Source organism: Thamnophis sirtalis, unplaced genomic scaffold (assembly GCF_051295495.1).
Source record: "Thamnophis sirtalis isolate CommonGarterSnake01/CBP01778 unplaced genomic scaffold, rThaSir2_p1.2 scaffold_5, whole genome shotgun sequence".
Lineage (NCBI taxonomy): Eukaryota > Metazoa > Chordata > Lepidosauria > Squamata > Natricidae > Thamnophis > Thamnophis sirtalis.
Genome location: NW_028261385.1, coordinates 38,866,413 through 39,010,591, shown reverse-complemented (window position 1 = coordinate 39,010,591; position 144,179 = coordinate 38,866,413). Strand labels below are relative to the sequence as shown.

General features: G+C 36.5%; 1 protein-coding gene and 1 long non-coding RNA gene across 4 annotated transcripts; one reads left to right on the top strand and one right to left on the bottom strand.

Annotated features, from left to right (window-relative positions):
• Positions 1 to 89,428: 89,428 nt before the first annotated feature.
• HAPLN1 (hyaluronan and proteoglycan link protein 1) lies at positions 89,429 to 143,398 on the top strand. Of its 3 annotated transcripts, none has more exons than XM_014057250.2 (5): positions 89,429 to 89,578; positions 130,597 to 130,721; positions 137,090 to 137,458; positions 139,489 to 139,791; positions 142,970 to 143,398. In XM_014057250.2, the coding sequence occupies exons 2-5, from the start codon at positions 130,622 to 130,624 to the stop codon at positions 143,257 to 143,259; spliced, it is 1,062 nt and encodes a 353-aa protein (XP_013912725.1). In that variant the 5' UTR covers positions 89,429 to 89,578; positions 130,597 to 130,621; the 3' UTR covers positions 143,260 to 143,398. The 3 variants fall into 3 exon arrangements, with proteins under 3 accessions (XP_013912725.1, XP_013912724.1, XP_013912723.1); XM_014057249.2 differs by lacking the exon at positions 89,429 to 89,578 and adding an exon at positions 129,034 to 130,091; XM_014057248.2 differs by lacking the exon at positions 89,429 to 89,578 and having other exon boundaries at positions 130,101 to 130,721.
• On the bottom strand, positions 118,341 to 124,376 carry LOC106541727 (uncharacterized). The gene is made up of 2 exons (XR_015696673.1): positions 124,092 to 124,376; positions 118,341 to 120,703 (listed from the first exon to the last, which is right to left on the bottom strand). It is a non-coding gene; the product is annotated as an uncharacterized LOC106541727 (long non-coding RNA).
• Positions 143,399 to 144,179: the final 781 nt, after the last annotated feature.

Sequence of the window (144,179 nt, the reverse complement as noted above, 5' to 3'; positions counted from 1 at the left end):
GGTATAAGAGAACACCAATAGCAGAATGGGTTTGTATATGTGGTAAAGGAGAAGTGGAAGATAATTCACATGTTCTATTACACTGCGAGCTATACAGAGCTTGTAAGTCTGCATCTATTCTCCCCTTATTAGAGAGATTGCCAGGGAGGGCAGACAATTTTTATCTAGGCTTTCTCCTCCAGGACAATAATCCGGTCACTATGTATGCAGTGGCAAAGTTCTGTGCTGCTGCAATGTCCATAAGAAAAAAATTGGCTACAGAAGTATAGTTGTCATCTTGTACCAATTATCTGGACATATCTCTAACAATCTTTGGAACATTGTATTTACTCCTATACTTAACAGCGCTGCACCCAGGTAAACTAGGAAGTGATCCAAACAATCTGAGAACATGTATATTATTTTCCATTTTTAACGTCAATACCTTTTAATTATATCTTAATGTCAGTATTTTTTAACATAGTGTAAAAACTAATGTGTATTGCTGGTCTTTGATCATAATAAAGATTTACTTACTTACTTACTAGCCCTAATGCATCTTTTGAAGCAAAAATTAATTATTTTGGGGGAAAATTGGTAAAGTAGGAGAAACATACCTAATTCTTTTCCTTCTTTCTATTTTTACCACAACAACAACTCTATGAGGTGGGTTGGTTGAGAGAGAATGACTAACCCAAAGTCACTCAGCTGGCTTTCATGCCTAAGGCAGAATTAAAACTCACAATCTTTTGCTCTCTATAATGGTGCCTTAACCAGTAGACCAAACTGGCTCTCTGGTTCTTCATTCATTGTAATAAATAGTTGGCTAGACTGACATTTCAAACATTTTCTCACAATGTTCAATAATATAATTCTGTTATCTAATCTTACAGCAAGCTTCTTATACAGCATTTATATAACAGATCTAATATTTCTCCTCTTTCACACTCACATTCCATTTATTTTTGCAATACTATAATAGTTTTGTGAATAAGGTTTCTGTGCATCTGATGTTTCAAATGCAATGCATTTATTATTTTCTAGCATTTAAGATTAAGTTTGTTCATGCTACACAAGTATTGCAGTGAAGTTATTTCCCAACAATATAATTTAGTTAAAAACAGCTTGCAGCGTAAGCGTAAGCAGAAGATGAAGATGTCTTATTCTGTTGAAAACTGATACATCATGTTTATCTAAAATGATATATCAGGAAATAAGACAATAGGTGCATTTTTGAAATCTTCCATTGACTAGATAACCAAATCAGCATCCACTAGAAAAATACATAAACATGTTTTAAATCGATTAGACTGCGTTTAGACTTTAAGCATTTTCTCTCAACATTCAAGAATTGTAACAATAATAAGATCTCCAAATTATACCAATTTATTAAACATTGTATTAGATATAATTTCCAGATGTTGCCATAATTTAATAAACATATTCCAAGATACAGTAGGTAGCAGCATAAAACACTCAATAATAAAACACATATCTTAACAAAATGGCAATATATTAAAATATGGAATTCAACCCGGAAATGATCAACTAATATCTCGATTCAAGATCTGTCTTAGATGGTCCAATTGAGCATCCTTGCAGTCATATATTGCACTAATTGGAATTCCCATTCTCATGGGCAGAATCATATAGAGGAATGGTGCAGTGGCCTACAGGTGGAGCTCTCGCCTCACCATTAGCAAGATTCGATCCTAGGTAGCAGCAGATATTTCTCTCCCTGGGTACAATGAGTCATCATCCACTGCAAACTCTGCATTGGCGCCAGGAAGGGAATCTAGCCAATAAACACTCAGCTCCATTGCCCTGACTCCTGACTCCACTCCAATATCATTATAAGGTAATTAAAAGACAAAAAAATAATAATTGACAGAATCATGTAGAAAACATAATAACCCCGATGATATATTTTGTGTGTGTGTATGTGTACGTGTATGTATGTATATATGTATGTATGTATGTATGTGTGTGTGTATACATACATACATACATACATACACACACATACACACATTGTTTATATATATATAAACAATCACACACACATATGTTGTTGTTGTTGTTGTTGTTAGTTGCGAAGTTGTGTCCATTCCATTGTGATCCCCATGGACAACGTTCCTCCAGGTCTTTCTGTCCTCTACCATCCCCCAGGGTCCATTTAAGCTCATTCTGACTGCTTCAGTGACTCCATCCAGCCACTGTATGTATGTATGTATCTGTATCTATATATCTATATCTATATCTATATCTATATCTATATCTATATCTATATCTATATCTATATCTATATCTATATCTATATCTATATCTATATCTATATCTATATCTATCTATATCTATATCTATATCTATATCTATATCTATATCTATATCTATATCTATATCTATATCTATATCTATATCTATATCTATATCTATATCTATATCTATATCTATATCTATATCTAATCTATATCTATATCTATATCTATATCATGTATATGTATATGTTATATTTATATGTTGTATTTGTATTTGTATTTATATTTATATTATTTGTATTTATGTTTATGTACGTACACACGCACACACATATTGTGTGTGTATGTGTGTGTTGTACATATATACATATATGTTACACTTTCCAAATTCTAATCAAGATCGGCATATATATGCGACCTCTGTGTACATATTTGTACTCTCTTCTCCTCTTGTATCTGTATGTATATTGTATGTATATACTTAGGAACATTGGGAAGCCTGGATATAAAGGTGGGCCTCAACTTACAACCACAATTGAGCTCCAAATTGCTGTTGGTAAGTGAGTTTTGTTCCATTTTACGATCTTTCTTGCCACATTTGTTAAGTGAATCACACAGTTTTTAAATTAGTAACACAGTTGTCAAGTGAGCCTGACTTCTCCACTGATTTTGCTCGTCAGCATTACAAAAGGTGATCACATGACCCCAGGATATTGGAACTGTCATAAATATGAGTCAGTTGCCAAGTGTCTGAATTTTGATCACATGACCACAGGGATGCTGCAACCGTATGAAAAACAGTCATAGCTCACTTTTTTCCAATGCTGTTGTAACTTCAAATCATCACTAAGTGAATTGTTGTAAGTCGAGGACTACCTGTACTCTGCTCTAAATCCCATGACTGAAATTGGGGGTGTGGGGGGGGGCTAGAATGGAGTTGCTGCCCAACTATCACTTCTATGCAGTGAGAGAATTTTTCAGAATTTTATTTTTTCACAGCCTCAAGCCTGACGCCATCCATTTTCAAACTCAATTTTTTGCCTGACAACTTCTCCTGCTATTAAAATGTCAATCCAGTTCTTCCCCCTATCGACAGAGAGATGGACAGAGTCCCAAGCACGTTTACATATTTTCTTTCCAATGTTCCATTGGTTTGGAAAGAACAAAAAGGCAGGGAATCCTTCCCAACCCATTTACCAGCAATGATCGTAGAAGAGCATCTGTCTTTTATTCTGTGTAATAGAGTGGGGTGACTGCCTGGGTATGTTCTCATAATCCTTCTTGTGTCTCTGTGTTTTTGTGTATTACTGTACATGTCCACTGGAAAGTACAGGGAAAAGGAGTCACTTCTGAAGGCAGATATCCTGATTAACCTTTGTAGGCTTTTTTCACTTTCAGCCACAACACAAGCAAAATCATTTTTCCGCAATGTTCCCAAATTATTACCTTCATTTCATAACCAGTCCACAAATGCCACAGGCTAGAGTTGTTGCTATTATGCTATTTCAATTCCTGACAAATAGCAGTGTTTAAGTTTCATCCATACCATGCCCATACAGATACAATCGTCTCCTCTAGTAACCATTTTGCTGCTGTTTACTAAGAACTTGACATAATGCATGTGAAATGTAAATGAAATTAAAATTTAAACAGCAAAACATTAAAATGACATAACAGTGAATTGGAATATCATAACAGGCAGAAATCATTAGACCAATCCCTTCCCCATTAACTTCTAAATAGGGCAGGGAAAAATCTAGCAGTTGACCTTTGTTGCCTAAATTAAGAAAAGAAAGGAACATGGGATAAATCCAAAATAAAAACTATAAAAGCATTATCAAAAACTTTATGATAAAGCCATAAAGGGCACATTGCAATTTAAAAAATCAGAACTTAACATGGTAAAGGAAAAGTACTCTAAAGTGAAAGATATATTAAATCACTGTTTTTGGCTCATCCTTAAAATAATTAAGAAAAGAAGGCAAACTATGATGAGATTGATCGATATGGATGAATCATTCCTTAAATCATAAGGAGCCACATTCAAAAGAGAATTCAACTTGCCCTTTACATGTCATTTACATAAGAATGATGTTGTGTTTTTTCATGCTTTTTCACTGTTGCAGCTCTAAGATAATCATAGATAATAGTTTAAAGATAAGTTTGTTTCATTTCTGCTTCAGACTAAAAATGCTGAAAAAAGTTCACATTAATATTCATAGATATGGCACTTTTTGTTAATTAAGTGTCTGAAGAGTTCTGTTTTTCGGCAGTAGTGGTGACTGTAGTGTGTGATGCAGGATATATGCTCTTATTCAAGATCCAAGCCATGCCTCAATAAAGTCAACAGTGTAGCATCGTTTCAAGAAAATACAGATCCATGTCGAAAGGAAACAGGGCCAATGTGACATTTAAGATCCCTGCCAACAGATTTTTTCCTCTTCGTAGAACCCTCAGTTGATGTTCATATTTCATATACATACTCATAATTCCCTTTCCTTTCCTTTTCCATTTCTGGAAAATACTGTATTGCCATGGGAGAAATGCCATCTTCTCACAGATGGCTATTCATTGGAAATAAGCTCACACTGCTAATGATCACATTTTCCAAACGGTTTTAAAAACCTAAAAACAGATTGAAAAACTAGGCAGTAACCATAAAAAGTTTCATGTGGGTTGAGGAAGTTTGTTCAGCATCAGTTCAATTTCTGAACTGACCAAAGGCATACATAGATTGCACCTGTAAGTGGAAGGTCAGCAATGGAGACTATGAAAGAGAAAAGAGTATAGTGATATTCACTGCACCAAAACTGTGAAACATAAAATTCTGAACTTTTAAGCATCATTCAACTAATCTAATCTAGTCAACATAAGCCCTGACTGGGCCTCACTGATAAAGAGGTTATTTGAACACAGAAGCGAGCAGTTGAAACATGCCAATTTTGTTGTGAACATCTCCTGAGGTAATATTTGGTGTGTCAGCTCCATGAATGTTTTCAAAGAATGAGCCTCCATTTGTTCCATTCTACCCAGTTTTCTAGCTTAATAAGAACCATATGAGTTCCCTGTTAATATGAGGGTATCTACATAGTTATTTATACACATGTAGGATTCTGCCGAGATCTGCCGAGTATATGTGATTCTTGTGAGAGAAACTACCCCTGACTCTCCCCCAAATGTCTGCTGTAAGGTGGTATTCTGCTGGTTTACCATGGTCCAGGTGAACCAGTAGTGGGAGGCTCCACCCACATGCCCAGACGTCATCATGGACTTTCTGCTCATGCACAAAAGGTTCTGTGCATGCACAGAAGCTCCACACGCAAGCTCCCAGTTGTCAACCAGTAGCGAAGGTAAAAGAAAACCATTACTGCTGTGTACCCACCTGGGATGGGAAGTCTTGAAGATTGCAGGTCCTTGTGGGAGCAACCAGAAAGTCAATGGTCATTTTTTTTACATCTCTTCTTCCCAACAGAACATGTTTGTAACCATGTATCTTTTTGAATTTTTGTTTTTGTCCTTTACCTTTAAATATTAATTGGCTGTTTGAATGTGGATTTATTTCAACCCGCAGCTGGACTCTACCGGCTTTTTCTGATTTATTTTTGATTTATTTATTGCTTACACCAGTTCCTGCTTTCTCATATGAAAGCACAGCACATATCTTTGGATGGTGAAAATGTTATTATATTTTGTTGAATATTTTCACTGCAGGGAATTTGCCCTAAATATTTTAGATACACAAAAGAAATTTGTTTTTAAAGCAGAAGATTCATTGGCAAAGAATATAGACTCAGAAACAATACATAGAACACAGACTCAGAGGCAAGAGTGTGATTCTCTAGCAGTAAATTGGTTAGGAAGAAACATAGATACAGAAAAATGGAGGGGACTTCATACACCTTCCTAAACCTTAATCTTGTGCTTTTATATAATAGTAGAGAACCCTCTGGTGAGATAAGCAATAAATAGGTCTTTTTTAAGGGGTTTGAAGAAGAGTGGAGAATGAACTTATTACATTTAATTGAGGAACAATCTCATTCGGCTTTTGGGGGGGATATAGATTATTTTTGGAAATTGGTCTTAATGTATCAATCAGTAATTGATCAGAGATAACCTTAAGAAACAATCATGGACATTTTATCTGAGACCATTAGGATTAATTTTGGGGATGATCTGGAATTGAAATTGTAGTAAATTTTGTACATTGATTATAATAACATATTGTTAAAAGAGAGTTTTGGAATTTCAATCTTGACCATCTTTTATTATTAATAATACTTTTACTAATGTTATTATTATAAAAACAATTATTATTGTTTACTGTTAACTATTTTGTGGTATATTTAATAGTTTAGTAATTTAGTGGTTTAAAACACTTTTGTCCTATTTTGCAAGGGATGGGAAACTAACATTGTTGTATTATATTAATCAGCATTCAACTAGGCAGGATTGTATGTGTATATGTCAGTATTTTTTTCTAAGACACTTTTTGTTTTATTTCTTGTGGTTTTTTCCTTTGTTTTTTAATATTTTGGTGTTTTGTATTTTAACCTTCTTTGAATAAACTAAATATTATGAGAAAGAGAAACTAATGATGTGAAAAAAGTAAGAGTGTGTCATAAAAATATTATTGGCAACAGTAGAGTTATTTACTTTAGTAGAGTTATTGGGTTCACCCGAGTCACAGTTGTCTTTCTATCTTAGAATTCAGTATTTCTTTGATTGCAGAACTATCATTATATCAAATTTGTTTATAAATTAAAATATATGAATTTGGTGAACTGGTTTCCTGCACTTGATACTTAAAATGAATAATCTAAATGTATCTCAGAATACAGGATTCATTCATCAAAGCAAATGAACTACCAGTTCAGATATTAACCCAACCTAATAATTTGTGTTCCTTTTAGGTCAGCATTTAACATTAAAGATTCTAAGTCAAGAGGCAAACTAAACAAGAAGCCACCAACAAGAACAAAAATTGACTTATTTGTGAACTTGGTGGAATTAGTATAGAACAGCACATCCTCTGTGTAATTATATAAACATTAACTGAAAGTTATTCTTTATAGATAGATAGGTAGATAGAAGGACAGCTACATAGATATAGTCCAGTGGTGGGTTGCAGGTGGTACGCCCCGGTAAGGCCGTATTGATGCCTGCCCGGAGCACTGGGTACCGTTCCAGTACGGTGCTCCGGAGGGCCCACCCGCCCCGCCCGTCATCCTTACCTGTCTTTAAACTCTTTGGGGCTTCCGCGCATGTGCATGGCATGTACAGCTCCTGTGCAATGCTCCGCCAAGCAGCTGGAGCATCACGGAGGCATCACTGGAGGGTAAGACACATGCGCATTCATGTGGAAGATACCGGCCCCATTGCAACCATACCGGTTGCAACGGGATCCGGAACCCACCACTGATATAGTCATATAAACATTAACTGAAAGTTATGAGAGGGGGGAGGGAGGGAGGGAGAGGGAGAGAGGGAGAGAGAGATTTGAACACATTTATAATAATATGTTTGCAAGATAATAGCATATAAACTGGTTGCATTGGCCCATTCTGCCATAACTTTTAAGGTACTATATGGCTTTATTTTTTCTGCAACAAACATGTTATCCCATTCAACATCTCCATGACCTCTGAATTGCAATCTAAATTAATGCTAATAAAACAGTAGTCTCTATTGGAGAAACTGGCATGCTAAATCATTGTTGGTTAGTGTTAATTAAGTCTTCTTTAAAATATTTAATTCAAAGTTTTAAATTATATACCTAATGATAAGGAAGTTAAACCTTATGAAGCTTTACTTACTGGTACTCCAATAGTAATATCCGGATTAGAGTCCCATAATTCATTGCCATTGCTCCTACTAACTTAGGCTGTGAAGTTTAAATTCAGAATATCAAAATGCTTATCTTATCAAAAATATACCATAGATTATACGTTTTGCTAACATCATTTATGGGAAAACATAATTTTATATTAAAAGTGGGGAAATAGGAATAAAAAGTCTATATGCATTTTTTTAAAAAAATGCAAAAAGAAGATAAGGCCTATTTCTTTAAGGAGAATGGAATGTCAGAAGCCCAGGAACAGAAGAAAGAAATTAGCTAAATAAGGCAAGGTGGCCCTTTGCCATTGACTAGATCATTTATGATAGCAATAGGCCATGCTGATTGTCCTACTGACTCCAATCTTTCTGCTCTTCCATTTATATCAGCAGCTACATTATAAATAGCAGAGATGCAGATTTCCTCTTTAATCTCAGTTCTCATGCATAACCTTTTGTTATTTCCATCTTAATTAGTTCCTAGAATAGCAAAAAAAGATAGTGTTAATCAGCAGAGTGATATTAGTTATCATGCCAGCCCTTGGTTCATGATATAAGGGCCAAATGCACAAGCTATTTCTATAGTATAGCACCATAGCCTTTATATCATCACCTGTGACATGTTCTTAGTATAGACTATTTCATAACATATGGGAAGACTGTCAAATGGATTAGATTTTTACAGAGTAAGCCCATTTTTCAAAGTTTCTCACATAGTGGCTTGTGATAAAATAATATTTTGACCATAAACTACATCAGCCATCTTCTGTGATCTAAATTATAAATAAAATCAGTATTCCCTAATAGCATTCTAAAAATTAGAGTATACAGCATGAAAATGATTAACAAAAAATAATTTCACAATTTCACTTTTAGAACTCCAAAGTCATTTGGTTTACTCAATCTAATATTAATATCTGTATTAAGAAGTTAAATAACTATCATTCTTTTATATATCCATGAACTTCATTATGAACGTATTCATAATAACAATAATAATGTCATTGTAAATTAGAACTTTGGACAATAACAATGATTTATATAATAAATCAGTATTTTTCTTATGAAGATGTAATACAAAGACATTTTTTTATTCCACCCTCATACACTTTTTTGGAACACTTGACTGTTATTATGTCTGGAGTATTCTAGATTTTGTAAAGCTTAGTCTATTGTCTGAAATTATTATGAGCCATGCATTGATGTCATGGCAACATGAATAGACTTCATGTCTTGTATTGATGATTAACCAATTGTCCTTCAAGAGAAATGGTTATGGCCTAGAAGCCTAATCCTCATGGGTTAGGATAAGGCAAGACAAATGAAAATATGCTTTGTGTCTCTTTGTTTGCAGCTGAAAACAGTAGTTATTATTTAAGGACTGAGCTTATAAGAAGAAAGATGTTCCCATTATAAAATAGTCTTTCTTTGTTGCTTGTGTCTCTTCTAACCAGAGAAAAAATCATCAGAAAAACTGTTTCATAATAAATGTATTTGAAGTTTACTAGAATCAATGTAGTACAAGGCTAAATAGAAATTTTCATAGTTTCCCTAAATAGTCATGTTAAAGTACTTTAAAAAGCAATAGCAATAGCACTTAGACTTATACACCTCCCCATAGTGCTTTACAACACTCTCTTGGTGCTTTATAATATCAGCATAGTGTCCCCAACAATCTGGGTCCTTATTTTACCGGCCTCAGAAAGATGTAAGGCTGAGTCACCCTTGTGCTCCTTGAGGATTGAACTTCAGGCTATAAGCAGAGTTAGCCTACAATACTGAATTCTAACTGTGCCTTTGAACTACATTTGAATGTAGAAGAATATATAAATAATTCATATCTATGGAGATTCTCAGTCATCCAGGTCATAGTTGCCCCAAAGGTGCCTTTCAACTGAAATGGTCCTTACTGTACTTCGGATCAGATGAGCCTGACCCTAAGCAATAAGTGAAAAATTCAGAACAGCATTTTATGAGTTCAAGGAGTAAAGTAATCTTGGCAGCTTACTCAAAACCATCCACCACCAGAGGGACAGAAAATAGAATTTTTCACACATCACATACCTAATGTTAAAATGTGAGGAAAAATGATCTCTTTTTACTTGGATTCTGTTACACTTACATATTCTGTCAATTACTGGCAGACAAACACGTCTGCATCACTGTCAAAAGACAGTGTTGGTGTTTCCCTATGCATGCTTAATCCAATGTAGGCAACATGATCATCAGCAAAATGCATATTTTAAAGGGGACCAGGCAGAATCAAAAAAGTCAAGATGAAGGCTGCAATCATTATGTGCACAACTACATGAAAAAAAATCCCTTCATTATGTTGTTGGTGCTATATTGTCTTTTATAATATAAAAAATTATCAAATATAATCTTAAATATTACCATCAGGAACACCCATGCTCGCATCAGAGGTGGATCCCTACCAGTTCGGACCAGTAGGTAGTAACTCGGCTGGGCACGTGCTTGAACTGGTTCTATTGGCGTTGCCATAGGTTCCACCATGTTGTTTTTTACTTCTGCACATGGGCATGCCCGAAGTGCTCCCCTGAGCGAACCAGCAGTAACAGAAGCAAGAACCAACCCCTGGCTAACATTTTCACTTTTCCCCCCCATCACCATCACCACTAAGGATGCTCCTGCTTATAATGTTTGAGCCTATTAGTGTACTATGGATTTACTATCTACTTTAAATCTACTAAATTTAGAGTAGCTACCAGTTGTACATGTGAAGTAATGCCTTTCTGAATTAGTAATACATTAATAATGTATTTCTGAAATGCTTTAAAACATGCCAGGAGATATGTATTCTCCCTCAAACAGATAGGCTGTGAGACCTCCCACTGAAAGTGTGAAGGGCATTTAAGCTGTTAAACAGAATGAAAAGAAAGATAAAATGATGTTTGTGGGAGGCAAGGAATAACACTAAATCAGGTGCTAGAATCACTGAAGATGGGCTGCAGCTTGAGTCTGAAAGCTTGGAAGACAAAACTATTGGTCCCAGTGACTGACCCAGATTAAATCTTGCAACATTATACATTATATTTGCCTTCATACGTAATAATACTAAATATTAGAATGTTTATTCTTTAAAACAGTGACAGTATAGAACTCCAGCTTGGAGGTGCAAAAATCCAGCTTACTGCAAGGTGCCATGGGAAGTATACTCAGCACTATTGAGGCTGATGAATAAAGTCTTTAGTCTTAAATAAAGGCAAACTTTGCCCTTGCCAAGATCACCCAAAATCGCTTCTAGGAAGATGCATGTCAAATTCTTTTTGAAGCCCTTCTCTCAGCCCTTGGTTTACTTTCTTTTCCCCATGGTAAGTTTAAGATGAGAGCAAGAAGATGAGAAACCTCCCCGCTAACCATATACATACAAGGAAATGGAAAAATCTTTTTTTTAAAAAATGCCACACTCTCTAAAGCCTCATTTCATGAATCCAAATATCTTTGCTGCTTCAAATAGCCAGAAACATAAGAGACCCCCTTGCAGGGTCATGATTAAGTGCTCTCTGCTCACATAAGGGAGTGATTGTCTTGCTCAGTATAGAGCTGGTGAGTTGCTTCCCCTGCCAGGCATCAAGGGGAAGACATGGCACAGATGGCCTTTATTCCCTTCCATATTTGATTTTAAAAATCCATTTTAAAGCAAAGAGTGTGGTTTGCATTTGAACTGTGCCTTGACCCAGCTGTCTCTCCCTCTTTCTGTAGTTGTGTGTGTGTGTGTGTGTGTGTGTATCTCTTAATGTGTGATATAGAAGGGCTTCCATAAGTAGGTCAAAACATTAATGTGGCAGTGGTGACCAAATGATCACAGTAGATCCCTTTTTATATGTGCCAACAATTCTGTGATGTAAATAAGGAGAAAAGTCTGCATTCTCCATGGCTTTGTAAACCTAGATTTGGGGGAGAAATGCTTTACTTGCATTTGTTAGCTTTCCGCAAGCCCTCAGAGGGTCGCAGTGGCTCAGTGGCTAAGATGCTGAGCTTGTTGATCAGAAAGGTCAGCAGTTGGCAGTTCGAATCTCTAGTAACGCATAATGGAGTGAGCTCCCATTACTTGTCCCAGCTTCTACCAACCTAGCAGTTCGAAAGCATGTAAAAATGCAAATAGAAAAATAGGAACCACCTTTGGTGGCAAGGTAACCGTGTTCCATGTGCCTTTGGTGTTTAATCATGCTGGCCACATGACCACAGAAATGTCTTCGGACAGAGATGAGCACTGCCATCCAGAGTCGGGAATGACGACCACATATGTGCAAGAGGAACACTTTACCTTACCTTACCTCTTTTCAGAGATTCAAGCTTTTTAGTGATTTATCTGCACTATAATATTTTGTACTTTAATTATTGATGAATGGTAACAAAGGTGCCTTACTTTAGTTCCTTTTCACAACTAAATGCACAGATTTCCCAGGTGACTGTTTACTGCCCTGTGCATACAAACCCAAAGTCTTGTTTTATTTTTTTACAAGTCACAGTGCACAGTCAGAAGCTTTGAAGAGAAAAAGCAGGCTGCCATTATGTTTAACTCAAAATGGTAGTAATTGGAATGACCTAGAATTTCTCAGAACTACTTCATCTTCAGAAATATACACTTACCTTGGCTGACCTTTCTCTATAGCTGCTAATCTATGCAAATGCAAAAAGAATGGCGTATACCAGTTCCTTAGAAGTGCTTGAAAATGCACTGAGTCAGAAACTGCAGTGGTGAACTGTTGCTCCCTCTAATTGGAAACCAGCTTTTCAATCCTGTTTAGTCATTAAATGATCAGTGTGCCAGAATCAAAGGACTAAAACAGATTTTAGTTAACATCTTTCCACATCCTAGTTCAGTTCTGCAATACCATCATTGACAAATGAGCAACCCGCTCCTCCTTATACAGATTCACTAAAAACAGTGCCCACCAACCTTCTTAAGGCAATCTGTTTCATTGGCAAATACTATTTAGTGTTAAAAATATTTCTAAAGTCTAGCTTAAATATATAAGTATAATCTTTATTGTCATGATACTTAAATACAACGAAATTGATTTTAACCTCACTGGTGCAAAATTATAGCAGAAACAAAAAAAGAAAAAAAGAAAAAAACTAGTGTGTTCATGGAGTGATTGTGGTTGTATTTAAAAGGCTGACAGCCCATGGATAGATCTTTAAAACTATTTGTTTGGCTGGCTATACTTTGATGTCTTCTGCCTGATGGTAGAAGTGCAAAGAGACACTGACCAGGGTGTGACTCATCTCTGAGTATCTTCCTTACTCTGCTAAAGCAGTGAGATTTGGTGATGTTATCCAGTAATGTTCCCTCTAATTTTTTTTCAGTGTGTGCGGAAAAGTATAGTGTTTGAACGGCACATTTTCATGCCTGAGCACCTGAATTGTGCCGAATTGATCACTCTCTGTAGGGCCTTCCTGTCCACAGCACTTAAACCAGCATACCATATTGTAATGCAATATGTGAGGACACTTTCCCTGGTGGACCATATTCTTTTGCAACTTTCAGATATATGTTCTCCCGTTTGTTTGTTAGATTTAGCTCACCTTTCTAGGAGAGATCAGAGCAGCTTCTCTGAAGTTCTCAATTTTATCTTATGTATGTACATAAATAACAGTCCGCTGAAAAGCCCAACTCTGGCTGTCAAGTGACACAGCTTTACTAAGCATATCACTTTGCTCAAACACATCAGATTTCCCCCAACAAATACTACTTTCAAGAATTTTGCTTTTTCAGTTTCCAGAATGCATGCCAATCAACTGACATTAATTTGTTTGTTCAGTTTTGAGGCGTCTATGGCCATATGCCATGAACAGTTTTACAACTTAGATGATAACCATCACTCTAACTTGTACTTAGAAACCTATAGGAAACCAGGGCACCTTAAAAAAAAATAATGCTACATGGGCATACTGTGATGCATACTGTAATTACCTATGCTGTTTCGTTTTGGACCAATTATAGCTTCTGTATGGTCTTTAAGAGCAGCTTCATGCAGAATACATTGTAATAGTTCAGGTGGGAAGTAATCAAGTGTATGAGCAGGGCCTCACAATCCAGTAAAGAGTACAACTGGCATGTAAGAAGCAAAGGCACTCTTGGCCATAGCGGTTACCTACTGTTCAAGCCAGAATTTAGAATCCAGTAGTCCAAATTATACACTAGTTGTCTCTGAGGGATTGCAATCTCGCTTGTAAGTAAATATGGAAAATCTACAGATTCAGAGAGCCTAAAATCCATAGCCCTTTAGCTTTTCTTGAGTTGAGCTGAAGTCACATTTTTAACCTTTCAGATCTCCACTGTCTCCAAACATTGGGAGAAAACCTTGATCAGAACAGTTGGTTGGCCTGATGTATAAGAGATTACCATCCATTATAACACACTCCAATTTTTTCCTCAAAACCTAAAAACTGCTGTAAACCAGTAATTAGCTATTAGTTGATAGTTAATAATGTCAATTATTAATACTTATTAAGAATTTAGTAGCAAGAAAGTTTTTTATGCATCCTACTTGCTTTCAATCATTTTATCAAGTTAATTATTTCAGAGGCTATAACCAGAGGCTATTTGAGCAGCCTGAGGCTATTTGGGCAGCCTATATAACCTAAGCAGAGGCTGAGGTATATAGTATGAGTTTACCATAAGTATAAAAGAAAGGCATCTTCTGCACCAGGGGTGGGATTCTACCGGTTCTAGTGACCCGCTAGCTCCAAAGATCAGCTGAGAACAAACTGGTTCACTCCAAAGTTCAGGTGGGCCCACCTGCTCACCCCTAGGCTATACTCACCTATATTTCCTTGTTTTTTAGCCCATCTGATAGGCGCAGAAGAGTGGATTGCCGTGCCTCAGTTGTTTTCCTGTGAACCGCGCACACACGTGCAGTGTGCATCAGGCACATTAGGCATGCATGCATGCAAAGTGCATGCTCAGCAAACCAGTTGTTAAACTGGTAGGATCCCACCCATTCTGCATCCCAATAGAAGTGGGGTAGTCCAACTGGTGCCTCCTTCTATGAAAGCTGCTGTTGCTGCTATGTCAGAAAATGTCTAAGTTCCTTGGCCTTCCCATTGCAAATGGGTACTAAAATCCTCCTTGTCTTCCTTGTTCAATGTTTTATCTTGATGGGTTTGAGAACCTAAGAATTGTTTTCTCGTATGCTTTTTATATGGCTATTAATAGGGATAAAAATCCAGAGTAATAAATAGCATGAAAGAAATATAAAATGCTCTAAACTTTTGTTGCAATTTGGATATTATAGTCTCCCAAATGCCTTAGTTATGAGGAAAGATTTTTGACTCTTGCATTCTTGATTAATTTGAGAAGCGGTCTGGTGTAGTGGTGAAAGTGCTAGCCTAGAAACCAGGAAAGTATTGAGTTTGAAGCCTCCTTTAGGTATGAAATCTAGCTGGATGACTTTGGGTCAATCAGTCTTTCAGCTCATCCCTTCTCACAGGTTGTTATTATGGGGAAGATAGTTGGCAGGAATATTATAATAATTGGCCACCATGAGTTGAATATACACACATTTGATTCAAACATTAAATTTATGATTAATTGCAATTTTTTTTAGAATAATGTAGTGTAGCTCATGGGGAACAGGTCAGTTTAATTTATTAGTACTTATAATACCTTACTATTTTAAGATAGGAATTTAAGATAGTTTTGGATCAGATGCAATTTCCCTCTACATCGTTTTCATGGAAAAAAAAGTTTATCATGATCGATAGAATTCTTGTAATGAAAGTTATTGAAGATACCTCAGTTGTTGTAGAGATTTTTTTTTAAATCACAAAAATATGAGATTCACTAATGTAAGATTATTTCATCTCTGCAACAAGAACACCCTAGAATCTTTTCTTCTGCAGCAATAGGAGAAAGTGGAGAGAATTATTTGCATCTGAAAAGACAAATCTTGTTAATGTTGCTTTGATGACAATAGAATAGCAATTCTATAATTAATTTCAATGTCATGAAGTCAAGAAATCAAAACAAAAAAATTACTCATCCAGATCCAAATATTAGGTTCTCAAAACTGAGGGGGGGAGACTTGAGGGACTTGGGAGACTTAGCTGTTACAGCTCCAATTCTGGCACTTTAGCACTGAAATCACAAAGGTAGCATCCTAGTTCTGTGGTGTCCTTTTCTCCAAGTGTTAGGGTTGGCTATTAACACATGCTAAATCTGTCCGCATAGATGCCATTGCCAAACATGGCATTCAAATCTGCACATTTGATAGGTAGCCAACTATAATTGTAAAGATTATAGAAGTCCTTTGTAGGTATCGCAGAAAATGTAGAAAACCTATAAAATTTGAGTTGGAATTGCCTTTTATTATGCTATGTCTTAACTTCTCTTATAGTATCTTGTTACATATGCCTAATTTGTTGAAACTTGTATACATTAAAGACAATTCAAATATTTCCCAGACACTACCACAACACTTTTTTATATTGAATAAAATACTTAGTAAACAGAGAACAAAACCTGAAAAGCAAGTTGATAGTTACTTCAGTAGCTAATACAAATCATTCTCTAATCAGTCACAACTCTATCCTTCCATTTTTTTTTCATCATATTCTTCCTGTTCTAATATTTTTCTTAGGAGACTATTAGTTGTTGATATGTTTGCAGGCTCTCAGTTCTGAAATTGAAATGATTCATACAAAGAGAGGCATTTGAATTTGATTTTATTATATGGGTTGGCAAGGGGGGGATTAAATTCTGAAGTACCTTTTGGGGGGATGATAAGGAGCCACTATGGACTATTATATTATAGTTCCAAATATTTATGCTCATCTAATAACCCATTCTTATATAATAAATTGCCCAGATAGTGACAATTAATCTGCTGGTTGAATCCTAAAGTATATTCAAAATTTCCACTTCCAGATCATTGTCCTCTTAGGCCCACAACAAAAGCCTGCATTTGGAATAAATGGTTTCCATACCATCAAAAAAAACCTGATCTGCTGTGTTGAATCCTTCCTTCCTCACTCCCAATTTCGTTTAGCAGAGCTCTCTAAACTTGTTATCACTTTACAAGTCTATCTTCCATATCCTCCAGGCTCCACTATCTAGATTGTCATCGATTTGTTCAAGCCCCTTTCATAAGAAATCCAAAACTTGGCTTGATAAAGATTATTATAAAGCAAAAGGTCCTTCTCACTGCAGTGTATGCCTTTCATTGTGACAACTCGATAGCTTCCATTCTATCACTCAGAGAGCCTAAAATAATCTATCAAGATCTTTTAAAAGGTAAGAAACAGTTAGTATCGAGAAATTATTGTGAGAGGTTAATAGCAACAGCTTAGTATAAAACCTGACTAGTTAACTGCATGAGGGACGCAGTGGCTCAGTGGCTAAGACGCTGAGCTTGTTAATCAGAAGGTGGGCAGTTCAGTGGTTTGAATCCCTAGTGCCGCGTAATGGAATGAGCTCCCGTTACTTGTCCCAGCTTCTGCCAACCTAGCAGTTTGAAAGCACATAAAAAATGCAAGTAGAGAAATAGGGACCACTTTGGTAGGAAGGTAACAGCGCTCCGTGTACCTTCATAGTTTATTCATGCCTGCCACATGACCACTGAGACATCTTCAGACAGCGCTGGCTCTTTGGCTTAGAAATGGAGATGAGCACTGCTTCTAGAGCCAGAAATGACTAGCACGCATGTGCGGGGAAACCTTTACATTTACCTTAGTTAACTGCACTCTTATAGCTAGGCATTTTACTCCTTTCTGCCAAATAGGTGCAGATATTTGGTAGAATTACTTTCCAGCATTTTCAACATATAATTGCTAAATAAAATGTTGATAATTTTCAACTGTCCTGTTTGGCCACCTAAGTCTATAGTCAAGATTAAATAAATCATCATACAATTAAATTCTTGAGAAAATCTTCCAAGCGATTTCATCCCTCTATAAGAAAATAAAGATTAGTAGGCCATAGTGCTGGCTGCTTTATTTATTTTTAGCAGCGCGCCATATTTTCCATCTGGAATCAAGTCTTTGTCATCCTTTTCTATTAGAAGAAAGGAAGCAGGCTTGACCCTGCTGGTTACAGGGCAGGCCTGCTTGTTTAATACAACAAGCAAGCTATAATGCAAATTACATTTATTTAAAAATATTGGACTGGGTTCCAAATAAAAATATGCTTGCTTGGGAGCAATCAGCATTCAGAGGAGACTGTTCAATCTTGGAACATTGTTCAATCTTTCACTATTTACTGAAAAATAGTACTACCCAAAGGCTCTCTTTTTGCAGCTTTCGTGGTTTTCAAATCTGCATTTTATTTGACTTGAAGTGAACCTCTGCATCCATTCTGCAGGGTATTATTGTTACTGTTATTTCTGATCAACTTTTTTCCTGTGAATTTAGCCTGGTCCTCAGAGACCATTTTAGATCAATTCAGGTAAAAATAGCTAATAGCAAAGATCACTTACTAGGTCTGTCTTTGGAGACCCTTTACCAATTAGGGACTGAAAAGGGCAGGAGTCATCCTAAGCAATATATGTAGGATATTGATTTTCAAACCAATCTACAGTCCCACAGTCTCTAGATTTTTTTAAAAAAATGGCTTTTTTCTCCATTCCAGTTTTGAATTTTGGTGCACCTTCAACATACCCATTAGACACAATATCTTTTTCAGTCCTGTGGGGATATACGATAAAAACAATCAGAAAACAGTCAGAAAAACATTGGTTGCTCTCTGTACAGGAAATCCCAGATAGCATCCATCTATGCCATTCTCAAAAAAATATCCTGATAGGAAGTACAAAGCTTCTCTGTAAATTCTGTCTGATCAGGGTCAAGGAGATATTTGTCTGTGCGATATATGATTCTTTATCCCCTCAATTCGTAGTACCATTAAAAGGACCAGTGGTCTAGTGCCTAAAGTACCAGGCTAGAGAATGTGGAGACTGTGAGTTCTAGTCCTACCTTAGTCATAAAACTCAACTGAGTGGCCTTGGATCAGAGTCTCTTCTCTGTCTCTGTCTCTGTCTCTCTGTGTCTGTCTCTCTCTGTGTCTGTCTCTCTGTCTCTCTTTGTCTGTATGTCTGTCTGTCTCTCTCTCTCTTTCTCTCTCTCTCTCTCTCTTTCTCTTTGTGTGTCTGTATGTCTGTGTGTGTGTCTGTGTGCATGTGTGGTGGCTTGGCAGAAAGATTGGCAGTTTGGCAGTTCAAATCCCTAGCACTGCGTAACGGAGTGAGCTCTCATTACTTGTCCCAGATTCTGCCAACCTAGCAGTTTGAAAAAAAATAGAAACCATCTTTCGTGGGAAGGTAACAGTGTTCCGTGCACCTTCAGCATTTAGTCATTCAGGGCACATGACTATGGAGACATCATCAGACAGCCCTGGCTCTTCGGCTTTGTAGCAGAGATGAGCATCATCTCCTAGGAGATCTGAGAGACCGCCTCCTGCCAATAACCTCCCTGCGTTCCATCAGATCGCATAGAGCGGGCCTCCTCCGTATTCCATCCGCCAGTCAGTGCCGACTGGCGACCACCCGGAGGAGAGCCTTCTCAGTTGCTGCTCCGACGCTATGGAACAATCTCCCCGTGGAGATTCGTACCCTGACCACAGTCCAGGCCTTCCGCACAGCCCTCAAGATCTGGCTAGCCCGTCAGGCCTGGGGATAAATTTTCTTGCCCCTCCCGAATGCTGAGTGAATGTTGTGTTTTAGTACCTTTTAGTTATCTCACATTTTTTTTTCTGTATTTTGTCTTTCACTCCCCTTCCCTTACTATTGTAAGCCGCCCTGAGTCCCCTCAGGGAAAAGGGCAGCCTATAAATGCTAAATAAAATCCAAAAAAAAAATCTAGAGTTGGGAGTGACAAGCACATCTGTGCAAGGGAACCTTTACCTTATCAATTTGAAGCAAATGTGTGTTTCTACTATCCCTGGCTTGTCTTGAAAGAAAAAAAGGCTTACTATTTATTTTATTTATTTTGTCAAGCATGTATTAGATAACATATATAAGTATAAACATGATTTTGAATACATGAAATGGATACAAATAAAAAGGGAACATTAGGACAGGGACGGTAGGCATATTGGTGCGCTTATGCATGCCCCTTACAGACCTCTTAGGAATGGGGTGAGGTCAACAGTAGACAGTCTAAGGTTAAAGTTTTGGGGGTTTGGGGAACAAACCACAGAATCAGAATTGACCACTCTGTTGCTGAAATCATATTTTCTTCAATCGAGTTTGGAGTAGTTTACCTTATGTTTGTATCTATTGTGTGCTCTTACTATTTCAAACTGAAGGGAAGTTGGAGAAGTTCTTCAGTATTAGGAATGAACCGATTACTGTCACAATCCAGAGCTTAAAAGATAGAAATAATTCCAAGAAGAAGATCATCTAAAGCACCATCCAGGCAAAATGTTTGAAAGCAGATGATTTCTCTAAAGCTGGAATAGCTGAGGGAAATGATGATACTTGACAAGCTTGATATTTTATTTTCTTTCTAAAAAGATCCTAAGGTACAGAAAAAAGATTATTCAGTAGTACTATATGCCATGATCCTAGGGATATTAGATGCCACTGAGATAAGTATCAACTTTTATTATTATTACAGTTGGGTACACAGTTAGCCGGATATTTAGGCTGGGTTTGGCATTTTTATCTAGCTGTCGAGTCCTTTCCATGGACTTGAGATAGGCAGATGTTGTTTGATGGCGTTAAAAGTATTGTCACAGGATGTAAACTCTTCCAAGTAAAGCAGGCTTTTGCAATTGACCGATGCTGATTTTGTCAATGTCAATTGTGTTCAAGTGGTGCTCCAGATTTTGTGGGATTGCATTCATGGTGCTTATTATTACATACACAAAAATATGAAATCATCGTTTCCAGGTTTTTTTGTTGATATTGACTTTCATATACCTTGAGTCCCTCCCAAGAACCTAGGATGTCACAATGTGCAGGCGTAGCATATGTGCAGTTCTAAGCACTGTGGCCTTTTGTAATTAGCAGATGAAAATTTTGTCAATATGCAGATTTTCTAAGTAGCTTTCAAGATTTTTTTTGGTATGGCGCACAGTATGCCAATAATCACTGGGATCACCATAGCTAGTTTATACCATAATCTTTCAATTTTTATTTGTAGATTCTGGTCCTTAATCATCTTCTCCAGTTCTTTATCTTCTGTTCTGCTATCTCATGGTATTGCCACATCAATTATCCACACTTATTTGTTTTCAATTACAGTTAAAAACTGGTGTGTTATTAGCCAAAACATTATCAGATTTTATTTGGAAATCTGCAATTAGTCATTTTTATTACTTTTTCAATGTTTCAACAATGTTTCAGGGGTTGCCACAAAAAAGAGGGAGTCAAACTATTCTCCAAGGCATCTGAGGGTAGAACAAGAAGCAATGGGTGGAAATTAATCAAGGAGAGAAGCAACTTAGAACTGAGGAGAAATTTCCTGACAGTTAGCACAATTAATCAGTGGAACAGCTTGCCTCCAGAAGTTGTGAATGCCCCAACACTGGAAGTCTTTAAGAAGATGTTGGATAGCCATTTGTCTGAAATGGTATAGGGTTTCCTGCCTAGACAGGGGGTTGGACTAGAAGATCTCCAAGGTCCCTTCCATCTCTGCTATTGTATTGTATAACAATTGTTCATTACTGGCACATGGCAATTTTTGTGGAGGTTTCAGTGAATCACTTTGGTGACTGTGTTATGTTATTTATAATCAGTTTGTGCAATCTTGTATGATCTATTTTTTGTGTGTGCCTTTTTCCACGATCTACACCTTGATGATTCTTTTTTCCAATTCTGGCCTTGATTGCATTAGTTCAAATGGCTTGTTGTTGAATAGCCAAAATCAAGCCTTCCATTTCCTTTTTTAATGTTCCAGTTGTAAGCCATTGCCAGATTGCATCTTTATCCACTTTTCCCTTGATCTTGTAGAAATTGACCATATAATGCCTTTTCTTGCCAGCATTCTGTTCTTGTTTTTATTATATTATTTCAATATTCATGTTTTGTTTCTTACATATTAAGTAAATTCCAATTTTCAAGATGCATCAATGCTTATTCTTGGCTGTTTTTTATATAATCAGTTAATGCATGTTTTTTTTTCCTCTTCAAGCTTGTTTGTAAACTTCGGCCTCAATTTTTGAGGGACAAATAAAATCTATCGTTGTTACTATATGGATGTAATGCACACTAAAGAGTCACTAGCTTTCTTGTTTCTCAGTGTAACCTTTCCAATTCAGTTTATGTCTACTTAATAATTCCAGTAGTTTATCGTATCCCAGGTATAGTCTAGGTATTGATGGCTGTTTTCATCATTTAATTTTGTCTTTAGTGCATTACTCATTCTTTGGATATATTCTTTTCTAATCACATTTTTTTATTTGCAAAGAGAAATTAAGACATCAACCAGAATTAGGTGCCAGAAAAACACCACTTGTAAGCCACATATTGGCAGCTACTTAGTAGCCCTCCTTGGTACCTGCTCACTAGCACTGAGATATCATGGCTCCATTCACACATGCCTTTCCCATCACGCAAAATCATCCAGTATTTTACATGGTACAAAAGCCATTTTTATTAATTAGAAAGAGAACAAGTTGTATTGATTGCTCAACTCTGTGTGTGTGTACATGTGAGTGTGTTGTATTTTTCTTTTTATAAAGAAAAAAGAGTAAAATTAACAGAATGAAAACATGAGATCAGCATAAAAAAATGTTAATATTGCCCTCATCATCTATTTAGGACTTTGCCTATAAAATAGAAGAAAATAACCAGGATAATTTCACCACTTCACATAATCAACTTCTGCCCAAATCTTGCTACAGTAATTGATGCCACCAATTAAGGTTCTAAACATAGTCTGTCTAATTTGCAGCTATATTTAATTTCTAAAGGATTATATTACATTTCCTTGTTTAACTATTCTCAGCAATAGTTGCTGAGGGGTGTTGTGGGCAATATATTCTAAGCCTCGTCAGAACAGAGCAGATGTGTTTTTATCTATGTCCATTTTGTCATTCCAAATAGATCGACTCCATCTTCTTTTATCTAGACAAAGCTGCATGAAAGAAAGAATAAAGTGTGAACTGATATTTGGTGCTAAAAGAACAGTAATTTAGATTTTGCTGGACTAGCCTCTGTTTATAAGATAGTTACTCTGAGTAAATGAAATAATAAACAATGAACTCTCTTTTCTAATTATCTTCAGAGAGGCCAGTGCTCATATTCATTACTTTCATTATGTTGAGATCACATTGTTTCAAAAAATAGTATGTTACTTCTTAAGTTTTCTAGGGCAAGTGCTGCACAAAGTGGTTCCTTAAGAGGCAGTTTCATGTGCCAAAGAAGTAAATGGGACATGTTGCTGTAAGTTATAATTCTGTAAGTATATATAGAAGCAGCAGATGAAGATCTTGACTCCACATTTCAGATTCCAAAGAATTTCATAAAGGTCATAAAGACAATGCACGGGAAAGCTCAATAGCTCAATAACTATGAAAAAGCATGCAAAGTCAACACTTTACATTGCCATGTATAAACTAAATTCCTGAAACAGGAAAGTTTACATCCGCTCACTAAGGATTCCAGCCCCCATTTACTTTGCCCCTTAATTTATCAATCTGTGTACAAGGGTTCGAGCACAGACTGATCCTTGTAGGAACAGGATGAAAGGTTACTAACTTTGAAGTGCATGTCATTCAGAGGGTGGTGTTGACTTAACTGCAGTGATATGGAAGTAGGGCCAACAGATGTCACAAGATACAGGCTGTGCCAGCTATCACAGCTCTACTGCCTGTGTTTATTGTATGCATTATGGCACCAAACGAATGGAGATACGTTGAGCTCATTAATCAACTTGGAAGGGAAAACATCAGCCCACTAAAACGACAGGCATTTCCTCCTCAAAACACAGTCACATACAAAAGTACAGAGCTGCTATATGCCCTGTAAGAAGAAATAATACCTTCAGGATTAGGAAGATTTAACTGAGGAAAAAATGCCTGATGTGGAGAGTAATGTTAAGGACTTCACTTTCTAGCAACACATGCTCAATCCAAACTTGCTTGTACAGCATTATAAAGTAAATAAAACAAGAAAGAAAAATACAGCTTCCATTGTGAAGGTGTTTGTCTTATTTTTAAAAAGTGTGTGTCATTTTTAAAAACAAAGTTTTGAATGATTTATGATTGATATTGTAAGGGTTTCGACTGATGCCCTAATAAAAGCAGGAGCACCAATTTGGCAACTCGGGAGCAGGTCAGGGAAGCTTCGCGAGTTGACATTAAGAAATTAGAATAGCAGTAGTAGAAGAGAGTAGTTGCTGAGTCTGTTGATTCTCTCATACTTTCTAAACATGGGCTTTGGCTTACTTTTTAATAGGTAAACAGAATGATAATAATTTGGGTATTTGTACAACATCACCAGTTATGGTAATGAATGCTTCACTATGTTATGTTTTTTTTACTTTTTATGTTCTGCTACTAAGGGAGGTGGATTGGCTGGTTGATTGGGTCATTTCTAAGCATGGTAAGTCCTGATGGAATGTCAGTCTTTAAAATGATATTATCAAATAGCATACTAGCATATACATTTTGCAGTAATTTAACTAAAGTAACCTAATCATGGCCAAAGTATATAACTTTTCACAGCAGGAATCCACTTACCTTACATTTCATTTTGTAATACTTTTTGTTATGCTGTGTTATGTTTATTTGCCTAGTCTCCACTTGCTCTTTCTGTCTCAGAAATAAAAGTTTTGTTTCATCATAGGCATGTCACTAAAAGAAATGTGATGTCTTTTCACTCTGAAAATGTCAAGCTATTCTTTGATTATTGACTGAAATCTCATAACATTTGTGCCATGAGGCATGAAACTCATCCTATCAGTAAAACAGCTCCTTCAACATAAAGAGGCTAAATATTTATTTCAGTGGCAAAGGTCTGGAAAGGTTTGACTATTTAGATTGAGCGCTACATCCAGCTTTTCAGCTTTTGTTGATTAGATTAACAATTTTAACATTTCAGAAGAAGGCAATAGCAATCATTTCCGTATTGCTGCCAAGAAAATGACACAGATATGTCAGAATGTCACCAGGACTCTCCTCGAAGGAGACTGTACATTTTTTATGAGAATTAACAGATTGGTTATTATTCCCTATATTGTTCATGCACCATGAGAGAATATACTTCCATATATCTCCATTTAATTAAGTCATTAGCCATCTGGAATAATCCAGCATTAAGAGACTATTTCCCAGTTCCTGCCCACTAAATGGGTAGAGCCAATATTATTCCGGATTTCTATCTTTAGAAACAGCAAGTAAAATATCATATAAAATACCATCGTGTAAATATTTTATAGGAAAGAAGAGACAATATTAATCAAAGAGATTTTAAAGGGAAAAATAAACTGAAATATATATTTTGAAAGAAAATAGGCACATGGAAGGAAAAAAGAGGATCAAGACATTTTCTCTCATAAGGATAATTTGAACTAGAAAACCTAGTAAGGGTTTAGGAAATAATTCCTAAATGAAATTTACATAACAGTATGAGTTAGTTTTATACACTGGCTCTTATTTTAAAAGTTTCAGAAATTTATATAGGAATGACTTTTGCTGAATAATTATAAAACTCACCTTCTTGCACAAATAGCTGTTCTCTCTTCATAGACAAAAAAGAGGAAAGCAAGGCAAGCAGATTGTCATTTTTTGTTAATGGCAGCATTAATAATCTATTCAGCTGAGAGCCACCATGCTTGCTTTACAACTTTTTTTTCCTTTTCCTTCTACATCAGTGTTTTTCAATTTAACAATTTTAAGATGTGTGGACTTCAAGTCCTAGAATTACGCAGCTAGTTGCTCTTGGCTGGGTTATTCTGGGAATTGAAGTCCATAAGTCTTAAAAATGCCAAGTTTGAAAAGCACTGTTAAATGGTAAAAGGTTACATGAACCTTTTCTCTGGAATCTCTGCAATCTCTCAATTTCTGCAATTCTCAAGCTATCCAAGGACACCTAAGACAGTTTTCATGTTGACTCTTCCATTGCTTATATCAGTTTCTCTGGGTCCTTTTTTGAACCAACGTCTTTCTGAAGTTGTGAAATCTTTCAGCTTATCATTTTCCTTCCTTCATCCTTGTATTTTGAACCAACTCTTTCTTGTCCCATCTTCTGCATCACCCCTGAACACTTCTGTCCTTTTCTCGCATGACAGTCCTTCAAGCATTTAACCTTTAGGTACAAGACATTTTTAATGTCTCTGACATAAGGGAAGTTAAAAACATCTAATGGCATTTTCCCTTCCAGGTCCCTTATCACAAGCATCTGTGAAAGAGAGGAAGTCAAAACAGGCAAGAATTGTGGCATTGTGGTCCAATGTAACCCTGTGCCTTTTGTGAAAAGACATGATTTCTATCATGATCTTGTAAGTGTCATATGTACATGGTGGTTATTTCTTCCCTGTGCTCTTCCCTGGGCAGACTCTTAGTGGAATCCAGGCAGGCTGTTGAGGTACCCAAAATAAATATAATTGTTACTTCTTCACACTATATTTTCCCCTTAGCACTTACATTTTTTTTAGTTTAAAATTGTGTACCACTCAAAGGCTCATGCTCAACTTGTAATCCATCAAGTTGCTCATGTTGTTTTTACTTGTGCCAAGTATGGTCTCACTGATCCCATGTTCATGTCTTTTAATTCCTCCCATTCAAATGAAGGATTAGAGTTTATCTTTGTTTTTTATCAAGACCCCTTTTAAATCTTGCAGCTCTTAAGATTTATGCCTACAAACTTGATAATCATATTTTATAGTGCCTCATTTAAGTCATTCATAATTAAATTTAATAGTGCAGGACTTAGAATGAAGCTTTGGGTATATTTTAACACTTTTTCCCAGCTTGCTGTAGAACCATTAAAAGGATCAGTAATCTAGTGGCTAAAGTACCAGGCTAGAGAGTGGGGAGACTGTGAGTTCTAGTCCGACCTTAGTCATAAAACCCAACTGAGTGGATTGGATCAGAGCCTTTGTCTCTGTCTCTGTCTCTGTCTCTCTCTCTCTCTCTCTCTGTCTCTCTCTCTCTGTCTCTCTCTCTCTCTCTGTGTGTGTGTGTGTGTGTGTGTGTCTGTCTCTGTCTCTGTCTCTGTCTCTCTCTCTCTCCCTCTCTCTCTCTCTTTCACTCCCTCCGTTCTTCCCTCCCTCCCTCAGCCCTACTCACTTCACAGGGCTGTTGTGGGGAAATTATGAGGAGCAATATTAGATGCCAAGGTGGCGCAGTGGTTAAATGCAGCACTGCAGGCTACTGCTAGATCAGCAGTTCAGCGGTTCAAATCTCACCGGCTCAGGGTTGACTCAGCCTTCCATCCTTCCGAGGTGGGTAAAATGAGGACCCAGATTGTTGGGGGCAATATGCTGACTCTCTGTAAACCGCTTAGAGAGGGCTGAAAGCCCTATGAAGCGGTATATAAGTCTACTGCTATTGCTATTGCTACCCAGAGTTATTTGTAAAAATATTAAAAGGCAGGATATAAATGAATAAATAGCATGTATTTATTCGTAATGATTGTCAAATTGTTTTATTTATCTAACATTAACATATTGCACTCCCGATTTTACCATTTTCTCTACTCATATCTAATTAGAGGATTTTACTGAACAGGACATAGATTTGTGGTACAATTATGGATCAGCCATATTGTCACTAAGCAGGCCAGGAAATGACATCAGTGAATTTTTCAGAGAAACTTTTAGCTTTGCATGAGATTCTCCCACATCATCTAACTTAACTTTGTGGAATTATAGTGTTGCTGCTTTAAAACATTTTTTTTCAAGAAAGATTTGACAAACAAGATTTTATTCCAAGCCTCACAGAGCTTTTCAAATGAAAAGTAAAGAAAATAATATTCACTTTATCTCTCCAGAGAGATATGCAAATTAATTAGATAATACTTCAAAATTGCTTTGAAGATGTAAAGTACTATAATAGTACTTAGTCAGCATGGCAGTTGTTCTGCTTCTATCTTTCAGTGGAGACAATCAGTACAGCTACACATTTCCATTTTTTTTATTTAAATAATTAAAACAACAGGACCTCTTTGACCTCAAAAACAAGTTGCCCAGGTAATGAGAAAATAGTTTCAGTCTGATCTTCTATAATGCAGAATGATTCATATGCCTCTACTTAGCACTTGGCAATAAAAATGATTAATAGTTGTACGTGATTGGAGTTCAGAATGAAGCTATCTGGGTCAATTTTATCTGAGACATATTTCTATTAATACAAACATATGGTGAAAACAAGGTTTTGTGGTATCCACTTAAAACATTTTGAATTAGCAACAAGAGAAAAAGATATATGCAAAGGGCATTCCAGTTTACTTAACATTTCAATTTTTTTGCAGGCAATCCTGTTATATAGAGAGCAGGAAATAAATGCAGGAACGGTATAGTATTAGGCAAGCTCTTAAATATGCCACTTGTGAGCAAAAACCCATAAAAGAGTAAAATTATTTTATAGGGAAACCTAATCTATCGGAAAACGTCAGACGCTGCAAGCATAGATTTAGGAAGTGACTACGAAGTATGCTTGGACATATCCACAATTTGCCCATAATTTCCACATTCAACAGTTAGATGCACAATTTTCCTAATATCTTCCTCCAACTCCCTTTTTGATAAAAGAAGAGCCAACCACCACCTGGCAAATAGTCTAGTAGCTAAAGTAAGAAAGTTATAATCAAGAATCTGGTGAATTTCCTCAGGATAAAAGGAATGCCCTGGGGAGAATGACAGAGAAATAATATCTGTCTGATCTCCAGGTGAAGATTGGTGGCTGCCCTAGAGGTCCTTTTCTAGCTATTACATTTTTATAACATCACATTATTAGCAATTGAGAAGATCTGGGTACAAAATATTGGTTATTGGATCCCTCAAATCTAAGTGAGACCATCTAAATTAAGTCAGAGTAATTGTCATTTCTCTCTTTGTACCCATATTAAATTCCAAATCTGTTCCGCATAGAAAAAGTTATATAATTTTGAGCATATTCAATTGAATTATTTTTAGGACCAAAACTGGTCTTATAACTGCTTCCTTGGAAGGAAGATCTCTCCCTCACCATATACTATTCTCAAAATATAAATATATTTTATTCACCTGAAAGAATATTATGTAACCTCTTATATTATCCTTTTGTTTTCCTTTCATTTGGTTATTTTAAAAAAAAACACTTTCCTAAGGCTCCCCAAGGAATAATGAAAAACATACACTTCTTTTTCTTTTGCTAGACAAGCTGAGGCTTGTCCATCTTCAAGTAATACAACTTTATTCTAACAAGCCCACAGTGTGTCACATGGCATTTCATGATGTTGCTAATTGACGTGAATAACTAATATAATTTTACTTCTAACCTGGAGTCTTCCATTTTGTATGGTTAAATTAATCAGATTTCACATTCTTCAAAATCAGTATATGAAATAAAAGTTAGTTATTTGGAATGCTGTGTGTCCTCCAGTTTTATAATGCAGTCCATTTTTTTTAAAAAAAGAAAAAGGTAGGTACGAGACAATTTTGGTGCTTATAGTCATTAATGCATAAAATGTCCTTAATTTCACATGAAGGAAAACAGTTGACAAATTTGTGACAAGAATTTATATGGCTAGAGAGTTATACCAAAAATATTCTTGTTAATACAAACTCCTAAAATCAAATTAAGTTACTCTGATGATTTACAAACAAAATAAACTGAGACAAACTTACTTATAGTACAATAAAGAACCAGCATATCCCACTGCATTCTCTTCGCAACACAGCTTAAAGGGCCCCAGGCTATAACATTTTGAAGAAGGAAACCTCATTTGCCTTTGTTTTCTTCTGTTTTTGTTGTATTTCAGGTATTACCTACCTCTCAGATTTTCAGATGTCCTAGACCAGATCTTGCCTGAATAAATTAGACAAGGACACTTGATAAATAACCTGTAAAAAAAAACCCTAAATAAATATTTTCACAAATGAATTTATGTAATCTGATTGTTATTCGAGCTTGTAACTTCACAATGACTTACTGGAATTACCTGTCAAAAATTTTAAATATATGATTCCCCCAGGTAGTGGAAATTTCTCCATTTTTTTCATTAAAAAGAACACAATTCCCTCTAAAGGAATAAGAGAAATACAAGTTCTTTTTATTGTAGCATAATAATAGGATTTATTTGTATTGGAGTCTGTAATATCTTGCTTTGAAGAATTTCTTTTTATTCTTCTGCAACAGGGTTTATATATTGTGGATTAACATTCTAATGACTGGTGGCTGATACTAACATTGTCCTTGCTATGGAGGGTTAAAGAAAAAGGAATGGACATGTCCCAAAAGCCAATAATGAAACTTCTGATATTGTGTCCAATGTATGTCCATCAGCTAAAGCTTTTAAACTACAGTATTAATGTCAAAATATGAATGTAGATATTTTTCCATTTAGAAACTTTTACACTATTATACTAAATACAGCTTTCTTTGAAAAGAATAACTTTACAGATGACTTGACCTGAAGTATAATTGGAAGTGTAAAAGGAAAATTAATTGTACACACCTTCAATTTAGAGATTGCTTCTTTGTATGAATAAAGGGCATTAATTTTGACTTGATTAAAGAAGTCTTACTTGACTGATCATGTGCATTTCATTTGATTAATTGGTTAAGTAATTATTTATATTTTAAGAAAGCTACATAGGAATGACACAATAATTCTGAAGCAAAGTAATCATATAATAATGCTCCGAAGAAGATAAAGTTTTGCAAGAAACTACAAATAAAATATGTTTTTCTTTTTAAAAGGATATAGAGCCCATTTATCACAGCACTTGCAAACTGATCAAAAGCATTTCTTTCAAATTTGTTAATATTATTAAGTCTTAAATGTTCATTCCAAAACATTTGTAATATGGAATGCCCCTTGAATGAAATTAGCTACTATTTACTCAGAATAGATTGCCATTGTGATTGAAGATATTTGGGAAATTTAAATGTGATGTGAACTTAAAAATAATAAAAATAAAATAAAAAGTCCCCAATAAAATGTCAATTAGTTTTCATCCGGCTTTTACTATACTGTCCTGTAAATCAACATCATCTCATCTAATAATGTAACACTGCATGTTTAGCTAGGTTAGTCTCTTCCTAAATCTTCCTTGCCAAGGAAAGCATTTTCAGATATTTTCTCATATCACATGTGGCAAATGAGAGGTGAACGTACTTGCTACTACAAGTAACATGTCAACCATTTCTTCTCACTTCATGAAAAAGCTAAGAATGTTCACACATCCTGACTATGCTGAGCTTTTACTACCATCATATATTACAGTTTACAAAATTATCTTTACAGTGGTCCTTTGTCTCATGCATCATTCCATCTTCTTTGATTATGGATAAGAAAAATGAAATTTGCATTGCTACAGACCATAATTTCCCATTGCTTGTAAACACAGGGAACAGGTTTTTCATAAGTCACAGTTAATTAATGAACAGAGATCAAACTAAAATGTAATCCTATTTAATGTTGTCATATTTTGCACAATTAAATGACAGTGTGCCAGCTTATCATACCCTACAGGGCCTAGAATTAAATTGAGCTGAAATAAGAAGTGAAGGATATTGGATAAAAGAAGAACATACAAAAACCAAACCAAACCAAAATTAGTCCATGGAAAAGAAAAATCAGGTTACGATATTTCCATATGCTATCCATTTACTTAAAAAAATGTTTAGAAAAGAAGAATACACAATATTTTGGGCCTTTTAAAGAATTTGTTAGAGGTCAAAGTGAGTGATGCCAAAAAATAAAGTTTGATTGAATTATATATAAATCAGTGGTGAAATTCAAAATATTTTACTACCGGTTCTGTGGGCTTGGTGGGCGTGGCAGGGGAAGGATATTGCAAAATCCGCATTCCCACCCCCACTCCAGGGGAAGGATATTGAAAAATCTCCATTCCCAGCCCATTCTGGGGCCAGCCAGAGGTGATATTTCTCTGAACTACTCAAAATTTCCATTACCAGTTCTCCAGAATCTAACAGAACCTTTCAGAATCTGTTGAATGTCACCCCTGATATAAATGTAAATTAATGTACTTAGTAGGACTGTGCACAACTTCAAATAAAGGCAAAAGAATGTTTACAAGGCATAGAAATATTATCATAGCAAGTGATGCATTTCTTAAATCAAATGCATCTTTTTTCTAGAATTATATGACAACTTCTGCCCACTCTCCTCCAAAAAGGTGTGGATATTTGCAGACAAAGCAATATTTATGCCCATTTCTACTCTGTGTTCTCTTTGATCCAAAGTGCTTGGTAGCCTTAACAGTTCACATGATTATTTTCTGTGGATTTAATAATTGTTCTTTTCGGTGACATAACACAATATAAAGCTGCCTCATGTTTTACACATCAATGCTCATTGACAGTAGAAAAGAGGGGAAAGTTGGCATTTAACCTTGGTACCTTCCTTATTCCTACTGCAATGCAGATTTGTTATATTATACACAAGAGATAGTCAATGTGGTTCTCTTTTCTTTTCTTTTCTTTTTTTCTTTTTACAAGGAGTATGTTCCTTAGTGGATTACAGATAGTATTTTTTTAAAACAAAGTTTTAAAGGAAAGAGTCCAATCAAGCTATCAGTGCAGCCTTTCTCTCCAATATATACAATTGGGATATGATGGTAAAATACAGATTGGGAAAATTGTGATTCCTAACAAGAATTATGAGATATGAAAACAGATGTTATAGTCTAAAGATAGCTGTTTGATGAACCAATGCTGGTAAAAATGGCATTGAGGTCAAACTATTTGCAATTATTTATCATTTATTATAGGGTTCAATAGACAAACTGCAAAATACCTGAAAATTAAGGGCAACACAAAGTCAATGATAATCTCAAAGATTTTTTAACATGAAAGATGTTACTATGCCACAACAACATTAAGGATTAAATCGTTTAATGAAAAGATACATAACACATGAGCATGACATAAGTTATTTCAGCAAAGCCTCTTGAGATATGTATACAAATTAATTAGAGTTTAGAAGAGAGAAGGAGAGGGAGGCAAAGAGGGATAAGAAGAGGGAGAACAAAATACATATCGACAATTTGATCCTTGGATTAGCTGCCACATTTCCTGTAGCTGCCATGGATATTGTTTTATCAGAATCAAGTCAAGCAAATTGAGGACCAAAAACTATTTTTTTTTAGCAGTAGACTTATATACCGCTTCATAGGGCTTTCAGCCCTCTCTAAGTGGTTTACAGAGAGTCAGCATATTGCCCCCAACAATCTGGGTCCTCATTTTACCCACCTCAGAAGGATCGAAGGCTGAGTCAACCCTGAGCCAGTGAGATTTGAACCGCTGAACTGCTGATCTAGCAGTAGCCTGCAGTGCTGCATTTAACCACTGCGCCACCTCGGCATTTAACCACTGCATTTAACTGCATTTAACCACTGCGCCACCTCGGCTCTTGACCAAAAACTTGGACCAAAAACTATATTCATGGGCAGAAATCCCTAGACCCTAGATGTGTGGCTGTGTTATATAAGTACAAAATAAGCACAGGTTATAGTGTGAATGTTTTCTTTTATATGATTCTTTGGGCTCAGAGGAATAACTATTTTGATTATTTTGAAATATATATGATAAGTCTGAGACTTCAGGACTCTGTGATTACTACTAACTTGTAATTGGACAATTGCAAGTAAGTGAAGAATAACTTTGTGCTCTTCTTATAACCTGTTCTAATATATATTAATCTGAGCATGCAACCTCCCAAAAAAAAAAGGATTATAAAATACTTTCATAGCAATCCTTGCACCTTCATATGGACAGCATGTCCACAAAATAAAGTGTTCCCAAAAAGAACAGCTGAACCGTAAGGTAATTATGTAATAGTTGTTGATCACCTCTAATGGACCTCTGAGGTTGGTGTGCTCACTAGAGCTCTAGATTATATGCAGCCTGAGATCTGAGTGATCCAGTAGTGAGCATTTCTCCATGCATTCACTTGGAGATGAATTTCATTTTGTAGCATCTATTTAGCACATTATTTATTTATCTATGTATTCGGTTGTTTTCTAGGGTTTATATGTCACATTAATCTAACAGGACTCTGAGCAGCCTACATTACTTTCTTACATTAATTAGTCTGAAATAATAAAACAATATGACAGAGTGACAAAATAACAGAACCGCAACAAAGAAACAGTAGCAAAAATCACACACACAAAAATAATAAGATTATCAGAGATACCAACAGTACAGTTTACAGACTTCAAAATGTTCATTGTGATTTATACTCACCATGTATTTTTTAAGTGACAATGTTTTTATCATTACAACTTTCAGCTTTTATTAGTAACTGGATATAATTCTAATAATAAGAAAGAAGCAAATTCTTTTGTTTGTACTAATGTTATGTTACATTGGTGAGTGGTTTCTATGTTCCAGTTGCTACTAGTTTGGGCGGACCGAGGGGTGGGGAGGGGGAATCATCCAGTCATGCATTTTTGTTTCTTTAAATAAAACGATAATGAATTGATATTGCCACTGAGGTTTATATTAATGTCTCACGAATCTAAGCTCATTTTCCATGCTTCATAACAGTACTGTTCATAATTATCAGCTATCTTCTTCCTAATTGGTTTGCTTTGTAACCACAAAATGGAATTCCAAGTCATTAACCTTCAATGTCTTTCAAGAAGGGTGTACTTTTTAAAAATATCTGTTTGGAGTGGCTGAATTACTCCAGTGAATTACCTGGACTCATTCCCAGGGATTGTAGAGGTGCCTTTTAACAGAAATGGCCCTTAATGTACTTAGCATCAGATGAGCCTAAGCAGTAAGTGAAAAATTCAGAACAGCATTTTATGAGTTCAAGGAGTAAAGTAAGCTTGGCACCTCACTCAAAATCATCCACCACCAGAGGGACAGAAAATAGAATTTCTCACACGTCACATACCTAGTGTTACAAAGTGAGGAAAAATAATCTCTTTTTATTTGGGTTCTGTTACCCTTATATATTCTGTCAATTATTGGCAGAGATACATGCCTGCATCAGTCTCACAGGAAATGGTAGACTTTGGTGTTTTAGTTTCACTATGCATGTTTAGTCCAATGTAGGCAACATGATCATCAGCAAAATATTTCAGTTTCAGGCAGAATCAAACAAGTCAAGATGGAAGCAACAATCATTATATGCGCAACTACATTTGTGTTGTTGGTGCTATCTTGTCTTTTTTTAAATACCCTCACAACATAAGAGTTGAAGAAGCTTCTTGGATGAAGAAGCAATATGTCTTCAAAGAAAAAACAGAAAGTCCAGTTGTCCCTTGGAAAAGCACCTTTGGGATAAAGAATTTGTACTTGAAACACTTTCTCAAAGTCTACTACTACAGTTGCTTTCCATTTAGAAAGGGGGGATTTGTCTTAACTCCTGCAGAAAGGGAGGAATAACACTTTTATTTATCTATTTATCATTTTAAAATATGTTACTAGTGTTAACCCCCTACATTATTCTCTTTACAGGATACAGTTTTCTTCTGAGGGGAGGCCGCCTGTCAGGCCTGCAGCCATCTCTCTTCTTTATCTTTGACCTGCCACACTTTCTGTTATTCTACTATGCATTTTCTATTGTAGGAAAATGGGAGGGGGAATTGTATGGAGTTAGATACTATGTAGCCATAACAAAATTATTTCTAGAAAGTCAAGGTTATCTTTTGTCTTTGCACCTTTGCACCTGACCAGAACTGGATAGGTGGAACTACCAGAATGGTGATAGAATATTGGACCAGGTGATGAACTTGTGAGTGTGGGGGCAAGATCTTGAACTTTTAATTGGGTGGGTAAAACTGGGAAGCTATCAGATTCAGGTTTTCCCAGATGTGCCAACATGGCTCTCTTAATAAATTGGAACTTTGAGGAATGCTTTGCCTTAGACTCGGATTTAATTTTGGATGCTATTTAGAACCCTGACAATTAGATTGTTTTTGTGACAGCAATGCTATAGTAGTTGCAGCAGACATTTAAAATTTTACACAGATTTTTTCTGTTGAATTCTGCAAGTGTGGGAGGAATACACAACACACCACCATCATCATTATCATTGCCATCATCTAGCAGTTACTCCTTTTTTACTCAAAACAAAGCACACAATATAACAATGGTCTTGTTTTTAAAAGTTGCCACTCATGTTGCCATGGCAATCTAAACTCTTCTGCACCTATTTGACATCTGTATATGTGAACTCTTGTGAGAGTCTCTACAGAGGTGGATTTCAGCCAGTTCTTACTGGTTCAGGCAAACCGGTAGTGGCAGTTGCTGGAGGCTCCACCCACCCACCTAATGTAGTGAGTGATCTTCTGCAAATGCGAGCACACACACATTTGTGAACTGGTAGCAAAGGTAAGTGAATCCCACCACTGGGTCTCTCCCCTCACCATCATTCCTGCATCATTTAAATATTCAAACATCTCAAAACTCTCTTTTTTATAGAGTGACCTTTCTATGATATTATAACCAAGGTGTTCATTTTTACTTGATCATACTTTGCCCTTTTTTGCTTCAGAATTCAATGAATTATCTGAACAGATTCTAATAATAGTTTGTTTGATGTTCAGTACAAAAATAGACAGTTGGCAGAAGACTTGAAGAAGACCTTGGGGGAGGTCTTCCTATAGACCTTTTCCAAGAGAGGAGCTCATCCCATTGACGCTTCATTCTCCACAAAAGTGAATCGGGCAGTGTGGACAAACAGCCAAAGTAATTGTTGAAGTGCAATTTCAGCAAAATAGCCTACCTACTCAGGTAGAAGGAACATGCTGTTATCAAAGCCAGAAGTATAGAATTTGCAGAATAATAGAGTTGTAAGGGGTCTTGCAGGTCTTCTGGTCTAACCCCTTGCTCAAGAAGAGACCCTATTCTATTTCATACAAATGGCTGTGCAATCTCTTCTGAAAAGCCTCCAGTGATGAAGCACCCACAATTTCTGAAGGCAAGCCTTTCTATTGGTTAATTGTTCTGTTAAAAAATTTCTCCTTAGTTCTAGGTTACTTCTTTCTTTGATTAGTTTCCATTGTTCCATTGTTTCTTGTCTTGCCTTCTGATGCTTTGGAAAATAGGTTGACACCTCTTCTTTATGATACCACCTAAAATATTGGAATAAATAACCACCTAGTCCTAAATGAAAAAATGTGGATATTCCAAAAAAACCCAGCTTTTTTAAAAAATGCATCATTTTGTGAGGCTTGCATGACAGGACAATTTAAACAACCACTACTCTCTTTCAATATTTAATTCCTGATTTCTGGAATTTCCAAATTGCTACTCATCTAGTTTTGTAAATCACTATTCAGCTCATAGACACATACTGAAGTGTCTTACACTAACGTTGTGCTCAGTGTAGAAAATGTTAATATCATTTAATTATTGGTAAGGGTATAATTCTTTCAATTATGTTGACTATCTAGTAACAGGAGTATTCATTTGTAGGAAAAAAAGTGATGATGGGGAAGGGAATAAAACACACTTCAGCGATTACACTAAAAAAACTTATTACTGACATTCAAAAATTAAGAATAATCTCGCCTTAGGTTCTGTTTCTGTTACTTAGAGTCTTATTTGAGATGATTATTGGTGATGCATTAAGATCCAGTCCTTCAAATCCAATTATTTCAAAGTGTTCATTAACTAATGCAAAATTCTTCAATGTGTTATAAGAAGATACACATGACCTCCACATGAAGTGCAAATGAATTTATTCTGATCAGCAGCATTAATAAACTATTTAATGAATTCATCATGTTTGAATACTGCATTATAAAGCACCCAGACTTTAAGATCATTGAATTATGTTCCATACTTTTTCTCCTCTTTGAAACATAATGAAGCATAAAGGACTAGAGAAGAGACTGTATGAAGCATCATGAAAGCACACAACTGCATTCATTGTAAAGGTTTAGGGGGAAGTAACCACTTGGGAGAAGACATACTGGAATAATTCTTCTGGTGAAGCCATCTAAATCTCTATTATATTTGACATTAAAGTTTCTTGAAAGTTACCTGATTGTAGAAGGAATGAGTCTTGTGTCAACAGCTTTCAACTGGAGCAAAAATCAGAATGGGTCAACCTGGTGCGGTTAACTGAACACAGCCAACTCTCCATGGCCAAGTCACTGGAGGACAAATTCAACAATTCAGTTTAAACTTTTAAAATAATTAAAAAATATTTTAATTTGTGTCATTCGTATTTCATTTTTCCCTCCTTTTGCACCCTTTATTCAATAATTCTATTCTGGCATTGCTTTCATATTAGTATCACTCTTGTTCTGTGGCAAGTTTTCCTGCAGCGAGTTGGTCATGACAAGTTGTTGTGAGTTGGGCATGGAAAGTTGGCCACACTAAGTTGGCTGCACCGAGTTGTCCTAGACCCAGAAAAAAATGGTGACATTCTTAGTAGATCATTAGATCTCATTCCTATAGGTATTGATCCCAGAGCAGTACTAAAACCAAGAAGAAGACAACTACTGAGTGGCATTCTAGCAATCGAACTTCAACTTTACACAAAGAAAAAGTGTAGGAGTGTAATGAAAATAATAGTTATGCTTCTTCAAATAAACAATGAGAAATACCCCAGAATAATTGCCTATGTTAGAAAGGGTGGTAGTGCTTTATTCTTATATTTTATGTAGATTGGCATTACCATATATTTTGTGAAATTACAAGGGGAATCATTCTTGTTATTTAATAAGAATTCTCCATGATTTCAAAATAGCTGATTGTTTTCAAGAAAAGATGTTCAGCAGTGCACATATACATTCATACATACACCAATACATAACCTTTATTATAGTCTGAGATGGCACAGAGATAAATTAAAACAACCCGATACAATCCAAAACCATAATTGCATTATACTGCAACAGTTTATACATAGTGTGCTTCAGTTGATAAATCTGGATATGATGTAACATTGTGGCAAAGGCACTTGCCAATTAAAAAGGTGAATTCAGGACATGGGCTGGCACAGCAGCTGCAGAATTTTCGCTGAGGTCCTGCCTTTTTCATACATAAGATTTTTTTCTTCTTCTTTTCTTTCAACCAGACTATCATTTAAAATTTCCTCCACAGAGATTCTCAGGTTCTTTTCCCTTTTCACATTACTCGGTATTTTAAACCAAGCCCAGTTTTGGAATTTTAAATTAAGGCCATATGCGAAGACTCTGTTCACTGACCAAGGAATTAACCGTGTTTGCCAACATTTGGCAAGAGAATTACGACGATTATGCAGCTTCTCTGCTATAATTATGACACAAAACTATAAAACCTTTACTGTATTGTTCTAAGGAACTTTCTGGAGGTGGTGGGCAGTGGTGGGTTGCTCCCGGTTCAGCCTTGTTCAGTTGGGCAGGGCCTCCCACTGCCGCTATTACTGGTTCAATCACCCAGACGCTTCTGCGCACATGCAGAAATGTTGTGCAAGCGTGCAAGTGCACACAGGAGCAAGCCCGAACCGGTAGTAAAAATATTTGCAACCCACCACTGGTGGTGGGCTGGATTTGTTCAGAACACCATAGCCATTCCAGTGTGGGTTTCCCTCCATTGAGATTTAACCCCTAAAAGGGAGAGAGATTTGTAAAAGTTTATTCTTCATGTAGTGCAAATCTGAGGATTTTGAAAAAATGACCCACTATGCCTGTAAACAGTTTAGATTTTGTGTGTGAGAGAGGGGGGGGAGAAGAGGAAGAGAGAGGGAGGGAGAGAACCTCCATTAATAGACATGATCTAAAACTCTAACACATACATACATACATACATACATACATACATACATACATACATACATACATACATACAGGATTTTCTTTTTAAGAAAGTATTTTTGATGGCTGAAAGTTTGTAACATCTCTTTGAGAAATTTCCACCAATATAAAAAGTCTACAGCTTGTGGGGAAAAAAATGTTCATTTTCTTAGTTGTTTGCATATCGTATGACAGTTTTTATGCAAAGTTCAATTTTCTATATTTCATGATAAAAACTTTAATTTATATTCCAGAAAATATTAGGTCCCTCAATTTTAAACCCTTTTCATTGTAAATAAATTAAACTAGCAGTACAGAAACTGCATTCTGAAACTTGGCCTTACTTTATTCTTAGTTTGCTCACAGAAAGAATCATTCATGTATAAAGAAATACAAGGCTCAAGTTTTATGATTAAACACCTATGTCAAAAATGGTTGCTTTGTAGAACCCTAGGACTTAAATCAGGGCAGCAGTACATTCCATCTCTTGAGTGCTCGGTAAAAAGTTCAAATTAATCCCAAATGGAGATATAGTTACAGTTTCCATTTTGGGCAATCAGAAATGAGTTACAACTGAAAGTGAGCCTTTCTGCATATGTAGAATTAAACCACAAGAAACACGTTTTCCAATTATTTGCAAATTCAAAGTTGTAACAGAATGTCACTTAGGAAGTTAACAAGCAACAAAAATCTTGCCTGGCAATATTCTCCTTGGTGTGACTCAACTGTGCTCTTTCACGGTTGACAGTCACAACTGTGTTCACAAAGAAATTTGTCTAAATGTAGACTGTTAAAGACACATTGTACATTAATTTATCCTTCAGGAACAGTAAAATGAGAAATCAGACCATTGACATATATATCCTGGGTCTTTGAATCAGAGGTAGATTTTTGGCAGTTCGCCCCAGATCAGACGAACAGGTAGTGGTGGTGGGGGGAAGCTCCATCCACCCACCTGGATGCTTCTGTGCATGCTCAGAAGCATCACGAGCGCGAGTGAGCGAACCAGTAGCAAAATAAATTGAAACCCACCACTGTTTTGAATTCAAAAGTTGCAGACTCCATTCTGATGTCCTCTTGAACTCAATAAGAGGCACAAGCAGTGCACCAATGGGACACTAAATTGCTAGACCAAATGAAAGATCAGTTACTCCATCCTTCTCATGCCAGGCATGCAAGCATATGCCAGTGCAAGTAATCCATAAACTGTGTTTCTGTTTTCTTTTTCATTTTTAAGCATCAAGGTTATGTGATCAGACTCCTGCCATACTGTACTGATTTTTCTCAGCTACATATCGGAGCTTTTAGCCAGTATATTTGCCTTCTAAAAAAGTGTGGTAAGACAGAGAGAGCAGATAATTTTTGACAATTTTCTTTACTTCATAGCGAAGAGTCAGTTCTCTAGCGATTTCTTTGTAATGCAGATAGATCAGGTATGAAATAGTTAGATAGCCCAAGTGAAACTGTACAATGACTATAGTGCTGATCACAGCTGCCTTTTCATAAAAGGATGGAAAAAGGAGATTTGAGGTAGGGAAAGCTAAGAGATGCATTGCAAAAGAGAGCAATCAATTTTATTTTCCAAATTTAAAAAAAAATCATCTCAAAGACTGTCCCAAAGATAAATTCTCAGGCTGTCCTTCAGGCATCTTTGTATAATCTAGCAATTTGTTGTACTTCAATAAACCCCATTCTGTCTCAACACCATTCTGTTACCTTGATTTAGGATTAAAAAAAGTACTGCCAAAGAGCACATGGGCATTGTGTTAGCTCTTTGGGTGTGCTTACTGAAGCCATTTGCAATGATTATATTCTCAGATGCAGCTGAGACTTGAAAATAGTAAATACACCATGCAGAGACAAATGACCTCACTGAAAGGTATTTTTAACCTCAGTCAGCTAGCATGTAGCACAATTCCTGTCACATTTGTGCCCTTTGGTTTGTTACATGTTTAATCTACCCTAAAAGAGGCAATTCTGGGTAGATTAAAAAGCTATTAAAAGAAAACAAAGTTTTGAAAAGGAAATGAAAAGAGAACACAAGAATATATTCAGACATGCCATAACACCAAATGTACGAACGTTTATAATATAATCCTTACTAATAAATTCTAAAATTTAAGAAAAATAAAAGTGTCTTAAAATTACAGCAATTTAGGTGACATGTACAATATGCCTCCCTGGTCAGGCATTCCATCAATGGGATCCAATCACTAAGAATTTCTCCTTTTGTAGCTACTAACATAGCTGTGTGGGCCACTTTACCCAATTTGCCCGGCTTATGATGCTGAGCCACATGAGAAGCATTTCTTTCTTTTTTTTAATTCTTTAACCTCAAGTCCTTAAGTTATTCAAAGATCAGCAACACTTTGAACTGTATTGGCAGGCCCAACACTGTTCTACAAGAGTGCATTGATTAGTCTACTAGTAACTTCCAAGCTCTCTTTTGGACTAGCTGAAATTACCAGACATTATTGTATAAAATGAGCAATTACTCCATTGTCCATTTGACATTAAATTAATTAAATTCATTGGCCAAGAAACAAGAACACTAGGCACTGCTGAATCTCATTTATGATGATTTATGACAGGTAGATTATTTTACTTGGCATTGGCCCATGCTTACAATAAATAGATGAAGACTAAGAATTGACAACTACTCTCAAGTACATATATAATTCACATTTCACAACAGGGGTGATTGACATTGAGATTTTTCTTCCCTGGAGGCAGTCTTCTACATAAATCACCTGAAAAATTTTCTTGTTTAAGGATTCCCCTTTGTGGATTTCAATTCTTCCTTCTGCTTTGGTCATGAACCCTGTTAGAGCATTCATCCATTTCAGGGATAGACAAATATGGCCCCTTTATAAGCTGTGGACTTTGACTCCCAAAATTCTTCAGCCAGAATGAGTAATTCAAAAATTCTGGAAGTTGGAGTCTACAAGTTATAAAGTAGTCATAGTTACCCATCCCTGTTCTATTTGCTGAATCTATCAGCAAACCAATAAAAAGAAACGATTTTACCATTCTTTTTGTCACTTAGCCTAGAAAGAGAAGAAAGGTTCTTTTTAAAAAGTCTGTGTTTCACCATTTCATCAGCAAAATGTAAAAAAATAAAAGTGAACAGTTCCATTGGTAGTAAACTTGTAAAATCATGAATTTAGGCATGAAAGCCAGCTGGGTGACTTTGGTCCCACTCAGCCCAACTCATCTCATAGGATTGTTGTTGGCAAGAAAATGGGAGGAGGAGAGGGGAGATATGTTCATATTCTTGAGTTATTTATAAAAATAATAAAAGCTGTACAAATAAAATCTTTAAAAAGGTCAAGCATTTCACTTATCTATCAATAAAATGAAGAAAAAAATAAATTAGATGATAAAAACTGATCAAACTCACGGGCTGCAAAATGACCCTGAAAAGCAATGACCAATGGCTAGAGAGATATACATGTTTCTGCTACAGTGCCTAGCAGCCAAATGGAGTGGAAATGTTTGTGAAATATGAATGAAGCAAAGTGGGTAAACCAAATAGCAGTGCTTGTGCTGGCACAAGACAAAAAGCACTCCTGTTGACTTGAACATGTAGAAAAACATGGCAGAGTTTGCCTTCACGGGTAGAGGATAACATTGGGCATTGCTGCCCTTGAGAATAGTAAATAGCCCAAACTCACATAGGGGCAACCAAATTTAACAGATTGGTCGTAAATAACATGCAATTCCAGCCTGTTCACTCAGCTTTTTTTGTTTTGTTTTGTGTTTTGTTTTTTTGATGGACATCTTTGGACTATTACTGTCCAGTTTTACAGAGAAACAAAGAAATGTGTTGCTATTCTGCTTTACAGATGACTCAAATTGTGACACGTGATTAACATTTGCCCTTCTTATCAACACAGTTATTTTGCAAATGCACATTGAGTTGAAATAATAATTATGGTGATTAAACTTCTGAAGAAAATATGAGTGAAAGTGTCCCTTTTTAATAAGAAAAGAGGCAAAAAAACACTGCAGAAAATAATGTGTGGAATGAACTTTGACAAATTGTTACTATTTCCTTTCTTAGAAGAATAATGAAACTATGATGTAGTTACAAAAAGAATTGGCTTTGATCCATGGTAAACATATTTTAGTTTTGCCCCAGCCATATTTTAAAATGAACAAATCTGGCTTGTCATTGGAACTTGATTTTGTGGATACCATCATCGGGTACAATTATTTCTCTTCATGTTTTTCATTAAAATGAAGTGCCACATATTATTTTTTCCAGCTTTATTTGGTGGTCAGATTTGTTGCTCACAGTTTTGGAGATATTTGCAGTGAATGCTTCTTTTCTTCCTGTCAACTTTCCTGTATAAGAAAGTTGAAAAAATAATTTTTCAATATGTCTAAAGCAACTTTAAAATGAGCAATTAATGTGTACATCAATCAATCAGAATCAATCAGAACAGAACTGGAGGTCTTCTAGTCCAGTCCGCAGCTCAAGCAGGAGATTCTATGCCGGTGATGGCTAAACTTTTTCTCCTCACATGCTGAAACCATGCATGTGCACGCATAAGTGTGCCCACACCCATAATGCAATGTGCCCCACACCTGCACGTGCTTGCATGGCTCCCTTCCCCTCTGCATACATGCAACCCCACATGCTCCACCTCTACATGCACAAAACCCCCTGCACCACATTTTGAGCCTATCAGGCCTCATGGGACCAAAAACAGCTCATGGGGAGGCCACGGAGGGGGCATGGCCCATTTTTGGTCCCAGAGGCTTTCAGAGAGGCCTACTAAGCCCAAAATGGACCTTGGGGTGCTGCACCCCTCCATGCTCCCCCCCCCCTGCCCCGCACATGCACACAGGATCCTCCACCCCACCCCCACCCATGTGTGCACATCTTCTGCATGTGTGGCAGAGACTCAAGAATCAGGTGGATGGAAGGAGGCGCACGGGCATGCGCAGTGGAGCTGAGCTGGGCAATGGCTCACATGCTCACAGAATGGCTATACAGTCTCTTCTTTAAAAACCTCTAGTGATGAAACACCCACAACTTCTGAAGGCAAGCTGTTCCACTGGTTAATTGTTAGGAAGTTTTTTCTTAATTTCAGATTGCTTTTCTTCTTGATTAATTTCCATCCATTGTTTCTTATCCTGCCCTCTGGTGCTAAAGCTTCCAAAATGAAAGAAAATGCCAATAATTCTTTCCATATTTTAAATTATAATATCTCTGAATATATAACAATCACATTAACACCAGAGGTGGGTTCCTACTAGTTCGCACCTATTCGGTAGAACCGCTTCGTCAAATCTACTGAACCGGTTAGAAGAGGTTCCACCAGTGGACCCGGAAAGCAGGCCACACCTACAGAAGAGGTTCCAAACTTTTTTTAAACCCACCACTGGTCCTTGAATATGATTTTTCTACACTATCATGCATATTTATAAAACTCAACGCCTCTGTGAAAGGTAAGGAAGACTACTGTGTTTGTAGTGCAATCAGAACATTGCGTGTGTTGAAGTTGTTTTAATGCAAACCAAAGATGCCTTTAAAAAACAAGTTTACATCATATTCTTATGCATGCCAGTGCTGTGTGTGAGGTAATTTAAGGTGGTTCTGACAAGTGTCGTCGGCATCTTCATATACGGTCACATGGGCAGCAAGCCACTCCCATCCAGTCACATGGGTGGCAAGCCACTCCCACACCCACAGAGTAGGTTCGAACAATTTTTGAAACCCACCACTGATTAATACCCTGAGAATTTAAAGGGGAGGCTATTTGCATTAATTGTGAGGAAAATACTAGCAAAAAATAAAACTCCCATAAAATGAAGCAAACAAGCTGTAATGCTTTTAGAATAGTATTTTCCACATTCATTTTCTTCTGACAGCTAAGTCATTGCAAATAAACATACAGATGTAAAAAGGGAATGGATCACAGTCTCTTAAACTAAAATTCCAAACCATAAAACCTCATTACTTGAATACATATTAGGCATGTGAATCATTATTCAAACAGAAATAAGGACTAAGAATATGTGTAAACACTTGTTTATAATCTGAAAGTGTACATGTCTTTTCCAAAGGTGTTTATAGAGAGTGATCTCAAATTAACCAAGGTTACATGCTGTTGATTCAGCCATAACATTCATGGTTTTTTTCCCCTTGTTTTTCAAGCCTTTTTCATTTCACTTGAAAATAAAATGGAGTAATCCTGACATCAATAGAAACTTCCACTTCATGCCCATGGGAAAAATAAGTAGGGAAGAAAACAAGCTACTTATCTAGAGTATGCTTGTTCTGAATTCTATAATAGTTTCAGTTCAGTTATTGAAAAGCTAGCTGTTAAAAATAATCCCAGTTGAGTTTGGAACCAGGGATAAACAGTTTAACACACACACACACACACACACACAGACACACACACAGACACACACACACAAACACACACACACTCCTTCTTCTCCAAAATATGCATCATCAGTGTCCTAGGCTTCAGGACAACATTGGCTTTTTACCTGAGTCACTGAAAATTTATTTCACTGATTGATTGATTTATTTATTGATTTATTGATTGATTGATTGATTGTACATGCTACCTGACTGTCAACTACAATTATAATATGAACATTTAGAATATTCAGTCCTTAAACTTACATTATAAGCAAACAACTAATGACAAGATAACAAATATTAAGAGAATTAAACCAGCATTACTAACACAATGGAACCATAGCAGTTAAATGGGATATTCACCTGGTATGTTGAAAAGGATGAAATGTGAATAAGATATTACCACCAACAGCATCCTGGGAATCCTGGATACTGTTGGTGGTAATCCTGGGAACCATCCAACACCTTTATGAATAATCCACCAACATCTCCGTTAAATAATCAACAGAGCACAGATTTTGTATTTTATCTAGTGACAAAGATTCATTGAAAGAGTAAACATTGTTGGTTTTTTGCTTTAATATCAATATAGATTAATAAGTCATTCATAAAATGATGTAATCAACAGCTCTTCTCTTTTAGCTTCTTTATTATCAGCTGAGATTGATTAGCAAGTATGGGTACATCAAAGTGCTTCTAGGTGAGTTTCTACCAGATCTGCCTCAGTAAAGTTTTATATATATAAAAACATGAAAGCATTCTGACCTCATATTTAGTTCAGTTTCTTGAAGAATATTATTTCTTTTGCTGTGGAATGTAGTCACAACTTATTTTTATCCATTTTTCTCTTCCCCTAACCTCACCTCATCTCACCTCACGCATGTTATTTTCCTAGCTCTTTTTTTATGCCATGTCCTATTTCACTTCGGCACATACTGTGACAAAACTGAAATAATTACTGGGATTATGATGAATCAGCTGCTGAACAGGAACAGCATTTTCAACTGTTGTAAATAAAGGCATACTTCAAAGCACACAACTCATCCAATACTAGTCATTGAAAAAGCATGAAACAGGATCCACCCACCCTTCAAATGATAACATTTTTATATGTATATTAACAAATTGGCAACTATAAAATTCAATGTTTTCTACAGATTCAGTGTTTGTCCTTTTTACACATATTGAAGTAGAGTAATTGAGTTTGAGTAGACTTCCAAGTTGGGTTCATGATGAAAGTTAAAAGCTTTCTTAAGTGATAAAACACATATTATCTTAAAAGGTAATGCTGGATCATGATACTTTCAAAAGGATTGGTTGTCCTAGCTTTAATGATTGGTCTGCTAATAAAGATTGTGAACAGTGATCCAGGCCATGGTTGCCCCAAAGATGCTTTTTCAAGAGGCAACTTGACTTTCTGGCTTTTCTTGGAAGAGGTTTCTTGGATGAGAAGTGAAACAACTTCAAAGAAAAACTAAAAAGTCCAGTTGCCTTTTGAAAAAGCACCTTTGGGACATTGTGAATAAGGTAGTACAGCAGGGACGAAATCCTTCCATTTTGCCCTGGTTTGGCAAACCGGTAGGAACAATTGTCCCTTGTTCTGTGAACCGGTAGTTAAAAAAAGCTTCTGACAATTGTGCAGCTCAGCTGTGAGCCACGCGATTGTCAGACCCTCTTTATTTCACTTTTTAAAACATTTTTACTACCTATTCACCCAGTAAAAAAATCCTTTAAAAAGTGAAAAAAAAATGGTTCTGATGATCTCATGGAAGCTTTTCCCCCCGCTTCCTTTTAAAACATTTTTTTCCTGCCTCTTTGTCTGAACCGACAGGAAAAAAAATGCTTTAAAAAGTGAAAAAAAAGTTGGCCACACACACCCAATCACATGACCTTCCCCACCACCAAACCACACCCACAGAACTGGTGGGCAAAAAAATTAAATTTCACCACTGTAGTAAAGGTGCAAAAGTGAATAAAGACTGTGCTATTTTATGTATTTATGTCAAGGGGGGGAGGGGGATCATACCGTGTTGAATGAAGGTTTAATCAAGTCATCTTTTGGAGTACTCAGAATATGCAAATACAGGACCAGAATCAAAAACAAGTGACAATATAAAGATCAGCAAACTCAGGAATGAAACTAGGCAATGGTGTTAAGCTTAAGCAAATCTGAAACTAAAAGGTTCAAGGGTTCATCATAAAGGTACCACAGTAAGAAGTTCAGACAATGGTGCAGGTTTTGAAAGTGGGCTATGACCAGTCTAACCTGCTTCCACCTATAGCCTTTATGCTCCCACCTTGAAAGCTTTTCTGGGGGCTTATCAGAATTTGTCTCTTGATCCAGATCAGATGCACCTGAGCCAAGGTGGCGCAGTGGTTAAAAGCAGCACTGCAGGCTACTGCTAGATCAGCAGGTCAGCGGTTCAAATCTCACCGGCTCAGGGTTGACTCAGCCTTCCATCCTTCCGAGGTGGGTAAAATGAGGACCCAGATTGTTGGGGGCAATATGCTGACTCTCTGTAAACCGCTTAGAGAGGCCTGAAAGGCCTATGAAGCGGTATATAAGTCTACTGCTATATATATACCTGAAGATGGCAAGGATTAAGCTCCCATAATGGATTTAGATCATACTGCACCTGAAATCATCAAAACTCTTCAAACGGGTTCCCTCATCTGACTACGACTTAGAACAATGAAATCAAACCCAGAACCTACTATCAATAGCTACCATACCAAGTTTGGGCATCATCAAGTGCTCTTTCATGATCTCTTGGGAACTCTGGATGCAGTGTGTAGCATGTATGTATTTTATGCTTGTAGAAATCTTTTTAAACCATGCACATCTATAGTATAAGCTTTAAAATAGGTTTCCCACTTAGAAGCTTTTTTTTCCTTTTAGCATTACTGTTACTTACTTTGCACACAACTTTCAAAAATAAATGTTCTTCTTCTGGACAATTTCTCACATAAAATGTTTTTTTTTAAGGCCATCGATTGAAAATAATGATAGTACATGTTCCAAAGCCTTGTAAAATATGTTATAGTAGATCTCATAAATCCTTTACATTAACAATTCATGGAAGATTCCTTTATAATTACTTAATGGCCAAAAGTCAAAACTACTGTGTGTCTAAGCTTATGGCAGCACTTCTGTAGATCTTATCTTAATACCCCACATTATATTTTCACCATTGAGAAAGTGTAAGGTGGAATCTCAGATATTTTTATCTTCTTCATATTCTTACTTCTGCTGTAATAACCTTTCCAAATGTAGGTTTCTCTTCAAAATTATTATCATCATGACCATGAGACTCTCTGATTTGACTGTAGCTTCTGAAAATTAAGTTAGGCATAGAATTCTAATTTTCCATAATGAAACTTTGATAGGTAAGAACATCTGCTTTATCAGGAAACATGAAAGAGCTGAATTTAGAATTACCCAAACAGAAGGGCAAAGTGGAGTTTGAAGTTCCAACACAATTCACAAATGGAATCTCTATTTTTGTTCTCTTAAGTCATTAACCACTTGAAAATTATAAGAGTGACTGTTAATAAATCCTAGCATATTCCTGTTGGGCCAATGATTCTTGAAAATGGTGACAACGAAACAATATAATTTGACTGGTGTCCAGTTCACTGAGCATAGTATAAAATATATAATCTGTATTACAGAGGAGGAGTTGGTGCCAGCCACACATTCAGTATGCTGCCAAAGAAACATCTTTGGGGAAAGCTTCAATATTTAGAAGCTTTAAACCCCTTTAAATATTTTAAAACATATTCCTTAAAGAGGTAACACTGAACCCAGCACTTAAAAACAAACAAACAAAAACCATCTTATAGAGACAGCATAGACATTGTAGGAGAACTCTGTGAGTCTACAGTGGCTAAAAATTGGGTAGCAATTTTTTCTGAGTAACAAATTTAATTAAAATGCTTTCATGAGCTGCAGTTCACTTCACCAGAGGCCTAGAGTGGCTAGGCTGATGTAGGGTTTAAATTGGGGCGGGGGAGAAAGGAGGAATGGAAACTAGGTTGGTTATGCAAATGCCCCTTAGACACAAGATTGATTATAAATCTTTTATAAATCAACAATTGTAATGTATTAAAAACCATTCTGTATTTGATACCTTTTGAGGCTGTCTGAAACCTTTTGATATATGTGGGTTCAACCATTTTTTGTTTAATGACACTTGTAAAATCCAACCTGGAGTATCCTGGGAGGCGCAAATGCTGTGATTATATTAAAGGTGTGCCTATTACTTCTTTTGCACAAAAGTTTTCTCCACTTCTTCTATGCAGAATTCAGAAGGATATTGCTGGCAGACGAAGCATATATTTCATTGGATGAAAAGCAGGTGAAGGCATTTCTAATCATGTTGTGGCCTGTGATAGTGCTGTTGATATGGATGTGGAGGTAAAATGATATCTGGGTTTGTTGCATGATCTTATTCCCATATTGGAATTATAATTCTTTTATTTTTTGGTTCAGGGGGATGGTTGTCATATGCAAGAATGCCATTCAATGCCCAAGAAAATGTGGTGTCACTGTCCAGTATTGGCTGTAGCTTATTAATAATGTGTTTGAGTGACTTCAGATATGAGCTGTAGGTGACAATCAGTAGTGTTTATTTCATAGGTGGGTTTCTGCCAGTTCATCCTGGATCGGGTGAAATCCACCATTGGTTTATTTGTTCTTTTTCTGTGGATAATCTTTCAATAAATCTGTTCTAGGTCTTCTCTCTTTACTTATTTGTTTATTGATGTCTTTGGATTGGTAGTTCAGTCTACTGAATATCCTATTTAAGTCCATCAAATGGGTGTCTCTGTCAAATGGGTAAGAACCAATTTAGCTGTAGTGTCAAAACCTGGTTGTAAATGATATATTTGATTATGTGCTCTGGATCGGTAAAATTAGGGCAGAGATTATTGGGGACAATTTATTAACATTTGTAAACCACTCAGAGTGTGCTGTAAAGCACTATGAAGCAGTATATAAGTCTTAGTGCTATTCCTAGTGTTAGAAGCTGGGTATATGTAGGTATGAACGACAATGTCAAGCCAGCCTCCCTCAGCAACCAAGAAAGAAACCACTTAACTCCATTTTGCAGAATTAAGAGTACTTTTACTGGTTATGAGAAGATAGCAGCTAAGCAAAGCAAGGTCTGAGGCAAAAACGCACGAAATCATACATATCAATATTTGTCCAATCCCCTCCTCCCGGTAACCCCCATCTCACTGTCCAATCTACAAATCCCTCAGATATCATGTGGGTTTCATCTTCAAGGAGCATTATCAGGTTGGTGTACAGGACGGTTGGCCTTGACCAACACCAAACACCAGTCTTCAGCATGCGCAGTAGATGGTGAGAACAAAACTCCCTTTTAACAATCTCTCCTGTACCAAATCTTCCCCTCCCAAATAGCAGGTCCCTCCCACTCTCCATTTCAATGGCAGCCGAAAACAAATAGCGAAGCAGAGGCTGACAGACAATCTGCTATTTTTCTAAATGTCAGTGTGTTATGGGTCTTTGTTTACTTTTATAATGATGTCAAGGGAGTGAATTTGTTCTGTGCATAAGTCTAGGCTGAAGTTTCGAGTGGAATGCAAGTTATTAATATCGTGATGGAATTTGATTATATTACTTTCCCTAGGTTCAGGTGATAAATATATTATCAGTGAATCTGAAGTAAAGGAGTGACTTGAGGAAGTAAGACTTAAGAAAACAGCCTGATGTTGCCATTCAGAGGATCCATGCCTATACCCCTAGCTGCCCCCATGATTTTCAGGTAAATATTCTCCAATGTAAAGGCGTAATGGATGAATACTTACCCAATTTGGTGGCAAAGTGTGCTGTTTTGCCATCAGTGATATGGACTTGATGGCTTGAAAATCAGATTGTGGAAAATGTTAAGGAGATTGCCTATGGAATGCAATTTTCTGAGATTTATGATGTGTTTTATATTGCAGGTAGTGGTTGTGGCAGAAGGGCGTGAAATGCATGAAACCTGCTATTTCTATTGTAATAATTCCAATGCTTGAGACAATATGATAGCCCAGGTTTCCTCAATTGTTTATTCTTTGAAGTAAACATTGCCTGTTCTTGACTCATGGGGTATTTATTTCCATGTATGTCTTTGGGAAATTATTTCCTCAGATTGCATAGTTCTGTTGATAAAAGAACGTTTTATCACTTTTCTGAAGAAAGCTGATAAAATGTGGTGTTGGGAAGTTGTTTTTCAGCTTCTATGATACAATCTACCTTATTCAATGATGAAAACGGTCTCTCCTTTGCCAACTTGTTTGATTTTGTCCTTTTACAAAACTGAATAATTGCAGTGCAGTCACTAAGCTATATTTCATTATACCACAGATAATAAATATTGGCTCAGAATTGTGCTAGAGTCTCAGGTATTTTTTTTAAAAAAATAGTACAAAAGTAGCAAAAAAACAAAATTTGTTGAAGCAATGTTGAGATAATGCTTTCATTTATTTTGCTAAGCTTAGTCTTTATCCACCATTTTCTTATCCCACTGTGATTTTCCAAATGCAATATTTTGTTAATATTTGCAATCAGTTAATATACAAAACACCCCATACATTTTTGCCTCTTAGGCTTTCAGGACAATAAGTGATGTAGAACAACAACCATTGTCAAAATTCAATCCCCATCCCTAACTTCCTTTTCATTCACTTTGAAAACATTGTCCATTGTTAAATGTTAACTGATACTTGGAATAATGAAGCCTCAAAAGCTTTGGATGGTAATGGTAATAAAAAAATCTGATATCACATTTTGCTCTCTTCTTTTAAAAATGAAACCATGTTTTGAACCTCAGATGTAAAACTGCAATAATTTTTACAGCTGCTTTCGCGTAGCCTTAATATAATTTTGTAGGCTATTTTTCCAACATTTCATTCATATTAATATTAAATGTGCTTCACTTTTCATAGCTTAGTGATAATACTAGGTACTCTTTTTAAACCCCTGAGACTCTATCACAATTCTGATCCAACATTTATTACTTGTTTTACTGAGGTATAGTTTAGTGACTGCACCATAATAGGAAATAGAATATTCCATAACAGTAAAATACTATATAGGAGAGAATGTAAGCTCAAAGCTATTACTTTTTACGGTGATGATATTCCTGCAGATACTTGGAGTTGGTATGTGATCAAAGCTGAAACATAACCAGGGAGACTAGGACTGATAGAGCCATCTCATTTACAAGACTATTTGTTTCCAATGGATATTAAAGGAAGCTGAAAGGCAGGTGTCTGAAAGAACAACCCATTCTAAAAACAGACCTTTCTTTATTAAGATAACAATAAAAACATATCCATTAAGAAACTTTCCTTTGCTATAGCTGAAGAGAAATTGTTCTCTATTTATATCATCTATCATCTGGTCTGTCTACCTCTGTCTATCTATCTGTTAGATACCAGAAACATCAGTAATGGGTTACACCAAGGTTCTCTGTTCTGGCGGGAACAGATATTCAATCTGATTGGTCGAAGGGTCTGACAGCTCCGTATAAAAGGCGAAGAACCTTCGCTGGATTGTACATAGTTGACTTGTGCTAATAAAGAGCTATTTGTTACTCTAAAGCCTGAGTGTGCCTTCATTCACCCGATTTAACAATGTCCGCCAACTGAACTGTGCAGGTCTGGGCGAGCGACCAGAAAGCCCGCCTACCTGCGTGACTATGTCACAAGTCGGTTGAAGCCATCTAAGAGGGGACGGGTGTTAGATACCAGAAACATTGGTAATGGGTTATACCAAGGTCCTCTGTTCCGGTAGGAACAGAGATTCAATCTGATTGGTCAAAAGGTCTAACAGCTCCCTATAAAAGGGCTGCGGTCAAACTGAACCTTCGCTGGATTGTACATAGTTGACTTGTGCTAATAAAGAGCTGTTTGTTACTCTGAAGCCTCAGTATGCCTTAATTCACCCAATTTAACACTATCATCTATCTATCTATCTATCTATCTATCTATCTATCTATCTATCTATCTATCTATCTATATCAACTATCATCTATGTCTGTCTGTTCTGTCCGTCTGTCTGTCTATCTAAATATTACATCTATTATCTGTCTTTGTCTATCTGTCTCTATCTATCATCTATCTATCTATTGATCAACCAATCGATTGATTGATCGATTTCTAACTGTAATTTTAAGAATTTCTACTATTTCTACTGAAATGCTATTTTATAATAAAACTGCATCACTGCAAGACAGGTAAAGTTGTTTTCTGGTTGCAAGGAAGCTGTGGAATACTTGTGGATCTCTCCTCACCTCTCTTCTCCTTTTTTCACAGACAAAAACAGCCAGCAAGAAAAACTGAGAAAGAACAAAAACATAAAATATTGTTATAATGTTTTCTTGCTATCTGTGACATGGAAATAAATGTGCACTATGAGCTTAATTTATGTCTAATCATTTAAGGTAGCAGGGTGTGAAAAAAATAACTTGTGACGAACAGTGAAGCAGAAGTGTAGGAAAGAGTACCAGTGACAAGAATAGTGATCAAGCAAATAATTAATCCTTCCTAGATTTGGGCTGACATTTGGGAGAAGGAGAAATATATTGTGCGTCTCTGCAGATTCAACTCTATTTCTTTCTCTCTTTTTTTGTTCAAAAATAGATTAGCAATACTCTAATAGTTAACAAATGCATAATGGCGAACAATAGAGAAATAATGTATAATATCATATTTATCATAAACTCTGTGTGTGTGTGTGTGTGTGTGTGTGTGTGTGTGTGTGTGTGTGTGTGTATCAGTGGTGGGTTGCAAATCCCTTTCCAACTGGTATGGTTGAAAAGGAGCCTGTGGCATCCTCATCGATACGCGCAGCGCGCACATACAGTCAAGCGCCTCCTCAACTCTCCGTGACTCTCCAGCTTCTATGTGGAGCGTCGTGCAGGCGCTGTACACGCCATGCGCCTACACAGAAGTGGATAAGTCTTTAAACTCCAGTAAGGAGCTGTATCCAGTGCTCCGGGCTTTAGCTTTAGCTTGTTACTATAGCAGAAACATTAAAAAAAGGGTTTTTTGCCCATAAATGGACTGATTTCTTTGGAAAAATTAAAAGCTTGCTGTGCCAAACAGCTCATAAATTGTATACAGCAGCAGGCGGCAATTATTTGAGAAAAGCAAGCAGAAAAAACAGGAGACTAACTAGAATAATGACATGGAATCAAACAGGAAAAGATCCAGCTGCATTTCATGAGACGAAAATAGTCTATCTGACAGTTAAGGCGAAGTGGCAGATGGCAGGTGTCTGAGTAAGCATGAAAATAAATACTAAGAAAAATTCAGGTGGCTATCTTTTCATCAACACAAATAGAAAATGTTATTTCTTGTATACTTCTCCAGATTTCAACAAGTTTGAATCAATAATTTATAGATTGACTAAAAGATGAAATTAGTTGGTGCTGGCCCATATTGAACTTCTTCTGTTACATGATCTGGCTTCCTGTGGACTATAAATATTGGTTAAGTTCACAGTTTTGTCAATAGTCAGAAGTAAATATATCTACACTGATAGTACGATATATTACAGCAAATAAATAGCTTCTCTCCTCATAGTCTGCATGTAAAAGCTGACCAAAGGAACAAACCTAACTTATGGATGGAACAGCATATCCAGGACTTACCATAACAAGCTGCTTCACTTCATTTGATGGTTGTGTTCGCTTTTCCCTGATTGGATGAATTATACTTTTTGATTTTCTACTTATAGGGTAGAAAATAAAAGGGGAGGGCAAAAGAAAAAGGGAGGACAGAGAATGAGGTGTCTGGATGGAGTCACCAAAGCAGTAGGCATGAACTTAAATGGACTCTGGGAGATGGTAGACAGGAAGGCCTGGAGGAACATTGTTCATCAGGTTGCGATGGCTCAGACACGACTTCACAACCAACAACAATAACAATTTTCTCTTTGGACAGAGTATTTCTTGTTACTCTTATTATTTTACTTTTCTCAGCTATGAGGGCTGAATTCTCAAAGATGCGGAATTATTATTTAAACATATCTTAATTTTTTAAACCTTAAAAATATGTGACTAGATATTTTTAAAGGCATAGGTTCCACTCACATATAAACTTTGGTAAATTTGGATCACAGTGAAGAAATAAATTCCAGCCAAGGCTATCCCAAATTTTCTTTACAAACTCCCAAAGCAAGATTGCCCCCAATTAACATTCATCCAGAGATTTCTTTGAAATAGGGGAATAGGAAATTGTGCATTATGGGTATATAAGATTGCCAGTTTATTTTTATTCCTGAGAAATATAGGCTACCAATGAGACATTAATTTGTCATATATGCTTTTTAAAATACATCTTCCACACAATTCTCTAATGTAATAAGATGCCAACCCCAACTTCATGACTCCTAAGGTGCATATTATAACATATGCAGATGGTATAAACTTGCTACATCCTCTCACTTTCACATTATGATTTTTAAACATTAGTGGAAGAATATTATTTGAGGAGGGAACTTAATTGGGAATTGAGAGGTAATTGAGTTAATAACCAAATGCAATATTATAATTTAGAGACTGGAGGAACGCATTTGGAGCTGAAGACCCAGGGATGGTATGAAGTACAGACTATATATTATTGCAGCACCATAAACTATGTCTATGTTGCTATGATCTAAGAAACAGTGGGAAGGCTATTAAAAGCAGCCCTGATAATTGGAACAAAAAAAAATTCATGATGATCGTACCTCTCAGTATCCCCTGCTGTACTTCTATGTTCAAATGTAAAATGAAGGCAGGAACATTCTAATTTATCTTTCGAATAGGGTTATTTCTGGCAGCCATATTGATTGAATGCAATGCAGTTCTATAGCATGCTGATCAACAATTAAATGAGCAAATGCTTTTTTCTCAGCTTGTTCTGCTGCATTTGAATTTCTCAGTTTTATGGTCAGAATATTAAGAGTCTGTGAATAGATTGTATTAGATAGTAGCCATGTAGAGAAAGGCTCTAGTTAACTGTGCTTTCCTGAAAAACTGGAATAATTCAGAATAGTCAGCTGATACAGTAAGGACAAAACACAACAATTAAACTATGAAGAAAACACTTTAAAATAAAACTACTTTTATCAAACTATCTTAATCACCATTAAACACAATAATTACACAAATTTAATTTCTGCCTGGTAAAGCACAACTCTGAACATTTTACTACATTATTGCTAAGAATATGATAGATTTCCTAAAAGACAGTAGAGTTTCTTAAAATTATTTTGTAATAAAAACCAATTCCAGGCAATAGGGATTGACCTGTTGCTGCTCAACCTGTATCAGGAAAATTCAGTAAGCTTGTTGACTGAGACAATTTTATGTAGCTAAAACCATAGTCACAGAAGGCAGAATTCTTGAAATCTGTTATAGATTACACTGTCCATACAATATGCCCTCTTCTGAATACTAGTTTTGTAATCTTGTAACTGATAACTTGAAATAAAATCAATCTTCCAAACACAAATTATCACATTCTGACTCTAGACAACTAATTTCCTGTTGGCTTTAATTTAAAAATTAGAAAAAAATAAGCCTAAACATAAAACAAAGAATAATGTCTTCTTTTTCATTATTCTTTTATGCCACCAAGAAGACATGCAAGATCAAAAAATTTAATAACAGAGCCTGGAATTTTGAACCTACTGCCAATGTTCCTCTTTGCTATAGATGCCAATCAAGTATAGTTTAAATAGATAGTGCACCTGGAGGAATGAAATTATTTGTTATCCTTGCTATTTAGGATCAATGCAATTCTATTGTATTGTTCTGCCAGTGGCTGATTACTAGCTCATTAAATTTATTTTATTACTATATATTAAGCTTCTTGACTGTTGCTAGGAGAGAAAAATATAAATATAAATATTTTAATAACTTGAGTATTCCCATCTTCTATGTAACCTAGAGAAAATGAAGCTTTTGCTTGTTAAGAAATACAATGAGATGTCAATAGGGTACAGAAAATTTACCTAGATGGTGTGATAAAGAGTTGATCAGAGTGCACTAACATTTTTTTGCCCCACTGTATAATTTATGCACCATCTCAATCCTCATTGATGGTATTCTGAGTGTGTTTGACTGTATTTTTCTGAATTGGTAGGTTGTGGCCAACATTATATTGGCTTGTAAATAATCTATAAATTAGAACGTCCAATTTGTTTAGAATAGCCTGCAATTATTAGAATAAATAATAACTGTTTTAAATAAAATAAGTAGCTTTTATTGCCCTTGTTTCATATTACTAAAAATGTGCCAAAACTGACTGGTACTGTTTTTATTGTTATTAGAAAATGTTATAGGTGGCCTGGGTACAAATATTGCTAATTGCAAAATGTACAACTTCTTTATCTTCTCTTTCACATTTATAAAAAATAGGGGAAGATTGATATCCATGACCCTAGAAAAATGGGAAAGAACATGAAATAAAATGGAAGGAATGAAGGGAGAGAGGGAGGGAGGGAGGGAGGGAGGGAGGAAGGAAGGAAGGAAGGAAGGAAGGAAGGAAGGAAGGAAGGAACATCTGGATGAAATTGGCCTGCTCTTGCAATGCGAAACTGAGACATGCATACTGGAACTACAGTTTCTATTACAAATGCAAAACTTAGAGTGCATATTATAAAGTTTGAATTGGAATCATTTAGGTTTCTGTGAGTGTGTATGAGAACAGGGATCCATAAGTTATTTACAGTTTCATGTTCAATGAATGTAACAATGGAAGAATCAGATATGAGTTTGTGAAAATTTTTGCAATAGGTGACATGAAAGGGTGGGAGGAAATGAATTGAGAGAGTACAGAAAAGAACCATGGGCTATTTAGAGATCAAAGAATTAATGGGAAATGTGACTGCTTAAGAAAAAGTCTATTTCCTTCAAATTATTTATGAAGGAAGGTTGAAAGAATTAGTGAAGATAATCTCTCATAAAGATGAGAAGTTCTAAACGTGATGTAGATTGTTCCTTGGTAGTGTCAAGAGTGATCCTGGGAAATGGATATGGAAGAAAAGGAGTAAAAAGCAATGGAGTTAAAGTAAGAGGAGATATGAGTTCTTTTGGGTTAATTTTTAAACCAAATGAGTGCAAAGTGACTATGTATAAAGAGAATGTAGAACTTTCTTGAAACAGAGTGTAAAGAATGAGAGAGTGTCACTAAAGACCATAAACTAATGGGAAGTATAAAAAAGGTGTGTTATAATGAAGTGAAAGAGACTATGGATGAGAAAAAAATGAGCATATACAATAATGATTACTGCAAAAAAAAACAACCCTAATATACTCTATTTTATAACTAGTTAGTCCAGAAAGAAAGGAACCATGAATTCAAGTCTCACTTTAGCCATGAAAGCTAGATGTGTGACTTTGGTCCAGTCATTCTGTCTCAGTCCAACCCATTCCCAAAGTTGTTGTGGGGAAAACAGGAAGAAGAAAATGTGTTGGATATGTTCGCCACCTTGAGTTATTTGTAAAAATCATAAAGGCAAGATATAAGTAATCAAATAAATAAAAATGAAAAATAAATAAATTTTGACAGATAACCATCTGCCTCTTTTTTTAAAAGTTCTAGTAAAGAACTCATCACATCATGTGGTAACTCATTCCCTAGCTGCCACCTTGGGCAGTCAACATTAAGTCTAATAAAAATTGCCTTTCTTGTAATCTTATTGAACTTGTTGTGGTCCTGCTCCCTAGGGCAATAAAGTGCATAGGTTCATTAAATGTTCTGTGTGACAATTGTTCATATATTTGAAGATTGCTACTGAATCTCCCCTTGGTCTGTTTTCTGTAGGTGAAACATGCCAGATTCTTTAACTACAGGGCGGGGCATAACCTTTTCCTAGGGGGTCACAGCAACACTTGTAATAACAACACAAATAATTCATACACCATTCGAAAGCCCATCAAAAACTGAGTTTATTGACACGATTTAATAGTCAGTATGACCACCATTAGCCCTTCGAACAGCATTCAAACGAGGTGGATAAGAACACAACAAATCTTCAAACAGTTCCGTTCGATTTTCCAGATTTTTCAACACAGTTTCCAAATTCATTCTCAAAGTTTCAACCGAATATCGATTTTGACCTTGCTCCTGAATCATCAGAGCTTCCACTTCATCCTTAATTATGGCCCCAATGTTCTCTGCCGGATTGAGATCTGGCGAATTTCCCGGCCAGACGTCATTGCCCCAAAATTCGACATTGTTTTCCTTTAACATTGTTTTCCTTCTGTCAATGATCCTTTGTTCTTCCGAATCGAATTTTCCAGCCATTCTTAAAGCAAATTTAACATTTAATAGCTCATTCAATTCAGTTTTTTATGGGCTTTAAAATGAGGTGTCGCGGAAGTTGTAAACTGCTGTCGATCTTGCTGTGACCCCCTAGGAAAAGGTTATGCCCCACCCTGTATTTATCGTAATACTTGGTTTCCTGACTCTTCACCACCTTGATAGCAATCATTTGATCTTTCTAATTTGTCACTATCCTTCCCAAAATATGGTGCCTAAAACTGTACACAGTATTTCAAACAATGTCTGATTAGGTCAGAATAGAGTTGATCAATTCCTTCTCAATTATGTTTTTATTAGTGCATCCCAAGATAGCATCTCCTTTTTAGCAGCTGCATCAGTTTGCTGGCTCATGTTTAACTTATGGTGACAAAGGCATCCAGATCTTTTTTCAATATACTGTACTATTGCCAAGCCAGCTCTTCCCTATTCTATATTTGTGTCTTTGTTTCTTCCCAGATGCAGAAATTTACATTTTTCCTTATTTTCTTCAGTCCATTGCTCAAGTCTGCTTTTTGAATCTTTTCTCTTTTAATTTAAAGTGTTAATCATCTAGGTTTGTGTCATTTGTAAACTTAGTATTGCCTTTCTACATTGGGCAGCATAAGACCCTGGACAGAACTCTGCAACATTCTACTTAATGTTTCCCTTCAGGCTGAAGTGGAATCAATAATAAGTGTTTGGATCCAGTCATTCAGCCAACTGTGAGTACATTTAACAGTATTCTCATCTAGTTCATATTTCTTGAAGAAGAATATCATGAGTCATTCTAGTTGAAAGCTCTTCCGAGATTTAAGAACACTATAAGTATGACATTCCCTTGATCCACTATTCTACCAAGTTTAACCAAAGAAGATGAGATGCCATTATTTCTTTGTGGTATAACTATGAAAACTAAACTTCTTTTTTCTTTCTGAAACAAGATAGATACAAGGTAAGATTAGGGTTAGGATTTTTCTTTTCAGCATTTTCGAGATCACTGCAAATACTGATACTGTCCTCTAAACACTTCTCCCATGCTTCCTTCTTCAATATATTATGTTGCAGGAATTTGTTGGTCCTCATAGATACTTGTCTCCTTCAGATTCCAAACCACTAAATTGGAATTTAGCTCCCTGCTCTTGTTCAGATTCTGTTATCAAATTATCCTTTCCACTTACCATGCAATTTAGGTATATGCCTATTGCTTAGTATTATTATAATTATTAATGTGTTAGCTTACAAATGCTATAATAGCCTGTAAACTGGTATCTGTTAAAGGTCTCTATAGGAGCCACTGTTGACTGCAGTGATTAAATATTATATGATTATTTGATTGCATTGTATCCATTAGCTTCAATATGTAATAAGTTGTATATATTAAATTCTATGCCTGTTCAGTGACCTATAGTTTCCAATGACAACAGAATCAATGCTCCAAGAAGCCCCATTTGTTAAGAAATATGAGTGGGTATATAAAGAAAAACAGAAAAGTAATTTGTATGTAGCAGAAATGGGACTTATTGAAAAATATACTGTACAACAAGAAGAGAGAAGGTCAACAAGGAATGAGTAATAAATGAATGTGAACTGAATGGAAAAGTGAGCAATCAATATGAAATAATCATGTTGGTTTAGTTGCAGTAGAGAATATGTAAGGATCAAATTGTAAAATAAATATATGTTGAAACAGTGAATTGGTTGAAAAGAAAGGGGGAATACCAAGACAGCTATGGATGGATACAACTGATAGGAATGTTAGAAAAAAACAGAGTGAGAATTTTAAAGAATGGGAGGCATGTAAGAAACAACAGATATACAAATATGCAAGTATAACAAATAATTTTTTCACTAATTAGTTTACTTTTTTCAGTTTATTATATCAAGCTTTTACTGTACTTCCTTTAGCTTAGTATGTTTTACTTCTTTACTACGTGGTGCATCACTTTGCTCACTTTAAAAGAGAATAACACAATTGGTATGTATTTATGTTGTTTATCATAAGACTCTTTCATAAACAGAATGCTATTATAAAACAGAATCTTCTTTTTCTGGACATCTTGAAATTGCTTGCACCAATAAATATATCAGAATAAATGATATATTTATTTTAAAAGGAGACTCAATTTTTGTCACATGGAAGAAAACTAAATTGCTTCAGTGAATGCACTGAAAATTACTTTACTTTTTTGCTTAGTAGCAGCAAATTGCTTAGATCCTAATTTGCAAACGTTACAATATAGTTTTTTCCCCATAAGAATAATGACTATGAAATATTCTTGGTAGCTATGGAACGAATAGGAAATAAATTTTCTTATATTTCTGCAAGCAGGAAAGCAAAATCATGTACAGAAATTAGAAAAGCTTGCTTCATTTACTATGGAATGAAATAACAAAAACAATGATTTAGATTGGATTTATATAAAGAATGTGTATAAAATATGGGAGGACACTGCATGAGTTGCTACTTATGTGAAATTCTGAAATTCTATGTTATCATTTGAGGTCAGAAAAGTATGCTGCTGGATGACTGTGGTTCAGCCAGAAATAATATTTGACTTCAAGTGCAGAATCTGCTAGAATTCTGTACAGCTTATTTGCTTTCATTAAACACACCCACAAAGATACATTTCTAGCTTTCACAGATGCAGAGAAAAGCTTGAAACTGGGAAGCTGTGTTTTCTTAATTATAAATTCAACAATGTTCTCAGTGTTCAGGTTTCTTGCCATGCAAAGTCTAGTACAAATCCCTTTTTTATTCCTGCTTTCATATTCTAACACAACTTTGTCCGACGTGATGTCCTCTAGAGTTCTTAAAATAACAAACTGCAGAGTTCTTCATTTACATAGTTCAATGTATCTAAAAGGTGCCTGGGTAGGTGAGGCGGTTTGGGAGCCCTTTTCTTAACCAGCATTAATAGATGTGCTATTGTAGGTTTTTTTTTAAAAAAAAATCCTTTTCTTGATTTAGTTTAATGTGCAACCTTGCTAGTAATTTTAAAAAATTTTTTTAAAAAAAATCCTCTGTCTATACAAGACATAAGAATATTCTGGATTAGTTACACTCCAAATAAGAGAAGCTGTAATCTAGAAAGTCTCCCTTGTTTCACTCATACCTGGCAATCATGTCTTTAGTACTGGCTCAACAAATTTATGAACGTAATGTTTTAATCTAATCAAAATTTGTATATATAAAAATTTTGTTCAGGCTCTGTTTGATAGCTGGCCTGTTTTGAGGTTGGCCCTCCTCACTGCTGTCAAAATATCCATTCAGATATTCAGAAATATCCATTCAAAATATCCATTCAGATGGATGGATAAATACTTTGACTGGAACAGATAGGTTAATGACTATCATATCTATCCCATTCTTTTCTTCTAAACCAGGGGTCATGAACCTTTCGGACCTCAGGGACCACAAAATTCATAATTTTAAATCCCACAGACTACTAATATGATCTGCTTAATGACCAGGTGGGTGGACGTGGCTAAAGGGTCAGGAGACTGGGTGGGTATTGCCAACTCAATTTCACATCGAGGGGCACCTCGCCAGGCTCCATTCACCCCTTCTCTCCCAGCCACTCCTCACCTGACTGTCCGGGCTCCTTAAGGCCCCAACAGTTGTTGGAGCTAAGCAGCCACCATGAGAAAGAGTTTGCAAAACAGCTCAGTTCCAATTGGATCTGACTGAGAAGGCTCAGCAGAAGCACCATACTGAGGACTACAAGCATAGGCTTTGAAGTATTCCCTGAAGGAACGAGGCAGGAGGCTCCTGAGGTAGGATAACAGCACTTTATTAGAACAGATCTGAACAGTAGACAGGCTAGCAGTAGATTGGGGCTCCATCCTGCTTGACAGCTATTTATACGGAGCTGTCAAGCAGGGAGGCCAATAGGCGCGCGTCTGACAGCCCGCGCTCAGCCATGCCACTCCTTAGCCAATTAGGCGTGGCCTGGCTGTTGCTGGCTGTCATTCGTAGCCTTGAGGACTAAACAGGCTTTCCAAGCAGAGGGAAGATCTGCCGGAATGCAAGGCAGGTACTGATACCAAAGGTACCGGAGGTTCCAACGCATGATGCGGTCCCACTGGAACAAGGCCCTCTTGTTCTTTGCCACCAGCAGCACTTCCCTCCAACCTTCACCAAAAGTCCCTCACAGGAGGCTGAAGCAGACCTCCTCCGACCTGCACAAAAAGACCCTGAAGGGGGAAACTCTCTGCAGCAACTCAAACATTCATTGCATGTATCCGGTCCAGGGGCCATAGTTTGAGGACTCCTAATTTAGTGCAATAAAAAATGCAAATAATTTTTCTGTGAACCACCAAAATTTTCTCATGGACCACCAGTTGGTGACCGTTGTTCTAAACTACTGAACCATGTCTTAATTAATGCCATAGAAGAATAGAAATTTCTCAAAAAGCAGCATGTTGAGCAGGTCACATGAATGTTTTTCTCCTGGAAAAAGACCAACCATGTTATGTAATGTATTAAGAAATTACAAGGTTATTTCCACAATGCTAATATTTTGCAAAACATTTTTGCCTTCTGGAAAAAGGAAGTAAGGAGGTCTGTGGACCACATATTCACTTCCTTCCTAAAGGCTCAAAGGCTGAAATTCTGCCACTAAATTTTAACTACTGAATTTTGACAGCACAAGATTATGCTCTTTTAAGGGTTTAAGAAAAGGAGTGTCTCTTATTCCCATTCCTACATTGAAAACACATACAAATATAAAATTAAAAAGCTGAAAATTTGATTCATGATATCACCTAGAACCGTGATGGCGAATCTATGGGATGCATGCCAGAAGTGGCACGCAGATCCCTCTCTGTGGGCACATGCACCATTGCCAGCTGTTCTTCTGGGTTCCATCACGCACATGTGTGCTGGCCAGCTGGCCTTTGCTTCTTCTCATTCAATTAATAGGCCTCTTTCATTTCCTTACACTGGCAATAATGTGGAGGGCATTTTAGGGCGCACAAGACGAAGTGCCTGAATATAATTTAGACTTCAGTATTAATTAACTGACCAATGCTACGAGCTCTGAAATAATTGGTCTTAGCACGGCGGCCAGCTACTCTTCCGAGTTCCAGTGCATGAACTATAGTTTCGGCACTTGGTGTCGAAAAGGTTAGCCATCACTGACCTAGAAGAACACCTGTAGTCTTCTGGAAAGTCATGAGGCTGAATCCTCCGCTAAAAGATTTCATTTTGCTGTTCTTACACTTCCCATTGCTGTCCCTCAGAATACACTTAAGGGGTCCAACCAAATGACGATATGTATGTTGCATATATGACGGTCTTTATTGTTTGACAACCTTCCTTTTAAAACCATTTTTCAGCATTTATTTACTTTAAAATGCATATATCAAAGACCCCTGGGATAGTGGTGGAATATTCGTCGGTATTATATTCTACTGCTCTCAGTTTTAACATTTTTATATTTTGCTTATAAAGCCTCTAATTTTGAAATGCATAAATTATCCCATTTTATGCCTAGCATAAAAATAACATTTTTCCACATTTAATTTTTTTTAATTAAAATGCACAATCCTGCATTTGAATAACATGGTTAAAATAGTTCTGGTCTGACCTCACTAAAGATATTTCCATATGAAAAGTTTAATCACTATTTTCTTTTTATACATTCAACAGTATACAAAAGACTTTTTGTTTGCATCAGAAAGGGGAAAAATGAAAAGATTGCTGTTCTTCTTAAATGTAGCCAGCTTGTTGTTTTTAAAAAAATGTTTTCTTAACTATTTAGCAAGAAAACACTTTTCTAATTGAAAAACATGCATTTTTGAAAGTCTGAAAAATAAAGTAAAGCAGCAGTTTGTGTAATTTTATCAGATACTGGCCTATGCTAAAAACAAGGAACCAGTGACTATAATTTACAAAGAAATGCAATAAATCTCACTCCAGACAGATAAACTCCGACCAGAAGTCTGTGCAGTTGCTCTTTATTCCAGAAACTAATTCTGTTAATTCTAATTCTAATGTTGTTGTTTTTTTAATCACTCCCTTTTCTTCCCTTATTTTCCTATCTTTTTTCTTCTCTTCTTTTTATTATATATATAATAAAACACAATATCAAACACAATATCAAGACAGCTTTCAACACTGACCAAAATATCTTAATAAACCCCCAAAACAAGATCCAGCTAAAAAAACAAGGAGTGTACAAAATACCATGCAAAACCTGCCCTGCAACATTCATAGGACAAACGAACAAGAGAATAAATGCATTCATCGCAGATCCCAAGAATGCAGTAAGAAAAAAAAGAAAAAAATTCCTCCCTTTTCCAGCACCTTAAAGCTACAGGACATGAAATTAATTTTGAAGGAACCAAATTAATCTCCAAAACTGAACAGTTCAACAAGAGAATAATTGTAGAAGTATCGAAATAGAGAAACACCCCAACAACATGAATAAACATGATGATGCCTCCCGCCTTCCAGACATCTGGAAAACAGCCGTAGTAAACAAACAAGCCCCACCTACCACCCAGACCATTACAACACAAAACAATGGACACACAGCCACCACCAATCAGCACCAATCTACCAATCATGATAGAGCCACACAGCCAATCAATCCACTTATTGAAACAACGGCAGCACTCCACACATCCAACCAAGACTTATAGAAAGACAGTAGCTCTGACCATGCTTTAAGATATATATATATACACATATACATATATACACATATACACATACACACATACACACATACACACACACACACACACACACACACACACACACACACATAGTTTGGAGCAATTATCCCACATTAATAAGTCAATGCACTAGTGCAAAAATATGCAGTAGCAGACAAGTAACTATATTTCCTATTAGTGTTAAGAAGCTGGATTTTTATTTAATGTTATATTAATGCATATAGCAATGAATTTTGGGTTGATCTATATTGATTTCAAAGCTCCCAGTCCATCTTTATGCCATATGATTATGAATCATCATGAGACTATTTTTTCATTATATAATCATATACTATGTCTTGCATCACTGCAAGTGCACAAGTTCAAGAATATAGATTCATGCTTTATTTAAATAGCTTGCAACAGCATGGAAAATATTTTTGGCCAGTGCTATCATCGTCATGCTGATCTGCACTTCATAACCTTAAGTTATCCCTCTTGACACTCTACAAGATACTTTTCCTGCTAACAATGTGCTGAAAGACAAATCTGAAGGTGTGAATAATTATACTTATCTTTCATGCTAATAAATTATACTTACCTATAATAATAAATTATACTTATCTATTATGCTAATAAATACTGCTTTGTTGGCACTATAATCCAAAATTGCATGTCTGTATAAAAATCCTAATAATTAATTTAAATATCTGTATAATATTCCCCATACTATCTGAAAATGATATAGCTTTAAAAACAAAAAAAACTATGTTTTTGTTAAACAGCCTCAAGAAATCTCCTCAGAAATAAAGATCTAATAGATATAGAAAGGATGAACCAAATATATTCTTCAGTACATCAAGCCTATATACACTTCAATAGTAACAAATAAATACAACAGCACTTCAAGACAATACAAGCTACATGCAATTGCTTGTAGAGCACAGACAATCTCTAGTATGTTATTACTCCTGGAAGTACTAGATCCACAAATTATCTCATGGCAATTCTGACTTCAAAAGAAATAGAAAACTTTGCCAGCATTAGCAGATTAGCTATTTTACACATTAAATGAAAACTATTCTCTCAGTTCGCTGTATCAAAAATATTATCATTATACTTTATTCTAGAATGTGAGAAGATCTGAAATTATAATTTTATTACCATGTTTCCCCCAAAATAGGACAGGGTCTTATTTTCTTTTTAACCCCGAAATAAGCAATTGGCCTTATTTTCAGGGAAGTCTTATTATTTTTGAGGTGCAGGAGACAGTGAGCATGGTCACCTCATGGTTGTTGCTGTGTTGCAATATTTTGGAGAGGGCTTATTTTCAGGGGAGGGCTTATTTTAGCGCATGCACTCAAAAGCACGATTGGGCTTATTATCTGGGGAGATATTATTTTTGGAGAAACAGGGTATCTATCTAAATAATGTAGTCAGATTTGCAAATAAGTTGATCTGAATTTAGCTTATTTTTTTAATGTCAAACTACAAGTGATGGGACACATTCTATTTGCTGGCCCCATAGAGTATGCTAATAAAAAGCATACACTATTTTCACTAATGTCTCCATCTGCCAGTCAAATGAAATAGAAGAATAGTATGGATGACATGGGATGTTTGGGTGACCTGTCATAAAACAGCATAGAAAAATAAAGATCTAAAAGAGAGAGAGAAAACTGCTAGATTTCATATCTAATGTCAGTGGCTATCAATCATGGCAGCTATGCACTAAAATCACCATCCACATTCTTTTGAATGATGTCTTCAAGAAAACAACAGTGGAGAAACAAGGCAGCCATGGAACAAGCTGTTATAATATTTTACGTTCTACTCAGAAAGTTCAGACATCCATTAAGTCCTTCTTTCTATTATCTACAGTAATTATTCAGATATTCTAGGAATTATTCTAAAGATTCAGTGGATACTCCGTTTTCTTTCCCAACACTTGGCGTTCACTCCAAATTCACATATTTTGTTTAAACTAGATTAAGGTCCAACTCCATTCAAATGTTTTATATCTTTAAAATGATAGGAAATGGGGTTCAATCTGCAATGATTATTTTACACAGGCAAATAATCAGCTGATATTGCTATTATCAAGTGGCTTTCTCATTTGTTCTATTATTACTATATTATGTTCAGTATGATTTATTTTTGGAGTATAAGACTCACCTTTCCCCCTCAAAATGGAGGCTGAAAATCTGGGTGCATCTTATACACTGAATACAGCATTTTTGCCTCCCAAAACCCCACCCCCTCACTAAAATGGCCATGTATAACCTCTAGGAACCTTGCAGAGTGCTCCTGGGGGCTGGAGAGGGCAGAAATGAACAAAAAAACAGGCCAATTTTTGCTCTATTTGGGGGGGCAGCCCCCAGGAGCACTCTGCAAGGCTCCTAAAGGCTATACATGGCCTTTTGCAAAACAAATGGCCATTTTTGCTCCTTTTGGGGGGGGGCAATACATGGCCTTTTGCAAAACAAATGGCCATTTTTGCTCCTTTTGGGGGGGGGCAACCCCCAAGAGCATTCTACAAGCCTCCTAAAGGCTATTCATGCCCTTTTTTAAAAAAATGGGCATGTTTTCACAAAAATGGCCCATTTTTGGGAGGTCTGCAGAAAACTTTTTAAAAAAATTTGCCTCTTCCAAATCTTGGTGCATCTTATACTCCAGTGCATCTTATACTCTGAAAAATACAGTAATGTATTAATACTACATTACAATATTAATGTATTAATTGGTTGGTTGTGTTGACTCATAACAACACTCAACTCCCCCAAAATGGAAGTCACTGTTTACTTTAAGATGGAAAGTTTTTTTGATTTTACACAGATCAATAGCCAAATGCTCTTATGGAACTATGTACTTGGTCATATTAAGGCATGGTTGGGCAACTTTTGTCTATCAAAGACTGTATTCCTTCAGAGAAAATCTGTTGACGGGAGTCATATTTCTTTCTTAGAATATTGCATCCTGTTTCTTAGAATACTGATCCGGTTTTGGTCACCGTATTATAAAAAGGATGTTGAGATTCTAGAAAGAGTGCAAAAAAGAGCATCAAAGATGATTAGGGGCCTGAAGGCTAAAACATATGAAGAAGGGTTGCAGGAATTGGGTATGTCTAGTCTAGTGAAAAGAAGGACCAGGGATGACATCATGACAGTGTTCCAATATTTGAGGGGCTGCCACAAGGGAGAGGGGGTCAACTATTTTCCAAAGCACCAGAAGTCATGACAAGAAACAATAGATGTAAACTAATCAAGGACAGAAGCAACCTAGAATTAAGGAGAAATATGCTAGCATTGAGAACAATTAACCAGTGGAACTGCTTGCCTTCACAAATTGTGGATGCTCCATTATTGGAGACTTTTAAGAAGAGACCATTTGTCTGAAATGGTAAAGGAGGTTAGAAGACCTCCAAGGTCCCTTCCAACTCTGTTATTCTGTTATTCTATTATATGATGGAAAGGCTGAAGCAAACTATGAGTGGACCATGAGGCACATATGAGAAGAGATACCTATTTTCTCTCTGATACCACTTCCACCACTACCCCCTCACATTTCTTCTCTGTCTCCTAAGCAACAGGCTGCAGTTAAAGAACAGATAGTGCTTAACAGAGGTTGGAAGTGATTACTTGTATAGCAGTTTTGAAATCAGGCCAGGAGCCAAGTGAAGTCAGGCCAAAGAATGACAGGCCCACATTTAGGATTATTTTCTCAGATTATTAGTGGAGTTCTGTCTGCTTCAATAGACTGTAGTAATATTGAAAGTATTACGTGTGCGCGGGTGGAGGGGGGTAAGTATATATAGACATTGTATATGTCTACCAGTGGTGGGATTCAAATTTTTTTACTACCGGTTCTGTGGGTGTGGTTTTGTGGGCGTGGCATGGCTTGGTGGGCATGGCTTGGTGGGTGTGGCAGGGGAAGGATACTGTAAAATCCCTTTCCCAACTCCAGGGAAAGGTTACTGCAAAATCCCCATTCCCTCCTGATCAACTGGGACTTGGAAGGTAGAGAATATATGGGGGCGGCAGCAGTCAGAGGTGGTTTTTACCAGTTTTCCGAACTACTCAAAATTTCTGCCACCAGCTCTCCAGAACTGGTCAGAACTTGCTGAATACCATCTCTGATATCTACATAAATAGATATGTTTCCCTGTGTATGAGCATACTGATTCACATTATAGCTAAGGAGCTACAGTTTCTGCTGCGAATAGCTTCCTCTATAATCTTTTATTGGAACTTGCATGAATATGGTAATTGAAAAAGGAACAGGAACCAAAGGATAAAATAAAACCCCACAAATATGTTCAGCTTTTCCAAATGCCACATTGAGTGAATGGAAATATGTTCTCAGCATTGCAAAAGAAATAGCTACTGTTGTCCAACCTTAGCTTGCAGTCACAGCTACAAATAGAACACAGACTTTCTCCTCTTGCTGTGTGGTTTCAGTCAGAAGAAATTCAAGATTAGGCAAGTACAAAAATGCAGGCCCGCCAAATGAGGCCACATGTATGTTTCCTTGCCCAAATGATCTACCAATAATTTATAGCTACTCTTTTTGTCTTTCTTTTCTCTTTGTTTTCTCTTTGTTTTCTCTTTGTTTTCTCTTTCTTTTCTCTTTCTTTTCTCTTTCTTTTCTCTTTCTTTTCTTTCTCTCTCTCTCCCTTCCTTTCTTCCTTTCCTTCCTTTCTCTATTTCTTCAGCTTGATTTAGTGCAGGAGCATCAATATAGCCAGAACAATGCTTTATTCATTACACAGAAGTGTTGCTGTCTTTCTCAGTGCCAACCTTTCCTTTTCATAGAGAAAAGGAGTGTTCTCTTCAAAATGCCATAGCAGATAAAGCTCACAACCTCTTTTGTGATTTACACATTTTACTGGTGTTATGTTTACAATTTCAATAACCGTGTGAAGAAACATCAACTGGAAAGAACATAAGATGAGAAAGGAGGAAAAGAAATGTATGGAAACCGTGAGAAAGCTGTAGAGTTTAGAAACTGACAACATTTTTACCTCCTAAAAAAATTAGAAGTGAAAGATAATTTTCCTATTTGGGATATTGGACCAACAAATAAATTGCTGCTCAGCTATTCATTGGAAAATCCAAGTGTTTAGTTTTCTTGAATTTTATTGACATACTAAGCTTAAGAAGGATGCTACTGAATTTAGTGGTTCAATTAGGTAATTTTCAGTCCTAGGCTTAAATGGCTTAAGACAATTACTTAGACAGCCATGCATATAACTTGGAAATAAGCATCCACCTGGTTTGGGAAAAATAAAATAAAAAAGTAAAAGTCTGAAACTAGGCACATGCTGATCTGTTCCTGGTGTTACTATATAAATCTATATATTTAAAAAAGAAAAAAGAAATGAAGAAAAAATGCTGGAAAGTAAGAAGTGTTATCCCAGGTTACATTATGACAGTAACAGTTTATATTTGCTTCTGCCTCAATCATTTCCCACTTTTTGAGTGATTGTTTTGGCTGCTCCCTGCTCTGCAGGCCTTCAAATTCATCCAACCTTAAAAGTCCACCCAGTTCACTATTTTCTCATGCTGGATGCCACCAAGAAATTATATGCAGAATACGAATGTTTCTTGGTTGCTCTCAATATCTTGTATCAAAATAAAGTTCAGAATTGAAGCAGCTCCTTGGATGAAAAGTGAAGTGTTTTCAAGGAAAAACCCAAGTCCAGTTGTCTTTTCAAAAGCATCGTTGGGATTTCTGAATATGATCCTACTTAGCTGTGTTTAACTTAGGAATGCATTTGTTTCATATTCCGATTAAGGTTTCACTCATGGGAAAATATTTTTCACCAATTTTTCTTGTGCCCACTTCTCATAAAATCTACAAAGATTGGAAAGTAATTCTGGACTAGGGAAGGGAATCTACTGCAGAAGGTGCTTCCTTGCAAAAGTTCAATATCTTGTTACACTGAGATCCTCCATTAGATCAATATATATATATATAGAAGACCCTTACGAGCCACCTTCTGTCTATACTACATCTTTTAGTTGTTCAGATCATACTCGGAAGGATGGAAGGCTGAGTCAACTTTTAGCCTGGTAAGTTTTGATCTGCCAAATTGCAGGCAGGCAGCAGAAGTAGCCTGCAGTACTGCACTCTAACCAATGCGTAACCACAGCTCCTAAAATATTAAGAAGAGGACACAAAATGAACAGAGATGACAGCGATAACAAACCCAAATGGGCACAAAGAAAAAGAAAAGAGGGCTTCATTATAGTTACCAAAGCCCTGGGCAAAAAGCCAGTTGTTCAGGATCCTTCAAAACATCACTCATCTGGACGCTGTTCAAATGTCTAAGGAAAATCTCATTCCAGAGGGCAATATTTCTGGTTCAACGGATGAACTAAGTTCAAGGATCCCACTTTCCTCTTATGAAAAATGCTGCAAAATGTTCAAGGATTTCAAGCATAGGAAGAAAATTATTCAATTAAAAAATAATAAAGAGTCTGGCAAGATTTTTGACAGGATAGCAGAACGTCTTAAAAGTCTTCCTAACATTACAGGCAAAATACTTCTGTAGGCTTTAATAGGATTCTTTATTTCAATCACTTCACAATGTAAAAAAAGAATCTAATTCAGAAGTATTAAACTGGAGGATAAAGATCGAGAATTACAAAAGACAGAAATCATTGGAGAAGTAACAATAAGTGACAGTATGGATATATTTACTGGACTGACGTGGGCAATGTTTTGGGGCATAGAATTATTTATCACATTCATTAATTAGGAAAAATGTGGTTTGGAAAAATAAATGATTGGGACAAAGGGCAAATGAATAACAAATCAGAATAATATATCTCCCAAGGGCTAGAAGTGAGATTAAGCAGATATTTCTGGCATGTTCTTCCAAAGGCTGAATTTCAGAGAAAATCAATTACTAAATAGAAGGGCATCCAGCGAAATGGATTCAAAATAAAATTGAAGTGCCAAACAGAATGGTTTGCAATCGACTTTTCATGCTCACTATGTTTAGCTCCCTAAAATGTGATTGAAGTCAAACATAACAGAGCCCAAATTACAACTTTCTTCACTAGAGAAAGATTCTGGTCATACTAACAATCCCAGGTCAATTTTTTAAAAAATATATATGGATAAAACAAACATTGCGATAGTAGATAACACCATTTAGTCTATTCAAGAAAGCTTTTCCCTGATATAAGGCTGTCAGTTTGACTTTGCACAAACTAATCAAAGGTGGGCCAATCTGATCTGAGAGAGAAAAGTCCAGGATCACAGAAAAGACTCTGAATTATATCCCCCACTAGTCTGGCCTGAGGATGCAACATGTAACAAAGTCCATGAAGGAATGTATAGGGAGAGGCAAGTTTTCAGATGTCTTTTTCCCATAACACTCTTAATCTTAATGGCTGTTGTTATACTAATAGTCCGTTTATGCTTTACTCAATTAATCTAGTGTTCTGGCTTGCATGGCAATAGAATCATAGAAAAAAAATAAACTTGCCAAATGCTAATGCTGGAGCTTTCCTTATCTTTTGTGATGTATTGGGCAGCTAGATAAGGAACTGGAACCTTTTGGGCAGGAGCAGAAAAACTCTGACATGCCACCACTGGAACTGGAGTAGGATAGTGGTAGATAGCTATGCTCCAATATTTGAGGGGCTGCCTCAAAGTAGGGAGGGCTCAACGTATTTTCCAAAGCACCAGAAGGCAACATAAGAAACAATGGATGGAAACTAATTATGGAGAGAAACAACCCTGAACTAAGGAGAAATTTCCTGACAGTGAGTAATCAACCAGTGGAATAGTTTCCCATCAGAAATTGTGGGTGCTCTATCACAGGAGGCTTTTAAGAAGAGACTGGACAGCCATTTGTTTGAAATCCTATAGGGTTTCCTGCTTGAGAAGGGGATTGGACTAGAACAGTGGTCTCCAACCTTGGCAACTTTAAGACCTATAGACTTCAACTCCCAGAGTTCCTCAGCCAGCTTTGCTGGCTGAGGAACTCTGGGATTTGAAGTCCACAAGTCTTAAAGTTGCCAAGGTTGGAGACCACTGGACTAGAAGACCTCCAAGGTCCCTTCCAACTGTGTTATTCTAGTCTGTTATGTCTTGTTCCTATTCTGGAGTAGATCAACTACCTTCAATGGCTCATTTGAGCATGGAGATTTATCACTCGGCCTTGGGCCAGTCACTGTCTCCAAGCCCATCCTCACAAGATTGCCGTGTGAGGATAAAATGAGGGATAAATGGATAGAGACCAGCATTTCTCAACCTCAGCAACTTTAAGATATGTGAACTTTAACTCTAGCATGCTGGCCTGAAAGAATTCTGGGAGTTGAAGTCCACATCTCTTAAAATCCCTAAAGCTGTGGAACACTGCTACAGACCACCTTGAAAGCTTTGAAAGAATCAATGTCTAACACAATATTTTGAAAATAACAGTATAGGAAATAAAACATAGTTGTTATATAAATCTCAGTTCAGTACCTGAGTATTTAATGCAATTGTATAAACCATGCACAAAAAGAGTACTTTAATCTTATATAAAAATATTTAAGCTAATGTGAGGTGTTTGCATTTTCCAGAAAGGCATCTACTTAAGTTTTGCTTTCAGTGTGCCAAGATTTAAAGTTGGACTTGGCTTCGGAAGGATGGGATTAAATAGCCATTTGTGTCGTTTCTCGTGTCATGCCTTTGTCCTAATGTTCACATTTACTGGTGAAGAACTTTTAGCCCAAGGAAACCCTCATGAGCTCCAAAACGTGTGAGAATGTTTCTAATGCTACGCTTTGCTCCCCCGCCCCTTGTGACCCGTTTTATTCTGTTTCTGTTTCCCAGCCTCCAAAGTCTCCTCTCTTCGGTTTGGAACAGGCTGACGGAATTTGCCTTGTAATTTTAAAAAAATTAAAAAATAAAAATAAAATCTGCTCAGCCTCTATTCCTTAGGCTTGCGTGCGTTTCCCCCCACCACCACCTTTTCCCTCCTCTTGCAGAAGGGTTGTCTTTCTCCTTGGATCAAAGCTGAGGAATTTGGGCACCACCAACCACGCGCTGCCCAGAGCTGCCCAATTTCCTTCTGCGGAAAACTAGCGGAGAAAACGCTTCGTTTATTTGGTCGAAGAGCTCCATCTAGGGGTGCTAGTAAGAATGACCACTTCTTCCCCTCTTCCTTGAAGCCCCACAGAATAACACGAAGAGCAGCAGACGTTGCGTTTTGCTGAGTCTTCAAGGTCGGGTCGCAAAGGAGTTTTGGGCAGCCAGTTTTCTCCGCCTCAGCAGTTACGGCCAGACTTCAGCAGTGGAGCTTCTGCCCTCTCCCTCTTCGACTACTTGGCCCATCGTTCATGTTCAGCCGAGCGCGCTCTTCTTTTCCGTGGCTGGGCTCTCCTCTCTCCACACCCAGTGTAAGCTGTCCTTGATTCTCCAAGCACGGGTTTTAGGTTCCTCCCTCCCAGCTTTTTTTTCCCCCTTCCACGAATATCAAGGGCCGCTTTGTTACTGAAATAGGAAGACTTTCCTCACCAGCTAAAGCTACTGGCCCGCATCATGAATCAATGGGACTATCTATTCTCCTTGGGCTCCCAAATAGAGACTTCTGTTTGGTCTACCAGGAAGGGTGGTACCCCACCGACGTGCTTCCTCGCCCATGTCTTTAGGCATTCCCCCCCAAAAGCCAACGTCCCTTTCAAACGCCTATTTCAGCTTAAGGAAGCTTAAGAAAGACTATCAGCTGGTCTCTTGCAAATTATCTTGACATTCATGCAACAACTTAGAGCTGCTGTAGGACCAACAGGATAAGCTGTTGGAGCTGAATTTGATGGGAGAGAATTTAAATAGAATAAACCTGGTTACGTCTTCGATAAGATACAAGTAGTAAATCCTGATACCAAAAGAAGAAGTTAATTTTGGATTGTTGGGAAGATTATCCAACTATGAACTGTCCATCTAAAAGAAAGCAGGTCTAGATAGACCTTTATCCTAAATTAGCTGTTGTCAATCTGTATACACATGTGTTGCATGTTACATATTATACAGTACGTTGGAAACATGAGTAAATTTAAAGCAAGGCTCTGCATGTACTCTATAGACCAGTGGTTCCTGACATGGGGCCCATGCCAGAGATGGGTTGCCAATTTTTTTACTACCAGTTTGGGCGTGCTGTGTACGTGCAACACGCTTGCGCATGTGCAGAAGCGTCCGGGCAGGTGGGCAGAGCCTCCCACCACTGCTACTACCGGTTCGGCTGATTGAGGCTGAACTGGCAGCAACCCACCTCTGGCCCACGTCCCACAGGGGGATTTTTAATGGGGGCAATTTGAACCTTGTTTAAACCAAGTTAATGGCCTTTTAGGCTTCCTTCATGTGAGTAGAGTTCACTTTTTGAGTTAAAGTAAGGATTATATGTCACATGGGGGATAAGGATTTTAAAGGTGCTTTGGTGGGGCATGGTGAAAAAAAAAGTTGGGAACTATTGTATAGACAGATGTAACTCATGTATAGATAATAATTAGATGGTGTTTCTTTTTATTAATGACAGGTTTAAGAAATATCCCTATTTATTCACAGATTCCATCATGATGAATGTGCCATCAACTTGTTCATTTCCCTAGCAACAGATATGAGTGGGGCTTCCTTAAATAACAATGAAGATAGAATTTCAGCCATATTCCCAATTATGCTTATATTGGATTAAATCCCATTGAATTCAGTGGTGTTTATTTTGAGAAATTTTGCTCTGATTTTCCTGTACCTGGTACAGCATGATAGTCTACAATTCCCATTGTTCCTAAGCACTTATACTGTACCAAATATCATAGAGATGATAAGAATTGGAGACCATCACATTTGCAGAAGAACTACATGAGAGGAGCCTTTTCTCTTAATAAATGAAAATTTAATCAGGTAACAAAGCATATATTTTCATGAACTTATTCTGGCACTGGCATTTTAATAGGAAGAGGAAAAAGACATAACCAGTTTTCTTCAGCAGTGACTGAGAAGGTTCTTTTTTATTTAAATATATTTACATTATATTATCTTCTAATTTCTTCAATATTGCCCAGATGTACAATATTAAAAGGTAAGCAATCTTGTTCAAGTCAAATTTAATAATAGGCAAAATATAAAATTGCCTTTGAACATATACAATTTCTATAAATGATTCAACATTTGATCATTATTTTAAGAGCTTTCAGAATTTTGTAAGTTATTTCCAAAACATATAGTATATGAAGCCAAACTCCCATCTAACCCTATTCAATAGCTTTTTGTAAACAGAATGGCATGCCATTAATGCTTGATTGGGAAAAAAAATGGGCTCAAAATTGGATAGCAACTCTATCTGAAGTAACTCGCTCCAGAAAATTCTTTTTCAACTTGGCAATAGCCAGATTGTTGGTCTTGACCTCCCATTTGGTTGGAAAAAGCTTCTTCTAAAATACAGAGGGAAAAAATGAAAGTACTTAAAAAATTAAGAGAGAGACAGAATAAGGATGAGAAAAAAAATGACAAAGATGGAAATGCAAACTAATCTCACATCAAAGCTGTAGCAATTAAGTACCTGAGGTACAGCTATAGCAACTAAGTATCTGAGCTATGAATTAAATCGTTCCTGATTTAAATTCTATGGTCTTCTGTGAATTCCATAGATAGCTTCACGTAGATTGCTCTGGATTAAACTACATGTAGATCAGTGGTGGAATCAAAAAAAATACTAGTGGTTCTATGGACATCGCTTGGTGGGTGTGGCATGGTTTGGTGAGTGTGGCAGGGGAAGGATACTGTAAAATCCCCATTTTCTCCAGATCAATTGGGACTCGGGAGGCAGAGAATAGATAGGGGAGGGGCCAGTCATAGGTGGTATTTACCAGTTCTCCAAGCTACTCAAAATTTTCGCTACTGGTTCTCCAGAACCCTAACCCTAACCTGCTGAATACCACCTCTGATGTAGATGTAAAGTTGTAATTAACATATGTGTCTTCCTTTACCATTTCCATTCCAGAAATAATCCAGAGTAGGTACATAAGTTTGGCATGTGTGTCAAGCTCACATCCAGATCAGCAAAGTATATTACTAAAAAGATGTTTGTTCGTTTCATAATTTTTCTTTCATTCCTTTGGAGCACAGTAAATTGCAACATCCATAAAGTCTGGATTTGGCTTAGGATTGCCATGGGAAGTTCTACAAAGCTCTAATATTTGTAGCTTTTGCATACAAAAGTCTCAGAACTGATTTCTCTGTGCTTACTTTCAAGAAAATTAAGGCACACCTTCCATGTATGAATGACCCCAATTCGCTTCTAAGCTCAGACAAGATCAGGACACATGTTGAAGCCCTAATTCATCTTTAAATAAAATTATCTTCACATCAGGCTTGACTTATGAGAACACCATGATATAACTATTCAGTTTCCCAATCTAGCCAACAGTCCTGATATTTTCCAGTGGGATTCCATCCGAATAACATGCAGAGCTAAGTCTTTCAGCCTTTGGAGCCAGACAAGGTTGGCAAGTGCTCCTATCTGATAAGTTAAATTATCTTTATAAAGGATGTTGTCTTTCCTGTTGTAACTCAGCTGCTACATCTCCTTGTACCAATGATAGAGTCAATTCAATTTCTGTGTAAAACCATTTGATTGTCCATGTTTAGAGGTCATTTAGTGGTTTAGTGCTTGAGGCATGTGTTAGCCTCTCTCGTTGAAGAAACCACTAGATTGGCAGAAACTAATACATAATTTTATCTGCTTCTTTGTACTTCTTACTTGCATTTGTTTCTTGTGGTCCTCAATTGTTCTCCTCTCCTGACATCTCTGCACATACGCACATCTGTAACAGGCCCCAGCTGTTCCTCTTACCCACTTATGTCTGACTCTGGAGGCAACTGGGGAATGTCGACATCCCCGGCTCTATCTCTGCTTCTGACGCAGAACATCCATCAGACTCCAGGACTGGCCCAAGTAACTCCCCAACCTCCTCATCGTCCCAGTTGTGCCAGCTCTTCTGGCAGTTGGTGGGACACAAGTGATAGATGGATGGATGGATGGATGGATGGATGGATGGATGGATGGATGGATGGATGACAGACAGACAGACAGACAGACAGACAGACAGACAGACAGACAGACAGACAGACGGCAGTTGATGGTAAAAGTCCCTTTGCAAGTAAGAAGTACAAAAAAACAGATGAAATTATGTATTAGTTTCTGCCAATCTAGTGGCTTCTTCAACGAGAGAGGCTAACACATGCCTCAAACACTAAACCCCTAAAAGACCTTTAAACATGGACCAGAATGAGGAGCAGGAATACAGTTTTCCTTGTGGTCCATAGTTGGTTGGGTTTTTCACAGGTCAGCTGAGGGAGAAGGAGGAGAAGTCTTCACCAAAGGTTTCTCTCGGGTTGTGACAAAAGGGAAAATATTAGCCTATAATATATGTAGAAAGAATAATGACCCAATGAATCATGAGTTATCTAGTAATGCTTTATATCCATTCTTGTTAATGTGCATTACATGAATTTTACCCTCCTCCCAGCTGTTTCTTAACTGTTATATATAGAAACATAATTACATGTATGTCTTGACATACACAAACTCTATGAACACAAAGAAAAACTAGTGAAGAGAATTTATAACTTCAATTGTCTTTACCTCTGTTTAACAATGTTCTTTTGTTCTCCTGAAATAAATCAGCATTGAAAGAGTACAACTACATTATTTAGGGTTTGTAAAAGGGTTTTGAATGAATAGTTTCATGCATTAAAAATAGACCTGGGTGTGATTCACAACTCCACTGCTGATGCATTTACTGGCGTCATTTCTACCGAATATAAAATCAAGAAGCACAGAAGAAGGTTTTTACACCCATACCTGAAAGGATGAAGGATCTTCACTCAAGCAGAAATCCATGTTGTGAGACATTCTTTCCCTGAGTTAGTTTACATATAGAGGTAATTTATGGACTTGTTAAAATATAATCAATTGGCTCATCAGGACTATTTACCCTACCCCTATCATGTAGGAGGGAAGGAAAGGGCTATAAGAGAACCCAGAGCTAATTCTGTCCTACACGTTGCAGGTAGGTTAATTGACTAAACTAGTACTAATGGGCCAATTTCATGCTTTCTCCTCTCCTTTCATCTTCTCTTTAATGTCTACATGAAGCCACTGGGTTATACATTATATACAATTATACATCTCTGCCTCTACAATATTAAGCAGTTCAATGAAGCTCTGGATGGGGAACAACAAGTTTCGTCTGAGCCCTGGCAAGATTGAGTGGTTTTGGATTGGGTCCAAGGACCCATTGAGTCCAAGAGTATGTCATCTTTGGTGATGGGATAGGGTTGCACTGACCCAGACAGATCCTGTGTGAAATCTGGAGTATTCCTAGATTCACAATTTCTACTTGATGAGCAGATAGCAGCCTGGCTAGGGGGGCCTTTGTACAACTTTGTCTTATACGTCCATGGACTCCATTCATTCCTGGATTGCAATGATTACTTACAATCATGTCCTAGTTACCTCCAGATTGGACTACTGCAATGCTTTCTACATGGGGATGACCTTGAACAATATCTGGAAGCTTCAACTGATACAGAAAACAGTGTCATGGGCAGTTATGTGCATTCCTATAATTGCACACATTACACAAATTTCTTCCACAAGCTTGCCAGTTCTCTTCCGGTTCCAATTCAAGGTGGTGATTTTGACCTTCAAAACTCTTCATGGAACACGGAATCAAGCCAAGGGGCCACCTTTTCCCAGTTATCTCAGCCTGCCACATTAAACCAGGCCGGGAAAGCATACTGTGGGTAGCATCAGCTAAGAACCTGCATTTGGTGGGTTTTATGAGACATGCCTTCTCTGCTGTGGTGCTCATCTTATGTAATATTCTTTCCCCTGAAATTAAATTAGCTCCATCCCTTTAGATTTTCCAGAAATATCTGGTCATGTAATCAGATCAGGGAACCAGACATATCTTATATGATGGCACCCATTTTTATCCCTCCTTTGCCTAGACCATATTCATTTTTTTATAATTTTTATTTTAGTCTGAATTTTATATTTGTTATAGTGACTTTTACACTGTTGTTCAATTGTACACCACCCAGAATTGGATTTTGTGAAATGAATAGGTATAATGAATGAATGAATGAATGAATGAATGAATGAATGAATGAATGAAAATGAGATGAAATGAAATGAAAGAAAACATCCCAGGATAGATTTCAAGACATGAACTGGAAATATAACCAATAAAAATGTTGTCCACTCTGATCCTTTTCAGATGGGCTGGGACCACAGTTTCTAGAATTCTCAAGCAGGATTTCTTCTATTCTGATGGGAATTCTGGTCTTTATAATTCTAATGTATCTTGAGAGCACTGGACCAGGCAAAGCTACACAAATGTATAGCATCTTGTTTCTTTTTCTCCTTTAGTATAGGCAATTAAAGCACTTAGCAGCATTCTGTAATAACAGCAATGCAAAAAGATGTATTTCTAGCATGATGATATTGCATTTTCTCAGTGCTTGGAGCCCTGAGACAAAATGAAATGTTTCTTTGTGGAACTAATTCAGTTTAATTGCAGTGTGACACTGTCATTTCTTAAACCTTACAAAACCTAGGTTTGATTCTCCAGATGTTTAGAAAATATCTTCTATATTTCCCAATGAACATGGCCTTTATATATCCATCTAGAAAAGGCAGACTTAATAAATATAATTGAGTATGTTTTACATTCCCCTCCTCTCTCTGCTTTCAGTGTGCTGGTACTTCAGGATGCTTTTAAGAAGACTATGGTTTTCATAGCATTTTATTTATGTCAAATAGATAGTAAATTCAACACTTTTAAGAGAACTATTATACAAATCATCGTCCACATTATCTGATGTATGCTTTCTATCATACTCCTGTGATAGAAAAAGGTTGAATAATCTATAAATGAAGATAACAGGCCAACATTTGTTGAAAATAATATAATCAGTGAAATTAACAACATTAATATACAAATTACTTAATTAGAATTTTGTACTATAACAATTATTTAAATAATCCTTTTATTCTGCTTTCCACCTTTATATTTGTTTGACATGCTCATAGACAGGTAGGAAAAACTGAGTTTGGCATTTATTTTCACACAGACCTAGAGTCTATATTTATAATAGAACTTTAATTAAAATATGTTTACCTAATTTCTGTATTTATTTTTATATCTTGTTTTCTAAATTGAAAAAAGATTCAGATTTATTACTTTCCATAAAAGCTTCAATGGAATGTCAACATTCAACATAGTTTAGTACTACTTAACAAGTACTTTCCAAAGTGACAAATATTTCCAAAATACTATTGGTAATCTCTGAACAAAAATTAAAAAATCATTTTATGTCACTTTAAGGGATATGGTGGCTCAGTGGCTAAGAAACCGAGTTTGTTGATCAGAAAGGTCAGCAGTTCGGCGGTTCGAATCTCTAGTGCCGTGTAACAGAGCGAGCTCCCGTTACTTGTCCCAGCTTCTGACAACCTAGCAGTTCAAAAGCATGTAAAAATGCAAGTAGAAAAAATAGGAACCACCTTGGTGGGAAAGTAACAGTGTTCCATGCACCTTCAGCATTTAGTCATGCCAGCCACATGACCACAAGTCTTCAGACAGCACTGGGTCTTCGGCTTTGAAACGGAGATGAGCACCGCCTCTTAGAGTCGGCAACGACTAGCACATATGTGTGAGGGGAACCTTTACCTAAACACCTTATGCCATAATAAAGCTGCTTTTAAAGTACTGTGAGATTCTTTGTTGTTTTGGTGAATGTTCCTGAAAACCTAAGTATGTTTAGATGCCCATTTTATTTGAACACAAAAAGATCTAAAGGCTTTATGCATCCCTACTCCTAAGTATATAGGCATATTGGCATGTATAGGACTGTAAAAGTAATAACTAGGGATATTGAAAACTCTCTGGTCTGGGGATGGAACATTCTGTTCTCAAAATCGTAAGGTTTGCTCACAGCTAATAATAAATAGCATTTTGTAATTTGCAGAGAAACAAATTAGCAGCCAATGTGATGCCTTTAGCACAAATATGGTAAAAACAACCCATGTAGAACATTTTACATTGTGAGTTCCAAAAGTTACCAATACATATGTATACCATAGTTTTAAGGAAAAGCTTCCTGAAGGGATGCAGTTGATGAATCAGCCAAATGAGATCAATGTGCTTCTAGCTGTGGCATACCTGATGTAGTTCGAAATCTACATCAGAAAAAAAAATGAACTATGCAAATCACTACTTTTTATTTCAAAACCTGCCAGGCAACGACAACCATATTTTAATTGGTCATATAAAAATATTGCAGAGATGGAGAAGAACCAATAGAGTCACACTTTCTCTATTGATCTCTACATATAGATCACCCATTAGACTGAGAAGATACTTTTAATCCCATAGTCACAGTTCTTATTTTAGAATATAATAAATTTAAAATATAACTATTTTATACCGTATTACTGTATTATATGTTTCTTTTAATGTTGTATGCCGCTCTGGGTCCTTGGGAGAAGGGCGGCATATAAATCGAATAAACCTAAATCTAAACCTAAATTTCCAATTGTTATGTTTTATGTCTGTGATGGCAAATCTATGACATGCGTGCCAGAAGTGGCATGCAGAGCCATCTCTCCAAGCACATGAGCCATCACTCATTGCTCTTCCGGGTTCCGGCATGCTGGGCAGCTGGTCTTCAAGCACACGGAAGCACCAGAAACAGGAAGAGCAGCCGCCCAGTGTATATTTGCATGCCGAGAAGATGATCTTCCGATTTCTGGTGCATGCATGTGCACCAGCCACCTGGTGTTCTGGTTTCTGGCACACATGCATGTGTGAAGACCAGCTGACTGGTGTGCATGTGCATGCCGTAAACTGGAAGATCACTTTCCCAGTGCGTGCATGTGCACCATGCGGCTACTCTTCTAGTTTCTGGTGCGTACATGCACTCCCGTTTCAGCACTTGATGCGGAAAAGATTCACCAACACTGAACTATATAATGCAGCCCCTACACTGTCAACTAGAATATCATTATCAGCATTACCATTTTCAAAAGGTCTTATGTATTTCACCAACCTAAATATGTTCCTTTAAAAAAATTTATTTTTAACCAATTTTTTAAAAATATATATTCAGAAAAAGGCAAATTGGTTAACTTAATCATTGCCTTGATTTGCCTCACTCTGAAGTTAAAATGAAACTTTTTGAAAGATACAAAGCATTCAGTCAGCACTGAGAAAAACCATTTATATGTATCCTTTAGTATGAGTACTGTAGGTCTCATTCTATTTTTTTAAGTGGAACTTAACAAACTTCTTTGGAATTTCCTGCTATATTTGACATTAGGGTGTGAGGCAGAAAATTTGCTACACCTATATCTATATATGGATACTTCAAGCTCACTGTCAGGTTGTAATTAAATATTCTTGTTGCTCAGTCATTAGATGTTTGTTGTCATAATGTTGGTGCTGGATTTGGCAAGGTCATTCATGTTTTCGGTCAAGCAACAGTAGTAAATTTAAGACTCCATATTACATTTAGTTAGTTCTAACATGGTGCCATGTCTTTCTTACATAGAGTTGAAGTTTTGGAACAAATATGTGATATTAAATCATTACTAACTGGAGTCTGAAATGTGGAAGGGAGAATTCCAAAGGACAAATGTTCATAAGAGTATTCATAGAAAACCTTCAACCTATAAATCTTTGGAAATTCAGATGTTTTGGGCTTTAACACGCACATTTCCTAAATAAGTTGATGGAGGCTTGCCCCAATCTTATTGATTAAATCACAGTTCTTGGGATTTCATGGCAAAAATACAATGTCAATATTATGAACACTCAAAACACTTGGAACTTCAACTTCACAAATAACTATCCTTATGAGTATGGCCAAACATAAAATATTTGCTTCCAAGATCAGAATCTGATACGCTAGTTCCCTCCACTCAAAAATGTTTTCTACAATCATGTTTAAAAATTGTTCTTTTCCTGAGTGGGCAAGAATTGTTTTTCTTAAAATGCATCTGAGGCCCCAAAGCATTGTTTTAAATAAAGATAAAGCCAAGGAGGCTAATCTTTGCTTTGCAGATTCCACATTCTTATTTTTAATTGTAGAGATATTTTATTTAATTATAATAATAAAAATATACAACTACAGTTCAAGTCGCTTGTCAGTACAAGAAAATGGTGGACACAGACCTATTGAAGAACCCTATTCCATCTTTGAAATATCATCCATGACTCCATGCCAAAAAGACTGAGCAAATGAGTGGAGGTTAGAGGCCCCTGTGCCTCCACTTCTTTGCACATTTCTCTGGCCATACTGAAGTACAGAGGCCAGGCCATAGCTGAAGAATCTCTTTCCCCTGTTCTTTTCCAGTTTCTGCATGAAAAGGAGAGTTATTTTGCTATTTAATTTTCTCTTCCTTTGCATTTTTTTTTGTTTCAAAAGAAAAGTGATAATCTTGCACAGTGTCCTTTTCTGGATATGTATTTCATGAACTGATTATTAGGCTATAGCGGAAACTTACAATGCTTATTTCTGATTCATTCATTATTAGTTAAACACATTTGATCAGCCTTCCCAATTCAGCAGCCTCCAAGTGCCCATTCACCCACAGTTAGTGACTTATACCTGGCTGGCTAAGAATGGTGGAAACTATAGTGTAAATGCCCTGGATTCTATTGAACTAGAGAAAACTTACCTTGTCAGAGAAGATAGAGGGTTTTTTCTTTTCTTTTCTTTTCTTTTTTGGATCTACTTTTTTTCTCTCCAGTCTGATGATCCAAAGATACATATCTCCTTTCCAATTTAATTCATAGCCAAAGCCATTTTGCAGAAGCTGAAGGCTAACAGCCTTTAATCATTACATAATTGATAAATCTTAGTGCAAATCATACAGTCTGTGCCAAGCAGCAGGACTAACTTGCTACACGCAGTGCATACTGCTGTCACACACCTGAACATACCTGGGGAACATTAGTGTGGCCTATACAGGTTCGGTATGCATTATTGCAAGGCCAATGATTGGCCTCTTCCGATCATAATTTGAAATGTGAGCACTGCATATTTTTCTTTTTATCAGTTTTGTCATGCGATCAACTGCATGACAAGATGTCAAAGTATGTTACTTTGGCTCATTTACTATTTCCCTCTCATGTAATTTCCCTTTGGGAAAATAGCTGGGGACCAGAATGGGTTGGCTCAGTGGGTACAAAGGGGTGGTACTTGTATTACAATCACTTCACATGGTATAAGTACATGCTGTATACCAGTAGGTAGCAATATCACCTACTACACAGGATATTTGACTGCAATTTCAAAGCAAGACTTGCAAAATTTTCAATTCATACCACTACCTATCTCTCCCCATTGTGTGTTCACTATCAAAAGCAACTACAAAAACATTTTCTTCCGGCTGAGGTTGAAGCAGCAGGTACTTTTCTGCAAATGTATTCATAGAAGGACCAAACGTTACCAAAACATAGGTGTCACAGGTTTCTGTTTTAGCAGGTCTTCAATCATGAGGATGTCAGTCACCACTGATAATGTTTTTCCAAATAAGTTCCAAAAGCATGAGGCTAAGCACCAAGGGCACATTCATAGTTTAGCCACATCTCACTGCATATCCATCCTTGTAGGGTCAACAATGCAACACACAGCACATCTTCTATATATGCTCCTAAAGAGATCCACATGTAGCTGTTCTCCAGCATCCATCCAAACCATGGGTCCTACTCCACCATAGTAGGAATGAATGAATGCTTAGTATTACCCTTCAACTACTAATCTAGAACACACACCTTTCTTTTTCTGCATATAACACCCCATGTTTCAAATACAGACACAAATAAAAAAAATTAGGGATCATATCTATATCATACTGTGAAAATTCATATTTTGAAAATAACAAAGGTTTGGGTAAAAGACTCAACCATCTTACATCCAAAGAATAAATTGGTTCTCAATGGTTAGCTTGGGCAATTGTTCTCATCTCCCCCCCCCTCTTGGTGGGTGGGTGACTGTGTGTTGTGTGTGATCATGACCAGTGGCTTCCTGATTACTGATGCACTTGGGACTCCAGCCACATATGGGAAACCCAAAGTTAGTTATCTGTGACCTATTAAAAATACACAAGAGAGTATTGTATTCATTACAACAGCTACGTTTCCACAGACAACCCTCTTTAAGTTAAGGAAAAACAGGGTCCTGAAAACGATTGTCTAGAGGATAGAAACATCACTATGTACATATTATTAAAGTATTTTCTTTTAATTTAATCAGAGCATCAAAATCCTACCCCTCAATACATATTCCAAAACCATTAATTTTTGCTAGGGGTGCTTAAAATGCATGTATTTTTTTTTCCTCTAGCAAGCAGTACATATTTTTCTGACAGGAATCTAAACAGTGAAAAACACGTGCCTATATAGTTAACTCGGTTAATCATGAAAATTATATTAATATTGCCATTCGTTCCTTGAATTCTGCACAGAAATTGAACATGGGTCACATGAAACACAAAGATAGAATACCCCTGGGAACATAGCACATTCAGCTTTCCAACAACGTACAGAAAAATAAAAACCGTGAAGGCAAAAAGAAAGTAGCGGTGGGATGGGATGCTGCTTAGACTTGCTGGGAAAGTGAGCAGCGTTCCATGAAAGCGTCTTCTCTCCCTATTGACTTGCCTTCCCCTGTACGCCTTCCAGCAAGACCATCCCAACCGAAGAACGAAGGGGTGGCCATAGGGGTGGGGGGCAAGGGCCAACAACTCGTGCAGGAGAAGTTCACGCTCTTGAAGGTGCTGGCCAGGCGCCCTGCTGAGCTCTCTTTGACAACTTGTCCTCCTCAAAGGCACAGCTGAGGCGTAGGTGGCTTGTGGAAGGGCGGTGGCCTCAAAGGTTGGGCCAGCCCTGGAGGACAGGGCACCTGGCAAGACCCTCAGGGACGCCCCCGTCCAGCAGCCGAGGCGGTTGAAGGAACAAGAGGACGCTGTGCGAAAGAAACGGGGGGGGGGGGCAGCAAGCGAGCCAGGCGCTGGGCGTGTGCGAGCGCGGTGTTTGGCTTTCTAATTTTCCACCCCTTCATTCCTGGGGTTTGAAGCGGCGCTCGCATCGAGCACTAACAGCATTCTTGGAAACGTCCTTCGCGTCTGACGTGGTCCTCCGTCGACTGAAAGAAGTCCTCTCTTTCGTTCTTCTCTTCGGATCGGGACTTTCGTCTCTGGCCGGCGGGGAGCACAAGAAGCGAGGGGGCAAAGAGTTTTTGGAAGCGGCACTGCTTGCTTTGAAGCTGTGGAAAGGTAAAAAGCAAAAGAAAAAAACGGAAAAGTACAAGTCTGGGACCGGGGTGGGATAGCATCCGCCTATTCTGGACTAACTGAAACCCCCAAGCTCTACTGTCTCTCCCACTTGTTCGCTAGTAACCTGTGGAGCTCTCGGAGAGCAGGGCTTGCCAAACTTTTCTTCTGACAACTCTTCTGCCTTTCCAAAACTAGCTTTTTTGCCTTTGCCATCATACTCTTTCTCTCTGCAGGGAGGTTTCATCTTTCAATCCCCCCTGAATTTATTTATTTATTTGTTTGTTTGTTTGTTTGTTTGTTTGTTTGTTTATTTATTTATTTATTTATTTCATTTGTCAGTCGTTTACAAGATAATGGGTATAAGAATAAACATGAGTATGAATGAAATGGGTACGAATAAATGAGGACAGTAGGACAGGGACGGTAGGCACGATGGTACCCTTATGCACGCCCCTTATAGACCTCTTAGGAATGGGGTGAGGTCAATAGTAGACAATTTAAGGTTAAAGTTATGATTTGAAGTCAGGTTGGACTGGGATTCCCATCATCCATAGCCAGTGTGACCCACTTATTGGAAGAATGAAATGATGAGAGTTGAATTTGGCTGGAGGAAAGGTTTCATTATTTATTTATCATATTTATATAGTGTCTGCATTGACAGCTCGCTGTTTTCTGCATTTGCTTACAATTATAGTAATCCCAATTGGTGCAATAATAGTAACCAAAATAATACTTCTTGGAAGTCCACTAAAATAAAGGAAACGTAAGGCATGTAAGACATCCAATCCAATTAGTGTTTCTCAACTTGACATCATCCAATTCCATTGGATAACTCCCATCATCCCATCATGCCTAGCTGACTTAGACCATGCTTACTGAGCAGGGCAGGAATAACAGGTCCTGGAAGGTAGCCAATGGGAAATTAATGACATCCTAGGTATGGTGGTTTTGGGAAAAGAACACAAAAGAGAGAGAGGAGAAGGAGCAGAGATCAGACTTTAAGGAACTTTAGTATTTCACACAGGCATCTCATGAATGACTAAAGTCCAAAAAAGGTCATCTTTCTCTTGTTCTTCCTAAATCAGCCCCTCTTTCACATACAGGTATGAACTGAATATCAGGGAATCTGTCTGTTCCTTTCCAACTACATTGCTGGTAGAGAACAGTGCTCTACATGAAAGATGCAGCTGTTGACATGATCTTGAATGATGAGCCTCTTAAGGAAGGATGGGAATTGTGGAAATCCAGGAAATAATAATTTTGCATAGTGGGTTGGTTTTGCATAGTGGGTGCTGTTTCATAGAACAAAACACTGCATGAGCAACTATTGCATCATCGGTCACCATTGCTGACTGTTGGCCACCATTACTGGACTGATGGGATTCTAGCAACATATGGAAAGACTGAGATTGCCTGGTAAAGATTATGTTATTGAATTCAAAATTTAAATTGTGAAAAAGTACACAAAATATAGACATAGATACTAAGAACTGTACTTTCAACTATTTTAAAAGAAACCATGTACAAATCAAGGCAGTAAAGGTAGGGCAAAGGTTCTCCAGGTTGGCTGGAAAATCTGAGATTTACAAATCTAAGAGCGGTAGAGATCACCAATTTTGAGATCTAAATCCTCATTTAAATTATAGCATTTTAAAAGTGCTTAGTTTTATGGTTCAGCTATGTCCTAAATGCTTTTGTTTTTCATAGTGCATTTCGCATATAGGTACTAAAAATGAGCAAAATGATGTTGTTATATTCTGCCAAGGCACATGTATGGAGAAAGAAGCAGACAGTGGCATTCACACAATATATGAAATACCATCTAACATCCAAAGGGTTCTCTCTCCTTAGGTCAGTTTAGGCATGTGTTAATTTTCTAATTCTGAATTAAAAATAATAATAATAATAATGAACAGAAATGAAGATGAAGAATTGAGAACATAATGTTATAAATAATATGTCATCTACATTTATACTTATATATGCATAAGTATGTTAATAAATAACATATGTTAATAAATAAACAATCATGAATATGAATGGAGATAAACAAAGATAATTCCAAGAAATACAAAACTTCTAGAAGAAGAGCTTCCTTTCCAGTATTATTAAATTTGTCATGGTTCTGAATCATCTCTTAGTGTGTTGTATTATTTTCCCAGCGCATTCATTTGGCTAAATATTGAAAAGAAAACAGCAGTTAAATGTACTAGAGCAAATTGACATTAGTGGACTATTATTATTTTTTATAGAAAGTGTATGAAAGACATAAAAAAAAGTGGGAGGCTCCTATCTTTTGATGCAAAAGTTGTCAGATTGGCCGGACTTGGGACCAAGAGAAACTGTGATTGTACATTTAGTTGGTGAACCTGTGGGAAATCTGACCAAGAGAGTATGTGACAGTTATGGAACTACTGCAGGTTAACCTTTTTCACTGCAGAACAGCTGATCAATTCAAAGGAAACCAATTGTTGTTGGTTCATAAAGCCAAGAAGTAAAAATATCTCCTGGTTGAGCAACCAAAGATTTTAAAATATAAACGTTCTCTGAGGAGAGTGAACAGTGGAGTTTTGTCTTTAAAGAAGTCAAGGATGTTTGACAAATTCTTAGGAAAGACTGGGAAAAAAGCCATTCATTTATCTGGAGTTATACAGCTAGAGGGGAAACTTGAATAATTTTGAAACAAGGGAGGTTGGTTGTAATACTATCATAAAGTAATTTTGAGAAACTATCCTATAGGAATTTGCCAAGGTGGCACAGTGGTTAAATGCAGCACTGCAGGCTACTGCTAGATCAGCAGGTCAGCGGTTCAAATCTCACCGGCTCAGGGTTGACTCAGCCTTCCATCCTTCCGAGGTGGGTAAAATGAGGACCCAGATTGTTGGGGGCAATATGCTGACTCTCTGTAAACCACTTAGAGAGGCCTGAAAGGCCTATGAAGCGGTATATAAGTCTACTGCTATTGCTATTTGCATTGTTCATCTATTATGAAAACAAAAATAAAGGTATTTTAAGCACATCTCATTTTGAGGGGGAAGAAGCTATTTGCAGCTACCTTTATATCTCTTTGAAATTTTTGTTATGTGATTAACACAAATTAAAAATAATCAGTTCACATCTATTTTTCCTGTTACAGAGAGAGAAAATAGTAAGGAAAGTTTCAGTGGGTAAAGTTATATGTGGAAGGGGTGGGTCTCAGTGGTGGGAGAAGAAAGAAAACAGTTGTGAGAGAAATGCTTGATTCCAAAGAAAGGAACAGATTGAACCCTAAGCTATCCCAGAGCTCTTAGAGGTCCCTAACCATTGAACTGCATATCATGCTACAACTATGTTGGAGAATGGCATTCACTTCCTATTCAACCATAACCCAACATGACTTGGTGAAATACGATAGGAATGATCAATAAGAATTCTGGAAGGGGAGGTGGAAAATTGTAGCTTTGAGTAAGAATAGGTAAACGCAGGTAGAAAGAAGCAGAAAATAATCTACTAAAGGCAAGAAGAACACTATCTTTTCTCCAAATAAAATCCTTACAACAGGAAAAGGAGAATTTGGGGATGTAGCATGCCAAAAATTCAATTGGGATCATCTGTGATTGGAATCCCAGATCATGATATGCTGAGAGCCACCCATTATAGTGAATATATCATTGCCAATAGCTGAGGGAAAATGGCTTCTGATAGGACTCTTAGTAGTCAGCTACTAGAAGATAAAGAACTTTATGCCCTAATACCAAAGGTCGGGGTTGTGTTTGTTGCATGTATTTATAGTGATCACAGCACCAGATTCTATGAATTCTGTACTGTTGGATGGAGATGAAATAATCTTCCAGAAAAAAGCAGGAAAGTGGATATGAATAATGCAAATTCTGAATTAAATCTGGCTTTCCATTTACATCAGTTCAATGTTAATACAGGTTTATACATTTTAATAAAAATAGATTTTTGCATTGTTAAAATTAATGCTTAACTGTAATACTACTCAAGTAGCTCCAAACTTATTGATTTCTATTTCATTACGGAAAATACTGTTTAAATCAAAGGTATTCTACTTTGATATTGGGCAGGCTTTAGTTAACCTGATTTTATCATTGTTTGAAAACTTTCCAATAAATTCTACTTTGATGAAGAACCTAATGTGTACAATATTTGAGTTAAAAGATTAAACCGGACAAAAAGTGTAATTTAAATGAAAAAATAACTTAATTAGCTAACTTTTACTTATTTATGCTATTAGGTGTTTAATATTTTACCATAATTTTTCTGTTTTCTCTATGTTAATATGGGAATATGATAATCAATTAAAAATAACTATGTAAAATAGTGCATTAACAGTAATATTCTTCTTTTTATATATTTGTATTTAACATTGTTTATAATCAGATTACAACTCATGAAGAAAAATAATATGTCTGCTTGGATATATTACTTGCTGTGTAACTAAAATGAAAAGCAAAATGCCCCAAAGTACTGGAAATGATTTTATTTTAAAATATTTTAGACTTGGCAACTAAAAATCTTATCAAATTTATCAGTTTGCCAAGGTGTTTAACTTCATTATTCTCAATAGATTATCTTGTTATTTCTAAAGAATTATTAGACATTCTGGCTCCAGATTTAGAAGTTCAAGTGTTGCCTTATACTTGAAAAGACAGCTTGTAATATGTAGGTAACAAAATGTTCTTTGGGGTAAAAAAAAAATCTGAATATATTTGGGATTTTAATCAATGGTGTTTAAGCAGGATTAGAGGAAACAGCTGGCTAAACAAACATTGAGCAGAGTGGATGCAATGGTATAAATTAATAATGCTGGTCTTTATTTATGGCATGAATGGAAGGTTTTGTGGAAATAAAATGTATTAACCATGGTCATCATGTGCCATCTAGTGGATATAAAAGCATTTTACTGCCATCTAATATACAGTGTTTACCAATAGTAAAGCAAGGTTCCCCCCCCCAAAAAAAAAATCTGTGAAAGAGCTAACATCTTCCATTCTTATTGTTGATGGGAGTGGCTAGAGAGGCAAATGGCTGCATCACTGCTGAAAAACATGAATGCCTTTGAAGATTATCTGTAGTTTGCCTAGACTACTTTCTAAAGGTTGTTCTCCTGGTGAATCAATTGCTTTGACAAAAGGAGTATAATTCTCCCCCCCCCCTCTCTCTCTCTCTCACACACACACACACACACAGGTTTAATCAGTAGATATTCATTTAGTTATTGGTTTTGTCTGGGGTCTTCTTTTAGATACATACATGCATGCATGCATGCATACATGCATACATACATGCATATATCAATACATACTGTATACAGATCTTTCTCAAGAACAGGTCTATCAGTGAGAGTGAATTTTAAAGATTGGTTTGAACTGAAAATGATAACCCAAGGAAATGTTGCATGTCTATGGCAGAGGTGATATTCAGCAGGTTCTGTCCAGTTCTGGACAATCGGTGGCTGAAATTTTGAATAGTTTGGAGAAGCGGTAAATACCACATCTGACTGGCCCCACCCCCATCTATTCTCTGCCTCCCGAATCCCAGCTGATCCGGAAGGAATGGAGATTTTGCAATAACCTTCCACTGGAGTGGAGAGGGAATGGAGATTTTACAGTATCCTTTTCATGCCATGGCCACCAAGCAACGCCCATCAAGCCACACCACGCCCACAGAACTGGTAGTAAAAAAATTTGAATCCCACCACTGGTCTATGGAGATTTTCAGTCATCCAAGTCCTTTTTTTAGTCCGGTTGCCTTTTGAAAAAGCACCTTTGGGTCATGGAGAATTTTGCATAATTTTCTTCTCCTTATTTTCTGTCTACTCTGCCAGAGTTGTAAGTGTTGGGTATTAGGTTTATTTAAGGGTCATCTTCCCATTAGATCATCACTTTGGATTTTTCAGCTAGCTCTTTTTTCATTATTTAGCTCCTCTTGTTTTTGATTCTTCTCCAAAGCAAATGTCACCCATCTCACTGTTATAGCAACTCTGAGTGGTTTACATATACAGTTGTACCTTAGTACTCAACATTAATTGGCTTTGGAAGGCACTATGGCTACAAAAAATGATAAGTATCAAACAATTTTTCCCATAAAAAATAGTGTAGTACATCATAAAAAATAGTGTAGTACAACACTGACAAGTTCTAGCTTGTGCATTGAGTACCAAACAAATGATGAATACCAGGACAAAATGTTCATATCAAAATGTGATGAGTACCAAATGTGATGAGTTTCAAAACAGTTCTCTACCCCATCAGCCACCCCTAATATAGCACACCCAAGACCAGGCAGCAGACCCAAGTTTTCAGGGTCTTCCAAAAGGCCAGGAGTGTGGGAACAAACCTCATCTTCAGCAGAAGAATATTCAAGAGTACAGGGAATACAGCAGAAAAGACTCTTCTCCTGGAACCAACCAACCAAAATTCTTTGGCAATGGGATTTGAAGTAAATAATGAAATAAGTGGTGTGGGCTAGTCCCATTGAACCAAGACTGCTCTTCAGATACCCTGGATCCTGTCATAAAGGGATTTAAAGGTAATATCCAACACAATGAAGCAAACGATCAACCAGTGCAGGTGGCATAACAGTGGTCTCATATGGTCTTCAAATCTGTGTGTGCCACAGCATATACCAACATACATGCATACACATACACACACATTTTCCCTTCCCTTCTTTATCATTATAGGGGATAAGATTGTAGTTGAATATTTGGAGAAACAAACAGAAACAAGTAAATCAACAAACATAAAAAAATGCTAGAAAGAGGGAAAATATTTTCAAGCACCCTGGATAATCTCCTGTAAGTGCTCTAGTTCTGGATTTTGTCAATCAAGTAATGATTTCAGCTTAATGACCAAAGACCTATTCTAGTTTCCCAGTTCTTATTTCTAATACATGGTCCAGGACCAATGCAATCATCCATACTGTTGTTTAATTCTCAAGCTTCTGAATTCCCTTAAGCACATTGTCAACTTATCCTTAATAAACAATCTTTAGAAGAGCAGGCAATGAAGGAAAGAAAATTAAAGATGTGAAGATTTTCAGCAGTTTGGAAAATATTCATCATGTAAATGTTGGAATAAGATAGTTGTCAACTTTCAACCATAACTGAGCCCAAGATTACAACCATAAGTTGTGTTGGCCATTAAGAGGGTCAGCACACAACCTTGCCCAATTTTATGACCTTTTCTGTGATGTAATTCAGTGAAGCACCATGGTTGTTAAGTGAATGTCATGGTCATTAATCAAATCCATTTGCTGCAATGGGATTTTTGCCAGATACTGGAAGTAAATCATATACATATAACTGTAGGATGCTGCAAAAAACTATAAATACAGACTGGTTGCTGAGGGCCCAAAATGTCACAATCATATCAGCATGGAGGGTGTTGGGTAACCATCAGAACTTCAAATCAGCTCATAACTAGTTCTGCAGATGTCCATTTTGAACCTTGACCAGTTGCTAAGCACCCAGTCATAATTTGAGGACTATTTGTAACATTTGACTACCGTAGCTTTATATTTATTCTCATCTTTCTCAGTCCTAATCCATTAGAAATAGATCTGTAATAGTTTTCTTTGAAATAGAGGAAACACAATAAGATATGTAAATAATGGCTTCCTTATTTGCTAATCAACAAACAGACTGTATTAAAGCCGTTAAAACCTGGCTGTGTCGGCAGGCCTGGGGTTGATGAGTTCCCTCCCCCTCTCGATTTGTGTGTCTGTTGGTTACTTTTAAATGCTTGTATTTGTAGTTTTTGTATTTCCCCTCCCCCCCTTGGGTTTGTGAGCCGCCCTAAGTCCCATTGGGAATAGGGCAGCATATAAATAAAATGAAACCTAAACCTAAAGTATATGAAAATATAATCTATTTTGGTCTATTGTTTAGGACACCAGGCTAGAAAGCAGGTGATTATGAATTCTAGACTTGCCTTTGCTATGAAAACAGGGTTGTGTAACCTTGGGCCAGTCACTCTCTTTCAGCCAATTCACCTCCCAAAGTTGTTATTGGGAAAATAGGATGAATAAGGAAAGTAGATATGTTCAACCACCTTGAGTTGTTTATAAAAAATAGTAACAGCAGGATAAAAATAAATAAATAAAATGATTCTCTGTTGGTAGTTTTGTATGCCATCTGCTTTCCTGAATACCTTCAACTGCACAATGCCATGCAGGTAGCCTGTGACTTACAAACTGGTCATTTAGCAAATCTTTGAAGTCATGAACTAGCTGCAAACCAAGAGTTATGACCTGGTTTCAAAGTTCCAATGGTTGATTCTTCCATGGTCAGTTGACCACATTTCAAGTGCTCTGCAACATGGGTGTGTTTATGCTGCATTTTATGATGATTTCGTTGAATACTGGAAATTACTTCTAGTTTTTGAGAAATCCCCACAATAGCAAATAATGTATCCAGTTAATGACTGTGGTGTTCACTTAAACATCCTGGCATTCATTTTGAGACTACTGTGGTTTTTTAATGACTAACTCAAAAAAGGTAGTAAAATCAGGGTTGTCACTTGACCAGCCTAATTTATAATTCTCACAGTATATTACTTTAATGGGCAGACTCCATTATGTCAAGGACTACTTCTAGTAGTTAGAGTATAACAGGCAAAAATTCCTAATATTTCAGGAACACTCTAGGAATTCCACTTTAAGAGACCTTCAAGTTTGATTGCCATTTTTGCAAATCCTAGTATCTCTTTCTGTGCTTGTGTCTTTACGTTTAGCAGATATACGGACAACTTCATGACGTTTTGTTGGCAACAATTCTCAGGTGCCTTCCTTCTTTGTGGGGCTGAAAAAGGACAATTTGGCATAGACAGGTATCTGGCTTCCATGCCTTAAGCAGGATTAAAACTCAGCATCCTAACCCCTTTATAAAATGGTCTCTCATACATGCATCAGCTTAGGTAGATAATTGAATAGAAATGAAATTGAAAACAGATTTGTCTATTTCCACCTCTTCTTTGGCAGAGATTTTGCTAGTGGTTGACTGGTTGGTTGATTGGTTGGTTGGTTGATTTGTTTTTGTGCCATCTCCCCCCCCCCCCTCAAAAGAGGGAAATTGTAAAGCAGTCACATTAAGCAAAGAAGGAAAGTTTTAAAAAGGAAAAAAGGAGTCGTTTTGACCTGCAAGATCATGAATTATCTACAAATTCCATCATAGCAATAGAAAATGTTAGCTTTTCAGCTTAGCCAAAACAATCAATAGCATATGATCAACCTAATCTGGAGAACTGGCATGAAGTTTCATGTCAAAGTGCCCTTATAACAGAGTGGATATCTTGAAGATAATCCAATAAACTGAAGCAGACAAACATTTAAAAGAAACCAAACAAATTGTCAATCTAAAGGCCATTCAGAAGAATTGGAACATATGTTTTCTTTAACACGACAGAACCTTGGGAAATATTCTAACAGTCTAATGTTAATGGCCGAAACAAGCAAAATTTTCCTCTTAAAAGAAAAGTGGAATTTGCAAATTGATACTGTGTTGTATAAAATGTCTCTGCAGATGATAGAACTGCAGGCTTTATGGGAGAGACCACAGATCAAATTTAACAAGCTGGCAGCTGTAGAAGTCTGTACATGAGTTCATACTTGAATGTCTAACTTATCACAATAGAAATCTTCTGTAGAGATAGAAAATTATAAAAGCAGTGTTACACTGCTGTAATGTAAATCTTGCCCCCTTTGTACCTACATTGTTAATACATTATATGAAAGGGATAGAGTTTGTGTTATTATGGTGCAATATTGTGGATACCTCAGTGCAGAGTTAAAAGGACTGAGAGTGTATGGGATTGTATTATTTTTTCTTGAATATAAAGGTGAAGTTAATCCTAAGAAAAATATTTTAAATGTGAGGTGCCAAAATGAACTAAACAAACTAAGCATTTGTCCAATTTAGGCTGTTTTGAACTGATTTTTTATAAAGTATCATGCAATTCTTGTCAAACATTTCCCAGTGCTTATATTTCCCAGTATTATTATGTAAATTACACTAGATTGATTGTCACATAGACAATACAGTACATACATTTTAGGAGTTGCCTTTCTGAACATTTAGTAATATAATTTTAGTGTATATATTTCTAATGTGCTATTAATCTTTCCAGACTGAGGTATATATGAATAGGTGTATTTCTTTTCTTCATCTGTGATTGAAAAACAATTTCTCTTCGTAATGATAGCTGGTGGCTCATTAAACACATAGTATTATGTAGCAGAATCAAAACTATTGAAGCAGAAGACTGTTACAAGATACTTGCCATGTACGTGTAAAGTAAATGCCAACTTAATATTTTAACTCATTGCAATGGTCTATTATCTTGCTACAGTATTCCATTAGCAATGTTGCTTGATTATTTTAAAAGTTTACGCAACACCATAATGGCAATAGAGAAGATAGATAGTGGGGTAAGATTAGCTAAACAATATAACAATGTTTTTAGTTGGGAGCATATCGCTAACATGGTGAAAGAAGAGAAATATTTAATAAATGTTTGAAAATATGGGATTAATTGATATACACAGTAAACCTGGATGTTACTAAAATGGTTCAAGTAACAACAACATAAACAGGTTTAAATATATAGTTCTAACATGGAAGTCTTTTGGATGTTTTTTCTTATATGAATTAATTGAATAATGATTGTTTGGTCTTTTAAATTAATCTGTTTAGTGGTTATAGTCTTCCCAAATGGATTTATTGGAATATAGTTTCCTTCATTCAGTAGTGGATGAATTGGAAGTGGGCTATTAGAAAGATGATAATATTTACTGTCCATGACAATGCAAATTGAATGAAAAATTTTATGGGTTTAAAAGTAATGCCTAACAGAAATGCCCAATCCATCTGGAAAGCTAGTTTGTGTAAAAAATATTTGTCTCTACTTATTAATTGTAGTATATCAGAATTCTTACTTTGGAATAATAATAGTCTTCAAATAAGAGAGCAATTTATTATGAAGGCGTAATTCAATAGAACTCCACTGAGTTTCATTTAAGCATTTTTGTAATAGGAGAAGGTGGAGTGGGAAATCTTAAGGATTTAGATTAACACGTAAGGATATAGAAAGCTATATTGAAAGAGATTTTTGCTCCACATCTTATTCGTTTATGATAGCATTCTTTAGAATTTGTGGGGAAGGTCTTTTCCAGGCTTAACCGGAGAGATTTGGAACCTTATGCATGCTGTGAACTTGATATGAAGAAACACTTAATGCCAAATTCATATGCTTTGCATTGCAATTCTGCTTTTCATCTTATGTAGTATATTTACATGTTTAACAAAGTAGGTTTATGTATGCTTATATATACATACTGTAATGCATCAACAGATTATTCTGAATGTAGCGCTTGTTATTGCTTTTCTCCTAAAGCCTATTGTTTAAGGCTGCATTATCTTGCTGGCTTATGGTTCTTTGCACGCTAACCATAATTTCCCATTGATTCACAACTGGTACCTCATTGTTTGCATGGATAGAAGCTGGTACCGATTGTTACTGCTTTGAAGCTCATTTTCAAAAAGAAATGCACACTACAATGCAAAGCTATTTATTTAAACATATCTACAGCATGAATTACTATTTTAGTTTTTGTATTATGTTTCTTGGGAATTAAACATAACTAGGTACAATGTTTTCCAACATATAATACATTTAAAATTATATGAAAGGCAATAAGCTTTTACAAAATAGGCTATAAAGACAATTAAAGTTTATAAACATAAGCATTTGTTTGCAGAAGGATACAGAATATATTGTTGAAAGTTAGTTTAAAAATGAAATCATGTTAAACTTTTTCAGGATGCACAATTCACAGAAGAAAAAAGGCAACCCTACCAAATTTCTTGGGATCTTTAAACAAAGGTCTGCATTGTACATTTCTTTGGGTTGAGAAGTGAAATGTCAACTGTACATTTTAATGTAATAGAATATGGGAATTAATCAAAGCCCAGGAAAAGTGTCATCTTTATTGTACTAAATTAGCTGAATCGAAACTAGCTCTTTGTCCTGCTCCAACCATTCAGAGACTGAATGTGATCCTTAGTCCTATAAAAGGCTCTGCAAAACTGCTTTGATATATCTGATTACTTTTCTGATAAGCCAAATTAATATTTCATTTATCTACTTACACGCTTAGGTTTCTATTGTGTTCAATTCAACAAGGTTCTAATTAATTTGCAGCAACTAACAGAACGCAGGGTTAAAAGCAGAATAAAACCGCAAGTCCCAAAGAGTCATCAACCTGCTGTATCAATATTTGGGGCAGAATAATGCTAATTTATCATAACATGATCTTCTGCAGCAGCACCTGTCATTACAGTACAACTCGATACAATTTGTCTCTCATCAGCCAAATCCAAGCCAGCCTGGAAGGAAGGGAACTGCTGTAAGACCACTCCCCCTTTCCAGCTTCCCATCCTTACAGCCAGCCCACGCAACCATGGTTCATAGCATTTCAGAAAACTGAGTGACCCAACAGATCCAGGAATTCCCACTCTACTTGCCTAAGCAAATTACTTGCTGCACTGTATTTAAAAGCAGAATATAACATCTGATTCTTGGGCATATTACAATTATTTGTGGAGGGTTATTTAATTTCAAAAGTTGGTCAGGTGTGGCAAAAAGACTTCTGTTGCTAAGTTGGCCTCTCTTTTTGGCTAAGGCTATTTTTGTCACTGATGATTTCTTGTCAAGGATATCAGTTTTCCAGGTTTATTAGGAATCCAATGGTTGAATGACACCAAAATAGCCATTTTTATATTCAGTATTATTTTTAAAGATGTATGCATGTAGCAGCACATTTATCAAGCAGATTATATTTCTCATCCACCCATTGTTATCATGCACATGACTTTGTCTGGATTACATATAAACAATTATATAATAATATAAGCAGCTGTGTAAGCAATTAGCAACAATAAAACTAGCATTTTTTTCATGAATAAACTTATACACTTGAAATATTTAAATGGAAAACATCAGAAAGAATAGCTGAATGGTAATGTCATACCCTGGCTCTGTTCATAGCTGCATTATTTAAAAAGTAATAAAGTGTTTATTGTACTGCCACCAAGTGGTGTGCTCTTTCATTTCATGAATTAAAAAGCAAAAATCCATACTAAATTATGGTGATATATGCTCTGTAGTGGGAAAAACTTTCCAACAATTTAGATTATTATAATAACTGAGATTTTTATTTGTAGTTCTAATTCTTAAAATAATAAAATTCCTCCTTCTCTGTGAGGAGTATTTCAGTATCTCAGTATTTTATTAAAAATTACACTAGATATAGAGATACATTCCATTTTGCAGCTACTAATAGCAATAGCACCTAGACTCATATACCACTTCACAGTGTTTTACAGTGTTCTAAGCAGTTTACAGAGTCAGCATATTGCCCCCAACAATCTGGGTGCTCATTTTATGCACCTCAGATGGATGGAAGGCTGAGTCAACCTTGAACCTGGTAAGATTCAATCTGCCAAACTTCTGGCAGCTGGTGATCAGCAGACGTAGCCTGTAGTACTGCACTCTAAACACTGCGCCATCATGACTAGGATTGTTGGCTGAGCAGATACAAAAATACCCAGGGAAATGGTTAAAGCCTGAATAACAGTCCCTTGTCAGGCAACAGGAGGGCTGATTTACTACCAGTTTATCAGGTATTCAGGAGCCAAGAACTTGGCAGCACAAGGAACAATGGCCAATTACTTAATAGTCAGTCATCAACACCCCAAACAACTAAAAAGCCACACATAGTCGGGCATACATAAGTACTATGCATAGAGTAGCTCAAAGCACACATTCATGTATGAGAGAAGTTTTCTGAAGTTGGGCTCCAGCACGAATCCAAATGTTCGAAAGACTAAATCTCTGGTCTCAGTGACTGACCCAGATTGGATCCTGTAACATTATCCTGGGACCCATATTTTTCCCTTCTTCTGGTTTTAGTTTTCTATTATTGAGTTCTAGCTGGTTTAGCAGTATTGCTTTAGTGCTGTCAGTATTCCTTTAAGGCCAATAGGTGTTCTTGATAGTATTTCTGCATCAGTTGAACAGAGATGTGTCTTCCAGAATGTTTTAGGAAGGAAAAATTAATGATAAAGGGATGACCCACAATGGAGTTTCAATGGCAATAATGGGATGGACTGGGGGTGGAAATGGGGGTTACATCTTGCTTTCAGTAAAGTTCCTTCATGTAGAATATATAAATAAATAAAGGGAGACTAGTATAGATCTATTTCAAGCTATTTAGCTCTCATCAGCTAGCCATACCCTTACTGGGAATCGAACCTGTGCTGTATTGCATCCTAGGCAGATGTGTTAACCACCAAGCCACAGAGCTCGACTCCTTATCAGCTGTGCCGGGGTGAAAGGTATTTATTTTAGAGTTACAACCCCCGGTATGCCCAAATATGGGAGGAAGATCACTTCCATTTTCTGTCCTTTACCCATTCACCGGTTCGGGTGAACCTGTAGTGGTAATTTGGCCTTGGTCACAGAAACAGCAGTGACCCAGGCTGGCCAAGCCCCTGAACTGATTCCCTGGTCACCACTGCCATTGCCATCATGTTTTTTAGTAGTTTTTCATGTTCCTTGTGCATGCACAGAACAATTTACAGTGAACTGCGCGTCTGGCGCACGCACGAAGTGAACCAGTACCAATGCCAGTAGGAACCCACCCCTGGACACAAGCTCCTACTGTTTGAGGACAGCCATAGGTATTGATGCAGAAAAAAGGGACTCCAGAAACCAAGACCAAATTGTTTTTAACAGCCTCTGGAGTGATTAGTTATTTTCCTGAGGCTTTCTCTGGTCTTAGTTGAGCAACTTGATATCTGTCACTGGTGTCCCTATTAGCATATTTTCCATAGTTTGGCTATGGCATCTGCTTTCAACAGAGATGTCTGTGTAGAATTCCTGAAAGTATGCCTTCCAGGCCCCGTGTCCTGTGGATGAACTATTGCTTTGTGAGCTCAATGTGATATGTCAGAATGAGTCTGAGTCATTGGATTTTACTGCCTGAATGAGTTATGTCTAGTTATCTTTTATGGCTTCCTTTTTCTTGCATGCTAGCGGTTGTTTGTAGTATCTCTTCTGGAGGAGGTACAGTGCAACTGTCTGTATAATATTGGATACATATAAGCCTGGTAAGTAGTAGCAAGAGCCTTTTTTTGGCATTAACAAAGTCCTTGAGAAAATGACTTGGAATGATACTGTTGTTGCCTGAAGGATGTACTGTTATTACCGGTTATGTGCAGGTGTAGCTCTTGAGTAAAGGTGTTACAGTTTTCCAAGAGTCTATCAGAAGATACAGCTAATCACTCTCAACTAAAATATGGTAGAAATATGGTAAGTAGAAGAAAATGTAATTGGAGTTCAGAGTTAGCTATTGACACCAGATTACAGACAGGTGCATTGTGAACCCAATGGGCCCAAGTTCAAGTTTCCCCTCCCTGGCCCCAAAGGTTATACTTGTTGTGGGGAAAGAATGGAAGAGAGAACGCTAGGTACCCTTCCTTAGGCTCCAAAAGGGAAAACAGGAAATACATGTGACAAATAAATAAATAAATAATAGTCTAAAGCAGTGGTCTCCAACCTTGGCAACTTTAAGTCCTGTGGACTTCAACTCCCAGAGTTCCTCAGCCAGCTTTGCTGGCTGAGGAACTCTGGGAGTTGAAGTCCACAGGTCTTAAAGTTGCCAAGGTTGGAGACCACTGGTCTAAAGGGTTAGATATATTTTAATAATTTAAAGAAATATCATCTTTAAAGGAAAGCAAATGTATTTAAAAACAGTAGCATAGTAGACCTTTTCTAGGTTGAAGAATATGGGAAGCTGTTATTTTATTTGGAGATATTTCATGGATCAGACCAAAAGCTTAAGCAATATACAAGCATATCAATCATGAAGCAAGTTGGATAAAATATAGAACCATTGTTATTGCTAAAAATAATTGGTGTAATTATTACTTGCTAAAAATAATCATCAGGTGCTACCATTGACAAATTAAGAAGTGTTACATTTTAGATCCAGTGAGCAGCAATAGCAGTAGCAATAGCAGTAGACTTATATACCGCTTCATAGGCCTTTCAGGCCTCTCTAAGCGGTTTACAGAGAGTCAGCATATTGCCCCCAACAATCTGGGTCCTTATTTTACCCACCTCGGAAGGATGGAAGGCTGAGTCAACCCTGAGCCGGTGAGATTTGAACCGCTGACCTGCTGATCTAGCAGTAGCCTGCAGTGCTGCATTTAACCACTGCGCCACCTTGGCTCTCAGAAGACTGGGAATTCTGTAAATATCCATTGGGATAGAGTGAGTTTCTGAAATGATGAGTTGCAAATCACAGCTCTACCAAATAGTAAAGTAAAATATTTATTTATTACTCTTCCGTCTTCTACTTTTCCACCATCCAGTTTATCTCTGTCCTTGAACAAAGAAACCTGCTCGACAATCAGAGCATTAGTATTTCGTATATTATTATTAACATGCTCCGGTGTTACACATTCTACTCCCCTTCCACACCTGAAAACTTGGACATGGGCATAGGCAGCATATGACTCATCTGGCCTGCTAGTGGGAGTTTGGAGAGGAGCCTGAGGGAGAGAAGGTGTTAAGATAGGTGGGGCTTCTGTGGGGCAAACCTGAGGAAGAGAAGTGGATAGGATAAGGGAGGATTCTGTGGGGCCAGGCTGAGGGAGAGAAGGGGAGGGGAGAGGTCAATGGTAACTACTCATTAATTTTCAAGCTCTAAGTGTTGATTTATCAGGCCTGATCACATACATTCATAGCAGAGCATAGGTATTCAGCTAGTATCATCATCAATTCAAGCACAAAATAATAAAAGACTGAAAAATAATGAGTTCCAATATTGAAAAGAAAAAAATATGGAAAATATGTAAACCTCAGCTTTTGCATTTTTCAATCCCTTAATAATGTAATACCTCTGTTCTGTGTCATGCAGCAAGGAGGAAAGAGAGAGAAAGTAACATTTCTTTAAGTGAAAATTGATTCATAATACCTAGAAAGCTCTTTTTGATTGTAGATTTTGGCTTTACAAGGGTATTAAGTGATAAACAATAACTTCAACATGATGATACATATGCCATATTTTTCAGAGTATAGGACGCACTGGAGTATAAGACGCTCCAGAGTATAAGACGCACCAAGGTTTTGAAGAGGCAATTTTTTTTAAAAAAAGTAGGTAGGTAAATAGAGGCATAGAGAGGGAGAGAAAAAGAGAAAAATACTGTAGGTAGCAGTGGTGGCTTCTGGATTGGAATGGGCCTAACGGCATCCACATGGATGCACCAGTGCACGCATGTGTCTTAGCGCCTCCACGACCCTACAGCTGCTCAGTGGAGCGGCGCGCAAGTGCTGTACGTGCCATGCACATGCATGGAAGCGCTGAAGACTTTAAAGACCGGTAAGGAGCTTGGGCGGGTGGTTCCTCCAGAACCTATCCAATGCTCCAAGCAGGCTCCAGTACACCCATACTGGGGCGTACCACCTGCAACCCACCACTGGTAGGTAGTAGGAAAAGAGAGAGAAAGAGACTAGTTAAATAGATAAAGGGATAGATAAAGAGAGAGAGAAATATATATAGAGAGAAATACAGTAGGTATGTAGGGGAAGAGAGACTGTGTGTAGGTAGGTAGGTAGAGGGATAGAGAGAGAGAAAGAGAAAGAGAGAAATACAGTAGATGGGAGAGAGAGAGTAGGTAGGTACATAGGTAGATAGAGAGGGAGAGGAAGAGAGAGAGTAGGTAGGTAGGTAGGTGGATGGAGAGAGAGAGAGAGAGAGAGAGAGAGAGAGAGAGAGTAGGTAGGGAGAGAGAAAGAGACTAGGTAGGTAGGTAGATGTTTCCAGGTGTATTTATCCATGTGCTGGAGAAGGAAATCGCTGATAATCTGCACCATATAGGTCTTTGTTTCTGCTGGCACAGTGCTTGATCAATGTAATTCTCATCAATCAGTGAAAGAGCTTTCCAAAAGGAAAAAAAAAAGTTTTTATACTCTGCAATCCTTCCAAAAACGTCCCATTTTTTGCAAGAATGGGCCTGTTGTTTTTTTTCAAAGAAATTGCATAATAGCCTTGCGGGGGGGGCTTGCAGAGTACTCCTGGGGTCTCGGGGGCAGAAAGGAGCACAAAATGGCCCATTTTTCACAAAAACAGACCCATTTTTTGTCAAAAAAATTGCATGCAGAGCCTTATGGAGGCTTATAGAGTGCTGCTGGGGACTGGGGGGGGGGCAAAAATGGGTCATTTTTTGCTCATTTCTGCCCTCCCCAGCCCCCAGGAGCTCTCTAAATGACTTGGTGTAGCTTCTTAGCTCAAAATAATTATTTGAATAAATGGACAGTTCTAATGTTTCTCTTGCCAACACCTCCTTTGATATTGATGAAATACATACAACATTATCATAAATTGAAGGACTAAAAGGTCAAGCTTTCCTGTAAATTAACTATCAGCAGTATGGTGGTTGGATTTTTTATTGAGTAGTATTTGAAATGCAGGGGATTTTTATCTGGCCCTGCCTGATGATTTAGTTTATGCAATTAAAAGTTTTAAAGCAGAAATTGCTTTATCACCAAGTAATGAGAAAATACTTGCATTGCTAAGAGGTCTGTGACAGTGGTGGGATTTAATTTTTTTTATTACTGGTTCTGTGGGCATGGCTTTGTGGACATGGTGTGGCTTTCTGAGGGAAAGGATACTACAAAATCCCCATTCCATCCCCACCCCACTAAACTTCTTTCCAGTTCCATTCTCCTGTTCAGGGCAACAAAAGAAGATCAGCTGGGAGGCTGGGAGGCAGCAGGGGCGGGCCAGCCTATTTGCCAGTTCTCCAAACTACTCAAAAAATCCGCTACCTGTTTTCTAGAACCTGTCAGAACTGGCTGAATACCACGTCTGGTCTGTGATAACAAAATTTTTAAAATGTAGGTGTGAAATCAGCACACATATATTAATCATAAAGCTACCTTCCCAATCTTTGCTCTCCATGGGCAAAGATTGCACTTCAGATTTCTGGAGAATGCCAAATGGGGAATGCTATTTTAGAGCAATAATGTAACAGAATCACCTAGAAAACGGGTGTCAAACTCACGGCATCATGTTGCCTTCATGTGATGTTTTGCAATGCCCTTCACCGAACTGGGGTGGGCATGGCCTGCATGTGACACATCCAGTCCATGGACTAGCAATTTGACACCCCTGATCTAGAACTAATCAATTTCTTTTATTTTATAATTTATAACTAACATTATTATTTTTGTTGCAGTAACCCAATGTGTTCTGCATGTGTGTGTGGTTTTTTTTTAAAGATCTATTTCACTATTAGATGCATTTTAGTAATAACTATCCTTTTCATATGGGCTGTCTAGAAGAAATTCATCAGTGTACCAAGCAAACTGGTGGATGATTATTTTGGCATCGGGCCAGCATTGTAATTAATTTTGTAATTCATAGATCCTGGTACTTGCATTAAATAAATGTATGAGTGGTTTGATGAATGCAACTGGAATTTGTAAGAATTCAACATGCCTACAATTTATTTTTGACTAACTGGACTAATAGGAGGCAGTTTGATACAGAAGTTGAGGCACGGATTAGATATTGAGCAATCAGATTACTAATCCCATTTTAGGCATACTGCCAACTAGGTGACCCTAGACCAGTCACTCTCTTTTAGCCATAAGAAGGAAGCAATATAAACCATTAAAGAAAATCACATGCCAAGAAAACTGCAGGGACTTGTCCAACAGTCACTAGGAGTCATTAACAGATTAACAGAGTTGGAAGGGACCTTGCAGGTCATCTAGTGCAACCCCCTGCCCAAGCAGGAGACTCTACATCTGCCTCTACCTAGGATCGAACTCACATTCGCCTGATTGTGAAGTGAGAGCTCCACCTCTAGGCAGTCGACACTGACTCTAAGTCATGCATACACAACAAACCAAACATGCACTAGCAGTAAACTTGTGAGTGATCTTCTTCATGTACACTGATAATTACTTTCATATTTATCATTATCCAATGTTTGCAAATTTGTTTGTTTGTGTATTGGCTTTGGGCATAACATGGAACCATGACTGCTTTTAAATCTTGATTCAAATCTGGCATAAACAAAAAGCTACAATTTCAAGTTTCAGACCACAGCTTGGGTTCAATATTTTACAGAGCAATCCTAGCTAGCAAGATCATTTCATAACCTTTCTGAATCAAGGCTTCGTTAGTTCAAAGCTGCTATTTTTTCTTAGGAAAGTTGAGGCTGGATGCTTCACTATACCTTAAAATAATAGTTAAATTTCTGGAAAGTGTCTTTTTCTGACTTAATTTGGGAAACATTACATGATTTGTCATTTTGGATTTTTTCCAATACTATGATTGTACTGTTGATGACTTATTGTCAATTAACTTTTCTGTATACATAATCAAAGAATTTCAAATATTAAAGTCAAAAAACATAACTAAGCATGACATTCTACATGCTTTCTGTATTACAGTCTTTAAATAAGAATTAGTAGACTAAATAGCTCAAGGACTGATTCTCAAAGCCCCAATTAAAAGTTAATTAACTTACATAACCTAAATGACAATGCTATGCAACAGGAACAAATCATTTTCCTGGCTTGATTTACTTTAAACTGAAAACTCCACTTGATTATTTTAAGTATTCCTAGATGAATAGTAGAGTACGAATATAATTAGCAATTTGTTTCTATTATTCTTATTCTTCCTTAAGAATATTCTGTTAAGAGTACTTCTTTCTCAAACAATCTAGAAGATTCCTTAAAATAATGATTATTTTTGTATCAAGTTCTTTCTTCCTATGGTTCAGAGAGTGATTGACCCAAAGTCACCTACCTGTCTTCCTTGGTTTCCAGCTTCCAGTCCAAGACATTAATAATTAAACTGAAACATTGGTTTCAAACATCATAATGTAGACATTATCTTTGTGCACAGTGATGCAAGTAACAAAGAAAACATAGAACAAGGACAAAGAATTAAGGACATGAGCTAGGTTTGAAGAATTTCCTCATTAATATAATTTATCTAAAAATATGTTTATAGTTTTTTTTTATTGCAAGCTGCCCAGAGTCACTTAGTTGAATAGAATAGAAGAATAGAATAACAGAGTTGGAAGGGACCTTGGAGGTCTTCTTGTCCAAACCCCTGCCTAGGTAGGAAACCCTACACCACTTCAGACAAATGATTATCCAACATCTTAAAAACTTCAAGTGTTGGAGCATTCACACCTTCTGGAGGCAAGTTGTTCCACTGATTAATTGTTCTAACTGTCAGGAAATTTCTCCTTAGTTCTAGGTTGCTTCTCTCCTGGATTAGTTTCCACCCATTGCTTCTTATCCTGTCCTCAGCTGCTTTGGAGAATAGTTTGACTCCCTCTTCTTTGTGGCAACCCCTGAGATATTGGAACACTGTTTTCATGTCTTCTCTAGTCTTTCTTTTCATCAAACTAGACATACACAGTTCATGTAACCGTTATTCATATGTTTTAGCCTTCGGTCCCTAAAGGGGCCTAATATGTTTTAGCCTTCAGTCCCTAAAGGGGCCTAATTTTCTTTGTTATCTCTCGGCACTCTTTCTAAAGTCCCAACATCTTTTTTATATCATGGTGACCAAAATTGAATGCAGCATTCAAAGTGTGGCCTTACCAAGGCATTACAAATAGGTATTAACACTTCACATGATCTTGATTTTGTTTATGCAGCCTAGAACTGTGTTGGCTTTTTTGGCAGCTGCTGCACACTGCTGGATCACTCAGTTGAGGTGGACAGTATAGAAATGTGATAAATAAATAAATAAATAAATAAATAAATAATGATAAATTGCTGCTGAGCTAGCAATTAAATGGTAAAACCTTTAATGGACATTTTATAAACAGGATATGAAAATGTGATGGCAAAAAATATTTAATTCTCTTCATGTTAAGATTATTTCTTTTAATAAAATCTATTTTAGGAAAAATAAAAATAGCTTCATTGGCAAGGACAAAGTCTTTTTCCCCCCTTTAAAACAAATTTGTTTGCCATTTATCATTTATGAATTACTGTATGTGACAGAGGAAGAAGAAAATATAAAAATGTTGACTGAAGATCAAAAGTACAAGGATTTCCCCATTTTGACATTGTATGTATAGCTGTGGTCTTCAACATCCTGAATAGCTAGTTCTTCTACTTTGAATTCAGCATATCAGCTGGCATATACATTGGAAATTGTATTCTTAGGCATGGCTAATTCATGCGGAGCTGCATTACAGTCTGCTTGCATTTTGTGAGCAATTTTGCTCAGGGTTAGGTTGTAATATGTAATAATCCCTTTTGCTTAGTGCAAACCCTTCCCTGCCTCTCATATAACTAATTTCTTCTTTATATTTGGAACTGACACCTTGCTGAGTTGGTGTCATCACATGTGCTAATTTTGAAAGGCTCTTGCTGCAGCTGAGACAAAAACAATGTTAAAGTACAAATGGAACGAAAATATATAATTACAGTAGCAGCCTCCAAATCAATGTTGGCTAGTACATAGGAAGGCAATCTGATGTTTGAAAGCTATATATCAGGGACCCCAATCCTCTGTTAGGAACCGGGCCACAGAACTGGAGGTGAGCAGTGGGTGAGTGAACAAAGCTTCATCTGTATTTGCAGCCACACCCCATCTCTAGCATTACCACCTCAAGCTCAATCTCCACTCATCAGCCATTACATTTTCATAGGAGCAAAAACACTACTGTAAACTATGGGAGGGATCTAGGTTGTAGGCTCCTCTTCCCCCTTCCGGATCCATGGAAAAATTGTCTTCCACGAAACCAGCCATTGGTACCAAAAAAGGTTGGGGACCGCTACTATTTGTGTTTCTAGTCCTAGTTTCAAATGTTGTTTCCCATAATCAGATCAGACTTCTAAAAAACAATCACCGTTTTTTCCTTGGCAACCTAAAAGAAAGATCACTCAGAAAGAGAAAAAAGAAAAACGATAATGTGACATTTAATACAATACAATACAATGGCAGAGTTGGAAGGGACCTTGGAGGTCTTCTAGTCCAACCTCCTGCCTAGGCAGGAAACCCTATACCGTTTTAGACAAATGGCTATCCAACATCTTTGACTGTGGTTGCTTTAACCACAACCATCATTGACACTCATAATCTTTTACTGACAGAATACTCTTAAAATATTTTTTAAAGGTTTGAAAAATATTAAAGGCTTCTCTCAATGCTGAGGTAGTAGAAAATGGGTTGCATTTACTAGGATGTTATGCACCTGCATAAAATATGCAATTTCATCTTTTTTATCGATGGGAAGATGACTAAACAACATAGAGGAAATATAGGATGGGATGGGTCATAGGTAAACATTTGTGATGAACTACTAGGGGAAGTGCTTCTGCTGATGATCAGCAGTGTGTTGATGTAATGATAAAAAGAAAAGGAAGTACTATGGTAATGTTTGCAGGGTATTTCAGATTTTTTGAAATGAATTGTTCTAATGCAGGGTTGTCAAACTCAATTTCATTGTGGGTCGCATAAGGGTTGTGTTTGATCTTGGAGGGCTGGGAGGGGGTGTGGCCAATGGCCACGACCATGGTGGGCATGGCCAACTCAACATCACTCATATCAGGGACACCTGTGATGGCCAAGTGCTTAAGGCAGGATTTCCCTGAAACCCTCCTTCACTCTCATTATAATGTCCTTCCTCCCTCCCTCCCTCCCTCCCTCCATTCCTTCCTTCCCTCCGTCATTTTCTTCTTTTTCCTTCCCTCTTCACTCCTTTCGTCTTCCTTCCACTTTTTCCTTATTTTTCCTTCCCTGCTCTCTTCCCATCTTTCCTTAGTTTTCTTTCCTCTTCCCCTTTTTCCTTGACTGCCCCTTCTTACATGCTGAAATGCAAAGGAGGGAAAAATCTCCTTTTGTTTTGTTTTTAGTTTGTTTTGATAGCCATCTGCCAACAAAAACAGATCTCAGGTGTGTGTGTTCAATACCTGATCATGTTTGATGCTATACTGGTGCAGCTGGAGCATCATGCAATACCTGATTATGTATGATGCTAGACTGTTCCATTATTTCACTGCTGAAGAAAATGATATAAAAATATCCATCTTACCTGAAAGGAGTTTTGGGTTTTTTTAAGTTAAATATACCATTACACTCAGAAATGGAGGTTAGCGACCTTCTTGTCCATCAGTTTCAGTTGCTTTCTATAAGTTCTGACCTCTGTGCTTTGTATTAAGCTAATAGATACTATGATCAAGAAGCAAATGGAATGAAAAAAAGTTTTGGGTAGTGCTCAATTTATTTCCCCTTCTGTGCTTGAAGATAGAAAAGTGACAGCCTCCAGAAAAGGAAATGTAGCAATCAATATGATCACTGTTGAAGAAAAGGCACCTATTTTGTCCTGAAATTGGGGGGGGGGCATAACAATATGGCCACTTGACAATAAAATCCAACACTAAGAAGTGTTTGCTTCCATATGTCAGCATGGTTTCCATATTTAAAAATGCCAATATCATAACAAAAGGCTACCTCATAAACTATAGTTAAGGCCTGTGTATTCTGAATACATAAAGCTATTTAGTGTAATTGCATAGCTCTGTGTCTTTATTTACTTCCTTAATTATTTAGGATTGTTATCAAAATACCTGTGCTTACTATTGTTGGCTTACCCTGCCTACTGCTTTGTGTAGACACCTCTACCTAAATTACCTGGAAACAGCACTCATTTCAATGAGTAAAATTCATTTTAACCAACGAAGCTTTGAAATAAATCCATAAACATTTCTATTCAAAAATGACTTCTACCAATGATTCTGGATCCTCCCTTCTAGTACATGTATAAAGAGTGATCTATAAACTGAATTCTTCCAGGAAATGATGTAGATATTTACCAGATTGATCTGAGTTAAACACAACTATACTGGTTTTACTGCTTTATGAAATGTAGCCATTAACATCCAAGGCATTTTGGTGGATTTTGGAAATCATCCTTAAAATCCATCTGTTAGAAATCACTTGTTCCAGCAGGAATTTCCTCCCTCTCTCACCCTTCTGCCTTCTTTCTCTCTCTCTTACATATATTATACCTTCCTGTATATGCTTGTTCTTGTGGACCTTTTCAGCTTCCAGTGGTTAATTTCTATTCACCCAAGGTGAGACATTCAATTATTATAATATCTGCATTTTTCCTATTGATGGATATACAATAAAGAATAAGACTCTAATGCCTTGACTTGCTGAAGAAACATATTGACATAAGTTTCTAATTTTGTTCATTATATGTTGCATAATCATAAATAAAATATCCTTGAGAAATAAGCAATATTGTTCTCATCTCAACTTCACTAAAGCGTTGCTGCCTTCAAAATACTTTCAGAGTCTTAAGAGTATATACCTATATACAATGCATACAAGTAAATAGACATAAACATACAATGCATACAAGTAAGCAGCCTGAAAGCATATGCATATCCTCTCATGTGTTGAGAAAGATAACAAAAATATTATTTTTCTACCTACATATTCTTCTGTAGTGGATCAAATAATTAAGCAAAGCAAAAGTCTTGCGTTTCATTTATATCTTGCAAAAATCTGACCATTTGAAGTAAATAAGACAGCATTTCCCTTCAAGTGTGTTTTTAAACGGTATTCTATTAATGATTGATATAGATTTACATGAATTGGTGAAATAATTAAAATCAGCATTTCTCAGTTAGCGATATTGTGTTGGTTCATCAGTGATATACACCGTCTCCAGGGAATGGATGGTGGAACAAATCTCACAAAGAACAGTTAATCATTATTATTTTAAAATAATCATTATTTTAAAAATAAACAAATTAGACAATTTGAAATTTGCTTTAAATAATTAATATTTACTGAATTAAATAATGACATTTAAATGAATGGATGTAGCATATATGCATGAGTTCAACTCATTGTTCAATTAACAAGTTATTGTGGAAGATTTAGACAGCAACTGCAATCTTATTGTATGATTCCAATAACATCAGAACTTACGGAAAGAATCCCTGATTCCATCTTTTATACATGTCAACCTAAATTTACTATTTTGCATCTAAAAGCAAATAGCACATTGGTTGGGATGTACACCTTTATCTCAGGCTCACATGTAAACAAAAAGCAGATTTGCTCCCTGTCCAGGAGAAGAAAAAAAATTGTGTGTGTGGTAGGGGAGAGAAAGAGTATCTGAGAGAGACTATAGACAAAATTCAGGAGGAAGGTAAGGAAGAATTTGTATGCTGCAATAGAAAATAGGCCCCAGATTAAAATTTAGAACATCCTAAGGGAAAGGAAATTCATGTAGATGGGAATCAGAAGAAATATTTGTTTCAAGAGTTTGGTTTTTTGGGTAGACATAGATGAATGTGTCCCGTATCTTTGTGCAACCCTTATCTCCATAGAGATTAGCTTTCAGAGAGTTCCTGGGGGCTGGGGAGGGTAGAAAAGAGTAAACTATGGGCCATTTCCCCCCCCCCCAGCCTCCATAAGCACTCTGTAAGCTTCCATAAGGCTATGCATGAAAAAATTTTGACGAAAAAAGGGGGCATTTTTTGCTCGTTTTTGGCCCCCCAAACTCCCCAGGAGCACTCTGCAACCGCCCCCCGGCTATTCATGCCTTTTTTGAAAAAAATAAAACAGGGCCGTTTTGGGGAAGTTTGCAGAGTGAAAAAACTTTTTTTTTCCTTTTGGAAAGCTCTTTAACTGATTGATGAGAATTGCATTGATCAAGTGCTGTGCCAGCAGAAACAAAGTCTTAGGTGCTGCAGATTGTCAGCGATTTCCTTCTCCAGCACATGGATAAATACATCTGGCAACATCTACCTACCTACCTTACTCTCTCTTTCCCTACCTACCCACTGTATTTCTCTCTCTCTCTCTTTCTCTCTCTCTCTCTCTCTCTCCTCTATCTACCTATCTACCTACTCTCTCCCTACCTATCTACTATATTTCTATATATATATATATCCCTTTGCCTACCAACCTACCTAATCTCTCTCTCTTCCTACCTACTGTATTTCTCTCTATCTCTCTCTATTTCTCTCTCTATCCCTTTATCTACCTACCTACCTAACTATTCTCTCTCCCTACCTATCTACTGTATTTCTCTCTCTTTCTTTCCATCTCTATCCCTCTATCTACCTACCTACTTTTTATTTTAATTTGCCTCTTCAAAACCTTGGTGCATCTTATATGCCGAAAAATATGAGTAATTAGAATTGTGCTAATTTATATTTGTTTGTAGGTGCGTATATGTGTGTGCACGTGCATCCACGCTTTAACTATGTTTATTCTTTGAATAATTTAATGCTATTTATTTTCTCGCTATTTAGGTACTATATTTATATATCCATCCACCTCACAAAATGTGACCATGGGAAACACATACTTTTTCAAACATTAAAAAGAGTAATATGAAAAACAATCAACAGTTTTAAAAAAATAATGTTACAGTTTTTGAAAGGCAAAGAAAGAGCAACAGATTTTAATCATAATTTGAGCCAGACCTCCAGGGAATCTCTTTAAAACCAGTTTTCCTTTATAGGTAGTAGATAAAAACCACCTTGGGGTCTGCCCGAATTAGCAAGTGTATTTATATATTTCAGACATATATTTTTTTGTTTCATTCATTTGAGGTTACTGACTACAAAGATTAGAAAATGTTATAATTTATCTTTGCAACATTAACAAAGTATTAATATTTAAAGATAAAAGAATTTTTACAATTGTATTTAATAAAATTTTATCTTGTTTATGCTTTAAGAGATTAATTTACTTTCAAAGGGGAAGCATCTGACACCTTTAGGCACATACCTAGAAACTATATGGTCACGAGAGTTCATTATAGATTTCTTTTTTGTAATTATCAGAAAGTAACACAAAATATGGGAGCCTTACTTTTTTACAGCTAGAGTTAGCGCATATAACACTAGTCAATATACTCTCTAGATCAGGGGTGTCAAACTCGTGGCCTGAGGGCTAGATGTGTCGCCTTCTGGCCATGCCCCATTTTAGCAAAGGGAAAAAGCTGCAATACATCACATGATGACATGTCATTACAATTTTGACACCCTTGCTCTAGATAATCAGTACTGTCATTTAGAACTAGAAAGTTATTTTCCCAGGGAGCAAATGGAAGAGCTCCGTGAAGACTCAGATGACAACTGACAGAAGTGGCTCACGATTTGTACCTTTCCACTTCCTATGTTTCATCATTCAAATATGACTAAGACCAATGCCATTTGTTGACTAACCTATCTAAAATCCCTCCCCATAACTGCTCTTTCATAGGTTCAATGAATTTTAAGTGTGTGATAGGAAAGGAGATTAGATTATTTCTATCCACTATTCTTATAACATCTTCCCATACATACTATACAGTATAAACTTGAAGAAATGCAAACACATATACCATTTGGAGGGATCTTAATATAGGAAACATAGATGTTTATAATCTTGTATGCATAAATTACTTTTGAGCCTTCAAGTGGGCATGTGGCTATCCAATTTTGGTCATCATCTAATATTATGCTTTGCTGTCTGTTATCCTTATCCTTTGCTTCCAAACATCACAACTGTACTATTATGTTTAGTAAAATGACAACCAAAAGCTTTCTTAAACTAGGAAAACTTTTAATACTCTTGTCAGTCAAAAGAAGATTATGAGGCTTTTTTTCCAGAAGAAAAAAACAGCAAACAAAAATTTGCTTAAATGCAATTTATTCAGCATGTTGTCATCCATAGTTAAATTAAATGCTTATGTACAAGAATGAATAGTGCTAATCCAAGCAAATACCACCAATTGATATATTTTTAATCTCTCCTAGTAGTATATTCTTTATTAAGCCTAGCAACTGTAAGTAAGTTGCTTATTATTCTAAACATATGACAAACTTACACTTAAAACATTTATACAATTTTATTGTTATAGTTTGATCATGTATCTCAATTTATAATGCTATCCCTAACAGTTTCAATAGTTGCATGAGTCATTCAGACTACGTGGATTAAGCATATATGCATGTTATATTGTTATATGCATGTTAGAAATTGTTACATTGTCAGATTCATAAATAATATAGAGATAACAGCAATCTACATCAATAGTTATAGCCAAATAGATATTGAATCACGTTTCTACTTTTATATTAATGCATTACTGAATTACAGTGAGTTTTGACACTTTTATCACAAATAATCAATAATTTACACTACGTTTAAAAAGAAATATTCAGAAAATCTGTACGCATATAAACACAGATATATTTTTCTATTTAGCATTTAATTCTAAATTCTGTTTAGAATAAAATAGACAATCTACCTAGCCAGTCATTTATTTATTTATTTATTCCTCAGTCGCATTTTGGTCATGAATTTATTAATTGGATAGCTGTAGAAAATTTTGGATTTATGACTTTTCTCATGCTGTCCCCATTTGTTAAATGTTTGTTAAAGGTGTTTTTTCAGGCACTACTAACCAAGCAGAAGATTCACACACTTGAAATAAAGTTGCCTTGTTTCCAATGGACCTTTGGCACATGAATCATTCTGACAGGTTAACAGCTTTTATTTTATTGTGGGCAAAATTCTGCAAACCTTAATATTAATTTAAAACACCAATGAAATATCATTAAGCGATTCTGATAACAACTTTCATCTAAGCCACTCATCCCAAACTGTCTGTAGCTGGCATAGTCTTCTGAATAACATAAAATAGAAAGGCTATCATGTCTGCAGTAACCTTCAAAGGACATTGCATCTTGTTATAGTCTTTCCAAGCCTTGAAAGTTATCCAGAAGTGGAAGCAACTTATAAGCATTACTTAAAATGCCTGGAAGGAAACTTCAACTATACAGTGACATATATATGACATTGTTTTTAGGCATTTCGAGGGTCATAAATAAGTTGGAAAACTCTTCTCCCTTAATGCCATCCATTATATCAATATTTCAAGGTCTAGCAGCACAGATCTATCTACACAAAAAGTTTGTTTTAAAATCACGGTTTCTCTCATTGTAGTGAGTTTGAGTGGATCTGTATATATTTAGGTAGCCAAACACTATAAGGATAGAACCTAAAATAATATTATAAATTTGTATTCAAAAATATCACTTAGGTGTAGAAACATCTATGTTAATAACATAGTTTTCTGTCATGTGAAAATACAACATGCTAGATCATGTGGATTATTGGACTGATACTGTTATGATCGTATATGAATGTGGATTTGATGTCTGAAGAAGAAGCACTACTAGGTGTCAGATTTAGTTTGATAGAGAACCAGAAATATATAAAGAAAAGGATCCTTGTACAAGAGGCTGTTGACCTCCTTAAACACATGTGTTGTTATTTGCTCTGGCATTGTATGGAGGGAAATATTGAGAGCATAGTTATCAAAGTAACAGCCAAATTATATTATCATATTACCAATATAGTGCTAACTTAGCTTTGGAATTAAAATCAATGGCATTATTTTTTTTCTGATTAATGAAGACTTCTAAAGTAATTAGTTCTTTCAATTAGCATAGCATCCATGAATCTTTTGTTCTGAAGGATGACAAAACCCAAAAGGCATGCAATGTACCTTTACCATTTTTTCAGTGTTTGTTCATTAACACCAAATAGTCTTCTGGGTTTTCCCTCGTTCCTGATGAAGCATTTCCAGAGGAGCTCTTTTATAATCTTCTATTGCTGCTTCCTTAGGAGCCTGCACAACACAAAAGACCACTGCTGAAAAAGTCCAGAGCTTCAGGCTGTACTGCCCCTCCTGTGAAATCGTTGTGGTCTTCTGAGATGGGGTGATTCTTTCACTGCAGACTTCCTTCCCCATGTTTGCAGTTTTAGATTTATAAAAGGATTTCTGTGGGAGTTTGAAGAAATGAGAACGGTGACACAGATGCAACAGATTCTTTTTTTCACTGCCTCCTTCAGCTTCATATAAAAGAGACGTGATCCACTGACACAGATTCTTCTCCATGCACATGATTAATATTTTATCAAGATTGACTGTTCATAAGGATTCCTTAAAATATCTCGATTTCGTTGAACAGTAGATTTCTTCTTTCTCTAAAAGCAAGAATTAAAGGAATTGTTTTAGTCTTATTGAATAAAGTCAATTTACTTTAGTAGAGGCAATTTGATGTAGCGGTTCAGGCATCAACCTAAAACCCAGATGACCTTGAGTTCCAGTCCCACCTTAGGCACAAAGGCAGCTTGCTCCAGTCTCTTTCTCCCAACCCAAGGAGCAGAGGTGAGTTTCACATAGGTTTACCACTGGTTGCTTTATGATCATGCGCGCCTTCCACGCATGCACTTTGCTTGCACACGTTTGGCTTACATGCACGTGTGTGGCTTAGAAAACGTGACTAAATAGGACAGCATAGTGCCAGGGCAGATGGGCAAGTGGGCCTATCCGCAGGTCACCACTACCAGTTCGCCTGAACCGTTCTGAACCGGCTTAATACCACCTCTGCCTAGAAGGGAGACAATGGCAAACCACTTCTGAAAAAACCTTGCCAAGAAAATGGCAGGGACTTGTCTAGGACTTGTCTGAGAATTGGACAAAATTGAATGGAAGAAAAAGAAAATCACATTACTCACTGAAAAGACTGTTTAAATTTTACAGAATGCTGGATAGGGCTATTTGTATTTAAAACATACGTGGACTTTCTATGTGATCATGTTCACAGACAAAAATATGCTTACAATGGTCTAAATGACTATCTAATATGCAAGATTTTTAACATTATTAGGAAAGGTAACCCTATTCCAAAATGCCTGCAAGTGAACAAAAGTAACGTTTTACAAAATAGCTTACTATTTCTTTCTACATTTTATTTATTAATTTAGTGCACCTTTAGGTCACCTTTCAAAATTCCATATATTTCTTAACATAGCTTGCACGCCTGAAAAAAAATCCTCTTCTGTTTATTTCTGTTTTACTTCATTATGGCAGCATGATTTGAAGAAGAAATAATATTGTTATTTAATCTTTGTAAACAAGGCATCCTTGTTGATAGTTGAAAAGCATGATTCTATTAGTATATCCCAAATGATCATCTGCCTATTTCTGATGTAACTCACTGGGCATAAAGTCAATATTTAGCACTAGATAATATTGTTCAATTTATAAACAATTCTCTTATGGATTGTTGTGCACTATCTAGCTGGGATTTTATAGGAAGAAAAGATTGGAAGCATCTTTCTATCTATCATTTTAAATATTCCCAGTAGTGAGACTACTTCACTAAATATAATTATATACAAGATTGCAATCAAATAACCCTTACAGCAATAGATAAATTGATTGAAATATTTTAACCTACATTCCTTACGATATGCATATCAAGAGATATGCATTATATGACAAGAAATCTAAACTGAAAATAATAAGCATTTTTAAGAAGATATATATTATTTGTAAGAAATATTTAAATAGGGCCAAAGCACTAACATTGCTATACAAAATAAACATTATAAATTCTACTAAGCATTTTTCTTCACACACTTATTTGTATGTCTTACTTTCCACTGAACATCATGGGTTTACATCTGTGCAAAGATTGCATTAGTTTAGAAAAACTGTCTGAAACTTCAACTCCCTTTTTTACTTTTACTTCATTTAAATGCTGAATAAGGTAGAAATATTTTAAGGAAGAAAAATATTAGTTTCTTGGCATTACAAATCATATATTCTATGCATTTTTTTAAATTTAAAGAATTTAAATTAAAAGAAAATCCAGATTTCATTACAAAATTTTACATTCATGAAAACATTTCTGGAAAAATCAGTTTGGGCTTCATAAAGTTTACATGAACAAACTTCTGCTAATGCAGCAAAAGGCTATATGAAGACACTCTTCTGTGGCATCATTCTATTATCCACAACTATCTGTGAATTTAACCACAGTTCCTGAGATTATCCTATTTTGCTTAGATTCATGCAAAATATTTTTAAATGCATATAGCTTTGACAATTAACTGAATAACAGATTTGGAAGGGACCTTGGAGGTCCTCTAGTCCAATCCCCTGATTAAGCAGGAAACCCTATACCATTTCAACTGTCCAATCTCTTTTAAAAGTCTCTAGTGATGGAGCAACTTCTGAAGGCAAGCGGTTTCACTGATTAATTGTTCTCATTCTTAGGAAATTTCTCCTTAATTCCAGGTTGCTTTCCTCCTTGATTAGTTTCCATTCATTTCTTCTTGTCTTACCTTCTGGTGCTTTGGAAAACAAGTTGATCCCTCTTCTTAATGGCAGCCATTTTTTTCTGCTCCATAAGTTATTGTCTATTGTGGAATTTTATGATAACATAAAGTCTACGCCACCATTACATTTTCTTAGACATTTTCTAAGTGTTATAATGAAATTTAATCATTTATAAGATTATGGTGCTATCAAACGAAAACAAAACTGCCATATTAACTGCAAATGCAGAGAATCTTGGTTTTAATTTGCACATATATATGTATATAGACAGATTCTTTACACACTCTTGTTGTTGCAAAAGAAAAATGGATAAACTCAAAAAACCTCCACTTTTTAATTAAAGTTAGGAACCATGAAATCTATTACACATGTGAACTCTGCGTAAAATCACAGTCCTTAGTTGCCTTGAAGATGCAAGATCTATGAAAAAGAGAATGTTTTCATTCTATCAAAGACAAGGAAAATGAAAAATAGGTATAATAGAGATGTGAACAAGGTCAGACCCCACAAAGAAAAGAACCAAGGTCCCAAACTGGTGCTCAGAAAAATTGCAAATTTATTATAGTGTTTAATAGTATAACTAATCAATTTCTAGTACTTCCCAGAGTAACATAAAGACTGCTTGAAGTTATTCCAGAAACAACATTTATTTGATAAAACACAGCCTGGTAAAGTTCCAAATGAACTGCTATAGCATTGGAAAGAGAAAGTATGAGTTCATAAATTGAAATTTTATTTGATATACTATACCCAGGGGTGAAATTCAGCAGGTTCTGACAGGTTCTGGAGAATTGGTAGTGGAAATTTTGAGTGGTTTGGAGAACCGGCAAATACCACCTCTGGATGGCCCCAGAGTGGGATGGGAATGGAGACTTCACAATATGCTTCCACCAGGAGTGGGGAGGAAATGGGGATTTTGCAGTATCCGTCCCCTGCCACGCCCACCAAGCCATGCCCACAAAACCAGTAGTAAAAAAATTTGAATTTCACCACTGATTATATCCTATAATAATCTTACATTTTTAGAACACTAGCATGAAAACCTGCCTTTTTCTTTATATGTATCCTTTTTTAATTGCTTTTTTATTCCCCCCCCCAATACAGCAATGTCATATAGAACATTTTATAGCGATTGAGAGATATAATGTACTGTTTTCATATTCCTTAGTCCAACAGACGATTTCTCAATTCCATAATTTGTTGGGTACTACAAGAGTCACATTTAATGTTCCACTCCACACATACCCATATTATCTCCTTTTGACATCTTCCACTTCCACATGCACACTGTCCTTTCACAGAGTTTGGTATCCTAGGAGATGCGTGTTTCTCTCCTTGCAATTCCAGATGAAGCTGTTTTCCAATGAAGCTGTTAGATGTTTCCCCAAATTTGCGAAAAAGAGGAATGTCAGCAAAACTGTTGGAGAAGGGAAAGGATAAATGTCCTTTATCCAACCTTATTCCCTACAGCTGCAGGTTGGATCTGTGAAGAACAGCAGATTGATAAAAGTGAAAAAGGAGTGCTGAAAAAGATTCATTTGCTGAAGCCCATTCCATCTTACTCAGTGTTCAACTATTTCCTTTAAATGATGAAAAAGGATTTTATGGTCACTGGTTTTTGTTGTTGTTGCTGTTGTTGTTGTTGTTGTTTTAATGCAGGTCTAGCAGAATCCATGTTTTCAGAGCACAGTGCTTCTTGTGCTGCAGCTGGGAAGAAAATGCTTAGTCCATGCCCCTCATGTTTTAAAAAAGGCAGATCTGGCAAAAATTGTTTTTTTCAAGCATTCATTATCTCTAGATAGAGTATGCTATCTCTCTCGATACATATGCAAAGAATGAAACACTATGAGGACAATGGGCTATCTCTGTCTATTTGTGCACTAATCATTAATATTTATTTGCAATTATTTTAAAATTTAAGAAAACAGACTTTTCTTTCTTTTTTTTGAAAAGTAACAATTACAAATAAATTGGTAAATCTATGCAACAATAAGTTGCAATAGGTGCTCAAAGCACTAATGTTTCTTATTGTTGTTTTGTCACTGAACTTATTTCAATGTTTGATCATACACTCAGAGTTCTGGACTGGAAAGATATATGAATATCTTTAAGTAAGTAAATAAATAAGAAAGAAACCAAACTAGTTCTCAAGAAATCATCTGTGTTGCCCATATGAAATTTTATGGAATGGGTAACCAGATTGGATATAGAATCATGATTTTTAAAGCAGGACCACTTTCATTTTTAATATAAGAATAAACTTAAAATGTATAACTATAAACAATTATTGTTCTTAGTCTGCCTCTATTAGACTATGATAACAGGTATTCTTTCTCTATTATATGTTCCAAATTACATAATTTAAAATTATTCAGTAAGTAAGTCTCCTTCAACTATAGCTTGAGCGTCAGTGACTTAATGGACACTGGATATGTCGTTTTCTTTGCAACAATATGGATTGTTGTTTGCCATTGCCTTCTTCAGGAATATTTGGGGAGTGTTCTATTAACTAAGAACTGTTTGTATTCTCTTGTCTAGCTATTAAATTCTTCCTGCCCTGTGTTTCTGCCTCCTTGATCTTTAAACCATCTTAAAATAATTCTGTCCAAACTGAAACAGCCTTTCTATTAGAATGTTACCCTGTTTCTTAGCTGTCTTAACTTTCTGCTCTAAGAAAGCAATTGCCAATCATCTTCCATCAAGTTGGCAAGGCTTACCAGATATATATGTGTACTGCAGTGACATCACCCTCCCTGGTGTACTGTATGTATACATTATGTATCAGAGGTGGGTTGTTCATTTTTTTTACTACCAGTTTGGGCACATGCACAGAAGCATCCAGGCAGGTGGGCGGAGTCTCCTGCCACCACTACTACCGGTTCGCCTGATCCGGGCCGAACCAGCAGCAACCGACCTCTGTTATGTATGTCACACAGACAATTTAATTCATTAAATTGAATTGTTTTATCTATATACAGAGTTAAAGCATCACCATGCAGATGCACAAAAACAAAATAACCAGTTTTAAAATAAAACTCCTTTACAACTGCCTTATAGGTCTTCAGGAGCTACCTTTAATAGTAATGCTACAATAGTGCAAAGATTATAAACACTTGTCTTGAAAACAAAAGGTTGCTGGTAAAGACCTGAAAAAATATTTATTACTATTTTTTTCTTTCCCCTGAGCTATCTACTTTTCCTTGGGCTTCTTATTTCTTTTCTTTTTTTTTTTTTTTTGGTCTTTGGTCAGTCCAGTAGTATATTGTTTCATCATTTTTTGAGTAATTTAATGTATTCACATGAAATCCTTCTATTTCAAGTGACTGGAAAACTGATGAAGAGATGCATCATTGCAATTGATGGGAAATTGGGCAGTGAACAGAAAAGAGAAAAAATAATTAAAACTGTAGAAAACTTAACTAAGTTAATCCTTTAAGTATGGTGGCATTTATCCTTTTGTGAAATATGGTATAAATTGTTGGGATTAACTGTAGCAAAGTGAAGTACGCCATCCAAAACAAATAGTCAATTTAAATGGAAAAAACACTTTAAATTCACAGCAGAAAAATACATCTCGAGGTTACATTTCTGATGGGAAGTGTGGAGAACAGAGCAACAGTCATCTGTTCTTGCCTTACAAAAACATCAAAGGGGAAGAGGCGAATGGCTAAATCCTATGCCTAACCATGCTTCATTTCTGATTAGGGACAAGGTTAGCCAGTTGTTGTTTCCTGCTGGGTGCTACATACGGCACAATTTGTTTTTAAATGACATAATTATTGCAATCATAAAACATCTTATTTCTGTCTCACAATTCATTTATTATCTGAGTAGTTACGCTGAATATTCCTTATGAATGAATGGTTCCATATTTTAGTACATGAGGCAGTAGCAAAGGAGGCTGGTTCTGCAAATACTGAAGAGGAGGAAGAGAGAATGTTAATATGCATTGCAAACATCAGCTTCCATGGTGGAATAAGGGAGTAAAAATGCCAAGATTGGCAGTCAGTGAGTGTTCTCCAAGCCCCACCATTTGTCCATGTATAGAGGGGTTCAACTTCACTCATGTTGCCATGGTTACTATCTTGCCTTTTTGACACCTTCTCCCATTGATGTCAGTGATCTTAGCCCCAGTAAACTGTACACCCACATCTTTAGCTGAAACCCAACAAGAGCCAAATCATGTCTTAGATGGAAAAACATCCCATGTTAACTTTAAAAAAAATAAAATATATTAACTTAAATCTATCACAAAAACTTGTAGTAAATACTTTCAAATATATGTTTCACAGTGTACCCATTGTTAACCATGCAGCCTTTGCTCTATGGACAAGCCCCCTACTCTTTTATCCTTCAAGAGACCATTCAAGACCTGGCTTTTCCCACAAATGAAGGGAATGGGAATTGGAAAGGGACAACGACCAGAAAGTGTGGTTGATAACACCAGGTGTTTCTGTTTTTAATTCATTGTTGGTGGTTTTATATTGTTTTATTGCTTGTAAGCTGCACAGAGGTGGTTTTAAAATGGGTAGCTGTACAAATTTTAAATTAAAAATATGTTATTACACTAGCAATAACATTTGTGCATGTTAACTGATCATTGGAAATCACCAGCTAGCAATAAATCTATTTGTAGAACTGTTTTTTCAGTTGAAAAGCAAATTCTTCCCTTGTAGCAAATTATTTGGAAAGAGAAAACTTTGAGTCATTCTAAACATTGATTTTAGAAAGCAAGGAATGGCAAATATAAATAAATAAATGGTTTTGTACATCTCTACATTTCCTACCCATAATCAGTTCAATTTCTAGTAAACAAGAAGAAATCTATTCAAATCAGTATGTTTTATTAGAATCACAAGACTTACTTTTTTATGATGTTCCAGAACTTCATGTATATTCTTGGCACAAAAACCTGTGACTGTAATGGAAACTGAGAAGTCTTTCAAATAGTGTGTCTGTTGGCAAAGTGCAACCAATTACACTAATGTACAAATTCTGAAAACAAGCTTCTCTTGAAGGGGACAGTGAATCAGAACAAAGGGGTACTTTGAAGTGTGCCACATGTTTTTCCAGTTCTGTTTCAATTCCCCAGGCTTACAATCAGTTGAAAATTGGGAATAATAAGTATGAACTGTGCTATCTGAAACAAACTAGTATTAATCTGATCTTTAAACATCTCCTTTTAAAAGGCAAATGTCAGGGTTGTGTTGTTCTATGAATGTGTTATGGGTTTTTATATAACAAGAATATTATGATTCCTAAATGAAACCAAAATAAAGCTTACAGGTTTTTTCCCCTGCAATGATAAGTGCCTACACCCATTTGATTGCTCCAGCTTCAGAGTTCAAGCAAGACCTGACTCCTAAAAGCTTATCCAGATTATCAGATTTCCTTGTCTCAGAAAGTTTTGGAAGGCAAAAGTGGAAAACATTGCCCCACTTTAGCTCCCCAGGGACATGTTTTTATGCTTCACTTCTGAAGTAAACTGTTCCATATTCTGTTGCCTCAAGCATTGCTGGGGTTTGAAGAAAACACTTGACCTTGATGTAGGCTACCCTGAGCAGTTTTAATATGCAGAATCAGGAACATCTCTGCAAATGAATTAATGTTTCCCATACTCTGTAATATCTTACCTATGAATGCTGTAATAGCTCAATGTGTATAATACTTGTATTGTAATCAGAATCTGGTTGATTCAAAACCCAGAAGGCTTTTTGGCACTATTGTTATTTTTTCCCCTTAAACTTTATACTTTTCCCATTAGTACAGTTTTCCTCACTTTTTTCAGTCATCTAATACAGAAATAAACCTATGAACAACTATAGATTATTCAGGCTATTTGGAAGCTAAGGATGAATGACTGAAAAATTGAAGAAACGATGTGGAAATTATAAAAACAAAAAATATATAATTTTAAAAAGAGCAAATAAATGCTGTCTTCTGCTGTCCTCAATTTTAAATGTATTAAATATTTTCAGCTTCTGTACATTTGAAGGCTATGTTCACGGAAGATCACAATGTATTGTGAGGACAAGGCTTATTTTACTATGCTTTGCATAGTATAAACCACACATTTATGAATCAATTGTGCTGAATTATCTTTTCCCAAGTGGGCATGGACTTCAACTTTCAGAATGCTTCAGTCAACACAGTGCCATTGCTGAAAATACTGGGAGTTGAGGAGACATTTGGAGAATGCCAGTTTGAAAAACATTGACATAGGGAATACGGTTATAAACTTCTCTGTACATGCCTCCATGTATGAGGATTCCCACATGCAGTTTATTCTGTGCCTGACTGTATAATACATAATAGCTTTGGTCAGGATAAATAGTCATAGAAAAGGGTTTATTGAATAAGCTATTTGGTCTCCATTTTCTCTTGAGCCATTGTAGATAAGTGTATTTAGTGGATAAACATCTAATGTTAAGTTCCACACTAGATAAATTTTATTTTGAACTTTCTCACCCTAATCTTGAGAGCCAGTTTGATATAGTGGTTAAGATATGAGGCTAAAAACTGGAGAACTAGGAATTCTAGTCCTCCCATGGGCATAACCAGCTAGATTCCTCTTTCTGGCCCTATGAAGATGACAATGGCAAACCACTTCCAAAATCTTGCCATGCAGGGATTTCTCCAGGTAGATGCCAAAAGTCAACAGGATATGGAGTACATATACACACAGAGAAATACATAGAAAAACAAAACTTCCTGACCTTAAACTATAATTTCATTCTGAGATGAGCAAAAACGTACTGTCAGAGCAATGGTGTTCCTCAAAATGTTAGCTCAGTCTCATTGTAAGGTATTCCTCACAATGTTAATTCAGTGATTTAGCTCAGTGCCAGAGGTCATGATGTACTTTCATACCACCACTCTGTGCAAAAAGCAAGTCATGGATTCAGCTAAAAAAAAAATCTGGGTAGAATACATAAGCAGAAAATGTTTCTGATTAAAAAGGAAATGCCAAACTGAATCTTCTGCCTAGGAAATCTTGAATTATATCCCTTCCTATGGATCCCAGGCCTTCATTTTCTTAATTGTTCCTCTGCAGATAATTATCTTGCAGCTCTCAGCAGCTCTGCTGACTGCAGGGACCCTAACTGACACAATAATTTCATGCGTCAGCATTCTAAATAGAAATGAATACAAATCAGTCAGGGCAGCTGCAGTAGTGTAACCTGCAACTCTAACCTGTTTTATGTAGGTTTTCAACATTTTCTCTGCAGAGTAAGCTATGAAATGGTGAGTATTCCTCTATAAGACAGCATGCCTCTGCAGTCTGCCTCTCAGATCAGTTGAAGAACTTGCACTTCCATGCTAAATTAACTAAGGTGCAAAAACAGTCACGAGATGCAAAACAGTATTTATATTCTGTGCCAAGTTACAGTATGTTTTTGTTTAATGGATACAAACAGAATAGTTCTGAATACTTAAACCGGAGTCCACTTGACCTTTAAGGATTACAATCTTTATTTATTTTTTATGGTTTGTAAATGACAATTACTCTCTTAATGGGCAGAGTTACCCAACAGTACATGTCATTTGATCACCAATTAAATGTAGAGCTAACTTCCTGACAAAGAGGACATTCCTAATAAGATTTCTTAATTATGTGGCTCTGTCATTTTACAAGCACAAAACAATGAGCAATAATAAGAGAAGGATGGAACTCAGAAAAACTGTATAAAGCGTCCCTAATAAGATTTCCATATGCCAACAGCTTCTTTTTCATCTGATGTTTTTGCAGTGAAGAAGATTCTTGACTATAAAAGATGAAGAGTCTACTTTTTCTGGTGCTGATTTTTTTCTGCTGGGTTGAGCATCATGCTGCTAACTTCACTCTGGAGCATGATAGAATAATTCACGTCCACGGTGAGTAAAAGAAATTCAATGAACAATTGTGATGCTGTAATAAAAAGGTTAACTTTTGCTACATTTATAAAACTGATTAGCTAACTTTGCTGCAGGGTTACAATTTTTTTATATACTGCAGTGCTTTTTAGGTTAAAACTGCAGTACCACATTTCTGTGATTTTTTTTTTGTCAAAGAAGCAATGGTTACTAAAATCAAAATGCATGCATGTTAAATACAGCAAGTAAGCAATTAGGTTCTCTGATAGATATCTGCCTACTCTATAATAAATAAGATCCAAAGCTCGTCATAAGTAAACCTCCATAGCACAGAAATATGGTAATGATGGATTATGAAAACACAGTGATGCAAAAAAAGAGATCAGCAGAAACTTAGACAACATAAAAAGTAGCTTACCTCCCCAGATAGATGCCTCCCCATTGCTTTGATTTCTATGAAACGCTACCTCTTAACATATTTATGTACATCCATTCAAATCCTAAAGCTTATGATTGGCTGTGCAAAGCTTTGAGGCTATAGCAGAATGCAGCTGTTTTTCAGTTCTGGCTTCAGCAGCCGAGGATCATCCTGTATGAAGCAAGCCAATACATTTATTTATGCAGAAGTGACAGGCAGGATAAATGTCATGCAGTTTCTCTACTTTGTATAGCTTACATTTTGACAATTTAAGCTATATGGCCTATGGATACCCAGACTAAACTCTGGAGATTTAGTGCAACATAGAGAATGGTGTGGCATGATGATATCTAGAAAGAAATGATTGAGCATCAGAACAACTTCAGGAGGATTGTAAGGGAGCAGTCATCGCCTGAAATCAGATCTAGTTTTCCAGGTCAAAACAGAAATGGAAAATAATAAGGTGTGAATTAAAAATGGGTCTCAATGAATAGGATTATTTCTGTTTTAGAGTTATTATCAAGATGCTAATGTGCTTTATTGTCTACTTTACATGGGAATGTAAAACTTTTTAAATCACTCTAATTTGGAATTTTGCTCTAAAAATATTTGAGTTCTTTCTCACTGTAAAAATGTTACATATATGTTCTGGAGGATATAACATATGTAACATATGTTATATGTAACATATATGTAAATATATATTGCATACAATGTTCTGGAGGATCTTTGATTAAGGTTTGATTATGAATAAGCATTCAGAAGGATCTTTCATGATAATGGGCACCAGCAATGTAAGGGTATAGGGAAAAAATGAGAAGTGGCAAAGAATATACCCTAAACTGAAAATATGGCTAGCTAAATACTTAAGAAAGTTGACATAGGTCAAAAAGTTGACTTAGAATCAGTAAAAGATGATGCCAAATACATTATAAGCCAAATACATGGCTTAAAAGTAACTGTTTTGAAGTAAGATAGATAATGGTGAAGACGATGATGGATAGATTTTAAAGGAAAAAGCTTCCCAAAGTAGTTGTAACACTTGATTCAATTATTGTAGAGAATGCTGGTTTCAAAAATTCTGTTTTTATTGTTGGAGATGTGTCAGTCTATAATTCCCACACTGAACAAAGATTACAGAACCTTCAAGATGCCAGCCCAACAATTTAACAGTGATGGAAAAAGCCTTGCAATTTGGGTACAATTGATAATTCACCCACTTTAGGATCAGGTACAAGATTCCCAGTTCAAATAATGTCAATTTTTTCAGCCATTCTGAACATGGATTCATGTATACTTTCACCATGAATAATTATTACAACACCTTCCTGAATTTGGTGACCTACACATAAGAGGTGGGTTCCTACCAGTTCGGCCCAGTTCAGCTGAACCGGTAGTGGCATGCCGGCCTGGGTCGCTGCCGGTTCTGCAACCCAGGTTGGGCAAGGTTTTCTGGTTGCCACCGCCATCTTTTTTTTTTAGTTCTGCACATGCGCAGAACATTTTTTATTGAACTGTGCATATGCACGCAAAGTGCACACACAAGTGAATTGGCAGTAACATCAGCCAGAAACCACCCCTGATACAGCTAAATTGAATTCAACTTTCATGGGAGATTATTTTATCACTATTTATAGTTGTCACCCCTTTTTATCTTGAACTGGTTTTTAGCCTTTCCTATTTATAATTGCAATTAGTGATAGAATTAATTTAATATTAAGTAAGCTCATCTGAATTCTATATCAATAAATCATTAGAAGGTATTGATCATAGCTCATATGTGGCAATAATCTTTACAATAATAATCTATGAAAATTATTTAGGGGATTTGTTGCAGGCTAAAGGAATCAAATTTTGTTGTGACAGAATTGAACAACCCAACTGAAAGAGCCAAATCAAAGTAAAATGACTCACTGATTCCACAGCTAATACCAAATAATTTGTACTTAAAAAACAAAATTCAACACTTATTATCAAAGCAATGAGCCTTTCCAAAAAGACATCAACACTTTTCATTCACTTTGAGTCACAAAATATTTAAGATGACACAGCTCTGCAAAAGCCAAATAGGCAGAAATTCGAGGATTTATCATTATCATTTATCATGTAGGTTCATCAAACATGAAAAAAGATGTATCAATACCATAAATTTCTACATTGTGTTTATAAAGTATTTTTCCCAATTTGTTAAATGCAAAATTTCCATGAGTTGTTTATAGCAAATTTATCAATACTAAAAATCCATTAGAAAAAGGAATAAAGGCCAGTTTTCTTCATACATATGAGCTAAGGATGATGGTTCATTGAATATGATGAGACTCATTTCCCTGTGTCTTAATGAACCGCAGGCTTAACGTGGACTAGCAGGATGATGTAGTTGTAAAAAAGCAAAATGCAATCCTGGCTATATTGACAGATACTGTATGTAGCATCAAAATCAAGAGAAATCATCATTTCTCTATTCTGTGTTGGTGAAAACATAACTGGAATATGTTTTCCACATTTTAGATGAACGCAAAGTGGTCCAGATAAGAGCAACTGAGATAATAAGGTGTATGGAAATAAAAATTAAAGAAGAGTAGTTGAAGGTGTTAAATATGTTTTGCCTAGAGAAGATTGCTAGGAGATGTGAAAGCTAACTTCAAGTAGCTGAGAGCCATCAAATAGATAAATAAAATAATAAGAGTGTATATTGGTTGTTAATTCTTAAGTAATGTTCAACAATGGAAGAGATTACCTCTTTCACGGATAGTATTTTAACAAAGATTTATGACCTTTTTTAAAAAAAAAAGTGCTGTAGTAGAATACTCTTGCATTGGCCATAAGGTTGGATAAAATGCTTCTTAAGGTATTTTTTAAGACTTTCATTCTGTGATTCTATAAAATATGCACAAAATATACATGCAGATATGGCCCAAAGGTGCACATTTTCCCTTCCTTTCAGAACTGCCTTTTTCATAAGATGGAACATAAATGGTCCTAGGATATGAGAATCCTATTTGTCAAGATGCATAACAACTGCAAATAAGTGGAGAGTGTGTGTACCCATAAACTCATTCATACTGTTGGAATATGCAGCTGTTATGGTGAAGTGCCCTGTAAGAGAATAAGAGCACTAGGTGGCACTGTTATTTTAGAAACGTATATAAAAATAGGGATATGAAATTATCTGGATCCAGAACAAGAAAGGTGTTTCTAATCAGGCATGGACATGCTCATTGTTCCTGTCAGCAGCTGCACCTATTCTGGGCTCCCATGGTAGTGAGGCAAAAAAAAAAAAAAGTACAAACCCAGAAAAATGCATGCCTGTTTTAAGAAACTGTTAGCAGGTACAGTAAGCCTCTGATTGTGCATCCGAAGCACTTTTCCCACATCGATCCAAACACCTGCACTATTCCTAGAAACAGAATAGGATAAAATCTCAGTGTTTCTGTTTACTATAACTATACTCTTCCTGAATGCCAAGGAAGGAAGAAAGGAAGGATAGGAGGGAGGGTGAGGAGGAAGGAAGGAAGGAAGGAAGGAAGGAAGGAAGGAAGGAAGGAAGGAAGGAAGGAAGGAAGGAAGGAAGGAAGGAAAAGAAGGAAATCATTAATGAAATATAAATAGGTCATTCACTGAAACTTTCACTAAATATGCTTATAGTTTTACTTTAGGTTTTCTTTGCTTTACAGACCTGCAACATTGGTCTCAGAGTTACTTTTCTATCACTCCCTGTATTATCACATTTTTTTTTATATCAGTTGGTCTCTTATATATACGTGCAGAGTAGCATACCTATCTAATGATTAGATTTTAGACCATTGTGACAATTCTGAAAAGCTTTAATTTGCCAACATTCTTATAATGCACTATGCAAGCAATAAAAAGTTCAGGCTTAAAGTTTCTTAAAATCACATGTGGTGAATTATTTTTACTACTTACTGTATTCCCATACAAAGCAAAGGTAATCAAGGATTCATTTCTACCAATATCAGGAAACCATTCCAAACTTTTCAAATTTAATTGACAGATGTGGATCAGAATGGTTTCCTTTGTTATTCTCTGTCAAAGCTCTTTTCTGGACAAGTTTTATTGTTCTTTCGTATTACAAATTTCCAATATTTTCTTAACTTATATTCTACCTCCACATCACTGTCCAATTGTAAATGAATAATTTATTCAACCAAAATCAGTTGGAACTTATTCCCAAATCAAAATTTCTATATGGGAGAAAGGGTTTAATAATGACAATTGAAATGAATCACTATTATTACTATTGTTGTTATTCACTCATATACAGCAGCAGAAATAATAATAAATGACTTTGATAATTTCCGGATACAACAAATTCATTGTTTTTTATGCATTCTGCCTTCAGCAGATTTATTCTAATGATAAAAAGACAGTTGTATTTCAACCTAGTTCAGAGTTTTTGTAAAATATTTGAGAAAGTATAATCAGGGTGATATTGCGGCTGACTCCCATATTCAGATTGGGAATTTCAGTTTTCCCCAAGGCAAAAATGTGTATTATATAATACTTATGACTCAGTGAGACTCTTTGAATTTTGTGATTGTTTAAAATATAATTTGCATGCAAGCTTTCACCACATATTGATGTGACTGAGAATCACTGAAACTTAATTAGTGGAAGAAATGAATCATATACTAATAAATGAAAACAAAATGTTAAGGAAAAAACAGTTTTTTAGAATATTAATTTAACAAACAAGTTATATTCCTTTTGCCCAGCATATGGTAGTTTGGTGTAATGGTTAAGGCATCAGACCTAGGAAGCCATGAGTTGTAGTCCATCTTAAGCATAAAGCCATTTGGGTGACCTTGAGTCAGTCACTCTTTCTCAGCTCGAGGAAGGAGGCAATAGCAAGCCAGTATTGAAAAACCTTGCCAAGAAAAATTCATGCAATAGCCTAGGCATCTGCCATGAGTCAACACTGCCTTGAAGGCACTCCCCACCCCCAAAAAAGGATACCACTTCTTGGAATTAATTTCAGGTGTCATGAAAGGACATCAAATTCTTACAAGGTATTGTAATGGTCTCAAACCATCTTCCCTTGGAAGACTATGAAGTGCAAGAAGCTCTGAAGTTGGGCTACTATAAGATATATTACCCAGGGCTATCTTTAAAGAAGATTCAGTAGTTACAATTTGTAGAAAATGTGGAAGCCCAGGCAATGATGAATGTATCTTGATATAATCAGTGACACCTGCTAATTCAAGAGAAACATTGGCTACCACAGAGTTTGAGGATATAATTCAAGATGCTGGTTGTTACCTTAAGCTACACTCAGAAATCAATTGGTACCTTATATGGCTTCAGATCTGGTTATCTGAGGGACTGCCTTGGCTATATTTATTGACCAAACCAACCACGTCAAATTAGGTCAGTTTTTTCCAAGTCCTTTCTCTATTCAGTTGTCATTGATGGGGTCTTGGAAGTAAGCATTCTCAGAAACTAGGTCTACTTTGGGGGTTCCTTCCTTATAGTGATTCATCTGCCTTAGGCTTCAGGAAGTGTTATAGACCTACATGTTCTATCTTGCATAGGAGGGTATACTATAATTTGAAGATGGTTTTCTGCAAGTGTGACATATCTATCTGTTGATCCTTACTTTTCATCATCATCATCAACAACAAAAATAACAACATCACTATCTTCCTAACATTATTATCTCAAGTACAAGATCTGCTTTTCAGATCAAGAATGCTATCTTGCATAATAAAATGTAGCATCTGGATCATGTCTGAATTTTGAAGGAGATAGTTGAAGAAGTTAATGCATATATGTTCACATTGTTAGCCATTTATATCTTCATGACTGATAGGCATGAGGAAAGAGAGAGAAGGAGATATTGTACATATCCATAGATTTTTACATGCCTAGGAATGTGACTATTTTCATCCCTGAAACAGTTTAGTATACTTCAGCCATTCCTAACACTGTTTTCTTTTTTTCCAACATGTTTTAGAAAATGCACCTCATCTTCTTGTGAAAGCAGAACAAACAAAAATCTTCTCAAATCGTGGTGGAAGTGTTACTCTGCCATGTAAATTTTACCGTGACAATACATTACCTGTCTCAGGAGTCCATAGAGTTCGTGTCAAGTGGACCAAACTCACTTCAGATTACCTCAAAGAAGTGGATGTCTATGTTGAAATGGGCTACCACAAAAAAAGTTATGGTAATTACCAAGGAAGGGTATTCTTGAAGAAAAGCACTGAAAATGATGCCTCTTTGGTCATCTCAAATTTAATGCTGGAGGATTATGGGAAATACAAATGTGAAGTCATTGAAGGTTTAGAAGATGACTCAGCTGTTGTAACTCTAGACTTGGATGGTAAGCTTCCTGACTAAACATAAATTGTTCATTAAAAATATTGCTATTACCGTTGTTCAGACAATATAGCTTTCATTTCTCAATATAACCATCTATCAGAATCCAGCCAAATTATATTTTTTTTAATTAATAAGGAAGATTATTGGATAAATTAAGTCTGTTAACCTACATTTTATTTCTGCAGAAGTTTGTAAGGGAGCTTTGTTTATTGTTTTCTACAAGCTTTATAAAATAATTTAATTGAATTTAAGACTTTAGGGTAACTAGCACTGTCCCTAACATCATACAGAATGTTTCCATAACATTGGGACAAACCCCATGAAGGAAGAACGCCTTGTTTGTAAGTGAAAGTCTTTATGGAATCCTAATCTAGATTGTGTAAATATGCCCTCTGCACATGTTATTAAATCCAAAACATCTTTGCTTCAGGTTCTATATATATTGAAATCAAGTTCAAAGCAACCTGACTTCTGAACAACTCTGGGCAGCTTGCAAAAGAGAAAAACAACATATAGAGAAACAATTGTAACAGATCAGAAGACCTACCACTAAGAAAACAAAATCTTGAGGCTCTACAAGACTGAAGAAAACAATCTTTTGGCCATTCTGATTTAAGGCATTTTTGTACTGGATGGTTCTGTCTAAACAGCCTGAATTTGATGGGAAGAAAAATATTTTGGCTGGAGAATGTACTTAGCCATAGAAGCTACCTATGTAGCTGTTTTAAGCGTTTATATTCTACATTTCTTCCATTCTGTTTCTTAAATCAAGCGTCTTATTTCAGAGAGAAAAAATCAATTTTAAGAAGGAAATGGAAGTTTTACTCACATACTAGGCCAGTTTCAACAATCCTGACTGGGTGGTTTGATCTGGTGTACAGTCTTACTATATTTGTAGGGCCTTCTCACTTACAGCAAATAGGGAAAGAAATTAAGTTTCAGTTAGAGCCAATAGCTACCAGTGTATTTTGTTTGGGAAAGTAGCATTAAAGATAAATCCACATTTAAAGCTTATTTGTAGGTTTCCCATTCCAATTCATATCAAATGACAACCTTTCTGGCCGTTCGTAAAGTTCATGTGCCAAAGTCAAACAATCCATCTTCTTACTTGCTCTTTAAAACAAGCATGCTAATAATGAAGCAACGAAGCCAAAATAATGTATCTGATAGGTGAAAACCCACATTTGAGTATTGCATAAAGAATTGGTGGTATTCAATCAGGAAAGAGTGAGCTTCAATATATGGTCTTAAGCAGTGGTGGGTTGCAGGTGGTACGCCCGGTATGGGCGTACCGGAGCCTACCCAGAGCACCGGATACCGTTCCAGTATGGTGCTCTGGAGGGCCCACCTGCCCACCTGAGCTCCTTACCTGTCCTTTAAAGCCTTTGGCACTACGTCGCAGGTGCATGGTGTGTATAGCACCTGCGCAATGCTCTGACGAGCAGCTGGAGCATCAGGGAGGCTTGCGGAAGCGTTGCTGGCATCTACAACATACGTGCGCACTGCGTGTGTGTGTGTGTGTGTGTGTGTGTGTGTGTGTGTGTGCTGCGCACGTCCATCTGGATGACGCTGGACCCATTCCAACCGTACCAGTTGGAACAGGATCTGGAACCCACCACTGGTCTTAAGAGAAGTAAGACAAAACTCTTAGACTAAATAGTTAGGCAGCATTCCCAAATATAAAATTTGCTTTGGTGATGGTAAGATCTCCATTCTTCTTCCATCTATTCTAACCTATATTGTCATTTGTAAAATGCCTTTCAGTTGGGGGAGAGTACCATTTATGTTCCAACTATAAGCCTCATTTTCAGCACTGCTGCAATATTAACATTTTGGGGCTGATTTTGTTTTTAGGGGGGGAAAATGTGCCACTGAAAAATAAGTAAACTTGCTACTGAATTCTACTGTATGATCTGAACATAGTGCAAAATGAAGGCTTAAGACCGTGGGCATCCTGCCAGAGGTGGGTTGTCCTCCCTTGATTAATTAATTAATTAAGCAGGCATCTTTTCCTCTTCTGCTTTCTTTTAGGCATTGTATTCCCTTACTTCCCACGACTGGGTCGCTATAATTTAAATTTCTATGAAGCTCAGCAAGCCTGCCTCGACCAGGATGCAGTTATAGCTTCATTTGACCAGCTATATGATGCATGGAGGTCAGGACTGGACTGGTGCAATGCAGGCTGGCTCAACGATGGGTCAGCGCAATATCCAATTAGAAATCCCAGAGACCCTTGTGGTGGGAAGAACACAGTGCCTGGAATCCGGAATTATGGCTTCTCAAATAAAGAACAAAACAAATATGATGTCTTTTGTTTTACCTCTCATTTTACTGGTAAGTAATTTGACTCCTTGGAAGTTCTCTGCAGTGTAGTGTGACATTACATATTAATTTGTATTTATTTCAGCAGGAATTGTAGCTCAGATGTTCAATGTGTTTTACTTGCAAAAAGTCCCCAATTCAGTTTCAGTTCAAATTCAGTTCAGTTCATCAATTCTTCCATTTAAAAAGATTAAGCATTAGATCATGGAACCACGACAGAGCTGTTGTTATAACAGGAGAAGGCAATTTCTTGATCTTCTTTGGAATATTAATGTGATAATAATTCTCTCACAAATGGCTGCTATTGTGGGATAGCTGATCACAAGGCATCTCAATAATGTTGCTCACAGCTATGACCTGCAGTACCCCAACATGATGGCTAAGTTCTCAACTTCTCATTGTTTCTTTTCCAAGGCAGATGAGCACATTTCCATACAAAGAAATGGACTCAAGCATCTCACAATTGTTATTTTTTAAAAGGATCAGAGACAGAGATCTTTTTTGAAAGAAGGGTGAAGCTAGACACCGATTCTTTGCTTCTCCCTGGTTTAGAAAGACATGTTGCCCTGAGCTCTAGCATCTGTATTGAATTCTTCAGGAATCAGTACTATAACATCAGAAGAAAAATGAGTGCTAGAGCTCTTAAATACTGCAGAATTATTTTTTCCTCCCTGGTCAATTCTGTGAAGTTCACCTATTCCACCATTTTGGTGGAAGAGATCGTGAATGAGAAATTTTACTCCCATGTTATGTTTGCATAGTCCATCATCCTTGCTTGCTAGTTAACAACATTTACTTGATATAACTCAGAGAAGTTCAGGGACTGATACTTGATATGAAACTTCTTATATACTTATATCTTACAAACTTGAAAAATATTCCTCTATTTTTCCTAGTAAAAAATTCATATGCAACAAGGTTGCTAAAAATTAATGCTAAATGAAAATTGTTGACTCAGAATGTAAATGTAGGTTAGAAATAGAAAAAATGTTACATTTTAAACAGAAAACAATGCTGACAATATTAAAGTAATGTAAGAAAACAATGCCACTATCTCTGGGGAAATTAACAGAAAAACACTTATCTACACAAGACTCACTAGAGAAGAGCCTATTGCTGGAAAAGATTGAGGGCAAAAAAAAGCGGGGGGATGACAGAGAATGAGATGACTGGATGGAGTCACTGAAGCAGTAGGCATGAGGCTTAAATGGACTCCAGAGGATAGTAGAGGACAGGAAGGCCTGGTGGAACATTGTCCATGGGGTCACGATGGATCAGACACGACTTCGCAACTAACAACAACACACAAGAGAGAAAGCAAGGAAGCTAACATGACAGACCATTCCTTTCAGCAGGAAGTTGGATAACTCAGAACCACGCATCTCATGTGTGTCCTAACTTGTATGCCTCTTGAGTAACAGATGTTTGGCTTGTAGCTCTACACACAAAGGGATGCTCCCTTGTTCTGCATACATATGCTCTGAGTATTCACAATAAAATTTATTTGCCTTAGAACATGAGAACAGTAAACATGACTATTCATTGGGCAATCCTGAAGAATGCATTTCCAAAACAAATAGGCTTTAAACATTGTACAAATGTTTACCTGATGCAGATCCAGCTATTTCAGTTCCATAAGTGGCTGACTGAACTGAGGCAAATAAATCTTGTGCCATTTAAGCATTATCTGAGATTTGTGGAAATTTGTGGAAATAAATACGCACAATGAGTGCCAAAGAAACAGACCACTGTTTATAATGAAAATTCAGTTTCTCATAAGTCTGATCCCATCCCATATAAATAATGTAGTTTGCACATCATTTGGGCTTTGAGAAAAGGCTTCAAACAAGAGATAAGGTTTTAATTTGCCTTTCCCTAAAGGCTATTGAATCTGCTTCCTAGGTAAAGGGAGAGGTGTTGGTTTTCTATAGTTCCCCCTTTCCTCTATAATCAGGGGTGTATTGCTATGGGTTTGCCTGGGTTCGGGAGAACACATAGCTAACATTATGGTCAGTTCAGAGAACCTCCAAATCTCACTGTCTGGCCCTGCCTACCCCACCCCACTGCTCCCACCCACCCCTCTCAGGAGTCTCCACGCGGCCTGTTTTGGATGTGAGTTAAGTGCAGGGCCCATGCAGAAGCTTGGGGAAGGGGAGAAATGGGCCTCCTGAAAGTTCCAGAAGACTGGAAACAGGCCCATTTCCGGCCCCAGAGGGCCTCCAGAGCCTGGGGGAGACAGTTTTCGTTCTCCCAGAGGCTCAAGGAAAGCCTCTGGATTTCAGGGAAGGTTGAAACTCTCCCCTCACTGTGGTTCAGGAGGCATGCCAACAACAAGGGCAGAGAACCCTTTGCTGAAGTTTTTGAAGCCCACCCCTGCCTATAATTCTGAGCTGTCTTAAAGAAGTGTGTCCTTTGATTCTTCAAAATAGCCTTGCAGATCAATGGAGAAATAATCAGGGATTATTGGACCATGAAAACTACTTTGTTTAGAAGAGGCCTCAGTCATGTAGACTGGCCTGGGTTCAAATTTTATTTTTAAAAAATTGTACCATGCATTTGTACCTTTGGACTGAAAGTATTAGAGAATATAGTATAAAATTAATTGCACCAAACCTCAAGATCAAAACCAGAATTATTTAAATTAGAGACATAGTATTCTCCAATGTGAATGAAATATTCACATATTAATGACAGTGTGAAAAGCCACGTAGAAGCACCTTGAGCAGTTATGTCATACAGTATATATGAAGTGAAGAGCCATTGCTGCTGATTGAAGTCTGTTGCAGTCCTTGTCTCTTCTATAGTATGCTACAGTATTGAAATGGGATGATTTAGATAATTACAAGTGTTTATGTATAATGGTACATATATTAATGTAGCAAATTTCAGTTAGGTAAAGATTCAGTGATCTCTTTTACACAATATATTAAAGGATGTATCACTTCTTACCTTTCTGTAAGTATAGTAGAAAATGTAATCTTCTCAGTAGAAAAAGTCTGCACATTTATTGAAAGAATGCAGTGTTCCCCCTATAATTTTAGGGATAACTATAGTAACTATAGCTTTGAACTGTTTTACACACAGAGACACTTAATAAATATAATGGAATTTTTTTATGAATCCTTAAAATGTATTTTAATTGCATAACTTTTTTTTTCAAATATATTATAACCTTTCTGTATTCCATCAGGCCGTTTTTATTACCTAATACACCCGACCAAGTTGACCTATGATGAAGCTGTGCAAGCCTGCATCAATGATGGTGCACAGATTGCTAAAGTAGGCCAAATGTATGCAGCCTGGAAACTCCTAGGATATGACCGCTGTGATGCCGGCTGGCTGGCTGATGGCAGTGTCCGATATCCCATCTCCAAGCCAAGAAAACGCTGTAGCCCTAATGAAGCAGCAGTACGTTTGGTGGGCTTTCCGGATAAAAAGCACAAGCTATATGGAGTCTACTGCTTCAGGTCATACCAGTGAAAGGACCAAGAGCACAACAGTGTCCATTCGATTAAGAACATGTGAAGATTGTTTCAATAAGAACTTACACAAATTGCCAAAACTGTGATAAATCTTTTTTTTTACTTACTATAAGGAGTCATTTCATAAAAGAAACCAATTAATTTGTTCCGTTTTCTTTTTTTTTTTAATCATTCAATAGATATTTTAAATTAATATAATTTAAAGAAAGCTCTAGTTGAAGAAGTTTTGGAAATGTAACTTTTTAAGCTACACAGTTCCAACCAACATATTTTTCTTGAATGGGGCATGCAATAGCTTGATGATTGCTAGGACTCAGTTAAGGAATGTAAGGCTTATCAAAGGATAAAGTTTACATATTTGCATCATATTAAAAGATACCAGAGAATAATGACTGAGATCTGATGTTATGAACTGTGTTCATCTTTTATTAATTGCCATTCCATGTGGTTTTTGGGAGCAGTTAAAAAAAGATGTGAATGCTGTTTAAAGCAACAGTATTTTATGAAGTCTTTGAGGTTAAAAAAAAGTTTCACTAGTTCAAACCATGTCTTTTAGCAATCTCTGGTAAAGAATTCTCTAACATTCCATCAAGCACAGTTAAATCTTCTGAACATATTCCTGGTTTTCTTATGTATGCAGCATAAAATGTGCGTATGAATAAGTAAAGATTGGAGCCATTTTTCTTCTTAATACAAACTCAATATGCCTGAAATATATTGCATTACTTTGAATAGTTTTATGAACTTTTATATTACTGCAGCTGTTGTTTTAATTTTGAAATCCATTTTGCTAAGCAGCATTTAGCTTTTACTCAGGGCAGTTATCTATAAATGAACTGCTGGACAGAAACACACACGTATTAAATATAGCATCTTGATTCCATTGTAGCTTTTAAGTATTATTGCCTTTATAAATGA

Excerpts from the sequence above, each read along its gene's own strand:
- HAPLN1 (XM_014057250.2), top strand. The coding sequence starts at position 130,622 with ATGAAGAGTCTACTTTTTCTGGTGCTGATTTTTTTCTGCTGGGTTGAG. Across the intron at positions 130,722-137,089 it reads TAGAATAATTCACGTCCACG|AAAATGCACCTCATCTTCTT; the intron begins GTGAGTAAAAGA and ends AACATGTTTTAG. Across the intron at positions 137,459-139,488 it reads TGTAACTCTAGACTTGGATG|GCATTGTATTCCCTTACTTC; the intron begins GTAAGCTTCCTG and ends GCTTTCTTTTAG.